The 144,179-nt window shown below is 32.3% G+C and overlaps 2 protein-coding genes and 1 long non-coding RNA gene across 3 annotated transcripts; 1 reads left to right on the top strand and 2 right to left on the bottom strand.

Annotated features, from left to right (window-relative positions):
* Positions 1 to 31,157: 31,157 nt before the first annotated feature.
* Positions 31,158 to 70,889, bottom strand: LOC129221966 (ribose-5-phosphate isomerase-like). Its single transcript, XM_054856368.1, is given in 9 exon segments — positions 31,158 to 31,331; positions 41,093 to 41,198; positions 43,989 to 44,048; positions 44,051 to 44,129; positions 44,201 to 44,334; positions 47,928 to 47,987; positions 53,621 to 53,676; positions 61,130 to 61,190; positions 70,602 to 70,889. Coding segments are annotated over 9 exon segments (804 nt in total). The 5' UTR covers positions 70,761 to 70,889; the 3' UTR covers positions 31,158 to 31,242.
* Positions 70,890 to 71,424: 535 nt separating this feature from the next.
* Positions 71,425 to 135,486, top strand: LOC129221950 (rho GTPase-activating protein 19-like). Its single transcript, XM_054856348.1, has 9 exons — positions 71,425 to 71,593; positions 75,672 to 75,758; positions 81,694 to 81,903; positions 86,515 to 86,738; positions 94,571 to 94,741; positions 99,553 to 99,705; positions 127,260 to 127,343; positions 128,526 to 128,594; positions 135,249 to 135,486. Exons 1-9 carry the CDS (start codon positions 71,425 to 71,427, stop codon positions 135,417 to 135,419), a joined length of 1,338 nt encoding a protein of 445 aa, XP_054712323.1. The 3' UTR covers positions 135,420 to 135,486.
* On the bottom strand, positions 114,547 to 121,582 carry LOC129221959 (uncharacterized). The gene is made up of 3 exons (XR_008580555.1): positions 121,556 to 121,582; positions 118,393 to 118,459; positions 114,547 to 114,684 (listed from the first exon to the last, which is right to left on the bottom strand). It is a non-coding gene; the product is annotated as an uncharacterized LOC129221959 (long non-coding RNA).
* Positions 135,487 to 144,179: the final 8,693 nt, after the last annotated feature.

Here is a 144,179-nt window from a genome sequence, read left to right as displayed (position 1 = left end):
GGTCATCAGATCATATCTGAAGATAGGATCCATGAAAAATCAAGAAAACTCATCAAACTCTATGTTCAAAGTTAAACCGATTTCCGTTGTTTTTTGGTGACTCGTGAATTTTTTTCGGAAAGCATACTTTAAAAACGTCAAACTGATTATGAAGACAATTTTCTTTGTAAATAATTGCGCATTTGAAAAAACCTTTCTTCACAGTCTTTGGAAGTTTCCGAGGCATTGTGCTGTATTTCTTTCTCTATTTTGCTCATCTTAGCTCTTTTTAGACTCCTGTGCTTGACGCTTTCTCACTCGAGATATACGTAAGTAGTGTACCACATACTCTACCCTACGTACTTATTTTATATTTACACCACTAAAAAGCAAAAAATAAATAATTTTCAAATAAAAACAGAATCGACTTCAAAAAAGAAAGAGGAACTAAAAAGTAAACAAAATTAGATCATACTTTCATACGATTTCCTACCCAAACGTATAAATCAAATTTATTTTCCAATTCCAGTACAAAAATAAACTAAAATAAACACCCAATTATAAAATAAACACTAAATTTAATTACTATACGTGAATTATTTTAATACCTAACTAATTATGTACGATCTCTTAATTTTTAATAACCATTTGAAGTCGGGGCCTCCTATTAATTACTACCTAATACAGATCTAAAATATATATATATATATATATATATATATATATATATATATATATATATATGTATATATATATATATATATATATATATATATATATATATATATATATATATATATATATATATATATATATATATATATATATATATATATATATATATATATATATATATATATATATATATATATATATATATATATATATATATATATATATATATATATATATATTATAATATTGCAAAAAAAAAAATACACACACACAAGTGGTATGGTAATTTTTTGTCACTGGTATTCGTTTGTTACCATGTCTCACTTTACACTTGCCAATATAATATTTCGAAATTGTACAGTGCCTTGAAAACTTACATAGATGATACGCATAATCATTTAACTCATATTTTCAGATATTTACATAATTATAAATTGTAAAGAATTTTGAAAAGAAAGCGAAAAAGAATAAGAGGAACTAATTTCTAAGATCAAATTTCGTCAAGTTTACCGTAAATTTCAAAACAAAGATATAATAAAAAAAATTAACCGCAAACCTCTTCTGCTCAAGAGAAAAAGATTGGAAAAGCATCGTCACTCGGAAAAAAAATTATAACTAGCTACAGATCTAATATATATATATATATATATATATATATATATATATATATATATATATATATATATATATATATATATATATATATATATATATATATAATAGCAAAAACAAACATACACACACAAAAGGATTTTTTTTTTTTTAAAGCACGCACGAGACCGCCTTATTTGAAGATGAAGACTTCTAGATAGTTAGACGAGGTGTGTCGCACATTGTTAACAGAATCACCGACCTGTGTGAATTTGGAAAGAGTATTTTCAACTGTTGCAAGGTTGAGCACTAAATGAGTTCCAGGCTTAGAGACAATTCAGAAGAAGCATTCTGTGTTTTATTCTTATTGTATTTTTGTTATGACATTTGTTCCTTCTTTTTATATTTATTAACAATACGTTTTCAAAAATAATACAATTTTTGTACAAAATTATGAACTGTGGCAATAAATAATATGCTTTCAAGCATTTTTTAAAAAATTTCAAATACCGGTATCAATACCGGTATTCCGGTATCAAGTTTTAAAAATACCGAATACCGGTATTGAATTTTTGCTCCGGTATTGCAATCCCTACTAACCCACAAAGTCTGTAAATCTGTTTGTTCAACAATGATATGGTAAATGCAAAGAAACAAACTTTCAGTCATTCATCAGGTAGAAGACTTAAAAGAACAACCACGATATTTGTACTCGTTTTAACCTTTATTTCTACTCTAACTTACTGTGATTCTTACCTCTCCTATACATTATCAGATAAAAGAGTCTTTTTAACAACATTTTTTTTAACGCAAGAAGGCTAATTATGATGAAAAAATATTGCTAAAAAACGTGAAAAGTTATTTAACTCGACAAAAATTTTAATTTTTTGATTTTTAGAGTAATCAATTTTTAAGAAAAAAACTGTTCCAACCTCGCCTTTATAAATTGGTGGAAAATATTTCAACCGGTCCAAATGTACCTTTAAAGTAATGAAATCAAAGAATCTTGATAAATGTATGTTCTATGCCAAAAGTTTTTTTCTGATAAATTTGTCGGGAGCAAATTTAAATCTATAGTGCTATGTTTTTTTGTTTTTTTTTTTTTTGAAATATTTAAAATTTAGCAAAAATTTTCAAATACAAAAGGAGAAAATGAGTCATGGAATTAGTAACAGGAAAATCTTTTTTTACTTAAACACAAAAATGCTTTTTTTTTTTTCTGAGTAGTTAATCATATACAAATTTCCGAGGGTTACTCACGGCTTTAGCAAATATCCGGGCCAAAACAAGGCAAGAAAAGTTTAAAAAATTGCATATTTAATTGACCTTTGCCTTCAAAGTCATGAGTGATCTACCAAAATATTTATTCTAAAATGTACCTATTATCAAGTAATATCCTTACTTACAAGAATTGGCTCGGTTCACTCATTGCTTTTGAAGCAAAGTAAAGATATATTTAGCTCCTTTTTCTCACGACCCTAAACTTTGATCTCCACTCGAGGGCCAACAAGTCAAATTAGAGAGGAAAGAAGCTTCACTTTTTCTTATCACAATACTAGTAAAATATCCTGAAAATTTCAGGAAAATTGAAGGTGTCAACCATCAGGCCTCCATTCACTTTGTCCGGTTTAAAAAAAAAAATGACTCTTAAAATTGAATAAAAATTCTCAAATACGAAATGAGACATGAAATTTAATTATCAGAATGAAGATCTTTATAGCTACTCACTCTCATAAGATCTTTTCTTTTGGATTATGAAAACGCTCGATCCAACCAACTCTTCGATATACTACTTGGTTACTTACCCATAGAGATTGCAATACCGGTATACCGGTATACCGAATACCAGTATTTCAAGCAATTTTTCGGTATTAGCTGAAAATAATAAATAAGTTTCAATTAAAGAATTTTTAATTTAACTTATTAAACATCTTCTTATACTTTAAATGTGGATTTCTTTTTCCGTGCTACAGAACCAAAATCAGTGCATTTCTTTTTCCGTTATACTATTGATGTAAAAATTTGGCTTCAAAACAACGAACTAGTAGAAGATCATTAAACAAAATGTAGCGGAAAAATCGCAAAATTATACTTTCATTACTAGATGGTGAGATGAATCGCATTTTAGTGCGTTTTTGTGCAACTTTTTTTTTTTTTGAGCAATCACGATTGCTTATTCCTTTCATTTGACTGTTTTGATGTGTTATCATTTTATTTTCCCGCCAGCACCCTCTGCGGCATCCCCGTCGACCGGCTCCTCACGATGCTGCTCCTCTAGCGAAAGCCATCTCCAGGTTGCGTCAATATCCTACACACGCGCATACGCACACACACACACACACACACAAACACAAACAAATACACAAACGCATACATACACACACTAACACATACACATACATACACACACAAACACATACACATACATACTCACACAAACACATACACATACATACACACACAAACACATACACATACAAACACATACACACAACTACCCACACATTCATGCCTGCACACATACACATAACCCGCAATCACGCGCACAGACACAAACACACATGATTGCACACACAATTACACATACCCCCTACACACAAACACACATAGCCCCGTCCTCCACACATACAAACACATACACACATACACACAACTTCCCACACATTCATGCCTGCACACATACACATACCCCGCCCCCACGCACACAGACACAAACACACATGATTGCACACACATACACATACTCCTTACACACAAACACACAGAGCCACCCCCCTCCACACACACAAACACACACACACACAAACTCGGGATTGCGAAAAACATAATTTGGATTCATAATGACAAAATTCTTTTTTTTTTTTTTTCTATTTTCCTGATCACTCATATTCTCTTTTGTGAAAGATAATTTCGAGTGTAATTTCGAATGTATTTGTTCTGTGAGTAATTTATTCCAACCATCAATTGCAGTAATACCTTATGAATGATATTTTCTTTAAATATTTGTTTCAACTGCAGGCAAAAAAAAAAAACTTTTTCTTGTTAGTAAAACAAATGGTAATTTTTCGTCACTGGTATTCGTTTGTTACCATGTCTCACTTTATACTTGCCAATATAATATTTCGAAATTGTACAGTGCCTTGAAAACTTATATAGATGATACGCATAATCATTTAACTCATATTTTCAGATATTTACATATTTATAAATTGTAAAGAATTTTGAAAAGAAAGCGAAAACGAATAAGAGGAACTGATTTCTAAGATCAAATTTCGTCAAGTTTACCGTAAATTTCAAAACGAAGATCTAATAAAAAAAAATTAAACGCAAACCTCTTCTGCTCAAGAGAAAAAGATTGGAAAAGCATCGTCACTCGGAAAACAAAATTATAACTAGCTACAGATCTAATATATATATATATATATATATATATATATATATATATATATATATATATATATATATATATATATATATATATATATATATATATATATATATATATAATACAAAAACAAACATACACACACACAAAAGGATTTTTTTTTTTTAAAGCACGCAAGAGACCGCCTTATTTGAAGATGAAGACTTCTAGATAGTTAGACGAGATATATCGCGCATTGTTAACAGAATCACCGACCTGCGTAAATTTGGAAAGAGTATTTTTAACTGTTGTAAGGTTGAGCACTAAATGAGTTCCAGGCTTAGAGGATATTCAGAAGAAGCATTATGTGTTTTCATCTTATTGTATTTTTGTTACGACATTTGTTCCTTCTTTTTATATTTGTTAACAATACGTTTTCAACAATAATACAATTTTTGTACAAAATTATGAACTGTGGCAATAAATAATATGCTTTCAAGCATTGTTTGAGAAATTTCAAATACCGGTATTAATACCGGTATTCCGGTATGAAGTTTTAAAAATACCGAATACCGGTATTGAATTTTTGCTCTGGTATTGCAATCCCTACTTACCCACAAAGTCTGTAAATCTGTTTGTTCAACAATGATATGGCAAATGCAAAGAAACAAACTTTCAGTCATTCATCAGGTAGAAGTCTTAAAAGAATAATCACGATATTGTACTCGTTTTAGCCTTTATTTCTACTCTAACCTACTGTGATTCTTTCCTCTCCTATACATTATCAGATAAAAGAGTCTTTTTAACAAGATTTTTTTTTAAACGCAAGAAGGCTAATTATGATGAAAAAATACTATTAAAAAACGTGAGAAGTTATTTAAGTCGACAAACATTTTAATTTTTGGTTTTTAGAGTAATCAATTTTTAAGAAAAAAAAATGTTCCAACCTCGCCTTTATATATTAGTGGAAGATATTTCAACTGTTCAAAATGTAGCTTTAAAGTAATGAAATCAAAGAATCTTTATAAATGTATGTTCTATGCCAAAAGTTTTTTTCTGATAAATTTGTCGGGAGCAAATCAACGTCTTAGTCCGGCTTTTATAAAGAATTTAAATTTATAGTGCTATGTTTTTTTGAAATATTTAAAATTTAGCAAAAATTTTCAAATACAAAAGGAGAAAATGAGTCATGGAATTAGTAACAGGAAAATCTTTTTTTACTTAAACACAAAAATGCTTTTTTTTTTTTTTTCTGAATCTGATTAACTTTGTTAAGAAAACAAATCGAAAGAACTACTATAACGTACTGCCCCATCTTATATGCATACTCTCGATCTTTTTTTCCCTACAATTTTTAATCGAATTTATATTTGCATTTGATTCTTTTTTTTTTTCATTGTTAGTTTAATCTGTTTAAAAAGATAAAACCTGTTCAGAAACTTCTAAGATTCTATCATTTACTTGATTTTCATTTTTCTAACATCTTTTGATTTTCATTTATTTATTTATTTACTTATTTATTTTTACTTCAACTTAAGCAAATAAATCCGCCGATAATGGTGTCACAAGCAGGCACGTGCGGTGGCCCAAGCGAGTGCCCAAGCAGCTGTAAGATCCAACTGTCTTCATATTATTACTTATGCTTTATAATATTTGTTTGTAGCATATCTGTGTTTTCTGAGTAAAGCGTGTTAGTTCTAGTAGCTGTCATGCTGAGTAGAACATTTTTATGCAGCAAAAACAAACATGTAATACAAAAAACTTTAACTACAAAAATACATTAGAAATGCATATTAGCAACATGTTAAGAAAACAAATAATGACTGAAGCTGGGGTCGAAAATAAGCAGCGTTATAAAATACTTTTACCACCAAGTTTAGTGTTTTTAAAAGCAAATACTGCATTTAATTTAACAGTTCTTTTATTAATGAATTCCATTCTTCGTTCATTAGCAGCAAACTATTCCATCACAGAATCAAAAAACGTGTTGGGTGAGTTGTTTTTAAACGAACGGATGTATTTTTAATAATTATACTCGTAATTGAAGCATGAGTAAACAGCGGGAGGGAAGGGAGCCTGTGTAGCGCTGACCCTGACATTGAAATTTTTATCGGCGTGCTGCTTTAAAAGCCTTTATTCTCATTCGGAAAGTGCGTCTGCTTCACCATTTATGGGGGGGGGGGTGAGAAACCCTTCCTAAGTATTTGCATATTAAGATCAGCTTTCTGCGATATAAAACAACTGTCGACCATCTTACCATCTTGGAATAATAAATACTCCGTCGACCGAAAGCCATCGCCTATTACCATCGTGAAGACAAAAGCATTCGTCATCAGAATGACAACAGTAAGCTGAAGCACGGTTAAAAAATACCAAAAAAAAATTTTTTAAGTTATGAAGAATTTAAAACAAATCTCAGTTTTTAAAAAAATTTCATCTTTTGTCAAAAGATCGTTTAAAATTTTTTAAAAAAAAACCTAAGAAGACAGACAACTTTTTTCAAGCCAGCTGATTTCAAAAATTGCCAAATTTCTCGAATTCAGTTCAAAAAAGCCAATCTGGCAACCCTGCTTCCCCATGCGGGGAACTGCTTGCTTGGTTTCGAGTCTGAAAAAGCGCCAACAAAGATCTCTTATCATTGGATGGACGACGGCGTCATGGTGTTTTTATGGCAACACCCCCTTCATTTCTTGCCGTGCATGGGCTACAGTGTGGATTTCACTTTCCTTGCCTGGGGATACGTTTTCCCGGGAAATTGCCATTTGAGCGACTAATATATAAAAGTTTTCTTTCACTTATTTTTAGTGAAAGTCAAGATTCGAAAAAACCTATAATTCATACGTCCTGTCCATTATGAGCACACAAATGAGAAATGAAAATTTATATTTGAAATGTCCAAGCTCTGCTTGGTTTGCTTGGGTGGACCGCACGTCATTGGTCACAAGAAAGATGAATTGGTAGTCTCTGGAGAGTGCACTAGGTCTGCAAATGGTGAGTAGCCATTACCCAGCCTCCTAAAAAACAAACTTCAATTAAAATTCAACAACTGCAGTTTTAATAAAGTTTAAGACTAGAAAACAATTAAGAAAAACATAAACATTCGTAACTGGCTACTGTCTCATGTGATACTTCTTTGTATGCACATGATAATATACTCATTAGGGTTGTTCAAAAAAACTTTTTTTTCTGCTAGAGTCCAGGACACCCCCTACTTTTTTTAAACTTACTAATAGTATTATGCTGTAAAATATTTAGCTTCTTACTCAAATTCTAAAAGGGTGCTCAATGACCCCTCAACTTAACGCTAGCCGTTGCATAGAAAATGTCACCAATTTGGAAACACTTAATTTTCCCCCCAGCTGCTTTTTTTTTTTTTTTTTTTTTTTGTAAATAATTCTTTCATTGCAATTTACATGAATATTACTTGTGTATATTATTATATGCAGCATTGTTTTTTCAGTTCAATATTTGACCCTCCTCTCCACACTTATGAAGTTTGGGGGAGGGGTTAAGCACCCTCTTTCAGTTGAAATAGAGAGCTAAAATTCTTCCAGTATATTACTATCCACAAGTGTAAAAATATTGAGGAGTGTTCTGTTATCTAGGAGAAACTTTTTTTTTACATGTGTTTTTGAACCACCCAAATGCTCACGAAAAAAAGTATTTAATACCGGTGTGTATAATTAGTGTTGGAGCACAGTATAGGTGTGATCGGTATTCATTCTTTATTATGAGCACTTCCAAAGAAAATTAAATCATTCTTTGTGATGCTTCTGATCAATTTAAAACCATTGTTCTACCATTGTTCAGAAAAGGAATTTAAATTTTATGCTCATTTTGTCGAATTGCTTTTTTATGAACGCAAGGTAATTACTTTGACACACACAAAAATTTATTTATTATTTCCCAGAAATGTCCTTATTATTTCATAGAAATTTCTTTATTTATTATTTTTCTAATGAACATAATGTAATTAGTTATATACGTACGCTGTTATACTTTTGCCTCTACAAGTCAGAAACGCTTTTAAACCGTATGCTCTATTGTGAACGTATTTAAATTGCTTTTGAACATGCACAAAATTTTACTATTAGTTTATGTACGTCATTTCTTTAATCATGAATTCATGTTTAATAATACAAAACAAATAGGGGTCATTCCATATCAAATCAATCAATAAAAAATAAATTTTGAAGGTCAATGTTTTGGATTGCTATGATTTTTTGTCTGTTTGTTATACTTACCTCCAGGATGAAAAAACTGAAGTTTCAAATTTTTTCAACAATTCTTTGCAAAGTTATACATTTTTTAAATTTTGAAGGAATCCGAAATTTTGCATTGATTAAAATCTTAAAAGGCTATTACTAGAGTACTATTTGACTTAAAAGTCTACAATTGGTTTTGTTTTGTTTAGTCTTTTATAAGGTTTTCAAAAATATATAACAAAGCCCAGTTGCTAAAAAAATATTTTTTAATTTTTTTATTAAAAAAGTTTTTTTTAATTTGTAAAAATTCAAAATCGAAATTTTTAATTTTCTTGAAAAAAATATATGTTACTTAGCCTTTTGTTAGCAACATTTATTCAAAATTTCAAGATGGCATTATTTTGGTATCATGCAGAAAAAAAAAATTCCCTCTTTCAACAGAGCTTTAATTGGTCATTCCATGTCAAATCAACCAATAAAAAATAAATTTTTAAGGTCAATGTTTTAGAATGTAATGATTTCTTATCTGTATATGATACACACCTCCATGATGACAAATCTGAAGTTTCAAATTATTTCAACAATTCTTTCCAAAGTTATAAAAAATTTTAACTCTGGAAGCATTTTAAATTTTACATTGTTTAGTGATCTTTAAAAGGCTATTATCAAAGAACTAATTGACTTAAAAGGTTAAAACTTGTGCTATTTTGTTCAGTATTTTAGGAGGTTTTAAAAAATATGTAACAAAACAGCTACAAGAAAAATCATTTATTTAAAAAAAAAATATTTTGTAAAAATTAAAAATCAAAATTTTAATTTTCTTGAAAAAAAAAACAGGGTACTTAGTCTTCTTTAAGCAACATAAATTCAAAATTTCATGATGGCATTTTTGTGGTATCATATATATATATATATATATATATATATATATATATATATATATATATATATATATATATATATATATATATATATATATATATATATATATATATATATATATATATATATATATATATATATATATATATATATATATATATATATATATATATATATATATATATATATATATATATATATATATATAAACATCTGTAATCTGTATAAATAAACATCTATATATATTTAAAAGAATCAAGCCAAGGGTGCCAATAACACCTCCTCAAATACTGTACAGCCCCCCCCCCCCCCACAGGGATGAAACCTCTTCACAGAGAAAAATGCCCCTTAAACATCCCCTTAAAAATCTTAATGGCACAGTCTTTGCAGTATGAATTGTTACATGAATGAAGATGTTGAAAGAGGAAATATTTTTTTTTCTTATGATACCACAATAATGCCATCATGAAATTTTGCATAAATGTTGCTAAAGTAAGACTTAATAACATAATTTTTTTTTCAAAAAAATTAAAAATTTCGATTTTGAGTTTTTTTAAATTAAATTTTTTTTTTCAAAAAAATGTTAAAAAAAGAAAAAGGTAGAACTAGGTCATGTCATATATTTTATAAAACCTTATTAAATACAGAACAAACCACTACCAGTTTTAACTCTTTGAGTCAAATAGTTTTTTAATTACGGCCGTTTAAAAAAAACGTGTCAGGAAAAATTTTCAACTTCGTCAAAACTTTAAAATATTATAATTCGAAAACAAATGAGTGAAAAAATCCAAAACTTTGTATATTTTCTCTGTTGTGGTAATACTCCATTGGAACAAAAAATGAGCAAAATCTAAAGACATGACGTTTTGACCATTGGTTGATTTGATATGGAATTACCCATAGTGCGCGTGAAAAGCTACAAAAGCAAACCACATGAAATCAATTTATACAAGGAACACATCAAAAATTCAACTGTAATACTTTTCCAGAATTGCTTCACGGACAAATATTATGTACATTGATTAAAAATGTAATCAATAAAGAAAATAATGGATATTTTTTTAAGTTTACCACTTAACCGTATCATGCTGCTTTTTTTTTTTTTTTTTTTTTTTTTTTTTTTTTGTCCAGAAAAACACAATCATTACAGACAAAATCCTGACAGTAACTACAGTATTTGACTGATATCTTTATTCGTAATGGAAAAACGTTTCTACAATCAAAAAGGCTAAACAACTAAAAATTAAAGTCAGAACAAACAACGTAAGTAGAAGCACAAATTTGTAAATTACAGCAGACACGTGTTTCGGCGTTACAGGGAACGCCTTTTTCAATGCAAAAAATAATGAGCTTATGGATGAAAAGACATCCGACAAAAGCCAAGAGCAGATAAGCATGCAGCTTAAAAGATAAAAACAGCGGATTAGCCAAACACCAATGACAAAGTTATAAACCGATTAGGAACCAATAGGAATGCAAGCAAAGGCCAGGAGCTTTCTCTTAGGTACGAATCCAGAAAGAAAGAATTCAATTGGACAAGGATTAAGCCGAAGCTTAAACAAAAAGAAAAGAAATTGTCAGTAACCGTGAACCGCAAGAAAGGAAAAGCAGAATGGAAAACCATGAATAACTAAAAATTAATTATAAACTTTATCTTAACTAAAAATTGATTTTATAATTCAAATGGAAATCATAAACAACAAATAGCTGCACTTAAAAAAAAAAAAACTAAAAATGTCCTTCATCCTGCAGTGAATTGACAACCGAGGAAACTGCTGGGGATGATGATAAATACATTTATGCATGTGTGATGTGTAGGCAGGGCCTAAGTCGAGTCGGAGGGGGCATAGGGGGTAACTGCATAAGAGCCGAAGCTCCAGAGGGCTGGAATAACTTAATAGTAAAAAGGTTTGATGAAATTTGATTGAAAAGTAGATTTTGGTTAAATTATTATATGGTAAATATATAATTGCTGACACTTTTAAACAATGCTATAGTTGAACAGCTGTGAACGATTTTTTCTTTGCTTAAGTTACAAATGTTACATTTCAGATAAGGGCCCTGCTGCATAAGAGAATATGGGTCCGGAATTTCTATCTTAGACCCTGAGTATGCATAGCTCAATACCATATCACTACAGAGTATGTTTAAGTCCCGTCATTCATAAACTAAAGACAGGAATAAAAGACACCAGCTACACATCATTTGCTTCGAGTTCGATTGGAAACCAATAACTCGAAGCTTTCATCTTTAGGGCGTCAAATGTCTGCAGCAGGCTCCGTCAATTTCTAGGATAAGTAAAAACCAAACCGTGATTCTCCCAAACAAAGCAAGACGGCTCCTGCTCTTTTTCATGGCGATCCAGAAACAAAATCTCTCTTGTGATCCTATTTCTGCAGAACTCGGCTTCTCTTCAGTCCAGGGTAACGAGAAGCCAATGATAGCTCTTAATTGTCACGGACGCCGGAGGAAGGGGGGAGCGAAAAGACTTATTTTCGATCCCTCCATCTCAGCCAATTACCTAACTTCAAACACTCTATCAGTCCCTCAGAGTATTTAGAGAAGTTTCTTTTCCTTCCCTCCCCAGCGTTCTTTGTCGAGATTGAGTTCTTGCGGTAAAGCTGGAGTGGACAAGTCCCCCTCTTCTCTCTGGTTACGCCTATTTCGAGTTCTTTACTCTGTCACTCTCAGATTGCTAGGATTTCGGGCGATTCTCTCTCTCTCTCCCTCTCTCTCTCTTTCTCTAATTCTTTTTTCCCCTTCCTCTTGGCTCTTTTCGGAAAGTTTTAGTTTTTGCCAAGAGCAAGGGACTAGAAATAAAACTTGAAGAAAGCTCATATTGATATTTTACTGCTCGTCAAGTAAAAAATGGGTGTATTACATTTAATGATTCATCGAAAATTGCATGTCTGTAATTTTAGCATAAAAATCGCTCTATTCTGACATATCCTACCATTTTTCATATTCTGCCCAGTTTTTTCAAACCAAGATTCTAAATTCGGTTTTATTTCCATGCGCAGAAAATAAGTGTAATTTTTACAAACACGATTTTTGATCAAACAAGTATTGCACACGCTATACGCATCCTTCGCAGCTGTCTGCCCTTCATCATCAAGTCTTCAGACTACGATGCGGTACTTCATGACTCGATAGTAGTAATCAGGTATCCTCAAATCAGGAATCGTGACTACGTCATCTTGGAACTTAGATGACGAGAAGAATTATTTCCCCCTAATTCCTTTAAGAGCAACCGCACACTGTCTAAAAATTCTTCTTTTAATATCGGAAACCCTGCTTTAGATGATGAGGCTATTCAGAGTACGAGTCTTTTCTCCTCATCCTTTGAAAGCAATAGGTCTGGACCTATCCTTCTTATGCTAGGATAAACCCCTTTCACTTTGTTCAAAAGTGTAACTCGTGGGGCTCTATTTTTTCCTTTCTGAAGAGGCAACACTCATACCATCACTATTTACATCCAATAAGGCAGTTTGCATCTGTTCTCCACTGTAAGAGAATTTCCTGGCGGGGGGGGGGGCTCCTGAACTGAAAAAAAAGAGATTTATTAATTATTCTGAGGTTCCAAAAACAAAAATGTGACATGAGTAACAGACACCCTGTCTGATACTAGTCACGTTGTTCGATTTTCAATATTGAACCTGTAGGCACAATCAAATCAATGAATAACCTCATCTGGAGCGAAAAAAAAGATAAAAATGAAAGAGGCTTCAAGGACCAATAACAGACATGGGTGTCTATTACTAGAAAAGTGAGTTTTCTGGGGATGAGTAACAGACATAGATAAAACTCACATTAGAAGTGACTGTACGTGGAAAACGATGAGAAAACTTAAAAGAGCATATCTCAAACATTAAAAATACCTCCAGCATGCACTCATGTCGACATTTTACAATGCAAAATGATGGTTGAAAACACTCACCTTCTTAACGTAAACAGCTAGCTGCATGAAACACCAGCTAAATCGGTGCCGTCGCAACACACTACTGCCTTGTAAATACATACAGGCTCATGAAATTCACTCTGATAACACTAGATGACTGCACCCTTTCATTGGCCACAACAACATCAGTTTAACCCGCCTAAAATTCTTATTAATTTGATCCAAACTTATGATTGTCTGTTACTGGTGCCGTCATCCTATTTATTACACCTTGATTTATCTAATGCCCACTGAGCAGTTGTTTTATTAACCATTTTTTCTCCCGTCCTTGATGGTTTGTTCCATCAGCCATACTCAAAGGATAAAAAGCGTCCTCTGATATTAAGTGTAAAAAACTAACTACCCATCTAGAACAAACAGGAAATCATGCTGCAACGTCCGCCATATGAAAAAGAACAAAACAATCTAAAAGATATCGTTTAAAAAAATGATAAAGGTGAAAACAGTTCTCTGAATAAGCGAAGCCCCTCTCCCAATGTAAAATAAACACATTCTTCAACTAAAATGACTAAACACTCTTTAAAAACGAAAAATATTTTTCTGCAATTTGAAATATTTCGCCTAACAAACAAAAAATACAATAAATTACATTAACAGTAGCTTTAAAATGTAACAAAGCATTCCACATGAGAGGAGAGGGGGCGTCAATTTTTTTTTTTTTTTTTTTTTTTTTTTTCAGCGGATTTCCATTAAATTTTTAGCACGGGCATCGCTGTGCGGGTACTGCTAGTAAATAAATAAAAGAAAGTAACAATATGAAAAGAAAATTAGTTCAGCGTTGAAAACTTGCAGCATTGCATGGTAAATATTTACAAGCAATGATAATGATTTAATTTAATTTCGTCTCGACATCAAAAGAGGATTTACCGTGACTCTGTCGCACATCTTCCACTTTTTCTTTAGTCACCGTTCCAGATTCCCCCTCCCCCTGCCGATCCCTGACTGGATGTGAATTATCTGATTAAGAGTAGAATTAATGGGAACTTAAAGGATGAGGAGAAAGACGTAAGATTCAGTCGAAAGAGGAGCAATCCTGAAAGGGCTGTATATTGACCCATATAAACTAAATTCAGAAATCAAAATGCAAAATAATAGATACATACATAGTAGGCATTACCATACAGAACCAAAAAGGTTGCGTTTCAATGCCTAGTTTTCTTTTAATTCAATTTTTCTCTAGTTTGGAGAAAACAGCTGATCACTGAAAGTTCCCTTTTGGATGTTGGAGCAAGTAAAAAATCTGACACCTAGAAAAGGCTATCAAAAGTCTCGTATTTACTGTTAGAAAAACATTTTTAAAAAAATGCTAAAAAGTAATTCAATTTTATTTACATTTTGATAATGAAAGAGAAAATTGTGCCCCTCCGTGGTTTTGATTTCAAATTTTCTTGATTACTGTTCATAGTAGGATGTCAGACATAATTTTAGTTTTTCAAAGACAACAAGTTTTATGAGTCACGTACTCTACGTTACGAATACTACAGTGGGAAAACCCTTCTCCCAAAATGATCCATGTTCTTCGTTGAGATTTCCATGGATTTTAAAGAAAGATAATATCGACTACATTTAGAAATTCAATAATTTTATTCATTCAAAAAGAAAAAAAACACTAATACTAACCCAAGTAGTTTTTTTTAAATTTATTTTGTTAGAGAAGCGTATTAAAAATACATAAAATCACTTAATACTTTTTTTTTCTTTTATGCAATATTTTCATCGAACTGCTAACAAAAACATTGAGAAATGTTTCAAACATTCAATAGATATTTATTTTTTTTTTTTTTACAAATACAAACTTCTGCTTTCCTTTAAAGTACGGGCAGTAAAAACGAATAAATATTATTTGCATTCCTTTTTGAAAATTTGAATAGATTTTAATCTTGATTATAATGAATTTCCAAATCCCTTGAAAAGCAGAACAATGACAGCAAAGCAAGGAAAAATTGCTTCATAAAAAACGATAGAAATACGCAAGGCTGCTTTTTCCTAGCTTTTAAAAATTCATTGTGCGAAATGCTTATTAAATACTGATTTCATAAAGCACAAAATCACTTATAATAACCTATGAAAAATGAAGCGTATTATAAATAAATGACACAAAAAGATTCTTTTTGTACGGTGATTCATTGTATTCAGAAAAGAAAAACGAAATTCATTCTGTGTTTCATATTTTTTTAATTCAAAACTTTAGATTTGTTGCATCAACAATACAGAACAGCATGCGAGAAAAGGCTATCATCTGCTAATAAATGCCTATTTAAAACCAGAAACAATTAAGCCTTTCACACAAATCAAAATTTTCTACTTCTAAAGTTTTAATCAACATACAATTGTAATTTTAATCTTCATCCGCTGAGCACAAAAGATTTTCTTCCCTTTTAAATCAACCGTAATGATTCGAGTGTATCAATCAGACAAATTTCTCTTTAATAACAACTTATGCTTTTATTTTCTCCTTTCCAGGTAAAAAAATAAGTATCATTTTTCTTTCATTGCAAGTGCTTCATTAAATGCGCAAATATCATTAATTTACCGTTAACACTTCAAAAATGCGATGGGAAAAAAAGTTTAATGGAAGTGTATTTTTTCTTTCATTTAAATAGTTTCTTAATTTTAGAGTTACTCGCATTCATTTTAACTTGATTAAGTCACGTAGGGTGGGGATGAATACGCTTATAACAGTTAAAAAATCATACATATTGTGCTTATTTTTTACGAAGTACATAAAAAACGAAATATCTAAGGAGGGAAAAAAACTCGGTAAAAAAATGTCTTTTCAATTTTCCAGCAATAAAAAACGGCTGCAAAAAAATCTTAATTTCAATGCAATGAATAAACGTCATTAACTTCCACGATTACGATTGCGATTATTTATTTTTTATTCGTTATTTTTTTTTTTTTTTCGTTTTCCCCCTTTCTTGATACCATGCTGCCACTTAACAGGAAACTTTAACGGCAATTAAAAAGCCTTGCAGACGATATCCTTTTGTCAGTGGCTGTTTCAATAGAAATTAATCAAAGAAGATTCGTGCTGTTGCGTTCGTCGCCAAGTTCTTTTTACCGCATCAGCACGAACGTGATTTATAGAATTAACCACTGGAAATTGCTGCATTTGCGTTTTTTCCTTTCCTCTATAAAATAGTAGTTACAATTTCTGGTTCGTTTTCTAGACGCTCAGAAAACAGAAAATTCAAAGCGCTCAGAGAGACGCATTATTTGTGTCGGTGCGTGTTCTTTACAAAAGAAAAAATAATAGTTGCCAAAAGCAATTCAAAAACTCATTTGTAACTTCAATTGATATCTGTTCCTCTAAGAAAGAACTCAAGAAGGGAAACGTTTCCTTTTGATTTTTTAAAGTTTATTATAACTTGATCTTGTTCTGATTTTGTCATACGTTGATCATAAATGCATGAATAAAAACAAATAACACATAAGCAAGATTTCAAAGGAATAAAAAATATTTAAAAAAAAAAAAAAAACAGGCTATGTGTTTTTATGTACTTGGTGCAGGCATTTGTACGCAGAAACTGAAAAAACTTAATCCACAAAGCAATTAGTATGTTATACTTTAATTTCCTTGAAAGAAAAATAAATTTATAACTCGTGCAACATAACATGCCAGATTTATTATATTTATCTAGAAAATCTTCCTTTAAAGTATCACGGTTGAAAACTGCTTCTTCATTCGAGAGAAGCAATTGCCTTAACGTATCAAGGGGTTGGCAGGAATGACTCTGGGCTCTCTCTAGGGGCGCAGCATCCAAGAGGAAGGCATTTCGACTAATTTTAAAAAAAAAATGAAATCTGCAGTTTTTTTTTTTTTTTAATTAAAAAAAAATTTATCTTATGAGTTGGTGCGAAGCAAAAGGTTGCAAGCGCCAAAATTAAAAATTTGGGGATAACCACTATAAATGGTTGGAGAATATGTTCTCTAAGATTTTACTAGTAACCTTGGTAGGTGCTGATCTACAACATGATTTAGAAAAAAAGTTCAATGGAAGCCTAACTAGGACATGATCTTAAAATTTTGAGTAATGCATGTTTAAAAACATCCACTTACATCCCTTTGCTTCTCACTGCCTCATACAAGTAGAAAAATGTTGTTTTAAATAAAAATAAAAAAAGAGCTAGGGAGGAAAATGTTGTTTTAAATAAGAAATAAAAATAAAAAAGGAGCTAGAGGGGAAAATGAAACAAACTTTAATTTTCAAAAAACAAAAAGGGAGGGGGGATTTTACCCGTAGTGTCAAAATTATATTCCGATTCATTGAGCTAGCTAAAGACTTATACACAAAATTTGTATACCTAGAGCGATGGAAAACGTTCTATGCCGGATGATTCCATTTTACTTTTATTTATTTATTTTTATTTATTTATTTATTTTTTCCCCGAGGAGAGGGTGACATTTTTCGTGTATAGTTTGAAATATGTAGTTTTTCTTTGGCTAAGTATTTATTCTTATTATAATAAACTAGGTGCGTAAAATTGTGTCTAAACGTAAAAATGTGAATGGCACAAAAAAAGATAGAGATGGATTGATTAATACTGCTGCCAAATTTATTTAAACAGCCGCCGAAGGCGGCAAACTTGAAGCAAAAAGTTAAATGACAAGTTAGTCAAACAGCCGCCGTAGAAGGCTGCTTGCATAGAAAGACGAATGGCGTAAGAAGGCGAACCAGTTCGTCGCCGCAGGCGGCTACTTACTAATAATAAAGCTGAAAGTCTCTCTGTCAGGATCTTTGTGACGCGCAATAGCACCTAGACCGTTCGACCAATTTTCATGAAATTTGGCACAAAGTTACTTTGTAGCAAGGGGGTGTGCACCTCGAAGCGATTTTTCGAAAATTCGATGCGGTTCTTTTTCTATTCCAATTTTAAGAACATTTTCCCGAGCAAAATTATCATAAGATGGAAGAGTAAATTAAGAAATTATCATAACGTGGAACCGTAACATGGGCACAAGCCAATTGGCGAGAAAATTCACCGTACATTACTTGTAAATGTACAGGCGAGCCAAAAGACCTTTTAATTTTCTATTGCGATCAAAGCCATGCGGGTACCACTAATTGTTAATAAAATATAAATTTCAATAACCTGGAAATTCCCAGTCTGTCAAACATAAGTTAAAAGTCGAAATTTCATAGGAATTTATTTCTAAATTATAATCAAAATGAATACGTACTTCTGTGCTAGATATATGTTAACAGTGGTTGTTTAAGCCTCTTTTTCTTAGACTGCGTTTTCTCGTTTTGCGTGCATGATATTTCAGAAAGCGTTTTATATATATCCGTAAAACTTTTTGTGCATGTTTGTCTGGTTTATTTTTATAATCTGAACCCTTTTTTTTTTTTTTTGAAATTTTATAAGTTAATATCAAAATTTTCTAACGTTTTTGGGAGGAAATATATATATATATATATATATTAATATTAACTTTTACTTTTAGTTAAAATTTAGGTTCAGATCATAAAAATAAATCAGGCAAACATGCATGAAAAGTTTTACGGAAATACATAAGAAACTTTCTAAGATATCATGCAAGCAAAACGAGAAACCGGCACCTGAGAAAAAGAGGCTTAAACAGCTGCTGTAAACATAAATCTCTATGGGGAAAATTTACGCATTTTCACGATAACTTGAAAAGTTTTTTGCTTATGGTAATAAAAAAAGTATCAAATTGTTCAGAATTAAATTATGCATAACATATGTTTTTTCCAGAAAATTGAAAATTTTGAAGGGTAAGGGTCCTTAGACCCCTTAATTTTCAAAAAACAAAAAGGGAGGTTGGGGATTTTGCCCGTAGTGTCAAAATTCTATTCCGATTCATTGAGCTAGCTAAAGACTTATACACAAAATTTGTATACCTAGAGCGATGGAAAACGTTCTATGCCGGATAATTCCATTTTACTTCTATTTATTTATTTTTTTTATTTTTTTTCCCCGAGGAGAGGGTGACATTTTTCGTGTATAGTTTGAAATGTGTAGTTTTTCTTTGGCTAAGTATTTATTCTTATTATAATAAACTAGTTGCGTTGCCCGACTTTGCCTGGTCTACCTTGAAAATAACCATTGTGTCAAGTGACGTATATTCAACAATCAGGCTTAAATAAAAGAAAAAAAAAAAGCATTATGCAAAATTTCCCTCCCAAACAATGACGACTTTAAGAAATTACAAGCAACAATAAAATTAAAAATTTTAAAAAATCCCGACTGAGTCGCAACTATAGAATTAAGAGGGAAAATTGAAAATCAGTTATATGCCTTAGATTATTAAAAATCAATGTCAAGTATTTTTTTACTATTAAATAGATACTGGCAACAGATAAAAATTTTAAATCACTGCGTTTTACTCATAGACTAATAATAAGAGTAGAGATTTTTTTCCGGTGATTTTACAGCCTTTTTTTTTTTTAATTCGAAGGAAATGAAGGAACTCTATGGGTGTTTTTCGCGAGCTTTCGAATTTCGTCAAAATCAAACTGATCGGATAGGTAGGTATTTGTAGAAAGAGCAATTTTATGCCATTTTCGGGCTTTAAAATAAAAATTTGAACGGTTCAGCTCTTTTTTAGCGTTTGAAAACCCACCTACGTTCCCTCTCGGGAGCCCAAGGACCTCCCTGCTAAATTTGGTCGAGATCTGACGTAAATTGTGGATTTGTATAGGGAACATACACACATATATATATTCTTTGTTTTATTTATATAGACTAGGGGGGGTAGAGAACTAACATTTTTTGGAAGGGGAAAATTTTCAATTTGTCGACTTAAATCTCAATTTTACCGAATGATATGATTCGAGCATGCACACATATACATATCTACGACGAAGGAACATTGGGCATCATTGAAAACAATTTAAACGAGCTGATTTGTGCGCCACATGACTTCCTTTTATGCCAATTTAATGATAATAGAGCCTTGGAGTAAGCAAGGCTAAAGACTAAATATTTGCCCCCCTAGTTTCTTGCGAACCGAAGCAAAAGGTTTTTCACAGATTTATTTCCTCATTATTGGCAATTTTAACAAGGGCGTATATAAGGGAGGGGCTGAGGGGGCCCGACCCCCCTCCAAAATCTGGAAAAAAAATTAAATAAAGGTAGTTATTTTTGGTTTTAGTTGCTCACAAACAATTTCCAAACTTTTAGTTACAAAAAAAAAAATAGAAGAAGGAATAAATAAATAAATATGATAGTGATAACTATTATAATACGTCAGATCAGAGATTTCCGAACTGGGTGCCGCTGGAAGAGGTGTCCATAGCAACAATAATATGTATATAAAACTGGATTAGGATGTCGTGAGAACATTCAAATTCTTCAAAGGCTGCCGCGAATCGTTAAAGTTTGGGAATTCTGCGTTAGATGGCAACAGGCAATGGTTTTCAGAAGGGGTCAGGAGATCTGTACCCCGTACTCAAGAAAAGAACGTGTCTTGGGAAAGCGATGTTATTTTTACAAAAAGAAAAGCAAATAATGCTAGGGAAAAATCTCAATTCTTTCAAAATAAATCTTTAAATTAAAATGTTTTTAACAGATACAGTTTATTGCTTAGGAATGTACGTTCCCCTCTCTTCCCCCCCCCCTCCCTCCATTTTTTTCCTTGTCTTTCTAAAAAGAAGGGCTTTCAAAGTATTTCTCCCTTTAACTCTGGACCCCAGCAACAAATTTAAAATTTTAGTTGTTGATTTGGACTAATAATGGAAATGGATGTTCTAAAAATGCATTTATTTAGGCGTTTTTCGTTCATTTCTGGAAGAGGATCCCCGAACCAATCCCTATTGACTAAGGTTGCTACCAAAAATAGTCTGAAATTGTGTCTTAAGATTTCAACTTTGAGGAGTTGCGGAGGGATCTTTAAAACCACTCCTTACCTCTAGACATCTCCAAAGATGACCTGAAATTGCGTTTTACCTTTCAGGGGAGGATTCTCGAACTATTCCTTTCCAAAGATTGCCTAATGTTGGGAAAAAATCTGAACTACTTTTAAAAAGAACCTTAAAATAAAATTTTCAAAAGTTACTGACTATTGATCAGGTAAATACGTTCAACACCTCCTCTTTCTTTACACCTTCCGCCCATTTTTTTTTCTTTTTCCTAAATCTTCAAAGTGCTTCACTTCGTAAGCCCTCTCCACCCACTAAAATCACTAAAGAGCTTCTTAAACCTCGTTTTAACGGCTTCAATGTCGAAAAATTTCCAGGGGACAATTACCAAACGTCTTGCCTGCTAAAAGAATCGAAAAATCGTTTAAGATTACTTTTATGGAGCTTCAATTTTGAAAAATGGCCGAACCCCAAACATTACCAAATATGGTCCACAGTCGCGCTTTTAAGACTTCAATTACGAAAAATGTCGGACGAGGGTCCGACTGCTCCCGTATGAAATCTGAAAATGAAAAATTTACAATTTCGAAAAATTTAAAGTGGAGAGCGTTTAAATCCCTCCACCTAGTATAATTGACTATCTCTTCGTTTTTCAGGACTTTAAATAGTTTTTGGAGAGAGCTCCAGAACTGCCCTGCCCGCAAAATTTTCGAAGTGAGTCTGAAACTGCGTTTTTAGAACTTCAATTTGGAAAAATGGACTGAGGAGTGATGGATTTCGCTCTATTTTTTAAAAAAATCAATCCGGGGCAACTTCAAAAAGTCCCATTCCTTTCGTTACACTAACTTCAACAAAGATAGCCTATAATGACGTTTTTAAGATTTAAATTTCTAAAAATTTCCGCTGAAGGGTCCCCGAATTCCTCCTCCCCGTAGCATCACCAGAGACCGTCTAAAACTGCGTTCTTAGGACTGCAACTACGAAAAAATTCTGGCTTAGGATCACCTATCTATTCTCCCATCAGAAGCGAGAATTTTTTAAAAATGCCCCCCCCCCCAAAAAAAAAACTATTTTTTGGTTGCGCCACTGTATGACAGTATAAAAAGGACAGACGGTATGAAGTCCTTTCCCCGCATCGAAAAAGTGAGAAGATTAGGGCACTGTTATCCCCCCCCCCCTAAAAAATGAAATTTCAAAATAAAGTGTGGGGGGGGAAGTAATCTTGGTTGTTTGGGCTCCCTCCAAAATAAAAACATATATACGCCACTGAATTTTAATGTGATTCAGTGGTTAACTTTTTAAATATCACCAACATTTGCCGAATTAAAACCAAATGTATTTTTTTTTAATCGCCAAATTTTTTCGCTAAGTTGGCGACAAAACTTGGCGGCAATAAGCTTGGCGATATATTGATAAGTGTTTGACAAATTATAACACCACTTGATCAGCATTGAAATTAACAATGATTTCCCCCCAAAAAGGTGTAAAAGACCCCCTTAGAAACATCCGAATGCAACCAAAACGGAAGGTACACAACTAGACCCCACTAGGAGTCTACGTACCAAGTTTCAACTTTCTAGGACATACTGCTTTTTGAGTTATACAAGATACAAACGCACATACACACATACGCGCATACATACGTACATACGGACGTCAGGAGACAACTCGTTGTAATTAACTCGGGGATCGTCAAAATGGATATTTCAGGTGTCTGTATACGTTCCTAGGCATATATCCACGTGTGGTCGGGTACAAAAAAAAAAAAAAAAAAAACTCAACATTCATCCGGGGATAAGCAAAATGAAAATTAAGGCCGACATTTGAATGAAAATTTTTTTCGCGAATACAATACTTCCTTTTTTGTAAAAGGAAGTAAAAATGAAAAAAAGAATATTAAAGTTGCAATACTGTCTTCTAATTTTTCGAATCAATAAGTCAATCCCCCCCCCCTAAAAAAATGGGAAGTCACAGTGACCTCCGGTGACTTCACATCGGGGCGATCCTGGGAGAGCGCATTTTTTTAAGTTCGCCAGGGGTCTCCCGGACATAATTGTTAATTACCATCAAAGGTAGATATGCATAGATCTACAGATAGATAAATATCGTATGTCTATCTCTTGCTGTCCATCGAGGTCGTTTTGGTCGATGGACAGCAAGACACAGACAGGTCCGCCATTTAAGGAACTTCAACGGGGGTCAATAGTCCCAACCCCCCCCCCTCCACGATTTTGAAAAAATAATGCTTTCACATGAAAATGGATATGCTTTTTGTTATTTTCCGACAAAATTTGCATTGATAGTTCACCCTTTGAGGTTCAATTTTCGCTCTTTGCTTTGATTTTGCGATAATTCAGACATTGGGATGGCCGTTAAGTTTTTGTATGTGTAATTTTTTTTTTTTTTTTTTTCTGTGGGGGGGGGGGAGGGGATTACTATTTCCTCGTCAAGCATGGGGAAGGATTAGAATTATATGAAAGATATAGAAGAAAGTTTCGTGATGACCACAACATACTAGTTTTGTTTTATTTAAGGATTGCATTTATTTCTTTTTCCATCCCCCTCCCCCCACAAGCTAGACGTTTTGCTGTATCTATATTACGCTACATTTCAAAAATGTGCGCATTTAATTCAATAAAAACGAGATTTTTTTTTTTTTTTTTTCATTTTCAAACGCTACTTTTTGTACACTACGGAAAATTTGGAGATAACTTTTTTTTTTTTTTGCTCTACTTAAAAAAAAAGCCGGTTTTTTGAGTGACCTTTGTTTTTACTAGGAAATGGGCTGGGAGGTTAAAATAATTAGAGATGGATAAGAAAATTTAGAGATAGATCGTAGAGCGTAAAGGTAGATAGCCGCCGAAGGCGTCAATCTAGGCGTAAGAATGTGAATGGCATAAAAAAAGATAGAGATGGTTGCTTAATACTGCTGCCAAATTTATTTAAACAGCCGCCGAGGGCGGCAAACTAGAAGTAAAAAGGTAAATGACAAGTTATCCAAACAGCCGCCGTAAAAGGCTGCTTGCACAGAAAGGCGAATGGCGTAAGAAGGCGAAGCAGCTGGTCGCCGCAGGCGGCTAGTTACTAATAATAAAGCTGAAAGTCTCTCTGTCCGGATCTCTGTCTGTCAGGATCTCTGTGACGCGCATAGTGCCCAGAGCCTGATTACCACAGGGGCATGCGGGGCACAGGCCCCTCTTCTCTGGTTTCAGGGGCCCAAATTCTCCTCAATTTATCATGATAATCAAAAATAATTAATGATTTCACGCAGAATTTAGAGTACAATGATATAATTTATATTTTTGCAAGTGCCAAGACAAGGAAAAAATCTCTTATTTGTTGATAAAAATCCCCTTTAAAAATTGCAGCTCTTTGCAAATCTCAAAATCACTCCAAGTTTAATCTGTATTTACTATTAAAAATTATATCAATGATAATTTTGATATTTACGGTTTACTACAACGGGCAAAGTTTAACCAAGTCTTATACAATCATCGTATACTGCTCTTCTACTTTTTAAATGGATGAGGTACCACCAAATTTAGTATGGTTGTGTTACTATGCAAGAATCGAAATATTTTATAGCTTCATAATATAGAATAAGTAGGAATAGGGGGGAGGGAGAGAGCACAAAATGAATTTCGTGCCCAGTGCTTCAAAAATCTTAGTCGGATCCTAGGGAGGGGGGGGGGACCTGAATTAGAAATGTACACCATGTGCAATCTCAGAATGATCGGGCTCTGATAGCGCCAGACCGTTCGGCCAATTTTCATGAAATGTGGCACAAAGTTAGTTTGTAGCATGGGGGAGTGCATCTCGAAGCGATTTTTCGAAAATTCGATGCGGTTCTTTTTCTATTCCAATTTTAAGAACATTTTCCAGAGCAAAATTATCATAATATGGAAGAGTAAATTACGAAATTATCATAACGTGGAACCGTAACATGGGCACAAGCCAATTGGCGAGAAAATTCACCATAGATTATTTGTAAATGTACAGGTGAACCAAAAGACCTTTTAATTTTCTATTGCGAGCAAAGCCATGCGGGTACCACTAGTTGTTAATAAAATATACATTTCAATAACCTGGAAATTCCCAGTTTGTCAAACATAAGTTAAAAGTCGAAATTTCATACGAATTTATTTCTAAATTATAATCAAAATGAATACGTACTTCTATGCTTGTCAAACTTTTCCAAAAAACTATGAGCAGTTTATATCAAAACGATTGCATTAATCAATTGTACCGTGGCGTCGAAACTATAGCCTGTAACCACGACGCTAGTAACCAATAACACAACTGATTTACTACTCTGATTTACTACTCATACTTTCTATTTCAAAAACGGAAATTAGTTTTAAATATATGATTTATATATCTTAAACTTTTTTGGGAACGAATAAATTTCATTAACTGCCTAGATTACGATTATTTATTTTTTATTCGTATTTTTCCCCTTCTGATCACAAAAAGAGATAAGTGTATAAGTCAATGGCAAATTTTACTTCACTTGCACATCTCTACGTTGCTGAGCGAAAACATTCTTGCATTCTTTATTCGAAGGGACTGCCTGAAGTACAGCAGTCTAGCCTGAGAGAATATATGCCCTTCTAAATGAACTCTGATGCAAATAGAATTATTGTTAAAGAGTCCCTTTTACATCACCATCAAATTGTGTGGAATAAGATACTACAAGTAAGTAGAAACACAACTTTACTAAAGACTCTAACGCTGATTACGAGTGCTATCGAACAGGGAAACATATATATATATATATATATGTTTCCCTGTGTGTGTGTGTGTGTGAAGTGTGAATCCAATCTTCGGAAGAGCATACTCAATTTTTCCGTAGACCCGCTCTTTGGTATACCCACTATGCAAGTTAAACAAAGTTTACTCTATTCTAGGATATACATTAGGATTACACTATTTATGATAAGTTTTCCTAATTAACGATGCGCAATACTTTTGGTGGCAAAGTTTCGATGTTAAACTTCCTTTTAGTGTTTCGACACCACATTGAATAATATATGACTATAACTAGTTTATTGGGACTTTATTATTTATTCCCCACATCAAGTGAACCAATCTTTCCCACTTGATCATCGCCAATGTAGGCAAAAATTGTACATTGACATTTACGAGGGCTATTTTCCCCCTAAGGTTCGATTGCCTATTGGTTGTGAAACGAAAACCATAGTGAAAATTACATTAAATAATACATTATTGCATTATATAAATATTTTCTTTGGATTAGTTAGATTATCATTCAGCTACTTCTTTAGAGTCATCGTTCTACATGAGACATTTTTTGCGACGTGGCACCTAATTTCCCAACCCTCGTCATGGTCTTGAAGTCAATTTTCTGAAAGGGTCTGAACTAAAACTTTGTCCTCCGAACCAGATTCTCATGCACGCTAAAGCAAGGAGATTGGAAGGAGCCAAGCCCGGACTCTGATGGTTGGACAGCATGCATCATGAACATTTGTACGTCGTTCTTCAAAGCTTCAACATCAGTTCCGCACACTGTTGTTACTCATGAAAAGGGTATAAAATATCATCCATGAAATTTGATGATGTTTTACACCCAGAATGTAAAAACTGAATGAACAAGAGCCATCCTAAATTTAGGCTCAGGAAAATGACTTGCTGCACATGAATCAAGCAGCTATGTTTGGATGTTCTTGTAGAGAAAAATTACAAAAACACCAACTAGATGCGCTAGTAACATAAGTAGAACTTTGCGCTTAGTAACATAAGTAGAACTTTGAAATTTAAAAATCAAAAACTTGAACGCTTCGAAGCAAACAAATTGACACAAAATGCAATCCCACAGTCAAAATCTGAGATTAAAGAAGCACCCAGCTGTTCTGTATCGAATCAATTCTGACTATGCTATAGGGTATTTCTTTCAAAACAACTAGTTGTTGATAAAACTTAAAAGTTTCAGGTAGTGGTTGTCAGGAAGTCGAATAAAGAAACATGATGTTGGTGTCCCCCACTTTTTTTTACTTCAACTGAAGCGTGCACCACTTTTTAATTTCAATGTACGCTAGGGTCCGGTTCATCTGAAATTCGCTTAATCCTACCTGAAGTTATTTTTGAAAATTCTAAGTGAAAAGAACACCTAAAAAGGTTTAAATGTACTAAAAACAATAAAGGCATTCGCAGTTGGAATAGTTTTGTACATTTTAAATAAACAAATGCAATAGTTAAGCATCACATTTACATTAATTAAAAAATTAAACACTAAAAGCTTATTTTCGCATCTTTTGGGGTGAAGATATTCCTCAGGTATGTCCTAGGAAGTGATTCACTCTCCACAAAGAATAAACTTTACATCCGACGTCTCATAAACAGAATTTCTTTTTGTTTCTCTTCTGTATACCCACTAACAGAACCAGAAGAGAGCGCATCAGCCCCTCCCAAAAAGAAGTCCTGTTATACTAGACAAAATTATATTTTGACAGGAGCTTTTTTGCATTCATGGGGCGACTGTTATCCTCTACCTCTTTTTTGTGTAAATTTTATCACATAGAAAATGGCATATCAGTATCTGTTTTGTTTTCTAAAAAATTCCTTTGGCCCTAAGTTCGATTTTGTTCAATTCAGTTAGAGAAGAGCCCCAACTACGGCAAGCGAGCCACATCTGGCCTACGAAGCTGATCCATGTGGCCCATTGATTTGTTGATCTTTACAAATCCAAGAGCACGATTAGTGACAATGTCACAAAGAATAAAATTAACCGACTTTTCCCTGATTTCTTTGTTCTGTTGTCACCCTGTATAGACAAAATATGTTTATTGTCCGTTTTTCACAAGAAGGCACTTTGACCCGCCTTCTCGAACGCAGAGTTCCATTTTACGTGGGGGGTGATCGGTAAGCAATTGACGGGCTTCTAAATGAGACAACAAGACAGCCTTAACTTGGGCGTGCACTTCAATGTGCAAAAAAGTCTTACTGTCCTTTACATCACTTGCTTCACTTGTCTGTTGTCATTTTAGTTATTCTTACATTTTAAAAACTTCTGGTTTTGAAACAAAATGCTGCGATCCGAATATAAATGCTGCCGAAAACAGCGAAATAGAATCATCGGATACCACCTGATGAAGGAGGACTCAAGTGCCTTCTCGTGAAAATTGGACAATATTTATCATTTTATCTATCATTTTTTGCCGCCTTCAAAAATTATGTTTAAAATTACTATTGATGGTGTTCAAAGAAGAAAATTATTTTTTACTTTTTAGAGAAATTTCTAGCTGCAGTTTTGAAGTCGGCTCTACTTTTCTTTCAAAAGTATTTTAATTTCATTACTATTATTTTTATAAAAATAGAAAACAAAGTGATCCAATTTCAATAGTAGTATAAGTTAAAATATATAACTTCCAATTTTCAAAATTGAATTATTTTTCACAATTTGAAGGGATCTTTCGCTGAAGTATGTAATTCGGTTATGCTTCCAAAACAAATGTTTTTTTCCTAAAAAGAAGTAGAACTCAAAGAAACTGAATTCAAATGTTGTATCTCTTCTGTCAAAATGTGAAAATTACCTTCAAAAAAGGTCAAAATTTTGTAGAAATTGTCTACTTATATTACATAGACATGATTCCTCGCAATACAAGTTTTGAGTACATTAAAATTTCTCTCCAATGCTTTAGTAAGTAGATGACTGCTGCATTTTCTCTCGCACTGAAAAGCAATCAGGCTTGAATAAAATAATAGGTTAAAAAACTAAAAAAAAAATATGCTTTTGTAGCAAATTGATCAAAGTAAAATATAATCTTTGGATGATAGTAATTGACCAAACACTTAATTTTAAAGTAATACAAAAAACCGTGGGGTGCTATTTACGTTTTTGCATGGATAACAAATGGAAAAAATTCAAGACAACTGATAAGAAGCCCCCCCCCCCCACGCTTTTTGTATTACATTAAAATTAAGTGTTTGGTCAATTACTATCAGCCAAAGATTATTTTTTACTTTTTAGGTCATTTTGCTACAAAAGCTTGTTTTTTTTTTTTTAGTTTTTTAAACTATAATTTTATTTTTCTTTTTTTTCCCCTTTTTCTTCTTTTCTATTTAGTTTAACTTGTTTTACGAAAAAATATTCATTTTAACATAATTGAAAATCTTTTATGTTCATGAAATTTGCCCCAAATGAAAGCAACTAAAGGTCTGGGACAGCATTCGAAAAGCGGTCTCTCGAACTCCAAAAAGAGTAACTATACCCCTTAAAGTGTAATAGCCGAGCTTTAAAAACCTTGCCTGCCAGATAAATTGCCTGTCTAGTAATTGTCTAATCCAGCTAATCCATCTCAGTCATCGATGTGTATAAGTGCGAAAATCATATTTTGAAAATTTGAGATACATTTTAATAAAAGTATTGTTCAACAATGGCCCGATCAGCACTGAATTGCCAATTGAAGTCTCACCTAAATTTTGGCATGAAATTACTTTAAAAAAATAATAACTCATGTTATAATTGCCTTAGTTTTAAAATAATTTTTGGGAGCATTTTTTAATGTATATTTTTTTAAGTTTTCTTCTTCATATTGTTGAAATTAAGGCCAAAATATTGATTAAAAGTGGAATAAACTAACAATTAAAAGTTAATTAATTTGATTACAGAATATTGTATTGTCATCGGGTCTGAGGTCGCGTGCCAAATTTCAAAAGAATCCGATCGCAGGAAGTGGGCAAAATTTAAGTTGCAAGATTCCGTCACAAGATACATACATACATACAGGTGAAGCCAATAAAAGCATGTTAAAAATCAAGAAGAGTGGAGGCTTTAAAATAGTTGTCAATTTATGAAATTTATGGTCGGATTTTAACGATCGGCAAAATTAAGGTAAATCTCGGGGATTTATGAATTTTGTTCAATGAATTGATTGCCCAGAGAGCGTGGCGGGGCTAAAATCTGTCAGCTCAAAAAAATGCTCTGTAGAAAAAATGCAAAATGAAAGACCATGAAGCAAAATGGTTGGTAGCCAAAAATTTTACTCTAATATTAAAACATTAGGCTGCATTTTTAAAAGTCAGCAAATTTATCAAGAACAATAAAAAATCTTGAGAAATTAACTGTAAACCGGGGATACTATTGAGAAAAGCGGGAATCTCCCGCAAAGTAGGGAGAGTTAGCAACTATAAAATATTATAAATATCACTATAAGAAATCTAACTTATTCTTCCCTCTTTCAATCCTACTTTATCACAAAAAGAGGGTTGAGAGAAGTGGAAAAAAATTCAGCGTTCAGATACAATCTAAAGCACCATCCTCAAAATATCATCAGAGGAAGGTGAGAAAATGTGGTAATTTCTTGCTATATTTTCACAGCAGCCACTTCATACTTAACAGTTGAAGTCAAAACAGGTGATGAGAAAAAAACCCTAATGTTTGCTACATAAGTGTCAATCAAGATTTTGGTGAAAAAACGGAAAACTGTTTGCTATTTTGGAGCAAAACCGTTTTTTTTGAGCAGAAATTTGGGGCCAAATGAATCAAAGTTGCGTTAATCGTTCAAAAAAAATTATTCCAGTTTTGGAGCAGCTTGGCTGAATGTTGGGGGAAAATAGAATTTTGGAGCAGAATTTTGGAGTTTGACCAATGAGCACAATACCATATTTGTTGTAAATTATGATTTGTAAAAGTAGCACTAATAAATAACAAGTTAGAAAAGTATAAAATTTATTGAAAAAAATTAGTAGTATTTTACAGTTATAATACGAAGGAGATTCAAATTGTTATTCAAAACAACATCAAGGTTAATGATTCTTTACTAGAACAGTTCCATCAGGATGTCCAAAATACACTTTTGAAGCCATATCAACAAAAAGGCCAGTATCAACTACACCTGAAAAAAAAAGCAGAAATCGGTAGTATTTTTAATCAAAAGATAAATGACTTTCATTAAACAATACATTTTGCAGACAACATGTGTAAACATGGAAAAGAAAAGGAAATTGCAAGTTAAGAACTGCTGTAATCCCTATTACACCTGTTTTTTTTTTTTTATTTATTTATTTATTTTTTTTTTGACACGAAGTTTCCATCTGTTTTTTTAGACACAAATTTCAAATTATTTGGCAGCAAATTCAGAACAATTATTCACAATACCAAATGAAGACCATCAATCGGAATCTTTCAAAGATCTTTGAAAGTTTCCAGAATAGATTTTACGATTTATAATGTTGTAAACAACAGCGAGCAAAATTGATCGGCTTCGCAGGCCACATTTGGCCTGAGGGCCAGGGACATAGCCAGGGGGGGAGTCCATGGGGTCCAGACCCCCTCCCCTTCCTGATAGGTCACTGTCCCCCTGCCCTAACATAAACAGAATTTTCCAAAAAAAAATTTATAAAAAAGAATCTTTTGTCCTAAATATTTTCATTAATCGACAACTTTCTCTCGTTCAGTTCAGTTCAGAACTATAGAAACTCTGGGAGATTGGGAGGGGGGCGACAGAAGTCTTCAACCCGTGGTTCGCGTCGCAGACCTGCTGAAAAGGAGACATTATCTTTGTCCCCTGCCCCGCAAGAAAATCGCCAGCAGCTCATAAATTCCTAAAAGAACACATTATCTTAGTGCCCCTTTCCGCAAGGAAACCACTGGCAGTTCATGAACAAACATTTATTGTCAACGAAAGATTGATAAGAGTCATAAATGATGAAACTGTTGGAGACAGGAAATTTGTAGGAACGTTTTTGCGGGAGGGTCATATAAAGAGGAGAGGTAGGACAATGATGGGGTCAGCCACCTTTTTAATATAGCGCCGTCTTTTTAGAAGGTGCCTAAGGCTCCTAGAGTCGTGGTTAGCACAGTGCGAACTGTCACGTCGCACATTCCTTTTCTCTATCGCTGCCATTGTGGGTCGGTCACACGAATGTTTTCCTCCAAAGATAAAAGGGAAAAATCATAAGCAAATCCATAGAAACATAAGTGTTTTTTTTTTTAATAAAAGGAGCAATTTTATGCATTGTTTTCTCATTTAAAATTTTGTACAGACAAAAATAGCATTGAATATCATTTCATTTTTTAAAAAAATGATTTCATTTCACTTATGATTTTTATTTGTAACAATGATGGATTACTTGTATCATTGTATTCCTGAAGCTCGCAACTTTTAGCATTGATCAAATGCCTTTCTACAACCATGAAACTAATGTCTGGAAATTCATTCTGAATATTTATTCATTTTCATCACAAGGTAACCGAGAGATTTTTTTTTCTTTTACTCCTTCTGAGCAAAAATGTAACGAAAAGAGGTAGAATTTTTGTGAATGTTTTATCTTTTGAGTTTTTAGATATGATCTATAAAAAAAGGAAAAAAAATATGTATGTATCAGGAGGTAAACAAATATGAATAAGTAAAGGCTAATACTAATGTAACAAAATTGATTTCAGAGATATCAAAGTTTAAAAAAACGACGAATTGAATTAAAAATGTGTTCGTTTTTTTAATTTTAAGTTTGGAATAATTAACGCATATGTAAAGATGTAAGTTTAAAGACATACATTTCAATGAAATTATTTTAAAACTAGAAAGTCGCCTGTCATGGAATGAGGGTGAAAATTCTCTTTTACATTTGAATGCAGCAATTGCCTGTTAGGTGATATTTGGTAGTTGAAATTGTAACCCTCACTCCAGTGGATTAACCCTTAACTCCAGTAGATAGCGGTCATTGCTGACCATTTTTGCGTTTCTTCATTCTGCTAAAATGACAGTCTTACCAGTAAAACAGTTGAGTTATCGGATCGAGTTCAGCCTTGTTACAATAAAGCATTTCCCTGCATGTTGTTCTACCAAATCATATTCGCAACTCCAACGAACTATAGGGGGCACTGCAGTCACTGTCTAATGGCGGACGAAAAAACTAAAACAAACGCACGTTGTAACGAAGAAAATGCTAAAAGTGTTGTGATTTTTGTTCGTATGTATGATTTTTTTGTTTTATCCTTTTTAAATCAATATTTTAAGTCCTGAGGATATTTTGGCTCACGTAGAAAGAGATTAGAATTCAAGAAGCATTACTAAACGTCAAACATTAATGCAAACTACGTAGTTCGTAGTTCTAAGCAGCCATTTTCACGATGTTGAATTCGATATTTATCAATTCTTGATAAAACTAATTAATAATTGTGGCCTGACAAGAATAACAATTAATGCTAGAATATTTTATGTGACATTGCAAATTATTACCAAAAGAAGATGATACTTCTTTGCTTTGCTTGGCTAGCGCTTATTGTTTTGCATTTGTAGCTGAGTTATTTCTCTTGAATTCCCGAATCGGTTAATTTAAAATTTTTCTGTTTCGATGTTTCTAATTTCTGAGTTACGATTTAATTATGTCATGTTATGCAAATCATCTACAAAATTCTTACGAATATATGGTAGTAGTTTTCTTTTCAGTTGATTGACCATTATTTTTTTTTTACTTATCGAATTCTGTAATCTTACAACCATTCTATTCCACTCATGATAAAAATTAAAAATGGTTTAACTAAAAACGCAAAATCTCGCCAAGGCTACTTCGCTCACACAATACCAAAACTATAACCCTAAACAAAATTGGCGAAACCTTTCAGCTGAGAATAAAAGGAATAAAGTAAATTCTTTTTCGGTTAAACATTTTTCATTTTGTTCTACGATAATATATTCAAGAAAATATTTTGCATACTGTCCATTCCAACTAAATGCTGCTGTAAAATAAGGTTAGTTAAATTAAAAAAAGATTAAAGAAACTCATATTCTTACAAATTCATACAAAACAATAAAATTTTTCACTTTGTATAATGTTATCCAAGTTTGTTAATCCAGAGCTTTCGCTTTCACCATTTCTCAATCAACTCATATTTTAGAAGGAAATAAGGAAAACTAACATTATTTTGAGAAGCTCGAGAATACTACTAAGGGACGAATTAATTTCTGTAGCTGAAAGCAAACTAAGACACATCGACTGCGTTAATAAATACTCAGAACAGACTGTCTGTGTTTACGTCAACAAACACATGTGGAACGCAACGTGGCAATGTTTTAGTTTCTTCGGCAGTTTTGTAAATCACCGCAAGGTAGCGTATTCGAGCGCTAGAGTTGCGAATTATCAAATTATCAAGCCGTGGCGCGAGTTTCATTGTTGAAACACGCGGGTTACTCTATCATCAGCTACAATTTATACAAAGATACTAACTGAATTGTGCAAGGTCAAAAGGAAAAAGTTATTAATTAGTTTTAACTAAAAATATATATTTTCTTTTATCTTCTAGTTCCATTTTTCGAATAAAATACTATATAATATTCGTGTATATGCTTCATTTAGCAAGTTCTTTGTTAGCTATTTACTGAATTCTTTGCATTGAAGAATTGTTTAATAAGTATCTGTACATTCATAATTCATAATTAAAAAAACAGTAAACTCTGAATGCAAAAATAATAGTTGTTATTCTTATCCTCATTTATATAATAGCCAATGATCGAGTAATGCTCTTGATGTCATCAACAATGAAACTCATGCCATGTCATAATAATTTGATAACATGTTTTGGTAATGTTTAAATGCAGGGAAAGGCTTTATTGTGACAAGGCTGAACTGGATCCTATAACTTAAATGTTTTACTGGTAAGACTATCATTTCAGGGCACTGAAGAAACGAAAAAGTGGTCAACAATGAACGCTATCTACTGAAGTTTACGGCTAATCCACTGGAGTTAGGGTTAAAATGTCCACTATCAAAATGTCACGAAACAGGCAATTGTTTCGTTCAAATGTGGAATCAATTTTCATCTGTAATATCTTGACAGGCGATTTCCTAGTAATTTTCCTCCTATAATTTCAAAATATCAATTTAAATGGTATCTAGATGTTTAATTTACAACTCTTCTTAAGAATTTTGAATGGAGATTTGTCTTTTCTTAAACCTTTAGATTATAACATCTGAAGACTTGAGCAAAATGTTTGCAAATTGAGGCTTCAAACAACCTATAAAACTTTTATATTTGTCACCAAAAGATGATTAGCTTTTTACAGTATATCTAATTTTGGTGCTGCGGTATTATCACAAATAGGACAAAGATTACCTCCTAAAAGATTGAAATCGGATGATTACCGCCAAATGTAGAAATTTAAAATGTTTATATTTGCATATTGTTAGTAAAATAACTAGGTTTAGAGTGTCAAATTTTGTTGCGATAGTTTATTACTGCTACTATCGGTCACTTCCCCTACAGTTGTTTAAATTGAAATTTTAAATTTAGAATGGAACATTTTGTACAGAAGTTGTTTTGAATCAGCATAATGAACAGACTACACATTTGATTTGGTTTATTTGTTTTCCTGCAGAGGGGTAAAGAGTATACATAAAAATATTATGTATATACAATGTGATCGTAAATGTATTCCGACTTATGGATTCATTTTCCTAAGTTCTGAAAGTAATGCTTCCTCGTATCAACCTTAAATGACCCTGCATGCGAAACTCCTTAAGCAGAAAATGTCCAAGAAAAATGTTTGAAATCTTTGATGGCCTGATAAATAGTATTTATAATCATTATCATTCAAACTATCTTCAAAATTTTGACATAGAAGTTTTATTGTTCAACTTAATTCATCGTAAATACCATAAGTGATCCTTAGATATCTATTTAAGCAATACATCACAAGAAAATACTTATTAACGAGTAACGACACTTTTCTATGTATTTTAGTTGTTTGAACAGCTTTAATAACATTTTCCTAAGCTTTTATATGAAAATACTATAAAAAAAAAGATGAAGATTAGAAGTATCATTCCATTTCTTATAGTTGAATGAATTCTAAAAATTTAAATGAATAAAGAAACATTTCGAGCTTCTCTTTAATGAGCCCTGGCGATATTTTCATCCATAGAGGCATTAAACTTTGTCCAAAATCCAATTTGAAATCGTCAGGGGTGGGGAATTATGGAGCATTCATTGAGTTAGACAGTTGATAATGCAGTTAAAATAAATATGAGCTTTTTTTTTTGAAAGCAAATATATTGCAAAGTTTTAATTATCAGATTAATATTATATCATTACTTTATTAAGCTAATTATCATATGAAATAATTGTAGTTTTAATTGGAATAGTACTAATTAATACAATTAACAGTTAATGCTTCCGATTTAGCATGCCTCCATTTTTAAAGTTTGTGTAACCTTGGACCCCGGCCCCCCCCCCTTTTGGAAAATCCTAGATACGTGCCTGTGTGGACTGTAGGTTGGGCACCACTCGTTTTATAAATTTGAGAAGAAAGTAGAAAGTAACAGTTGCACTCCATATAGCAATTTATAATGAAATTTTTAATTTCAAAAGATTGAAAAATACATAAATATTTAAATTGAAATTTTAAAAAAATTTAAATTTTCAGATAACTTTTGTAATACTGTCGGCCCCACTTAATCGAATATCGTCCGTTCCAAGAAATATTATTCAATAAAGCGGGATATTTGGCTAAGCGGGAAAATTTTACTTACCTTTCTAAATTGACAACATTTGTCTTAAAACTTAATAATAATAAATCAATAGATATATAAAAGAAATATTTTATGTTGTTGCCAAAAGTTTTTGAAATAAGCTAAATAAACTACAAAATAGTCAAATTATTAGTATATAATATATCACAAGAATGTTACAAAATTGTAAAATGTAACTTCTTTTAGTATGTTATTTTTGAAAAAATTCCATAATAGGCGATTGCTTGCTCAAGGTCTTTTGGGAACACTTTTCCAACTCTTTTTTTCCCCTCGTCTCGGTAAGTTATCTTACTGAGTAAGATTTATTAAGTTATCTTACATTTAATATTTATCAATTTATAACCCTGTAAAGTGTATACAGTTATTTGTGTTATTTAATTTAGGTATCAACTGCACTATTTTTTTTTTTTTTGGTAATGATAAAGACAAAAGAGAAATTGATGGAAGAGTGGAAACGTTTTGATTGAATATGAATGTTGTTTTTCTTGCCGATTGTCAGCGATAAATATTACTTTATATTTTAGGGTCAATAATTGTAATAATTGTGCTTACTTCATTCATTTCTAATTTATTGAAACATTTTCTCAGTAAAATGTTTGCAAAAGCTGATCAACATGATTCGATTATCCGGAGAAATTATTTGATTAAGCGAAATCTTTAACATTGTGTCTATGGGGAAATATACGGTTCCAAGAGGTTTTATTAGTTTTAGTGTGGTATTCGTTTATCCGTTACCCGATTAAGCGGGGCTGACAGTACCTCAATGAGTACAACTTTGAACTGGAGTGGAATATACAGTTTTAATGCTTAAGAACACTGTCAGAAGCCAATGATGGAAACAAGGGAGGGGCGATGGGATTGACAGCCCCTCCTAGAGCCGAAAAACAGAAACTTTCTTCATGTATATATTTTTGATATTAAAGTTTCAAAAGTGCAATCATTATAAAATAATTGATACTGTTAGAAGAAAGGGAGCTCTTCCCCAGAATTCTTTTGGAACTGAAGCCTTGAAAACGCAATCGTAGCACCTCTTTTATTACTCTGGAGATATTGACTGGAACTTTCTACAGGATATTTTCTAAAATTGAGGTTTCAAAATCTGAACTTCACACAATTTTAGATGATATTAGGGATAGGCAGGGGTGTTCCCATAGGGTCTCCATACACACTGTATACTTTCAAACATTTTTTTACACATACGTCGTATACTTTCAATCATTTTTTAGACATTTAGAACGTCAAGCTACAAAAATTTCCACATTATGACATATTGTGTATATGATCACATACACATATTGCGCCCAGAGGCGGCTAATGTGACTGAAAACTGAAGGGGGACGAAATAAAAACGACTGCTAAAAGCCATAGGACTTTTAGCAGCAGCAAAAAAAAAAAAAAAACGAGAGAGAAAAGTACAAAATTTTGCTAGGGCTTTTTTGAGAGCAGATTAGTGGTAATGAATGTAAATCTTCCAACTTAACTTATGTTTTTATTAAGATTTTGATAAATTTTGTACACAATAACTTTTCCCGAAGAAACACATGAATTAGACTTACATTATTTACCCCAAAGTATTTTGAGATGTCACAAACACTTGGTAATAATTTCATTGAAAAAGTATGGCTTGTTTAAGTAAAGAAGGCTTGAACAAAAAAAAATTTAGTAAAATTTTGTGGCAGATTGCGGAAAAATAATCAAAAAGGGAACATTTTAAATCCACTGATTGCAGGAAAAGTCTCAAAACAAAAGCCAGAATATTATTTGTTCATATTCCCGGAAAAAAATGGCAACAGATCTTTCTTCTCAATGATTTTCTTCACGCTAAAAATTTTAATAAAAACATTGTTACAGAAAGTTGAGTTGAAGCATTGAATAATAATTTGAAAGGAGGAAAGCCTTCGAAAAATAGCGATTTTATGTCGAAATTTAAGCATCATTAGTTAAGTATCATGAATTTTTAATTGATATCTCTGCTAATTATTAGCGAAAAATGATGTTAAATAGCCAAACATAAAGCCGAGAAAATTACGAATCTATCGATACCTTATTCGATGGTCAGTTCGTTGGCATTCGGGAGAAGTAGCTTGGACATAGATACATAGGTACTGGTACATATGCTCAGTTTTTAATTATATAAGATTCATTTTAAATTTTGAAGTAGTTGCATTATCAGGAAAAAAAGATGAAATATTTTCCAATGCTTGTTTACTTAATAAAAACTAAAGTTTTTGAATCTTTAATGTGTCCGAAAGTTTGGTATATAGTACATCGCGTTCCGTCACAAGTGATTCAAAATTATTAAAGTTTGAATTTGCAGATTCAGAAAATAATGGCGCTGATTGCTGCGGTCTTTAATGCCTCCATTTTAAAAGTTAAACTGTTAAAGCAAAAAATAAAATAAAGAGATTTAAGGTAGAATTCAAGTTTAATAATTGAAAAATTTAGAAGATGCAAAAGGACTTAATATCAAACATTGCATGTAATTTGCAGCAAAACAAGGACTTCAATGTTGGCAAGTTTCCAAAAATAAGATTTTTATTCAATTAGTAATTGTTTGTAAAAATTCAGCGCAGTTGAAATAAGTTAATTCTTTCAATGCACCAAATTTGACATTGGTTTTTTGAAGAAGAAAAAAAAGGTTTCCCAAATTAATCGGACCACCATATATATTTTCACCATACACAAGTATTTTGGAGAAACTCTACAAGAAAACATAAATGTCTTAATGGTTTTTTTTTTCTTGAATTAAAAATACTAATTCAAATAAACGGAAAAAATGCAAGGACTAAAGATACATTTTAACGTTTCCCAAGGTTGTGAAGTACTTGAAAGTGAAACTTTTTATTTTAAGAAGTTTTCAAGCATTTAAAAATTGTACAAACCATATGAACACTTTAATTGAGATGTTTGATACTGCTTTCAATCGACTGTGAAGCGGTAATTTGTAGCTTGCTATGCTAGTGTAATATTCAACCATATAAATAGATATACATATATATTTTTTAACTTTACATCAAGTCAATATCATAAGATTAATTTATCATTTTAAGATTTATTAACAAATTTCCTAAATGAAGAACAAACAATATTTTCAGTGAGTTACTGCCCTATAGCTTGGTCTAAGGCAGAAATACATGAAATACACCACCAGCACAGTCATCCAGCAGAGGACTGGATGACTGTGCTGGTGGTGTATTTCATGTATTTCTGCCTTAGCCCTGGCTATAGGGCGGCAACATACTGAAAATACCATTGCCTTGCCTTCAATCTTCAAGAGGAACCAAACCATTGCTTCGGTTCCTCGTCTGGTCTGTGCTAATTCTGTATTAGCTATCAGTTTGTTTGGCACTCTTGGCTTCCTTAAGAGGTTTTCCTTAAGAGGTTTTCATAGGAAAGTGACTAAGCTGGAAGCAGTTTAGTCACTTTCCTATGCCGGGCTGATGAGTGCTAATAAGCACGAAACTGCAGTCCTCAGCTGGAAATGACTGAGCTGGCTGTGTATTTCATGTATTTCTGCTTTAGCTCTGGCTATAAGATGGCAACTTGCTGAAAATACCATTGCCTTGCATTCAATATTCGAGTTGAACCAAACCATTGCTTCGGTCCCTTGTCTGGTCTGTGCTAATTCTGTATTAGCTACCAAATTGTTTGGCACTCTTGGCTTCCTTAAGAGATTTTCCACCTCCAGCTCAGTTACTTCCTATGCTGGGCTTATGAGTGCTAATCAGCACAAAACTGCAGTCCTTGGCTGGATGACTGTGCCGGCAATGTATTTCATGCAAAGAACAAACGGGTTCATTCTCATACTGATACAGCAAATTTAACAAATTATTATACTGAAAATAATTATCACTTTTTTTTTTTATTGTAACAAAAATACTTGATTAGTAAAGGTGATTTCATAATGAACATTAAAAAATATATGTAACATTAGTTTCAGAGGAAAAAATGTGTAGCGAAAGTTTTATAACATTCTAAGTCATTCCTATAATCTGGTTCATTCAATTAACAATTTTTGTATCATAGGAAACAATTTGACTATTATTCTGTTATTGAACTAAAAATACAGAAAAGTTCACATTCACAATGTTTTAGAGAGAAAGTAAGAAATTAAAATTTCAAATACCTGGGAAACACGTTATCTTTTCATCAATACATTTCCAATCGTAAGTGGAAGGGAAATTAAATTTCCAATCCAACAGAAAATTTCCATTGTCCGTAACGACTGGCCCCTGAAATTGAGTTGAACAATCAAATCAAACTTTTTCTACAATTCAAATTATGCCAGAGAAACTCAAATAATCAATGTTCCATTACCATAACTAAACTTGGACAAGGAAAAGGAAGCAGAATGGAAAAGAAAAATATATATGGTGTAGGTTGTTTTTCCTGTAGTGCTTCAATTATTTTTACTATAAATGATTTCATATCTAATATGAGTTTGGTGTTTCATAATTACTAGCTGAAACTGTGCACCACTTGACAGTGGTAGTTCAAAAATCCAATTTTTTTAACGGTAATTTTTCGGTCACAATGATTTTTTTTTTTTTTTTTTTGCGCCGATGGTGGTAAAAAATAAAATGCCTTACTTTTGTAGTTTCATGATGTATAAAGAAAACACCAAAAAAGAAAAACTTCTATGAAATATCAGTCATGGTTCTGTAATTTACCATGCTAAAATAAACATTTTCATTACTGATTTTGATGCAACAGTACGATTGTGGTTCAGAATCGTGCAGAGTTCAAATTATATATTCTCGGAAATTTGATCAAGATCAACCCGAGAAAAAGAGTTATTTAAAAACCGCAAAACGCACAGTGAGATTGAACTCATGATCTTTGTGCTTTTAGCACTACGCTCTAACTATCTGAGCCACACAGCCTCACTAGTTGGGCGTTGTTGATTAAAGAAATGCTTAGTAAAAAAACAGAATGAAACACAAAAAAAAATTTCAAAAAACCACCACATTGTGAGTTTTCTTTATAATTTTCACCGAAGTCAGTGAACAAAATCTTTAAAATGATGCTTTACTATGAAATTTGATCACAAAATAACACCTTGGAAAAATACTGTCAATGTTTTTTTTAATAGCAATTTCACATCCCCCCCCCCACCCCCCACCGGAAATGCCTATAAAATCCTGAAAATTCATAATTTGAATGTTCTGAATTTCAGGTCAGCATGGATTTTGGAGGTTGTACTTATACCAGTACTATAGCAATGAGGTTTAAAAATAAAAGGAAATAAACAATTTTCATCAAGCAAAACATTTATTAAAATTGTAGAAAAAATTTAAATTACTCCAGTTTGTTAACAAATCAGATAAAAATGAAAATTTCATACATCATACAAATATAAACTAATAATAGTTGTTATACATTATGATAAAATTTAATTGCATTGTGCATAATTAAAACGCCTATAACTTAAAAAAAAAAAGTATGTAAAATGGGTAGGATTCAAATTTCTACGGTATATGTTAAATGCATATGCTCAAACATTTTTTGTTTTTTTTCTTCCTTACTATTTAAAAATTCAAGCAAATTAGCATGCATTTTTGGAACATTAAATACATATAAATTCAATATTCTTTTTGGCAAAATCAATAATATCAACAATATATACATATCTGTATTCTAATAGAAGAATGTTTTTCTTGAAAGCAAACAAGAGTGAATAATTACTCAGCAATTGACTATTTAGACATTACAGTAGACTCTCTCTATTCTGAACACTCATGGGCAGGGTTGCCAGACGTCCCGGATTTCAAGGGACAGTCCCGTATTTTGAAAAATTGTCCCTTGTCCCGGGAAACTTTCATGCGGGACGGCTCAAATCCCGTATTCTGACTGATGACAATATCTTACAGAACGAGACATTATTTTAAGGGAAAACAATAAATAGTAAAGTAAAACAAAAAATTAAATAATGAGCAATAAGAAAAATCATGTGGCAACAAATGCAAAAATTGTTTTTGGTTTGTATTTGCTCACTGACTAATCTTCATATATATATATATAATAGCACATGATTGAGTAATGCTCTTGACGTCATCAACAATAAATCTCGGTCCACGGCATGATAATTTGATAATATTTTTTGGTAATGTCTGACATGCAGGGAAATGCTTTATTTTGACAGGGCTAAACTGGATGCGATAACGTAACTGTTTTACTGGTAAGATTGTCATTTCAGGAAAATGAAGAGTGGTCAACAATGAACGCTATCTACTAGAGTTTAGGGTTCATCCACTGGAGTTAGGGCTTCTATTTCAACTATCAAAATATCCCCAAACAGGCAATTGCTCCGTTCAAATGTTGAAGTAATTTTCACTCCGTCGATTTTCTTGTGTAGAAATATATCTGTATGCATGCATCGTCAATCGCAATGAATTGTGATTGAATTTTTCAAATTCATCATGAATAGACGTCCCAAAATCCCCCCCCCCCCCCACTACTTTTCGCTCCGAGAAGCCTGTCCCGTATTTACTTTTCTAAAATCTGGCAACCCTGCTCATGGGACCAAACAAAAGTCTTCAGTTATGGGTGCATAAAGGTGATAGAAAGTTGAATACATTTCTTTATTTCAACTGTTCATTACCCAACAAATCACTTGATGAAATGTTTTCTTTTCAGCATATTTAGAATCTAGTAACACATAAATTTCCCTTATTAATGTAATTTTACATAAAATATTAGTTTTTGACAATATTTGACAAAGAAAATTTTGATGTGAGGGTTTAAACCATGGTTGTCAAAAACTGTTACGAGTCAAAAACCTGCCAACTGTTTTTAAACAAATTGAAACGACAAACTTTTAACATGTTCAGGCAATATTGATGTAATGTAGTGAAAAATACCACAAAATAACTATTTTTAACATAATTACAGTTCAATCATGGATGTTATTGATTTGATTACAAAATATGATCCATAATAAGGTGCATTGATACACTTTGATCAATCATAGCCCCACAAAAAAACCTCATTCAATAAATAAATTCACACATAATTATACATACTGCTTTTGCTTTAGCCATTCGCAAAACAGCAGATCCACCCATTTCTTCCAATCGTTTTTTTTTATTGGAGCATAAGCCATAGGAATCACTTCAATAGGAATGCCTTGCTTCCAGTTCTCACCCAAAGATTTTGAGTCTTTCCTAAGTTAAAGCAATGAGACTTAAGTAAAAAATTTTCAAAGGGATAATTTGAATATAAATGACAAATTTACCTATGGTCTGCCAAAATTATTAAATTCTTAGTACAAGAAGCCACAATTTTTTCCTGAGTTAGGCAACCACCACCACCTTTAATTAAAGTTAAATTTGCATCCACTTCATCTGCACCATCGAAAGCAAAATCTAACTGAAAGTTTCCAAATGCATTCATTAAATTAAAAGCACAAATAAAGTCTATTTAAATGCAAAAAATCAATGCAACAAAAAAATTCTCCGTAGAAAAATTAACAAATAAGAGACATACATGAAAGCGTAAAAGCATCAAAATTTCAGATAAGTGGTCTTTGAATTTTGCAAATTGAAATTTTTAGTTTGACAAACGCCAATTTTAAATCCAGTTGTCATTTCTGCAACCTAACTTTTGTGTAAAAAAAGTTCAGCATCATGACTATAGTTTTACACCTATTCTTCATTTTACATTTAATTTAAATATATGGGTAAATCCACAGGTAACTGACTGACATTGTGTTTGTGGTCCCAAAGTCTTCCAAGTTCCTATTTCAAATTGATACCTTTGGGGGTGCTGGATAAAGGATTGTTCGGCTCCTATTCTGGATCAGAAAGCAGAGCAGTTTCAGAGCCCCATCCAACAGTGAAGAGTCGTAGGTACAGGGCCCTTGTAGTGTAGTGTAGTGCAAGGTGGGGCGGTGCAGCTAATACATACATATATCTCGACATTATACTTCTATTGTTATTATTGTTATTATGGAATGACTAACTTCTGTTCTATTTGATTGAGCCCTAATAAGAACAAGCCTCTGTATTTACATATACAGGGTCCCAATACATTTTAGCCATAGAAAAGGGTAAAAGAGGACCACTTTCAAGCAAAAAGGGGACAAAAGGGAACCAGTAAAGATTAAAAAGAGGACCTTGAGAGGACCATTCATAGTTAAACCGAGGAAAGCACCAAAAGGCAAATTAGCTGCTTGCTGCTAAATCCTTGAAGACAATTCATTAATAATGATACAACTCCTTTATCACCTTCTGTACAACTGAACTTTTTATCTACTGAGTTATCATATCTACACAAAAATTTGTCTTGGGGGGGAGGGCGACAAACAGGCATATAATTAACGATCTTACAGAGTAATTTTAATTGAAAAATAAATTTTCCACTAATTAGCAGTTGAAAACTGGCTGATTATAAATAATCAGCTAAGTGATCGATGAATCAGTGCATACCTTAGTTAAGACCTTTTAGATACAGTTATTGCAGTAAACAACTTAGCACATAGTCATTTACAAAAATTTTCATGTAACCAGTTTAAACAGTATTCATTTTGATTTAAGGTACTGCAAGACAAAAGTAAGTTACCGTCATTAAGCCAGGGCTGAGGCATAACTACAACATGCATTATACCCAGAGCTGCCAACTACTATGAAAAAATCATAGTTTCTACGAATCACAGCTTTAAACTATGACACTACAAAAGCGGGTCCAAAAACTAAAATTTTCTGTTAATTTAATTTATAATCCCAAGAACGCAAAAAAAAAAAAAAAAAAAAAAACATAAAATGCATGAAAACTAAGCCAGTATATTTAAAAAATCAAACTTCTACACGTGTGCTGACAGTCTCTGCACATAAAAGGTAATGCCACTTCCCCCATTCGCCGTGCGTATAACAGGAGAACAAGTACCACATCTGTACATACAAATTTGGAAATACGTACAGATGGATCTCATCCACTATCCAATAACACATCTCCATCTGTTGTTGAACTGAAGGGAAGACAAACGAAGAGAAAAACAATGTTTTTATCTTGCTTCACGTATTGTGCACCTCTGACAAGTTGAGCTGTGGCCTTGAGCAAGTCCATTTCTTTTAAGGGAGAGCAATCAGTATGAGTATTAGCGAGAAAATCAGTATTGGCGAGAACATCCTGTACCGCTTGCTACGTCTTACGTGAATTATATTGTTTGCCAAATGGGCAATAACACTGCAAACTAAATCCACAAGTTCTTAAGCTGTTTTTCCTCACCCCTATTTCAACAAATGAAATTGTTTAATCGGTTGGGTAGCCGAGCTCAACTTGGCAGAAGTGAACAGTGTAACATCACTCTGTTAAGTATAATTGTTTTTGCTCTCCATACTGTTGAGAATTCATCACAGTTATAAATTCTGTAGGAGCAAGATGCAAAGAGATTGAAATCTCAAACATGACAAGCATTTTTCGGCAAAGTCCGAGTAAGTTCAATGTTGCCATGGTTCAGAAAAATAAAGGAGTTTATTATCTACCAAAATTAAACATAAAATAAGCTAATCTAACGTGACATATGTCAAAAAAACTTCTGATTGCCAAAAGTATCAAAATATTTACAAGATGCAAAGAGTTTGAAATCTCAAACACGACGAGCAATTTTCGGAGAAGTCTGGGTCAGTTGGATGTTCATGGTTACGAAAAAAAAGTAGTTCATTATCTATTGAAATTAAACATAAAATAAGCTAATCTAAGGTAGTGTATGTTAAAATATCTTCTGATTGTCAAAAAAATCAAAATATTAACAAGATGCAAGAAGATTGAACTCACAAACACTGGAAGCAATTTTTTGCGATGTTGCACATCAACACAGTTCAGAAAATTGCACTGATTCAATGATTTTTCTATCGATTTCAAGCACTAAAAAAACTTTAAATTTTTTTCAAAGTTTTAAAGCTTTTTCAAGGTTTTCAATCACGTGAAAATGAATTTCAAGCACTTTTCAAGGACGTACGAAGCCTGAAGAAATATCGGTAGCACCATACTTCGATTTGGCATCATAACTGCTCCCCCAAACCTCTCCATTTGCTAGATTTCCATGCTGCAGCAGTTGAAGGAGGAGTAATAACTTCAACTTGAAGGGAAATACAGGAAAGTTCAGTTCTATAGAAAAAAGGCGCTACGTGTTTGGAACATCAGCACACAGTATCTTTTAACATAATGAAAACATTTAAAATCTGGTTTTAAAGTAAAAACAATATCAAAAACGTACTAATTGGACCAAGATGTTGAAAAACGGTCTGATGCGGACTTTACCCTAAAAAACAGACTTTGGTGGGAAAAGCGGACCATTAGGGTGACCATTGAAGCCAGTGGCGTAGCTTGACGCGACTTTCGGGGGGGGGGGTTACTTCTTTTATATATATATATATATATATATATATATATATATATGTGTGTGTGTGTGTGTAATCGCTTGGAATTTTTTCCTTTTCTTCTTTTTTTTTTCTTTCTCTTCTCTCTTCTTTTTCTCTTTTTTTTGAGACTAACTTTTCGGGGGGGGGGGGTTGTCCCCAAACCCCCCCCCCCCTTAGCTACGCCCCTGATTGAAGCTAAGCAAAATTGCCAGCTTTTCTGAAGTTCAGTAAAAATTGAATTTTTAGTAACTGTTATCTCATTTTTTCCATCTAAATAAGACATTTTGGCAAATAAAATGTATAAACTACAGGCAAATTTCACCTTACTTTTATATACTAATTTCTATGGTATTCACGCTCAACAAATTGCGATGTCCCTTCAAATCGTTTTTCTAAAGAGACGATTCATTTATCTTCACAGCTAATTAGAGATCCCCCCCTAAATACAAAAAACATTTAAATTTTTATATCAAGTGTATGCTCAGTCCCACATCAACTATTTTCCTGATCTTTGGTTTCTGATGCTTTTGAATAGCATTAAAAAAACCGCAACTCACAAAAAACAAAAATATTTTCTTAAAAATTTTACACATAGCTTACTTCTGGGCATTCTTCTAAATCACTTAAAATTAACTTATGTTCCCTGATAAGCTGTTTTGCCTGCAAAAACAAATGAAGAAAAATTATTTTCACACATTGACAAATTCTCATAAAAAACAGCAATGTATATACAAGTATATTTGGTACTTATATATTGCTCAATCTATTGTTATAGGTATGATATTTTTATTCATAAATTTTGCACTTTATTTCAGGAATTTTAAACGGAGCTTTGTAACTTTTACATATTTGAATAAAAACAATTATTACGTGTCTTAATATAAAGTATCAACTTTCTTTTTAAAATTTTTGTACTTAAAGTATATTACACAGGGAAACGGAAAAAATATATATATATATATTTTTCTTTGGCACTCTCACCTTTTTAACTGATTTTAACTGTGTTTGAGGCACTAAATCGAAATATGATTATGTTTTATGATAAATGATATCAGGGCTGCCGCTACCAGCAATGGGGCCTGGTACCAATTTTAATTCTGGGACCCCTATGCCCCCCCCCTTGCTTTCCCACCATTGCATATTTTTCTATCGTTGCTTCATTTCTTCTCACTACCACACTTCAAAATAAATAGTTAAAAATTGCATTCACATGTGATGTTGCATTGTCTAGTTGCTTCTGAATTTTTTAACTTCAATGTATATTTAAAAAGTTTAATTTGAAGTTTGTATAAAAATATATTTTCAAATACAGTAGTAAAAATTGGATAATTTGCCATGTATGATATTAACATGATCTACTATGAATTTTCAGCAAGGCGATGTCGGAAGGCCAAGGAAAAAGTTCGAATTTTTAACCGACTTCAAAAAGGAGGTGGTTATCAGTTCATACTGTATGTATGTTTTTTTTTTGTCCACTCACAGCATCTCACCTAGTGAACCGATTTTGATGATTCTTTTTTTAATAGATAGGGGACGGCCCAACTTAGGTCCCATTACTTTGACCATATTTGCTCCTTAGACAATAAGTTATGGGCAAAAAACAGTAAATTTCATGCAATTTCCCTATTAAATGATTCAATATGAAACCCATTGTTGTAAAAGTTTGTTGCCATATAACAGTAACATTAATAGTAATTGTAATGATAATTTTGAATAAAGGCTTCTCTGAAGCAAGCATCAAGTTTCTTCAGTGTCATTGCTCCATAGTGAGGATAAACTTAACCTGGAAGCGAGGGGATGCAGTAATCAGGATCTGCTTAGCCTTCACAATACTACCAGGTTAGGTTTACCTCAACTAGACAGGATTGCATCACAAGCAACTTGTATGCTGTGAAATGCAAATTAGTTAGGGAAAACGGAATATTTAAATGGTTATAATTAAATTAGCAAACAAATTATGAATTCCAGAGAGGAACAAAGATAAATTTTTAGTGGCAATCTTTTCAAGTTTAAGGTGTGCTTATAGTTTTCTTCCTTTTTTTTAGTATGGAGCATTTTAATGAAAAAAATATGGTGAAGTTTCATGATGATAATTTCTTACTTTTACTGAAATACCTACATTTACACTAAAAAGAATGAAATAAAAAAATTTTGAAAAAAAAAACAGAACCAACTTCAAAATTGCTCTAAAAAGTGAAAAATAATTTTTTTCTTGAAACACCATCGATAATACCTTTAAACATAACACATACATTATGCATTGATGACAGCATATTTGAGCAACGATATAAATGTTTCGTTTCTAACTTTGGATGATTTTCTGAAAAAAATATGAACGGAGCATGGTTACACTGGATTTCACTTTTTGTTTTTGTGCCAACTTCAAAAATTATGTTTAAAAGTATTATCGATGGTGTTTAAAGAAGAAAATTACTTTTCACTTTTTAGAGCAATTTTGAAGCCGGTTCTTTTTTTTTTTTTTTCAAACTTTTTGAAATAAAAAGTTTTGTATGTAAAAATTAAAGCAGTACTGGCATGCGTAAAAAAAGTCGAAATATTATTTGGCTATGTTGACTTTGATACTCAATAGCTCAGAGGAATTATTGAATTTCTAGGGTAAATATAAATTAATAATCAAGAATAACATATACATCATATATTCTCCCCAAAAATCAGTTTTTCAATATATATTTAAATTAATTTCTGTACGTTTCCATTACTTGAACATCCAATGAATACAGGTATACCTATCTGGATTACAAAATGGACATTTTTTTTTTTTTTTGTTGTTGAACATTCACTAGAATATTTTTATTCTACGTACTTTCTTTGTCGCAAACTTGTGCATGACTGAGTTAAAATCCAGTCGTGCTGCGAGTTGATGCTCAATGCCAAGAATAGTGGGAGAATTTAGTCTATTTTGTCCAATTCCTGATCTTACGTTTTAATTTGATTTTCTAATTTACTAAATGCCTTTTCGACTTGGGCGACAATCAAGAGGGGAGAGTGCAAAATTTACAAAGGGACACGTTAGGAAAAGAATAGGATTACACACATTAGGAAATATCGTTCGAAGTTTCCTGTTGTATATATATCTCACTCAAAAGTGCTAGGGGAGAAAGTTCAGTTACTTCACTAAACATTGAAGATTGACGAATGAATCTTTTTAAAGTGAATAATCTCATATCCAAGTAGATTATTGTTGCATACTTTGATTAAAGGCAATCAGACATATTTTGCACTTCTTCAACATCAAAAGACATATATTTGAGTATTGACTTGAATAGGGAACAAATTCCCTTCATTTCTTCAAAACGTGCGTTTATATCACTAATAATAAAGTCCAAAACTGTTTATAAATTATTTATGTTCGAAATAGGTTCATCGGGTATGAGTTCAGTACTTTGATGTATTGCTTCTTCTTTGACTTCTGCTCCTTCATCAAAAAATGTTTTTCTCTTTTCTTCGTTTTTTTTTTTTTTTTTTTTGGAAGTTTGATCTTTTAGTCAATTAATTTACACACCTGCCAAGACCTTGTTCCCCTGACAAACAACTTGACTCAGCACTATTGAAGGGCTAGACGTTGAATGGCCTAAAAGCCACTAACAAGCATTGAATTAAACTAAACTCTTAAGTCCATTTTCAGAAACTAATTTTGTTTCTTTAAAATTGCAGGCGAATCATCCTTAACCTTTTAACGTCTTTTTGGATATCATTTGGAAGATTAGGTTCACATCCAGTGAAATTCCATGCATTTTAATAATTACTTTACATTCATCGATACATAACCATAATGACATAAGCATGCTCTCAAAAGAATTAAAATATTTTTTTAATGCTTATGGTTCACTGAATGCCTTCTCGCTTAATTTTAAAGCAAGTTCTTCACACAAACGATTGAGCGCTTTCAATAGTCCTCGATGGTGCAAGGAAATTGGTCAAATTATTGGAGAAACAGTTTCATGACCTTACGGGCCCCTCAAAGCTCTGGGCCATGGTACTATAGGTCCACTATCTCCACCCAAATGGTGGCCCTGGATGATATGATTATGTTTACAGGGGTGTTGAGCTCAACAATTTGTTCAACATTTTTGTTAAGGGGCAGAACATCCCAAACCTTAAGCACACAGGAAACAAATAAAGGAGAAAACCTTCATTTTCTTTCCTTTCCTTAAATAGTAGACAACAACAATTTTAGGGTCCCAAAACATCAAGGAACGCAAGGACACATTCAAGTTGCCATGCTTGCCAAATATAATAGTAATAATTCTATGTTTTGTGTTTTGTTTAATTTTGGATATAACTTAGAGACATACATTTCATTAAAATGTTAAATTAGTTTGATCTACTAGCAAAACACTAACATCATAATTGAATTTAGCATACCAAATTTGAAACAGGACTTAGCAATGCTTTCCAATCTAAAATAAATACTTAAAACTTTTTAAGGATTAGTAAATTTTTTAAACATATTTTATGCTCATTTATTTCATATCATCTATACTAATATTATAAAGAGAGGGCGGATTTTTGAGTGCTTATATGTTTGAGGTAATCTCCGGAACCACTGCAACTATTTGAAAAATTCCTTCACTACATGAAAGGTGCTTTCTTACTGAGTAACATGGGTTATAATTCGAAAAAATCCGATAAATAGTTCTTTTTTTATTCAAATTTAGGCCCAAATTTTACATAAATTCCCAGAATATGAGAGTGAAAAATTACTTGCACATGTTAATATTATATATCGTAGAAAAGGGTAGAATTTTTCGCATTCTAAACAATTTGTTTCAATTGAGTGCTAACAAGCATGAAACTGCAGTCCTCAGCTGGAATTGACTGAGCTAGTGGTGTATTTCATGAACTTGTTTCAATGCTCTAACTTAATTACGGCGGGAGTAATTTGCGTTTTTAGCTCCAACTTTATTAGGCTTAGCTGAAATTTAGGCACTACTTTCTTCATTAAATCTATCAATAAAAAGTGAAGGAATTGTCCCACAGTTTTCTTTTTGACACCATTGGAAAAAGCGACATTTTTTACTCCAGATCTCTCTCGAACTATAGTCGAAAACTTAGCTTCTATCTTCAAAGGAAAAAGTTAACAAGCGTTTTAAATCAAATTTGAAAAATATCATTTTGATTCAGGTTGTCAACCAATTTTTTTTCGTGTTTCCATGGTTACTCTTTTTGAATCCATTGTTCCTTTCCTTATTTTGCATTTAATTTCTTAAACTTATTTTATTTTGTGTTTCCATGGTTACACTTTTAAAATCCATCTTTCGCATTTTAATTTCTTAAAAGTATTTTAATATCTGTCATCATTGTTTGGAAGGGTAATTTTGCATGGTGTTTTTTTTTCTTTTATTTAAGCCTGTTTGTTGAATATACGTCACTTGACACAATTTTTATTCTCAAGGTAAATCGGGCAAAGCAGGCAACGCAGCTCTGAATATATAAAGATTTGAAAGCTACTGTTAATGTGATTTTATACTTTTTTGTTTGTTTGGCGAAACATTTATTATTGCCAAAGAAAAAACATCCACTTCACTTGCAAAAGGGCCGAGTTCCAATAGCGTGGTCGCTTGGCGCGTTAGGCGCTGAGCAGTTCAGTCTAGGATTACTGTTTTAAAGCAACCGTAAATGTAAGTCAATGTTTTTGCGATTTGTTTTGAAAGAAAAGAAACTTTTGACTTGTTTTTATCCGAGTGAAATGTACGACATTTTCTTCTCTTTTTCTGACGATTTTTGAATGTTCCACTGGATTTTTTTTGGTTGCTGGGCAAGTTTGGCGATAAACAATAGAATTGCGGAACTATTTTTATATTTGAAAAATATTATTTGATGTCTTTTTTTTTGTTTATTTGGAGAATTATTTTAAATTGCAGAAAAACCACTTCATTCGTTAAATAGAGTTTTAAAGCAACAGTAAATCTAATTTAATGATTTGACAAAAAGTTTTAAATTCTAAAGAATGTTTTTTTTTTTTTTGGAAAGGTGTGTATGCATTTTATACAACGAAAAATGATCATTTCACATCAGAAGGGGAGGGGCGTCAATTTTCTTTATTCAACGGATTCCATTAAATTTTTAGCACGGGCATCACTGTGTGGGTACTGCTAGTAACAAATAAAATAAAAAGAAGAAAAATTATTTACATTCCTTGCATGCAATCAAATTTCAGCAAAACAGAATATTTTCTCCGTTGACAAGAATAGTCCTCATAAATAGCATACTAACTAAACGAATTAGTCACCTTGAACACATCCTTAATGCATCTATAAAAAATATCTTACTTGAAGAGAGGTTGGTACACATAAAACTTTCAGATTATTATTCTTCACATTCAGAGCTATAAAGAGAAAACTCCAGTGAAAAGTATGATTTAACATAAAATAAGATCTTCAAAAATAATCACATTATGTTAAAATAATAAATTAATGTTTCTATGATTGAAACCTTAAATGCTTGATAAATGAACAAAAGAAAATTCTAAAACTTTTGTCACCTTTTTTCTAATTACTTTTGTCATCAGTTGTAAAATTTCATCTATTTTAATGTGCTTGCTCTGTAATTATTTCTCAAGTGTAGCAAAATTGAATCAGCGTTGACTTATGCCCTTTCAACAAAAACTAATAACCAAAAACATAAATCAAGCTTTTTTTTTCTTTTTTTTTTTTTTTTTGAACAATCAAGAAGGTTGCTTATTGATCTGACCCTAACTACAACCTGAGATAAAGATTTCTATTGACTTTATGATTGGTGAAACAAGTCAAGAGGAGGCTTTTTAATTAGTAGAATGTCTAAATGGCACAATTAATCACACAACCTTGGTTTTTATGTTAAAATCCAAAAGAAATTTAGTCATATTTTTGACAAAAAATTTGAAATTATTTCAAGAAATTCAATGATTTTTTAAAAATTAACTGCATTTCAATCTTTAACATAATAGGACAAGGGCGGACTGTGTTCCACAAGAGGATGCCAACCTTGGCCTTTAGAGTTCGCAAAAAAAAAAAAAAAAAAAGTGCATAAAGGAAAAAAAAAAAGGTGCAAGGAAAAAAAAGTGCAAAAAAAAAAGAAGATGAAAGAAAAAAAACAATTGGTACACAGGCTTACGAGTTTAAGGAAAAGAAAAAAAAAGCAAAGTGAACTCGAACAGGTTTCTAAGCACAAAAAAAAGGAAGTTGCACCAAAAATATTTTTAAAAAAAAGATAAATTTAAAAATATTTTTTTTAAGGTGTTCAGGCTTGGGGGTGAATAGGCGGAAGAGTGCATCGGCCTGCGGGCCAATGGGTCAGTCAGCCCCAGAAAGAGTATACCATATATCTACTACCTCATCAGAGGCGTAACTTGGCCATGTGAAGTGTGGGGGGAGGCAAATTTTTTTTTCATGGGAAATTTATTTGATTCATATTCAGATATTCAATTAAAATAATGAAAAAATTTACTTTTTCAAAAAATAAATGATTAAATTTAAGAAATCATAATAAATTTTACGGAATGTATGTTATTCAGTTTAAACAGAACAGAGCTACAGAGAGCAAAGTCAAAGCGTCCACATAGGGGGGCAAGGGGGCTCGAGCCCCTCTTAGAAATTAGAACTTCCTTGCTTTTAATACTTTTTTCTTTGCAAAAATATAAAAACATTTCTTCTCCTGCCATTAATGAATAAGTTATTAAAAATGTCAAATTTTAATGACTCTAATCTGTCCTGAAATCTGCTTCCATGGTTAAAATATCTGAGTCCCCCCTCCTTACAATTTTGCATATGGGCGATCATGAGCAAAGTGCACATACATCCGGAGAAGTTTCAATCTTTCCCAAAAAATATTACGCTGACCCTCTTTTGTTGTTGTGTTTATAGTTTACACACTCAATGGCCCCAAACAGTTGTGCTCACATTTTGTAAACCTGAAGTACAGGTTTCTACACTATATGACCAAAAGTATTGGGACACTTTCAAAAATTCACATTTTAAAGGATTTCTCAAGAAATAAAAGACCAATTGCTTTATAACTTCTGTCACATAACAGGTATGCTCCATCTGTCAGTTTCCAATAAAAATTATATCATCCTTGCATTTTGGGGGTCAGTAACAAATTGAGGAAAACAAAAATGTTTTTTGGTCATCATTCATCGTAAATAGCTCAGAATTAGCTGTAAATTTCAGAAATTGTTTAGCTTACTATGTATACAATCTTTTTTAATACTTTTGAGAATGCATCACAAATATTCAAGAAAATATAAGCATTTCTTTCAAAACTACAAATTTTATTTGAAGGTTTTTGGCTCATAACACGCAAAGTTTTTCATCAAAGCTTACGAAGCTTTCAGAAAACTTGACAGCATATAAAAGAAGCATAATACTAAAATTTGAAATTAAAATTTTGAAAATGGAATAAAATATGAACATTTAAAGCAATTAATGTTTCTCTGCGCATGCACAAAGGATAGCAATTTATAACTTTCATAATCTAAATTGCAACTAGATTAACTTAAAATAAAATTTTAGTTATTCTTATTCATCTTAAAAATTCAAAAAGTTATCAGCATTCTAATAAGCTGAATTCGACCAACTGGCTATGAATCATCATGGCCCATTCGCAAATAAACTGTTTTTATCATGAACCACACTGAACGATTTCAAGCAAATGCTACAAACTTGCGAATGACGACTCTTGGTACATCCCCTACCCAAGAATTAATGAAATTTGGCTCATTAGATCGCTGATAACTTTCTGAATATTTAAGATATTGAACTGGAATTTTTTTATGAGTTGAAGAAGTTAGTTGGGTTTTAGATTATGGAAGTTTTAAATTGCTATCTTTTGCGCATGCGCAGTGATAAATTAATTGCTTAAAATATCCATATTTCATCAAATTTTCAGCATTTTAATTTCAAATTTTAGTATTATGTTTCTTTTCTATGCTGTCAAGTTTTTTTAAATGTTTCGTAAACTTCGATGAAAAACTTTGAGTGTTATTAACCAAAATCCTTCAAATAAAATTTGTAGTTTTGGAAGAAACGCTTATATTTTCGTGAATATCAGTAATACCTTCTCAAAAGTATGAAAAATGATTGTACATAGTAAGCTAACTAATTTCTAAAATTTACAGAGCTTATTCTCAGCTATTTATGACAAATAATGACCAAAAAACATTTTTGCTTTCCCCAATTTGTTACTGATCCCCGAAACGCAAGGATGATACAATTTTTAGTGTAAAATGACAGCTGAAGCATACTTTTTACGAAACAAAAGTTTCAAAGTAATTGGTCTTTTATTTCTTGAGAAATGATTTAAAATGTGAATTTTTTAAAGTGTCCCAATACTTTTGGTCATATAGTGTATTTCTAAGTTTGCGTTGATTTTAATTTGCGAATAAGTCCAATGTACTAATTAGAAATTTGAAGGAATTCTAAGTACTTTGGAAATGATATTTTTCTTCCGAAGTTGTTTTCATGTATACCAAGAATGAAGAATCTGTATAGTGTATACACCGGTTTTATAGTAACCTATGCCCTGAACCCAAGTGATATTTTTTTTCAGTGACGCAACCAGAAAAAGTGTTTTAGGGGGGTGGAGGTACATTGAAAAAAAAAAAAAGAAAAATGAGACTTGATAGGAAAGGGGGTCTGGGGGTTCTCCTCCAGAAAAATTTTGAAACTTGTAGCTTTAAAAACGCAATTTTAAGACTTTTTTCGCTGATGTTGATGGACAAAAGGTAGAGTGGTCTCAGTGGAATTTCTAGAAATTGAAGCTTTAAAAAGGCAATTATAGGAAATATTTATCGGCATTAAGGTAATGGCTGGAGCTCAAGGATTGTCCTATATCGTTTTTTATAGGTCGAAATCAATTCCCTCTCCTCCCTGCTTTCGGCATTGAAGTTTGAAAAACGCAATTTTAGATAAATGTCGAAGATTTTACGGAAAGGAGGTTCTGAAGCTCTTCCCTTATAAAATTTTCAAAACTATGGAGCTAAAAACTAAAGCACTAAAGCAATGTTTCATATTAAGCAGCTATTTTACTTAAAATCTTTGTAAGTGTATTTAAAAAACCTAATTGCTTATGATATTGGAGAAAGACAATATAGACCCTTACCCGAATATTTTTTGAAATTCAAGTTTGAAAACATGATTGTAAGGCTATATTTTGTAATATTAGGGCCAGTAATTTTTATCAAAGCACCAAAAACACAATTTCAAGCGATTTTCGATGTTGTTCAGTAATTGGGGGCTTTCCCCTGGGAAATTCGCAAAAAGGAAGACCTGAAAATGAAATTTCAGGTGCTCCATAATGCTTCTGATGGGGGGGGGGGACTTCAGATGAGCAGCATTTCGGACATGTTCTTATTTTCAGATAAACTAGAAAGAAAAAAAAAGAGAAGACAAAACGACAGAGGGGGGGATGGGAGGAATTAACTGATTAATAAACTGTTACTATTGAATATTTTTAATTCAAGATATTAAGATTTTCCCCTAACATTACTATAAATTTCTAAAAATCACTTTGTTTTCCAAAGACATGTTCTTTTCTTCTCAACAATATTAAGGAATCGTTTTGAGAAAACATTTAACTCGGCTTTCTGGGGGGGGGGTTGCTGTAAGCCCCCTTTCTGATTGCGGAACAGTTCTATTTTAACCCGTCTATTACATGGTTGATTGTTCATTCATGTGAGCGCCAGTTAAAGGATTAAAAGTAAATTTCGCTTTAAGAAAAACTTCGGAAATGCTTTCAACATTTCCACTCTTTCTCGAAAACACTCATTTTTTTTAGGTATGTAATCCTAGTTTACTACCTACTAACTGGGTAGTAAACAAGGATTACATGCCTATATATATATTGGAGGGGGGGTTCAGTATCACTTTGGGATCAGGTACGTGAGCCTCTTCTAGGCTTCAAATTGTGCCGCTGTGGTGCAGCTTAAAAACAGATAAACTATACGTTGAAATTACTAAATGGTGGTTGAAGACAAGGATACAACTTTTGCATATAATTCATTACAATTGCATTGGTAATATGAAAATTACATTTTATTATTGTATGAAAATAAGGTATAGATCATTTGACAAACAATTTTAAAAAATCCATTCCTTAAAAACTAGAAGGGCAAAATAACTCTGCCCAGGGCTAAAAAACATAGGGGGGCACTTGCCCCCTATGCCCCCCCTAGTTTACGCCTATGCATCTCTTTATTGCAAACATAAACTTTCATCAGTAGTATATCTTTTCACCATAAAACCACATGATAGAAATACATGATAATTAAAACAGTTTGCAAAATTTTGATCCATCAACATATTCAAGTTTTAATAATAAAATGCCTTAATTCATTCTGTAGTTATTATATTTTTTCATGAAATCACACATCTAACAAAAGTACAATTTTATTCAAAACCAGTTTTTTTCTGTCTCTTTCTTTTTTTCAAAAACATAGCTCAAGCAAGCAAAAAAAAAAAAAAAAAACCTGGTATCACAGTATCATAAAGTATCATAATAGAATGCTGCTAGAAATATACATAGTCTTACATTAATTTATGAACTAGAAACCTGAAAAGGAAGAATAAACCCTGAAAATGTATAAACTAAAATTTAAGCAATACTATAACTTTTAGAAACGTGGAGAAATCCAAGCTGCAGTTTTTGATTGCAAAAACTTTGATTTGTGAAAAACCACTCAAGTTTTTATTTTTCATCCATATTTCTCTTAAGACCAAATGTTTAAATACAAAATAAGGATAAAAACTCGATATTTTTCTATTACAATTTTTTCCTCTAAAAATACCTGCAAGCAAAACAAAGGCAACAGTTTTTCTTTCCTAAAAGATATTTCTCCCGAAACAGTTAATAACAAGAATCCCGAAACTTTAGCCAAAAGTGGCAGAGTTTGATATTGCTCAAAATGAAAATTTTTGAAATTTGTGATTGGGAATGGAGTCTCCCAACAGGTTTTCTGAGTGGGGCTTTTTTTTTTTTTTCTTTTTTCATTATGCCAGGACCTGGTTGAGTTCCCTGGATTTCATTGGGTAATAGGGTGTTGAGTTTTCCAGACTACTGTATTACACCAAATCAGTGGTGCTATTTTTTTTTTACTCGAGGCCACACTTCACTATAAGATGATCCTTGAGGGTAAGCAAGAACATATAAAAAATTTTAAAACATTAAAAAAAAAACTAAACAACATGAGAAAAATGGAAAAGGAAAGAAAACAACTAACCAAGAATTATTATTATTTCTTGGTGCTTATTTTATTGATGAGAAGTTTGCATGTTATACAGAAACCAATTTATAAATACACTGGATGCTATTTAATTTAATTAGTGGTTAATTGAATCAACCGCTCATGGGCGCTCATATGCAAAATGTTAAGGTCAGATATTTTTCCTGTGGTTTAGCAGGATATTTTCCATATGAACACCGATTTCAGTACAGATTAGAGTGATTAAAATTATACATTTTCAATGACTTATTCATTAATGGCTGCAGAAGAAATATTTTTTCCGAAAGAAAAGTTCTAATTTCTGGGGGGGGGGGGCTTGAGCCTCCACTGCCTCCCTCCTATATGGGTGACCATGCAACTGCTTCAATGAATCAAATTGTCAAAAATAAAACAAAATCCAGCATTATTGAATAAGCCGCTTTTTAGAATCAAAACAGTTTAGAACAAACGGGCCATTGTATTTAGTTCCAAATTTGTGAAATTAAAAAAACTTGTGGATTCTATTTTTAACATTGAAGAAAACAATCAGCCACCTGGGTCAGCTTCGTGGGCAACATTTGGCCCACAGACTGTTGGTTGTGCACCACTGTTCCAAATCTTAACTAGATCAAAAAAATACATAAAATAATCAGTCAATTATTTGCTTCTGTCAGGCCCGTGTCCAGGATTTCATAAAGGGAGGGGTTGAAACTTTTTACCTATGTAACTTACGTTGTTCAAAGGAAAACTAACTACACGTGTTGAATAGTTCATTCTAGTTCCATAACTAGGCTTTTTTTTATATGTTTTGCATTTTTTTTTTTAATGAAATCTTATTTGTACAGTTGTACATTTTGTAAAAGCATACATATTTCTTTTATGCCACCTAATTCTAGTTTCTTTCTTTTTTTTTCTTTTGTTTTTCCATCAAATAACATTGAACAGGAATTTAATGAAAATAAAAATTGTATTAAAAAATTGCTATTTCGCATAGAAACATTTTTCTAATGTGTGAAACGACTAATTCATCCAACACTAAAGGCGTACCATAAAAAAAACCAGTAAGCAAAGTAACCATTTTAAATGCCCCAAAGTTTTTTTTTTTTTTTGGCGGGGGGAGGGGGGGGGGTTCGTCATTGTCTAATATTCGTTTACATAATTTTCCCTTGCATGCCTATAGCACTGGCGGACTCTCCTGCCATTCCATTTTTTCAAGCACTTAGAAGCGAAGGGGCTTGGGAATCCTACAATTGAGGAAAATGGTAATTGTTAAACATGGGGAAATATTAAAGAGGGTGAATACTGTATCAGAGTTTAACTCTAAAATTAATTAAAACTTAAAATACGTTTTGGAAAATCGTTTAATGATTCATAGATTTTTTTTTTTTTCAATGGGAGGGGTTTAACCCCTAAAACCCTCCCCTTGGACACGGCTCTGGCTTCTGTACCTTTCTACTACAATAAACCCATTTTTGCAGTGCTTGGTTTGGTTGAGTCTCCCCCCCCCCCTTTTTTTGGTTTCTGTACCTCTTTATTCATATTCTACTGTATTGAGAACTAATACAAAAAAAAATAATAATAATTAAGTACATATCACACTTACCTAAATGTTCAACAGCATAAACAATAGTAGATCCACTTCCAATACCAACTTTACAATCATTCTAAAACAAAATAGCAACTTGGTATCAGATACTGCACATTTGTAAAAGGTGGGGATATTTCGATTAATTGGGAATCTGGGGATCTTTCTTCATAGACGTCAATTTTTGGCTCCAGCACCTGCGCAAGAGGTATTTTTCTTTGCAAATCAAAACAAAGAGATCGGAAACATCTATTCACATAGGGTTACTATAAATCAGCAGGGTTAACAAAATAAAATTTATTTATGCCAAAAAAGAGACGACCACGCCAGATTCCCAATTATTGAAATATCCCCTAAACGGTAAATTAATAATATTTAAAAGACTGCCAACCCAAGGTTTAAGCTGAGTTCAAAAGCTCTTCAGCAGAAAAACAAAAAAAAGTGCAAATAAAATGCTGATGATTAATGAATATGTTTACATAATCTTTCTAACTGCCACAATGTGTTTCACCTCAGTTGAACGTGAAATTCTATATTCAGCCAAGGCATCTGTAAAAAAAGAATGACATAGAACTTTTTTTTTACTCAATTTTGAAATGAAAAATTAGAACTGTACAAAGGATTGAGAGAGAACATGTTTAATTTTTAAAATTCCAATAATGCATTTATTCTGGGGACATAATATACATTAAGACAAAGTAATGTTGAATTTAATAATTAGTTCAAACCATAAGTGCAAGTTTGATGATGTGTTCAAGACGGAAAATATTTTCAGCCCCCCCCCCCCGCCCCCATGTGGGCTTAAGGAAAAATTTATGTGTATAAATGTTGTAGATTTTAACAATGCCAGTTTTGAAATCTGTGTTTGATTCAAATTTTAAGCCTTTAAATTGCAATATTTAAGCGTTTTGACATCATAATTCCAAAAAATCTAAAATCTGGCAATAAGGGGGGGGGGTCTGGGGGCTCTCCCCCGGAAATTTTTTCAATTGAAGTCCAAAAAACGCTATGGTAGGCCATTTTGGTCAAGTTCAGGGAAAGGAGGGGTTCAAGGAAACTTACATCAATTATTTCAAACTGAAAGTCCCAAAATCATCAGATTGGGCAATCTTCAAAAATATTAGAGAAAGACGGGGGGAGGGGCACGCTCTGGGGGCTCTCCCCGAAATTGAAGCTTTAAAAATGAAATTGCACTCCATCTTTCATAACGTTCATACACTTTTTGAATGCACTACTGAAGGGATGGAGTTCAGGAACCCTCCTTCAGGTATATTTCGGAATTGAAGTTCCAAAAACGCAATTTTACACGATGTTGGATAATGTTAGGGGGGTAAAATCGTTCGCAGTGCTCCACCATTAGTTTTTTGCCGATCGTAAACATTTTTATTGTAGCAATAAAATCACTTAGGACATAATTTGCTATGATTTTCACTATTGCAACATAAATCAGTTCTGATCATAAAGTCTACCCAAGGTAGCGCCAACAAACCAGAGAAGAAGGAAAGGTGGGGGAAGGGTATGGCCGACTAATGATGATGAACCACCGTTCCCCCACACAGTCTTCATTTGAAAAAGAATTTTTTTATAAGATAGCAGGTGGAGAAATTAGCAATAAAAAATCGCTTCAGTGAAGTATAGATATATTTTTTAAACAAGGTACCCTTTCTAATATTGATTAATTAAAAAAAGAAATAGGGGAACTGAATCCTAACCACAGGCAGGGTTTCCGAATCACATCCTTCTTAAGGCACTCAAATATAGCCTAAAGTGGCGCTTTAAATATTTGATGCTACTCCGCATCAAAAAAATTTCGGAAGAGAACTCCCGAACCCTTTCCTCTGAGTTCTCCACAAATGTCCTAAATTTCAATTTTTAAGGCTTCAGTTTCTAAATTGTTTTGTAGGAATAGTACTCCTCTTACCTATAAACATGATTTATGACTGCCTAAAAATTTTAATATTTTAATTTTGGAAACTTTTTGAAAGAATCTTCATACACCCTTCTTCCTTAAGTCATCCAAAGATAGCCCAAAACAAAGCTCTTAAAATTTCAGAAACAAAAATATTTCAGGCTGGGGTGCGGAATACTTCTCTTCCCCCCCCCTCTCATTGTGTTTACTAAATGCAGTGTAAGTTTTTGTTTAAGATTTATTTTTCTATTGAGAGAGCAACTCCCCTCCACACACCACCAAAGACAACCCGAAGTTTTAAGACTTCAATTTCGAAAATGTTTCGAGAAAGACCCCTGAATTCCCCAACTCTTATCTCACTCAAAAATAGTCAAAATAGCTTTCCAATACTTCAGCATGGAGAAATTTTCGGGGAGCGAGACCCCCCCCCCTGAACTTCATCCCCTAAGTTCACTAAATTTGACTTAAATTTGCGGTGTCCCCTTTTCATCACCGAATAAATTCTAAAACTTATTGAGAGAAAGCCCTCGAATTTCCTTTTCCTAAGTCTTCCAAAGATTACCTAAAGCTGAGTTCTGAATACTTCAGCTTTGAATATTTTTTGGGAAAGGTGAACGCCAAACCACAAGATGGTCTAAAGTTGCGCTTTTAAGAGTCCAGTTTCGAAATTTCGCCTAAAGAGAGCCCTCTCCCTCCCCCTCTTGACATTGCCAAAGACAGCCTAAAAGTTTTAAGACGTCAATTACAAACACTTTTTGGAAGAGGTTCCCAAATGACCTTTCACTTAAGTCCCCCCATTTAAGTATAGCCTCAAATAGTTTTTAATACATCAGCTACAAAACATTTTCATGTTAGAACACGAAAACCATTTCTCATAAATTTACCAAAGATTTGCCTAAATTACTGTTTTTAAGACTCCAGTTTTCGATTTTTTTTTTTTGAAACCACCTCCTCCCCACTTTTATATCATTAAAAACAGCCTAAAACTTTTTGACTTTTAAATATTTAAGAGCTTGCAGAGATGAAATATCAAACCACTCCTAGCTTCAAAAATGGCTTTCAATTCAATTTTTCGATATTTTATACTGGAACCCTTGAGTAACACACACCCCTCTTAAATTGTCTAAAATAAAAACGTTTTAAGACCTCAGTATGGGGGATTAATTTGCGGACTTACCCTCTTTGCAAGAGCAGCGTTTTTTCGCAAACTTGTGCTGCTGTTATTTTTCTCCTTTCCTCCCCCCCCGCCCCATATTTCTATTCTAGTGAGTGTTAGATTCAATGATATAGGAATTTAGTGATTCCTCAAGTCTTTGTCAAAAATGCAGGAACGGTTGCCCATCAGTGTTTCCAACCAGCTTGAAATCCCCCCCCCCTGATTATTTCCAAAATTGCCATTTTCATCAAAATCTTTAAAATCCCTGATAGTTTCTGTTTTACCTGGTATGTGGACCCCCTTTGCTGTGGCGAAAACATTTCATCTTGTCAGCAATCACTTTCAATCGGTGATTCAGATTCAAATCTTAAGACATTTTAAGAGCGTACATAATTTTCATAATGCGTGTAAAGTTTGCAAAAAAAAAACCACAAATGAAAAAAAAACAAAAAGAGGATCGAAAATAGCATGAGAAAAGGCTAAATTTTTAATTAGAGCCGATTATTTCGAAAAATCAGGGAGAATAGCGAGCAACTCCTCAGTCTGCAGTTCCGCGAGTTGGAAATAACAGAGCTATACCTAAAATAAGTCAAACTGCGCAAGTCAAAAAGCCACTCCAAAAACACATTGCAAACAAAACAAGGCCATGACGGAAGACTGAGAGAATGTCGATGTAAAATCGTGGTTATGAACTGGTCCAGTAATTAAAGCATATTTTTCAAACACTCAATTTTTCCTTTTTAAGTAAAAACTGAAAGAAAGTCATCGAATTTCTTTCCATCCTCACATCTCTCTCGGAAATTTTGGTCTTGCACCCCTTGTGCCCCTCTCAATCCTTTGTACAGTTCTAATTTTTCATTTCAAAATTGAGTAAAAAAAAAAAAAAGTTCTATGTCATTCTTTTTTACTTTTTAGCTAAAATTTATAACCAAGATTAAGTTCACTATTGCCATGCTCGCTTCCTCTTTCGTATCAGATCATGCATCATATTTGTTTAATGTTTTCTTATTTGAGTAAAAAAATGAAAATGACTTGCTTCGTTTTTATGATTTAAATAGTATTTTAGCATTTTGGTGGAAATTGCAATGAAGAGCAATCAGATCCCTGTGCCAACTCCTACTTTGTAAAATGCAGAAATTGTCAAAAAAAATTGTGAAAGAAATACTTTAAAATGAGGAAGATTTTAAGCAGCATCAAATTAGTAAGTACGTTCAAAGTAATTGAAAGTTAGGCATCTTATACTCATCACTATTGCCAACGTTATAAGTATTGGTCTGGTAGATACCCCACCAATTTAGAGGTTTTTGAGAATTGACCCAATCAATGATTCTTCAAACTTAGATAACAAACCATCGTGTTAAAAAGAAGAAAAATATTTTTTTTTTAACTTCATCTAGCTATAAACATACAATTTCAATATTTAGATTTAGTATTGGGCAATTCCAAGAAAAAGTGGACATGAGGGTTGAAATTTAAAAATTGTTTTATTGCTACAAGTAATACATCAAATTAAAGTTAAAAACATTAGGTTTATGAAATTATTTAAAAAAAAAAATTGATTAAGGTTACCTTTTTATTATGTTTTTTTTTTTTGAGCCTAAAGTTAACTGAATAAACAAACTTGTGCTTGAGAAAAACATAGTATTTTCATTCGCCGAGGATTACTATTTAAAGCAGAAGAGCATTTTTATTGTATGTGTATATACTACTATTTTTTTATTCTATTTTAATAGGGCAGTTCTTTAGCGTTTGGTTATACTATTTTGCCATCGTTGGCCTTTCTTTGTCGGGGAACAGTTTCCAAAGTGGACATTTCTAATCGTTGTCCAAATGTTCAACTCCACCGTTGACTAACCATCTCCCAACCAGTTGTTCTACTAGGGCAGTGTGTGCATTATAACGATCTTATCTTAATATATAAAAATCTTCTGTGCCGACGTTTGTCACCATAAGGCTTTTAAACGGCTGGACCGATTTTGATCAAATTTTTGTGTGCAATTAAGTTGTGGCAAGCATGGTTTTGAAGTGCAATAGATCGAATCGGAAACAATTTTGTTAATTAATTTAAACATTAAATGGTTAGATCTCCCAAATGATTAATATTTATTTTAACCTATTGTTGAGCGAGAACTTAGATAAATATTTAACCTGTTGCCCAAGGACCAGCTCTGTTTTTTGTAATGAAATTTCCTACTGTGTATGTCAATTGAGAATAGATAAATCGTAGAGAGAGAGAAAAGCCTTTTCATTTCTTGAAAGCAACGATTTTATGTCCAGTGATATATTTTAAAGTAAAGTACTGGAAGGTTCACGCAAAATGTGTGTCTATCATCGTAGTTGAACCATCTGACCGGATTGGTGCTTTAGGTTTTCCTAACCAAATGATCAGAAAGTACCGTACCTAGCAACATTTGTTTCTCGGCTGAAAACCATCTGAATTTTGGCACCAACGTTAAGAATACTTTAAGGATTATCTAACTAATTAGTACATTATTAAAGGAAAAGAAAATGAAATTTAAAGACGAAACAAATTTTATTTCCGTCCAGATAAATTACAACAGGATAGTTCTGTACACAAAAGATCAGTGCAGTGTAAGATCTTAATATTTGGTGGAAAGAACAAATTAGGCAATATATGAAGTATTAAAAGTTTTCGTTCAAAAGATCGGACTTCTAACCGGTCGGAGTTGGTTTTGCTCACTGATCGACTGGATTACAGTAACGTGGTGGCTTGGCGACTTTGGCTGTAAACAATAGAGTTGCATGATCATTTGTTTACATTTTAAAGCTACTGTTAATATAATTTACTGTGTTTTTTGTTTATTTGGCGAAATATTTCAAATAACAAAGAATTGCTTTTCGTTTTTAAAGAGTTTTCAGTCATTTTAGTTGAAGAATGTATTCATTTTACATCGGGAGGGGGGATGAGTGATTTTTGCTTATTCAAAGAAGTTTTTACCTTAGGGCAATTCCATGGTGTTGGACATAAAAAATGAAGAAAAATTTCTCAGTTTTAATTCCATTTACCAAATATAAACTGTTCCAAAATGATTAAATTTATTTACAAGATACTGACTACATCCTACTGAATAACAAATCATGTTAGTTTTTCAAAATAGATCCCTAAAGTATAAATTTAAAAAATGTAAAGCGTTGGTGTCGGACGTAAACACACAAATAGTAAAATTGCTGGTTCACTTAAAAATTATTAAAAGTCTGAATTTGCTTATATTTTAATTTTAAAAACAGCTTAATTCTAAAGTATACTTATGATTGAAGCATATTTCAGTTTTCCAATGATATTATAAAGAATAAAATTATTTTAAAAATATTTTTAGCTTGGTGTCGGACGTAAATTGTTCATATTGGAAGTAAACTATTGCTCTTAAATGTAAATACATAACAATGATTACAGTTATAAATATGTAAATTATATTTTACATATATTGAAACAAAATTAACCAAGTAAATTCAAAAGTAGGGTTGACTGGGGGAAGTGGGACACTGGGGTAAGTGGGTCACCCCCTAAAATTGAAATATGCACATCGTTTTTATACTTTTTTGCATTGATGTCATGGTTCATCACAGTGATTAGTTTTGCATATATTTGGGTTACGCAGAATTTTTTTTCTAGGTCAGAAAACTTTTAGCGAGTTTAAAGCAGCATTTTTAAAGTGTTTCCCGGTTAGCATATATTTTTTTATGATCATTAAACATTCATGTACAGTTTAACTTAGAGTGTATACTGCAATCAGATTTTTTGAATAAAATATTTTTCAAAACGGTTTTAGAGGAGGGGATCCACTTACCACATAAAATTTCGCTATAAGAGGTCCTTATACTATGGGGTAAGTGGTCCCCCCCCCCCATAATAGTGAGGATTTGAAAATCAAAAGCAACTCTGCTGAAATACTTGTATTGGTGAAATACAAGACAACTATGATGACTTAGTAGGAATTGATAGTTCAGCTACAAAAGCTGGTAATTAGTTATTTGTGAAACTTACCCGATAGAAAATCATCAAGATTTATATGGGTTGAATGTTGATAATGGTTTTTCATTAGCCAACTTTACATAGAGGCAGTCATTTAGTGTTCCCAATTTCTTTTTCCGCTCATAGTTATGGCAAATTTTCCGAAATTGATCTTAATCAACTGTATTACGTTCATTCAACACACCTTTTCTCAAAAGGGATCCTACTTACTCCTAGTGACCCTAAATGTATACAGTAAATTCACTAAGTTGTTTTTTTACGCATGTTTCACTTTAACTTTGAAATTAAAGGCAAAAAAAGGAGAAACACAGTTGAAAACATATGCTGTTTCAAGGAATGTAACAGTATCGGACGTAAAAGGTGTCGGACATGAAAAAAATTTTACGTCCGACACCTAGATTTTAGTAAAAAATATTCACTTGTTACAAAATGAAAATAGGTTAGCATCAATGAGATTGAAAATCTTACTTTGTACCCAAAAATACATGTATGTAGCTTTAAAATTATTGGCTCAGCATAATTAACTGCGTATTTTGGTATCGGACGTAAAACACTTAATGTACCCCAGAGGAATTTTTTTACAAATCAAAATGAATTATAATTTTACACATTTTTGCAACATCACCAGATACACATCACATCTTTAAATGGTTATTCATCTCAATTCATAATATTAGTATGTATTCTTTGAAAAAAACAGAATTTCTTTGAGAGTCAATAAATATGGTTTGAAAATACTCAAGATGTTGACCTTAGTTTGACCTCCTGTAACTTATTTATAACTGAAGTGATCAAATTTCAGACAGGTATTTCCAAATATACAACTCTTTACCTTTAAAATGACACCTTATTTGTTTAGAAGTTTAATTTTGAAAATTTGATCATCTGGTTGATCTTATTATGGAATTGCCCCTTAATCATTTTTTTTAAACGATATCCTTTCAATTGTTTCATTCTTTTTCATATGGGGGATGTTGCAGCAGGATTTCCCGTTCATTCCAGACATAATGTGACCAGACGTCCCGCTTTTGGCGGGATAGTTCCGCTTTTTGTCTTACTGTCCCCCTGCGGAAATGTCCTGCCAAAGTGTCCCGCTTTGTCGAAAAAGTCCCGCTTTTTTTGTTTAAATTCCGTCACACAAGAAATTCATACAATCTAGATTTTTTAAACGCTTTTTCGATTTTTTGCTGTCAGTAAAAGTAAGAACGCCATGTGAAATGTTATTTTGATAACATTTTACATGGTCAAAATTATTATAAATAATAATTTTAATAATTAAAAATTATTATAAATAATAATTTTGATTAATAAATTTGTTGTATGATGCAATATTCTTTACATCAATACTATTAAATTATTTTCAACTTGAGTTCTTTATTGGTACATGTGAGTTATGATTCAGTTGTTTAAATTTATTAAAATGAAAGATGTAGTTTAGTAATAGAAAGATGTAGGGGCTGAAGTTTAGCACTGAAAACAGGACAAGGGGTCATTGTTTTAAGCTATTTAAATCTCAGGCTAACATGGATATTAGGAAAAATTATTATTATAGCAGGGTAGTGGAACATTGGAACAGTTTACCGGAAGAGGTGGTAATGAGCAAGGGAGTAGATAGTTTTAAGAGGGCCATTGATCTTCACTGGGGATTGTAAATTGACTAGGACCAGTCTAGCTGGGCCCAGAGCCTGTTGCTGGTCGTCACTTTTGTATTTGTATTTGTAAAATATTAAGCCAGCGGAAAAAAAACTACTCCTCCTCCACCCCCCCCCCACCACCACCCCGTCATGATGTGTCCTGATTTTTTAGCTTGAAAAATCTGGTCAAATTATCCAGACAGGTAGTTAGTTTTTTACAGTTAATATCTGAGGACGCTTTTTATCCTTTGAGTATGGCTGAAGGAACAAACCATCAAGTACGGGAGAAAAAAGTTAACAAAACAACTGCTCAGTGGGCATTAGATAAAACAACTTGTAATAAATATACGCATTCTGACACCAAGCAGCTTAAAACATTTCCTTTTTACTTATTTTTTTCAACAAAACAGTAAAAACATTTGATAGTTTATTGAAAAATTTTAACTTTTCAATTTACAAAGTTTGAACAGAACAACGTCTGTCGGGTCCTCTAGTACTGTAGTAAAGTTAGAGACAAAGATGAATTTAAAACTTTTTGATAGGCCAAAACCTATGCCAGTTAGTACTGATAAAGAATGGAAACTAGAAGGACTTAGTGACAACAGATTTAACTTGCACCTTGCGGGAGAGGGGTCCTGTATAATAGGAATATAAAGTGTCTTCTAAAATTTAAGTTCATTTTGGACATGGCAAGCACATTTCACTTTAAAAGTGACCGTAAACACTTAAAATACTTTTAAAAAAATCACAAATAACACAGTATCAATACTGTTCAAACATCTGTTAATAATTTTTACCTTTATATGATCATCGATTGCTTTACAAGCAGCTGATTTCTTTGCTAATTCTGATGGATCCATAAGAAAACAAAATTTTCTGACCAAACGTGGAAAAGTATCAAGAGATTTTTGTGAAACTAAATGTTTACCGAAAGTACTAAAACGTACAAGTATCATTCAAAAAAAAAGAGTAAACCGGACCGGAGACTATCAGCTGATCGTTGATAACAGTGAAGTAAACGGGTACCGTTAATTCAAGTATTAACTTATCGCAGAAAATAACTCTATAAACCTAACTGTTTTGCAACACAAAAGTAATTTTTAAAATAACAAAAGTCTGAATAAAAATACATTTGAGCATAGTGGACGTTCTTAAAGTATAGATTATTCTATAAACTACAACTGGCAATTTTTTTCTGGTAAAGAAGTTTTCCGTTATCCTCATTGTGATTGGTAGTTGTAATGTAGATGTTATATTGGATTGCCCAATAAAAATAAAGAGAGCATAGCGGATAATTTAATTTTTATGTCATTCAATTAATAGAAAATAAATTTAGCTTCGCAACAACTAAAATGCAGAAACAAAAGCAATATTTTTTCATCATGTAGATACTTGATAAATGTTTGTATCAAATTCATTGTCTCCGTTTTGTTGTATTGTTTAAGAACTAAGCTTATTTTTCATTCAAATTGCTGATCTAAAGCAAAATACAACTGTTGTCAATCTTCATATTATGTGGTTTTTCTTTCATTCAATAACATTTTATTCGTGTTTTTTCTATAGGCATTTCCATAATGAAGTAAGTGTTATTCACTACAGAAACTGACATATCATAGCAAAATGGATGCTGTACAGAGGCTTCAATTGCTTGATCCCGAAAAATTGATTGAATTATGCCGGATGCATCTATCTTTCACATTGGACTTGCATGATGATGAATTTTCTGCTCTACTTGATTTCAAAAGCAACAAGAAAAAAAATCGTAGTTATTTTGGGCGTCTGCTAAAAGGTATAGTGTCAAAAACATTTAATGTATTATTTAACATTTTGATCTTTTTTTTTCTTTTCTGTAAGCTCATATTTAATTGTAAACAGATTACTGTTTTTGTTGCCCTGAAATGCTTTTTTAAATCAACCATTTTTGTGTACAAATGTTACTTTATTGAAATTTATGAAATACCCCCGAACTCATCATACTTTATACATTCGGGAACTTGTAAACATCGATTTAAATGAAATTTTCCAGACCCTTCTTTCTACCATAGCTGAATCAGTGTTATTAATCATTTTATTGACAATATTTGCATGGAGTGTTGCCAGGATTCTCGCTAAGGAGGGGCAAATTTTCTCAACCACCCATTCCGTGCTCGATCTTGGATTTTTTCCGAGGTGAGACTAAGCCTTAAAATTGTTGCATTTAACCCTCTTCAAATTCTTATGTAAAACTTTAATTATTTTTTTTAAAGGTGAATTTACAAGAGTTTATTACAGGGAAATTCTTTATGTGCAATTTCTTGCTTTGAAGAAAAGATAGAAAACAATTTTCTAACTTGAAATCTTACAAATTCAGTTTCAGTTGATCCTTGTTAGAGTTAAGAGATGGTCAGAGGAGAGGTTTCGGGATCCAGCTCCAAACAAATATTTAAAATCCTTGTTAAAATTTGCAGGTTTTGGCTATGTTCCCTTCCTGATATTTTGTTCAAATTGAAATCAATTTTGTTTTTCTTAGATAACATCAAAGAGTTGCCGCTTCTCCAGAGAAATTTTGTGAAACTGAAATTTTAAAAACTCAAATTTTTTTAGGCTATCTTTGCAGACTGGTGCAGTTAAGGGAATGGGTAAGATTTCGGTGCTCTTGCTAGATATTTTCCAAAATTAAAATCTTAAACACATTTTTTGTGTTTTTAGGATGTTTTGATGACATTTGAATCGTTAGAATGCAATCTATTCCCGGTTTTTGACTAATTTTAAGCTGTATGTTCAGGTATTCCTAAAGGAGAGGAAACTCTCCCTCGGAAATTGAGCGCCTAAAAATACCGCCTCCGGAGGTAGGAGTTGTCCTGAAATTTAAAGCTTTGTCTTAAAATTTTCATTATTTTATTCCATACTTGCACAGAAAAAGAAAATTCAACCTGAAAATGAAACTTTTCAGTCAGTTCCAGGATGATATGTAGTGATTGCAATATGTGTGAACCGAATATCCTTACTTCGAGCTATTTTTCAATTTCATAATACCGTTATTTGCCAAGGTAAAATATAGGTATTTTCAGTATTAGCTATAAATAGCACTTAATTAAGGAGGTTTCAATTTGTCTAATGTTAAATGCATTTTGGTGCAACCATCAATTGCACAATGCTTTGTGATAAATTTTTTTTGAATGGTTTCTTCAACTGTATTGAATTTTGAGAAAAATCTTTTCTTGTTAGTATAAAAAAGGATAGTTTGTTGTCCCTGGTATTGGTGTACAGTTTTGTCTCCCTATTTAGTTGCAAGCAATAGCAATGAATCAGACTATCACTATTTATCAATCACAAAGCAAATGAACCAAAATTTTAGGGGGGGGAAAAACTTTGTGCAATAATTTTTTTTTTTTTTTTTTTGATATTTCAAAATATTAGTCATGTCTTTTGACAAAACTTTCATAAAACTGAAAAAGTAATCCCCCCCTCTCTCTCTCCCCCTTTTATAAAACCAAATCAGTTGATTTTAGATGAAAGGGAGCATATATGAATATTGAAATTTTTTATACAAGTATCCAAAACAAAGTTTTCTTATTATTGAATTAGTCTGAAGTATATTAGAGATAGATAATATTGAGTAGCATACAGTTTTTTAAATCATTTTACAGGGGTCTGGCCAGAGCAAATTTGGGTCCGTTAACGGACCCTTCACAAAAATCCGATCAATCAAAACGGACCTTTCACAAAAATCCAATCAACCAAAACGGACCTTTCACAAACTCCCGATCAACCAAAACGGACCCTTCACAAAATTCTGATAAACAAAAACGGATCTTTCACAAATTGTTTATTGAAAGTGCAAATCTCAAATTAAAATAATACAGCATACTTCTTGTATAAAAACGATAATGGTTAGAACCTTTTTTAAAGTTAAATTAGAGGAATCAACTTATACAAAATCAGCTAATTTCGCAAAAAGAAAAAAAAATCGGCACTCTTGTGATGCTCCTGCAAGCCATAAATAATTACTACTGCCAAATAAATATAGGTAATGCCTGTTGGTTTCTTTTGAAAGAAATTAACAGCTGAAAGTCAGTTTGGTTTATAATTTTGCTTGTTTGTTTTATGCAGCGGTGATGTTGTAAACTTCTTTGAAAAAGCGTCAACATTCTCTGAATAGGTGTAGTAAGCACTTTTCTCCCCACTCATGATTTAATAATCAATAATATACAACGAAATGAACTTTGAACTGCAAAGGGTAGTAGGGGGGGGGATGTGATCGCTTCAGATAGGGTTACCAAATTCAAACTAATCACCACTTAGCGTCAGCGTCTAGCGGTGCAATGTTTAACTGTTTATCGCCACTTAGCGTCTGGCGGTGCGATGTTAAACTGTTATTTTGGGAGAAAGTTATATGGGTTTGATTTTTCGATGCTAAAAAGGATAATTAACTTAAACTCTTTTATTTACCGTTTTTTTTTTCTATAGATGCCTACATTTTGAAAAACGAAATCTTTTTACATTCGATATGAGAATCATATTTCATTCTTTTTTCTAGCTAACTTCGCTTTATTTGGATGCAAATAAATGAAAAGGGTTCTTTATTTTTGTACTAAAGCTTATTTCAGGTTTTTTAAAGCGGAATTCCATTTTCTTTTATGAGTCAATAATTAAAATGCTGAATCGGTGGTTTATTTTTTATTTTAAATATTTATTATTATTATTATTTTTGCTTCAACTGTGTCCAGATATTAATGATATGTTTATCATAGGGCTCTAAAATGCAATTCTAAAATAATTTTATCCAAAATACTTATTTTACAAGCCGTTTTTATACTTTTGATGCCTTCACTTTGAGGATTGCAATCTCTTTGCATCCGTTATGGGAATCTGATTTTTTCGCAATTTTCGATGTTTAGTACGCTTAGTTAAGAAGTAAACAAATTAAATATTTTTTTTATTTTTGTAAAAATCACGGAATTTATAAGTTTTAAACGAAACTCTGTGCTCTTAAACAGTGTCTTGCGTTAAAAATTTAAATGCTGAACCCCTGACTGAATTTTTTTTTCTTACAGTTGTTTTAAATACTATAGAAATAACATTTCTTGTATAAGTTAACATGATGTAGAATGGTAGATAAATATTGATACTTGAGGGGTGCCCATCTCCCAGTGAGCGATGCCTCTCCCCCCCCCCCCCCCCAAATACTAGAAAAGTACTAAAGAATGATATTCTCAACAGAAAAGAGGGAAAACACTCAACTTTAACTGTCAATGATGCAGTTTCCACCATCTCAAGAGTCGAAACTTTCGTTTTTGCAAAAAAAAAAAAAAATTTTTTTTTTTTTGCAAAATTATTTGATTTTTCACAAAAGTATTTGATTTTTCACAAAATTATTTGATTTTTCACAAAATTATTTGATTTTTCACAAAAAACGAACCCAGTGAAAAATCCTGGACAGACCCCTGTTTTAGTAATTGAATTAAAGCATTTATAGCCCTTAATAATTTTTACACAAAATAGATTGAGTTGTGGCAGTATGTTTAACCAAAGAAGGGATTTAACACTTGAGTGTCTGAAACCCATAACTAAAGTAGTTCAAAAACTAATTTTATAAATAATGTGCAAATCTACATTTTTTAAGGGCTAGTCGAATAGCGGCTGTATTCAAGTATGGAATAATTTCACTTCTGGCATAAAAAAGGTTTGGCTTATATTCGGTGCTTACTTTCAGGATCTTAAGTTACATTTTATTCTCATGCAGGACAATTATTTTAATTATGCAATAAAATTTATGATGTGTATTTTTTTTTTTTTTTCAAAATTATTAAACTTTAATTTTTGAAAAAAAAGTGAAATTTCAGTGAAATAAAGTCAAAGAGAGTTACTTTTTATTTTACTTTCAGAAAAGACTGTTGCTCAAAATATGCCTTTAAACCAAGAAACAATATCGCATATTTATCAAATCATTGAATTCTTAGGAAGAGATATCAGTAAGTTAATTTATTATTTTTAAATATGTTTTTTTTTTTTTTTTTTTTTTTTTTTTTTTTTTTTTGTATTGTATTGTATGAAAGGGGAAACTTATGTATAATCACTGTTAACCCGTTCTTAACTTTTACAAAAACAATATAGTCCAACCAAAGTTGGATATGTTGAAGAACAAGCACATGTGCTGGAAATTGCTGAAACATTCACATTGAAGAACTGTTATTCTTTTCCCAAAATCTTGTGACAGAGAAGAGAAAATTGTATGCCACTGCCTTGGAGATTATACCTTAAAAGATTACATTATATTGCGTTTGCTGCTAAAGATGCAAAATTTCCGAAAATTTTGAGGTGGCAGAAAAAAGTTCTTTTTTTTTTTTTTTCAGTTTTTTTCCTATAAAAATGAAAAAACTGATTTTTTACAAATTATAATAGTTTACTGGTAGTTTTTTCTTAGCAAGCATAAAAAATGTTAAATATTTTGAATTATATATACAATCCATATTATTATTTCTTTTTAACAGGAATATATGCAAAATTTTTAATCCTGTTTAAAGATTAGTGCTTTGCTTTCTTTGTTCAAAAACTATCCAAATTATTCTAATCATCATTCAACCATTGATTTGAATAAAATGTGATTTTTGAAAATAGTTTAATACTTTTTTTTTAATTGTGAGATTTTAAACAGAAAGTTGATTTTTTTTCTTTTATTTTAACATGCCTTTATGTGTCTTTTATATATATCTGTGTGTGTGTGTGTACATTAGGGTGCATTAAAAAAACTTTTTTTTTCTGGAATTTTAAGTTGATAAAAAGTTGCCCCAACAGGCTCACATGTACAAAAAAAAATGTTCAAATTAAAAAATATTTAGGTCTCCCACATGAGGCCTAAAGTTTATAATTTATTACAAAAACAGCATTTTTTTTTCTGCATATTTTCTCAAAATTAAGGACATTTTAAAAAAAGTTTTCAAGTTGACTGATGTAAGCAATAAAGTTGAATTTTTGAACTTTTCACCTCTCTAGCCCTTTATTCTAAAAGAATGTTAATAGTAAAATTCTCCCTTACCCTCTAAATCAAAATAATGACTATGGAAATTACAAACAATTGAAAAAAAATGTAGAGGCTATTTCCAAAAGGTGAGGGTAGTATGAGAAATCGTGGTCATATTTGGTTTAAAGAAGTAATTTTTATGTAAAAATCAGCAGGAACAGTGTCGGAAGTATTTTTCATGCTTCACAATATAATTATTTTGTTCATAGTGGAATTCCTCATTTATGAGTATTGTGTGTATGCGACGGACCTAAATATGGCATAAAAGCAAAACTTTTTTACCAATAATATTCAACTTCATTGTTTAAATTAGTCAACTTGAAAGAACATAATGATGTCCTTAATTTTAAGAAAATATATAGAAACGACCCATTTTTTGTTGAAAATTATGAACTTTAGATCTTATGTTAGGGAAACCTAAATATTTTTTAAGGTTAGTAAAATTTTTGTAATAAATGTGGATCTGTAGGGGCAACTTTTTATCAACTTAAAATGATGAATTTCCTATAAAAGGATTTTTCTTACACCCTAGTGCAGTGGCTTCCTACTGTATATACAGAACAGTTTTTGTGCGAAAAGCAGCAAGTAATACTTTGTTAAGTACTTAACATAAAACTGGGACGTGCAACTTTTAAAACTTTTTTAACAAAAAAAGTATTAAAATGTAAATATTGTAAATTTCTGGATACTTTATTTTGTGCAAGTAATATTAAAATTTTCAATTTTTACACAATGGAAGTAAACCACTTTAATGGGGAAAAACTTTCTTTGCCAAAGTTTCTGGGGGTTTTCGAACTTGCTACAAATTTTTTGAATATATCATACATATCTGAGAAAGCAAAATATTCCTGATATTTTTTTTTTTATTTATTTTGACAATGCAGCAAAAAAAAAAAAAAGAACACTTTTTGTCTGCATCCTAGTTTTAAATGGGCAATTCTAACTAATTTTGGGTCGGAAAAAATAAAGAACATGTAAATGAATCTTTTTTATTACCTTTCATTTTCAAGATACACAAATGTCCACTGAAGAAAGATGCACAGCAACTACCCATTAATTTCAAGGTAAATTTAAAAAAATACTGTGCATTAAATGTAAATAATGTAATGAAGTAAGTCCTGCTTCATTAAACAAATTTTATTTTTCAGAAAGCAGCGGTTGCTTTTAGCCTATTGCAGTAAACCCTTTATTTTCAATTGCTTTTTGTACATCAAAGAAGGATATCTTGTAATAGTCCACTAGTATTTGGCGAACATTAATTCAGCTCAATGACCCTGAAAATTGCGATCCATTGCAGAGATATTTTGGTTAAACTTTTCCCCATGCTCATTTGTTCACAGCACCATAGTTTTTAGGCAAAGTATCCGGGGGGAAATGGAGTTTCAGATATGTGTATTGCACAAATTGTCACCAAACTTCTGTCAGAATTATTTAACCGACTGTGTTTTTAGTTCTCATCTTCTCCTCTGCTCAGAAATGCTTGTGACCATAGTAATATGAAAATACAAAGTATCTGCACATAGTTCAAAACTATCTGCAGGAATGAAAATCAACATGCAATGGGTTTGAAGATAATCAGTGTTAAATATGGATTATCATTAATAACTAGAAAATCGCCCATCAAGGTATGACAGGTGCAAATTGCTTCTACATTTGAACAAAACCATTGCTTGTTTGGTGATATTTTGATAGTTGAAATTTTAACCCTAAACTCCAGTAGATAGCCTTCATTGTTGACCATTTTTTGATTTCTTCATTCTCCTGAAATCTTACAAGTAAAACATTTAAGTTATCGGATCCAGTTCCACCTTGTCAAAATAAAGCATTTCCCTGCATGTCAAATATTACCAAAAATTGTTATCAAATTATCATGCTGTGGTGCAAGTTTCATTGTGAATGACGTCAGCATTACTCGATCATTGGCTATTATACACACAAACCTGTTTTTGTGCTGTGGATAGGGACCGTATGAGAAAAATTGCTTAGAAAAAAATTGTTCGAAACTTCACGAATAGCTTTAAAAAGTTGTTTTCGCAACACAGTAAAAAAAAAAAAAAAAACAAATTATGCGGTGGATAGGGACCACATAAAAAGTCTCACATAGAAAATAACCCAAAACTTTAAATGTTATTTAAAGTTTTGGGTGAGATGAGTATGAAGATATGAAATTTTTTCAATAATCTTTAAATGAACTCAAAATAAACCAAGTGATGATAATTTTTGCTGAGTAGTCAGACAAAATTTCCCGAATAAGGAAATTTTTGAGAGGTCACAGTGGGGCACCCATCGGGGCGCCTATATCGTCACTTAAAGATACTATCTCGCACTTGTTTTACAAATAATGTCATCAATTGAATCCCAATCTGATTCTAATTTTAATATACCGCACAAAAATAATTGGCGAAAAAAAATCGCTCAAAAAAAAAAGACCGCATAAAAACAGGTTTGAGTGTATATGAGGATAAAATCAGAATCTTATCAGTAAAACAGTTAAGGTGTCGGATCCAGTTGAGCCCTGTCAAAACTAAGCATTTCCCTGCATGTGAAATATAACCGAAAAATTTTATTGATTTATCATGCCGTGGAGAGAGTTTCATTGTGAATGACGTCAGCGTTACTGGATCATTAGCTATTATATATATATATATATATGAGGATTTTCAGCCAATGCACATATCTACAGCAAATGTATCTGCACATCATCAAATGTATACGGCAGGCTTTCGCCTATATTATCTAGCTATGCTTGTGATACACCCTTAAAGGATCCTAAGGTGTTTTTCTTTTCCCCTCCAAAATTTTTATCAAAAATGGTAATCTTCATAGGGCCGTTAAAAATTCTCTTTTTAGCCTTAGTTTCAATAAATTTAAGAAATTTTCCTCTAAGGTATTAGAATATATTCTTTGTTCACAGCTTTTACGAAATTTTTCATAAGTCCATTTGTGTTTTATATAGTGAGATTCCCTACCCCAACCAGGGGTTGAAGTTAAAAAGATGGTCAGTCCCATGGAGAGGTGCTTCTATCTACTGGAAGGGAAAAAAAAAAAGAGCATTAGTGAGATTTTATTCCCCCCAGTTGGCTCTGTATCTTGAAACCTAGAGCTAACCTCAATTTTTTACTCCAACTTTTGCGTTTAGTAAGATCCCAACGAAACATAAATGTGAAAAAGAAGCCAAGTTCGGTTGAAATGAGGTGCTTTAAAGATGGTGTCATCAACAAAAAAAGCTCAGATCTAAACAGTTACAAAGTTCCATACCAGTTCCCACAGAAGTTGTATTTTCCCATGTTCTTCAATTCATTTGGAAAACATTTTTTTACTTGCTTTGATAATGGATTTTAAACTTGCGGCAAGTTGTAGTCATCACTATTTTTTTTTTTTCAAACTTGCCAAGTTTTAAATCCAATATCAAAGAAAGAAAAATGTTTTCTAAATGAATTGAAGAACATGGGAAAATCCAACTTCTATGAGGAACTGCTATGGAACTTGGTAACTGTTTAGATCTGAACTTTTTTTGTCGGTGACACCGTCTTTCCCGCACCTCATTTCAACCAAACTTGGCTTCTTTTTCACATTTATGTTTTGTTGGGATATCATTACTTTCTTAAAAGCTAAATCAAAGGTTATGTTCTAATTTAGACAGTTATAAATGCAAAAGTGTATATTACAAATATATGATTTCCTTTTTTTTCCCTGCTGTTACGGTGCACTGGTTTGCAGTTTCTTTTTATTAGAAGTTATAAAGATATTTTGATAACTGGGGACTTGGCGCGATCGCCAATTTTGGGCAATTAATCATCTGTTTTCCCATTTATCATCAAGGCCAACGTACATTAGCTCTTAGTCTTTGGCTTCCTCAAATTTGTCAATTAGGAAAATTGCTAAGACTCATTTAAAAATCTGTCTGGAGTTTCTTTATTGTTCGGGGGGATTATCATAACGTAGATCTTAAAATATGCAGAATTTGAAAATATTTCTCAATTGTTGAAATTATTGCTGCCATTTTTGCTCCTCCTGTAAAATTTTGCATTTAATTGAGATCTAAAGTTTTTATAAAATTTTAAAGCCGGTTATTTTTGATTTTAAAGGCTTAGCCCTAGATTTGCAATTTTAACTATTTGATGGATCATTTTTCATTTTAGCAGAACTTAAAGTATTGTTTCAAGCCCCATTTTGGTTAGAAATTAAATTGTTAATTTAAAACTTCAACAACCTTGTTTTGGCTACGCTTGACGAGCCCTTTTGTTTTGATTTATTTGGCGAAATATTTTGCAATCGGGCGGAGAAGTTATTATGCCGTGATGCTCATAAAAAAAAACGTAGTTTTTTGCTTTTTAATGTAGTTTTTTGACTTTTTAGATTTTTCCCTTTACATATGCAAGAAAATCTATCTTTAAGCCAAATTTCAAGTATGTGAGACACTTGGAAGTTCGTAAACATTTTGATGAGTGAGTGAGTGAATGAGTCAGTATAAAAAATGACACTTTTCAGATAGTAATAATTCCATAACTATAACAGGTACATTCATGAAATTTAGGATTATTGGTCTGCTAGGCAGCTCTATAACACAGACAAAATTTCAAACACGTAGATTTAATAGTTTTTAAGAAATAAGGGAGTCAAAAGTAGCTTGAAATGGTTCATGTAAGATACACACTGGCAGATGTGTCACCTGATTTCTGAACTTGACTGATACACTGCCGAGTGTCTAAATAAAATACTTTGGAAATAACTTTTTGAGCTGAGTGCATTTTCGGTGTTGGGTAGTGCTATTATCTTGTATGTTAGTTAAAATATGGAATTTCATATGGTTTGATTTTTCTACTCAATAATTTATTTTATTATAACTTTTTTTTAATTCATTATCAATTTGTCTTTCATCTTAGATGTTTGTAAAGAAGGTTTATTTCGAAAAACTGGTAACATCGTTCGACAACAGGAGCTCAAATCTTTGCTTCGCAGTGGGGAAAATATTGAATTTGGTTCAACTTTGTTTACTGTTCATGACTGCGCATGTGTATTGAAAAGTTTTCTTGCTGAACTTCCTGAACCATTGTTATCCGAAGCTCATTATTCAGCTCATTGCCAAATTACTGGTAACTTTCATATTTAATTCCACATAATATTGTTCATGTTTTACTTTCAAAACATGCCCTCAATTAATTTTACTTTGTTTTAAAATTTTGTTTTTGTGAACTACAGAGTACTACCTGGAAAATCATGATTTTCTGTGCGCAATGCTCAAAAATCACAGATTTCGAACTCTAGAACTTATCGCACTTCAGCAACACAACTCAAAATTTTGGAAAAATTTGATAACTGTTGATTAATAATCTGTAAATTTAATATTCTTTCTTGCCTAGAACTCGCACTGCATAACTGGTGAATGATGGCACAATATTATCAAATGATGCTATCAATATGGATACTTTATTAAAATTTCATAATTTAAAAGAAAAATTTTCCAAGTTTAAGTATACATTAATAATTTGGAAAACACATCTTAATTTTTTTCACATATTGTTTATGCATTTTAGAATCCGATTGCATCTGCTTCTATAAAACAAGTTCGTTTTTATTTAGTACTTCTATTAATTGCACGTTCTACCTCTAAAATGAAAGTTTTGTCAAATGATGCATGTTCAACAATTAGGCTTGAATAACAGAAAAAAAATATTGTAGAGTTTCACATCAAAATTATGATTCTTAAATTTTGTTATCGGCAGATCAAAAAGTACTGAATAAATTAAATGCATCCTCCATTAATACATCCAAAATCCTTGATTATCTTCTACTGGCAGTGCAATAAAAGAGATAAATGGCCATAGAATAATCAAAAGGAGAATATTTTACCTTAAAGCAAATACAAATACAAAAGTGACGACCAGCAACAGACTCGGGGCCCAGCTAGACTGGTCCTAGTCAATTTACAGTCCCCAGTGAAGATCAATGGCCCTCTTAAAACTATCTACTCCCTTGCTCCCACCTCTTCCGGTAAACTGTTCCAAGGTTCCACTACCCTGCTAAAATAATAATTTTTCCTAACCTCCATGTTAGCCTGAGATTTAAATAGCTTAAAACAATGACCCCTTGTCCTGTTTTCAGTGCTAAACTTCAGCCCCGTAACCTCTTTCATTTTAATAAATTTAAACAACTGAATCATGTCCCCTTGATCTCTTCTTGCTCAAGACTGTACATTTTCAGCCTTCTAAGCCTGGAATCGTAGTCTGAGTGAGAAAGTCCATTTATTAGCCTTGTAGCTCACCTTTGAACCCTTTCCAATACATTAATGTCTTTCTTAAGATAAGGAGACCAAAACTGAACAGCATACTCCAAATGAGGTCTTACCAAACTTCTATATAAGGGCAGAAGAACTTCTTTAGATTTGTTTGAAATAGATCTATTGATAATCCCAAGTATCTTATTGGCCTTGTTACTAGCAGTGCTGCACTGTTGGCTAAACTTTAAATCCTGACTTATTAAGACCCCCAGATCAGTAACTTTGTCTGCCTGACTAATGACTGAACCTTGCAAATAATAACTTGTACACTTATTTCCATGCCCTAAATGTAGCACTTGACATTTCCCAACATTAACAGCCATACCCCATTTATCAGCCCACTCCGTAATATGATCTAGATCCTCTTGCAGCTGATTTGCTTGTTCTTCATTTTCTACAGTCCCCATAAGTTTGACATCATCAGCAAAACAATTCATGTTCCCAGAAATATTTTTGTGAATATCGTTCATAAAGACAATGAACAAAACAGGCCCTAACACTGATCCTTGAGGAACCCCGCTTAAAACCTCACTCCAATTAGAATAATTTCCCCTTACAACTACCCTTTGTTTCCTTCGGGTCAGCCAGTTTTTTACCCAAATGAAAGTTTTCCCTCCTATTCCTATATCAGCTAATTTGCTAAGTAGAGCAACATGTGGTACCTTATCAAAAGCTTTTTGAAAATCAATGTAAACAACATCTACAGGCTTCTTATTGTCCAAAGCCATGGTAACTTTGTCATAGAAATGTAATAAATTAGTTGCACAAGATTTTTACCTTTCCTGAAACCGTACTGAAAACTAGTCGATAGATTATTAGTCTCTAGAAAATTTACTATCTTAATTTTTATCAATGTTTCAAAAATGTTGCAAACCACCGAAGCTAGACTCACAGGTCTATAATTTCCTACACTCCCTTTAGACCCTTTCTTGAACAGCGGTGTAATGTTAGCCAGCTTCCAGTCCTCTGGCACTTTCCCCAAGTTATAAGAAGCATTGAAAATATTTACGATTACATCTGCTAATTCCTCCGCACATTCAACTGAAATTTTTGGATAAATACTATCAGGTCCCGGAGCCTTAGTCTCTTTAAAACAAAGCATTTTGTTTATTCAGTCGAGAGGAAAAAATGGCAACAGATCTTTGTTTTAACTGTGTTTATTCACACTAATTTAAATTGAGCTCATTGGCAAACGATAAATTTCCAATTTGATTTTGTTGTTCCATTAGGCTTAAAAAAATTTATTACTTTTTTTTCAAAGATTTTACAGCCTTGGTTTTTTTTTTTTTTTTTTTTATTTTTTTAATTTGTAGGAAGTAAATCAACATTAGGGATATTTTTTGCGGGCTTTCAAATGGGACTTGAGTCAAGAAAATCGGGCAATTATTTTAGGTGGAAACAGCCATTTAATGCCTTTTTCGGCTCCTAGAACAGTGCGGTACTTTTTTGATGTTTGAAAACTCACCTACATTCCTTCTCTAGTACCCAAGTACCTCCCTGCCGAATTTGGCAAGATCTGACGTAAACTGTGGATTTATATAGGGAACATACATACACACATACATATATATATTTTGTTTTAATTATATAGATGAAATTCTACGACCTGGACATTAACAATTTTTTGTTTACTATTTTTAACCCTTCAGATGTTTCATTGTGTATTTGAAAACCTACACACTCATCATTTTGCCACGCCTACTCCAAAAGTTAAATCCATCTGCCTTGTTGATTCCCCCTCAATACTACTCATAAAAATAATTATTAATTTCTGTTGATATTTATCCTAAATGTATGGAGATATTAAAAAATAAAATTGGTCTAAAAAGTTAACTATGTTTAGGATAGAGATCAAATATAAAAATCAAGGAATTTTCAAGTCGTTAAAGGTCGTAAAATATTTTAATTTGAAAACTTTTCCAGTATTTCTAAGCTTTCCTGAAAATTCGCTGCTCATATCAAGTAACTTAGTCATTAAATAAATCCTTTAATATAATTTACCTTTTAATATAATGATAAAACACTAAATGGCAACATTTTTAAAATAACTGTGTTTGAGATTTCAATATTTTTGCACCCTGCTAATATTTTAATTTTGCAGGACCAAAGTTATTTTGATATATGCAAGTTTTAGATGACTACTTTTGTTTTAAATTCCAATAACTTATATAGTTAGTATGAATTTAATTTTAGTAAGTGATAAATTGTTGGTAGTTGCATATTTTATGAAATACTGCTAGCTTTTAAAATACATTCAATTTTCTTTTCATTTATTTTTAAACTAAAATATGTATTTAAAAAAATCTTGAAACAAAAAGTATTTCATGTTAAAACTGGCTTTCAAGGTTTGCTATTCACCAGTAGTATATCATTTTACGTGGCTGAAAGAATATTGTGCCAAAAAATAATAATAATAATAATGAATGTGTTTGCATGTAAATTCTTAACTGGGGAATTTTCATATGATCTGTAAACTGAAAAACTTGAGGAGGGGGGAGGTTAGTCTTCTTTTTAACACTTGGACATGAAAATTAGAATTTATTTGCCAAACGAAGCACTTGGATATTAAATTGGGCAGTATTTTAATTTCTGAACATTTACATCATATGAAATGGTGAATATATCTTTAAAAAAACTAATTAAATTAATCTGGTATAAAATAAAATGCACATAACAGTTTAAAAGTTTTAAACAAATATTTGGTATTCTGCAAACTTTGGGTTTTCCTTGCATACCTAGTAATTTATAAAGTTAATTTGCAGTAAATGTTAAACATTCTTTTCAATTTCATTAATCTACTTTCCTCATAAGCCTACAAAATTTTCATTTTCATAGTTTTATGTCATTATAAACTAATGCAGTCAAACCTCGTTATCGGTACACCTGGATGTCACGTCAGTTTACCGAACTTATGGCATAAATCCTAATGTTGAGTGACTTCGGCTTTTACAATTATTGTGAAACTCCGGTTACCACAGCACTTTGAGCTGCTTAGACCAGTCTCAAGGGGGTTGTGATAACGAAGTTGGACTGTAGTATGTTTCATAACTCAAGCTTGATTTTTACTGTAGATGTACAATTTTTATCTCTGTTAAATAATTTGTATATTGCAACTTAGAATATGTAGGATGTATAAATTTGAAGAAAAAAAAATTGTATCTGTTGCACTTAAATGCATTTGAATCATGCAGCAAACTAAGCTTTCTTGTGCTAAACGTTATTGTTTTGTTTTTACTAAATTAGCAAAAACATTCCAATCAATAAAAACGTTTAACATGTACTATCTTCTAGTAGTTAACCATATTTTGTAAACTTCTTTTTTGTTATTTGTTACAAATAAAAGAAAATCTACAACATATTACAAAAACATTAAAAAATGTGCCTATATATTTTATAAATATATATAATATGCTGATTTTTTCCTCAGATATGTATAAAGAAAATGTGCCTTCTAGTCAACAAAAAGTTATGTATCAGAAACAAGTCAAGTCGACTCAGTTACTCCTCTTATTATTGCCTCCTGATAATTACTGTCTTCTGAAATATCTACTCCTGTTGCTGAGTCAGATACAAAATTCTCAAGATAAAAATAAAATGACGTCTTGTAATTTGGCTACATTATTTGCTCCACATATAATTTGCCCTAGAAAGGTATTTATGCATTCATATATTCTATTACCTGTAAATTACATTAAAGATAAATTCAAATAAAGAAGTAATGTTTCAGTTTCTTTTCAGAAACTGGACTTTTAAAAATGAACTTTAGAGATTTAGAATCAAATGTGTTTTGAATGCAATAGGGGGGTTCAGATGAAGATGTACCAAACATCCCAACAACGTAACCATTAACATATTTGTATGTTGCTATGGGAGAACTTAGCAAGGCATCTAGGGATGCGATTAGAGTTTCCAGTGTTAATCGAATTATGCTCAGATGCTCGCTTGCGCTGGAGACATCAGAGGCTCTTTACAAAGAGCAGCGTCCAGTTGACTTTTTGTTTGTTTGTTTGTTTTTTAAACATACAAGGTCTACTACTTCTTGAATTTCTGGAGCACAGGAGAAACATTAACTCCAAACTGTCATGTGAGACACTCTAAAACCTACATAGGTTTATCAAGAATATCCTTCTTTAATGCAAAGTCCACTTGAGTTAAGCTGGTTTAAGTATGAATAAAATCAACCTGCAGACGGTTTGAAACTATGACCACCAAAATTTTGCTCTCTAAATAAATAATGAAAATAACTGTCAACATGGCAATATCAACTTTGGTTAAGTAGGGGGGGGGGGCATTTCATGGTATTTGTGACATAAGGGTGTCTGTAACAAAACTTGTTAAAAAGCAAAATTTTTATATACAGTCGAGTCCCGACTTACGTGAGGGATGCTTTCCAAGACCCCTCGCGTAAGTCAAAATTTCGCGTTTTAGAAAAAGGTATGTGCAAAAACTTCTATAAATATACCTAATTATTTAAGACACTTGTAAACACCACCTCTAACTGTTAAAAACCATTTCTTAACTCAGGGCTTCCAAATGGTCCGCTTTTCCCACCAAAGTCCGTTTTTTAGGGTTAAGTCCGTTTTCGTCCGCTTTTTAGTACTTTGGTTCGTTTAGTCCGCTTTTCTGTTGTTTTTACTTAAAAATCAGGTTTTAACAGTTTTCATTATGTTAAAATATAGTGAGTGCTGACTTTTGTTACGCTCAAAATTACAGTATATTTTTGGAATCTGTGTGCATTGGACTATTAAGGGTCCCAAGGGGGAGGGGGACTTTCCTTGCCCCTTGTGTTATCTCTACTCTTCATAGATAACACTTTTGTTACTAGGTTTATTGCACTTGTTTGTGTCCCGTCTCTCAACAGAGATGCAGCTACTGGAGAATTGCTAGTTTTTCCTTCATTCTCAAAAATTTGGGTATTCTTTTGACTTGACAGTTTAAGAAGAGAAAGGTCCCACCACTGTATGATCTACAGTGAAGATATAATTCCCAAAAATATGTAAGCTTATGAATTCAAAGATATCTGCTAAAAGAAACTTAGTTTTGAAATTTAGCTTAGGTCTTTGGATTCATAGGATCACATAATTGGCATTGAAAAATAGTTCCTTCTTGTAACCTCAAAGCATATAACTGCAGTTATTTGCAATTTTGTGCTTTATAACGCAGTTTTATACAATCTAACCTTTACGAAATGCATTTATTTCTTATGATTAACAATAATTAATATTTTTGGAATCTGAACCCCCGAAACCCCTCTTTTTTATATCATAGACAGTTATTAGCTTGCAGATAATTTTGAGTTGTGGTGCGCAGATACTTTATATTTTTATCCGACTCTTGTGATAAGGAATTGTATCGTTAAAAATCATTGTTATGGTTAATTAATGAATTATCTTCACGGATTTAGCAGCAGGCAGCTAATTTGCTTTTTGGTGCTTCCCTGGGTTTAACTATGAATGGTCCTCCCAAGGTCCTCTTTTTAATCCTAACTGGTCATCTTTAGTCCCCTTTTTGATTGAAAGTAATCTTCTTTTACCCTTTTCTATGGCTAAAATGTGTTGGGAGCCCTATTAACTATACATTACTGTTTCTTACATAAAACACTGAGTTTTTTTTTTTGTTTAAAAAAAAAAAAAACTTTTATTCAACATAAAATACTGCTACAATGCACAAAATCAATGATCAATGGAAAAAAATACATAAGATAAACCAGTACGGTTTGTATAGTATGTAGTAAGAAAATCATATGCACTACATTGTACTGTACAGTAGATCCAGTAATGATATTTGTAACTTTAAAAATTGAAGATGATGATTTATGCTGTGTGATCTCAAACAGTTATTCTTATATATTGTTATATACAGTACAGTTGCTTCATTAGCTCTTTTATAACGTTTCCATCTGTGGCAACACCCCTCTTCCTGGTTTCTTAAATTCACAATACAAAAGCAGCTTCCATTTTCATAATTTTTGCATTTTGTTTGCTACCAAATGGTACGACTTTGAGGGTCACAGATTTGGACGAAATTCTGGATTTAGGTTAGTTCGCTCTAGATATGAACCCAGGGAAAGCGGTTTGACTGCATAGGCCCTAGTCCAACTGCAATTTGGGTCCAAAGTTGCTAGTTGAGTTTAGACAAACAATGGTTTTTCATCTGAAATTAAACTTTTTTTTTTTACTCTTTTTCTTGCAACTGCAATGCAGTATGAGCCAAACGAATGCATTCACAACATAGAATTAATCCCCCTCCCCGACCCCTACGCTGTACTGACAAGAGACGACGAATGTGTTGGGAGGGCAAATACTATGCCAAAGTTTCAAATTTAAATGAAAGCGTCATTGCAATTCTGGAGTCCCGGAACACAGTCTGGTTCATACAGCAAGAACTTTAAGGTTAGGAATTTGGATAAACTTCTAGATTTAGGTCAATTCGTACTAGATATGAGCCCAGGTAAAATATTTTGAATGCATAGGCAATAATAGTTCAGTTGCAAGGAGGGACTAAATTTGCTTGTTTGGCTCCGGAATTAGTGCTAGGCAATAGTGTTTTCTTCGGAATTTGAAGCTTTGGCACAATATTTTCTTGCCTAGCATCTTTCGCGTCTCTTACTGGTGTTATGTAAGGGCTGGCGAATTTATTCTTTATTGTGAATGCATTCAGTTGGGTGATACTGCAATGCCATAGCAAGAACAGAAGGGGGAGTTCAATTTCAAAGGAGAAGTCATAGCTTTTCTGAAGCTAAACTGGCAACTTTGGACCTCCATTGTGGCCGAAATAGGGCCTATGCAGTCAAACCGCTTCACCTGGGTTCATATTTCACGAACTGACCTAAATTCGGAATTTCGTCCAGATCCTTGACCCTCAAGGTTGTGCTGTTTGGTAGTTAGATACTACTCGGTGAACTTTTACGGATTTTCTTTTCTTGATTTTTAATAGTACATATGGAAGATTCACTCATACCTAATTGTCGTGCTACCTTCGACGCATTTTATAGTAGTTTAAGCACATAATCTTTATCTTTTCTTTAATTGTCAGAAACTTTCTCTTTTTCTTTCAATCTTCACAAACTTTAGATGAAACAGCACTCTTAGATGTCATTATATTTCATCAGCTTTCACATTTAGAATGACAGAAATAAAAGGAAAACGAGGAGTAGAGAGTTATTTGTACAAGCAATGTTTAGACCAGTACGGCACTAGTAACTTCCGCTATCAGTGATGCTACAGGGATGAGGTTCATTCACAAAAAAAAAATAAATTAGCAAAGCCGAAACTTACGCATAACGATTTACTTTGAAAATTTTCGTGTTGCGGGCAAGGAATTTTCCTTAGGTCTAAAATTCTTTACTAGTGAAAAAATTGCGTTATAGCCATTTCGCGTAGGTCGGATCGCATTGTAGCGGGAGTAGACTGTATATTGAAAAAGCACATGTCATATTTTTTTTTCTTTATTTACTTCATATTATCCATCCTTCATATAATCACAATTAAAACATCAAAAACAACAACTTTTATCGTTACCGACTCTACATTGAATTTTTCTTCAGCAGTGACTTGAACTAAATTTCAACCTAAAACTGGTGCTTGGGACAAGTAAAGTAAAAGATTATCTGAAATAGATATAATAATTTTAATCAAAAAGTGCATTCGTTAAAAAATTATAGAAAATGGTGATCATAAAGTCCCTAACAATAATTAGAAGAAAAGTTTTTTAAATTTTTGTATTTATGCATTTTATATCACTAAATTTAATATTTTCTACTTTCATCTAAGGTGTTATGATATTCTAAAATAAGTTTCATGAAAATTTAAATTCAGTATTTTTTATTAATTTTCTAAATTTGGTTATGGACTGTACATTTAGCAACTGTTTCAACATAGCTCTTTCTTTACCAAAATGCTTGAACAGCCTGCACAGAAAAAAAAGAATAAAAGTATCCCTTTAAAGGGAATTACAACTTATACTTTAAAAAAAACTGACTTTTAGAAGAATTTTGACTGCACAAGTGTATAGGGGGAGTCAGGGCACATTGGTCTGTGGCTCTCTTCTTTTCTTTATCTCATCATAAAATTCAATTAGTAGTTTTATTTTCTAACATGAGTTACATTAAATATTTCTTATCATCCCAGACAATTTTCAATTCATTGACTTTTTTCCCATTAATATTTTAAGATAACTTTGAAGTGAATCAACCTGCCACAGTTCCAGGGTTTTAATGTCAAAATATTATCCAACATTTGTACCAAACAAATGTTTTGTGATTAGAATCAAAAACCAAAGTTTAAAGATCAATGTAATTAAAATTGACCAACATCTTACACTTTTTCAAGAATCAGCACAATTTGTGTTTTTAGCAACTTCACTATTGCCAATACTAGAGTATTACTTTTTTAATTGTTCTAAAAGTTTTTGTGGGTTTTCTAAAAGCGAACCAACATAACCCAGGTTCTTGGTCTAAAAAAAGTTGTCCTGATCTTTTTCTTTACAACAAAAAATAACCTGCTAATACTTAAGAACTAAAAGATCTTATTTTAGGAGAGGAATTCAATTCATTGCTTCATTTTTCATGAAAACCATTTAAAAAAAATAAAGTTGCTTTGCCAAAATAAGTTTCTGAAATTTGTTCAAAATAACTTAACTGTATGGTTTCATTATAGGTATTGTAGAACTATAGGTGCTACTTTTTGTTGGTCGTAAATTTAAAAAAAAAATGTATTAAAATTATCAAGGCCGGTCTAACGAGTCCAAATTTTCCCTATTATCTTATGGGATGTTGACTGATCTAGTGGTCCTGAATTTCAGTCTATTTTCAGTGTGACATGTGAAAACTTTCCAGTATGAAATACCAGTACATATTGTACAAAAAAAAAAAAAAAAAAAAACATTATCGCATTGAAATAAAGGAACAAAGTAAGGCATGTCAGATGTCTTTTAGTACATTAATATTAGGGCCATTAAACAAAAATAAAAGATCTTTCGTGCCATACATGACCGATCATACATTTAATTAATTAAATGCAATTATTTGAACCGAAAATGAACAAAATTCTGTAGCTTAAAAAGATATGTGATTCCTGTAGCAAAAAATGTTGCCTTTTTAAATTGAATTAACAAAAAATTCAACTTACCTTTAAAATGCAATTTAAAAAATTTTGGCTTTAAAACATCTTTTTCCTAACATGTCCCGCCCCAATTAATTTATCCAGAAATTTCGATTTATCGAAGATGGGGTCCAGTATTGATCACTTCAGATAACCAAGGTTCTACTATAAAAGTCAAATTGTTAGTAAAATTTGTATTAAAACCTATCATTTCTAATAACAAATTCAAGACTGAAGAAATCAACATATCACTTGGTCTGTTCCAACAGGAGGCTACCTTCAATCTGGTAACCCCCACCCCCTAGAGCTTGGGTGAACCTCCCCAAAATATCCCACAGACCCTCCCCCCCCCCCACTCCCCCGTAATATCAAAAACCTCTTCGAAAAAATGAGAAAAATACCCCTCAAAAAAAACCCTAAAAAACTTCAATGGCACAGTCTGCGGCATGCCCCCCCCCCAGGTGGGCATACCTCACATATATGATGAAGAAATAGCCATAACAGTTGATTCTATCATTGTAACTATTAAACAATGAAGTAGTATTGTTGTTAAAGTAAGACAAACTTTTGTCGGATGTCTTTTCATCCATAAGCTCATTATTTTTTGCATTGAAAAAGGCATTCCCTGTAACGCCGAAACACGTGTCTGCTGTAATTTACAAATTTGTGCTTCTTCTAACGTTGTTTTGTCTTACTTTACTGTTCAGCACAAAGGTATTTATTTATCTGAGTATTGTTGTTGTTTACACTCTATAAACAATAATTCAAACAGTACTCAAACGTGACAAATCTGTAGAGTCCGTAACATGTTTATAAACATGCAGTTCCTTAGTAAATAATTCTGTAAAAAAATATTTGTTACCTTTTTAAAAATTATTTTGGTGCTTAAATGTATTATAGAGAAACTGAGACATAGTAGAGAACCTTCATTAGGTAAGAATAGTTATTACTTTCATAGAAAATTTGAAGATAGTTTAAGCAAAAAATTTTATCTCTTTTTGAGTGTAGAGTCCGTAACATGCTATATATCTTCCTATATCTTTAGAAATTCAACACAAATCTAAGCTTTTTTCAATGCTATGACATAAATACACATAGGACTAATAATTTACAAACAATTTAACTTTACTATTTGCACTAATCATGAGTAGGAGGCTAAAACATCCTTTTGAAGTGTAGAGTTCGTTACAGCCAAATACTGTGAAATGCCCCGAGAAGAAGATGCAAATTATCATTGCTCAATAAAAAATAAAAAAAAGGTTTGTTGTAATCTTTACAAGTTCTTCTTTATTTCTTTTGCCTCATGTGATCCATGAGGATTTCATAGCTCTATTTTTATGCAATATTTTAACTAATTTGTTTTTAAAAAAGCTGAAAAAAATCATACTTAAAATGGAAATTGCGAAGAAGTCAAAATGTATGAAAAGCTTCCATGTCCAGTACAAAGTTGAAGGTATAAACTAATTTCGTCTTAGAAGCAGAAATTAATGAGAGAAACATGAAAAATTATTACATCATCCAAAAGGTTCAACAAAAATCAAAAATTTTCAATTACCCCCTCCCCCTCCATGTACACCAGATATCCTCCATATCAACACCGGATAACTACCCTAACAGTGCCGGACATCCTGCAAAAATCTGCCTGATATCCTGCCATGAGGAGAGTGGTCAGATAGGATATCTCTGGATACCGGATAGTAAAAAAATCAGCTTGATAGGCTGGTTACCAGATTGCTACCGGATGTCCGGTACATCCCTACCTGTAACTATTGGATACCACGGCATCCGGTCCTAATCTGATACATGGTACCACGGTACCTTCCAGCACTGGTCTTTAAAGCAGCACTCGATCTCAGCCAAATCTAACTCTCGTTTTTCTCAGAGCGTGAACCACACTGGTTCACTCTTGACCGCAGTAAATCTCACTCTCTACTCTTCCTCGCCCGACATGGTGAAGCTCTCGCTGCCACATTGGCGCTGGCAGCTTTACCGCAGGATCTGTTGTCATGCAGTTGGGTAGGGGTTCAACAGCTAGCCTCTACGTAACTGCACAACGCTTCACGGAAATAACAATCATTGAAATTGGGGTGCAATGTAAACCACATTGCCGACTTTTTCAGTATGTGACAAAAGAGCCTAATAAATTTAAAGGCGTCAATTCTATAAAATAAGGAGAGGGAAAGCTGTAAATCATACAATTATATTTTTCATACTATAATCAGCATTATTACAGTGATCATGTTTGCAGTGCTTTAAAAAAGAAAAAAATATTGTTGATTATACTGTTGATCACGAGTAAAATATCTTGGTGCATTTGGATTGCAAGTGTCAGGTGATTTACAAATACTGAATCTGTAATAGGTTTGTTCTTTAATATTGCAGATGACTGCTGAAGCTTTGAAAGAAAATTTTCCTAGATTGGTGAAGTGTATCACATTTCTTATTGACAATGCCACAGTTCTATTTGAACCCCCTAAAGAGTTAGTTCAAGATGTTCTTTTGTGCCTCAGAGATTTGCCCTTTGAAGGACAACTACAGTGCTTACATAAAGAGGTGGAGGTCTGTTTTTCTTTCTATGCTAACTTTAGAAGCCTTGAATCAATACTTACAGAATTTGTTCAGTTTTAGAACAAATATGGTTGTCTTAAAAGTGTTTAATTGCCAATTTTTAAGAAGGGATTTTAACTTCTACTAAATTCCTTAAAATCTAATAATTAAATAAGACTTGAAGTTTTGTATGTAGTACATTTTGATACAACATTTACTATTTAGTTCATTTGAGCATTTGTTAATGCTCCAATGAGCTAAATTGAAAGTAAAGTTTAAGAAGTCATCACACATCTTTTTTACAGGCTTTTACTAGCTTGAACTTCTACTTTCATACTGGTACAATTTTTGTTGCCAAGCTGACTATGTGTTCATAACCCTGCTAGAAACTTACCAATCTTCTGACACTAAAATATTTCTCCATTCTGCTACAAGATACATATTTTTAACTCTGAAGGAGAAACACTAGAAAACAGATGGTCTGTGAGGGTTTTGGCTATTATTCCGTAATATTGTTTTTGTCAAACATTTGCATTCTTAAAATTTTCAATGAAGATAGTTAGTAAAAGCATACCTGCCAACCCTTCCGGATTTCCCGGAAGTTTTACGGATTTTTATGTCCTTTTCCGTTTTTCCGGTTATGAGCAAAATCTTCCGGATTTTTCACGTTTTGTAGGAAAAATAATTATCTTGTCAATTTTGGCGCTAAAGATACTTTTGTGGAACGCGTAGGCCAAGTAGCCAAGGAAAGGTTGCCGTAAGAGAATGGCACGAGAAGAAGCGAGGCAAGATTATGACGTCACTGAGTGATACAGCGCATGACTTCATCGGGATCCAATCAAAGCAAGCGTCGCGCCTGGCAACTAGGGGCACAATTTCGGCGCCGATTATCTTCTCGTCCTCTCAGTTCGAGCTGTTTTTGCTTTGTTCTTTTTTTAAAATGAGTACCAAATGTTATTTCCAAACTTTTAAAGAAAGCAATAAAAGTAATATTTACTAAACGAAAGTAAGTTCAATTGATATGAAATTCATAACTAATATATTGTTAAATATAAAGAGGGTAGGTATCCTGTTTGATTTTATTTTGCGTTAAAATCTTGTGGATAAAAATAGAAAAATCTTCTGGATTTTTTTTCTCGGAGGTTGGCAGGTATGGTAAAAGAAAAAGTTGCCGCTTTTAGTAATAAAGTGAATGTATGATTTTACTACTATAAGTATTTAAGTTTTTTTTCTTTTTTATATATATATATATACTCTACTTTCAGAGTATAAAATTTGAAAATTTTAAGTGTACTTCGGTGTAAAAAAGTAAATGCTCACATAATATAGTGCAATTGTTAGGCTCATTTTAGAAGAAAAAAAAATCCTAATCAAAATTGCTCATTTTTTTCTGCACTTAGAGTGAACATTTATACAGTAAACTCTAGATTATGAAGGGGTTTTTTTTTCACATTTTTTTTTTTAAACTTATGAGTGTGTTATTATTCTCTTTTTGATTTTACATATATTTTTCATATTCAACGTTAGTAAATGCAATGTACAATTTTTTTAGTTATAATTTAAATGTATGTGAGAGTGTTCTTAATATTTTTCAGCTATTGTACACTAAGTTCTGTTTTTTACCTATCATTCGGATTAACCACGGTTACCGTGCCCCTCTATTCCATAGATAATCGGGAGTTTACTGTACTTGGTGTTTTAAACATTATATGTGATTTGAATTAGGTGGTGCGACATGGATGTTGATGTTTTTGTTAAACATCAATATTTTGGGGTAATTGTTTTCCTAACATCGATCATTTTTCAATACACTATGTCAATATTTTCTAAAAACCAAAAATATCCTTATGAAATGAATTTATATTTGGTCATGATGAAAGCTTCATTATTTATTAGTTGTTGAGATGACCTACCACATCGGAAAGAGTCTTCTATAGTTGGTTATCTGTAGAAATAGACTTAATACTGCAGAAAAGTTAGCAATCCTTTTTTCGAGCACACTGTTAATAGTACAGTGAAACTAGACCAAAAAAAGGCCTAACCTCAACATCCAAAGTAAAAGTTTCCCGCCAACTCCAAATTGTTGTGTACTGTCCACATATTGTTTGTTAAAAACTTACACTGTTTTCAGCATCAGGTTTGGGGGGAGAGCAAGTTGATAAATTAGTAGTTTTTATCAGTTTCTCGGAAATATCTAGAAAAATACGGTGTTTAGCGCGAAAAGTGCAATGAACAAAATAATCTACACTAAATCACGAACAAAATGGTCCTAAGCATTATTTTGTTAAGTTACAAAGGGTGTAAAAATAGAAATTTTTTTTTATGTATTTTGGAATAAAAATTCATTATCACTAATGAAACTAATTATTTGTATGAATTATGTTTTGTAAAAGCAAATTACGATTTTAGGGGCCGGTGGTATGTTTGTGATAAACCCTTGAAGGAACAACAACCTCACTACCTACTCAAGGGCTCTACTTTTTAAGTTAAAAAAGGCTTTCATGGGCCGTGGCTTTATAAATCTGCGGCACAGAGAAACTTAAAACTTTCTCTGGAGAATGCCGCAATAAAAATGAATATATTTTCAACATAGATGATTTTAAAATACGAAAATGCATAACAGTTATGATTTGTAATTATATCATTTTTAATGTTAACATTTTTATAAGTGCAGTTTTAGAAGTTTTTTTTTTAGAAAATAGGCATACTTGCCTTTTTTATTGAAACCATATTTTATCAAACTTTCTGAAGTTCGTAAATTGAGTTCAATACTAATATTTAATAAAAATGTAGAACATTAAATGCGACATACTGAGGAAAGTTATTCAGCAGTATTCAGTCCTCTACAAACACAGCAACGTCCTCTTCTAGATCTTCGTCTAGACGTGTCCCTGTTAATACATCCTAGACCTGAGCAATTACTGCAAATGCTTGAGCAGTTTAGACCACTATTTCTGCACTCGCAGTTACGGACGCATTTGTCCTTGCAAACGTAGACTATGAGGGAAAGTAATTCCTGGGGAGCTGCAGAATGCATTGCTGTAATTGATCTCGGGTCAATATTCTTCCACCCCTACTGGAGCAGATTCTTTTTCTCATTCACCGGTAGCAAAAGCTATCTAGATCTTCAGTATTCTTGGCTCCAAACATCGCGAGAAGGAAATGCTTTCCTGTGTCAGCCCTTAGAGCAGGAATTAAAATGGAGGGAGCAAAGTCCAATCATTGGCTTAGCAAAAGCTGACCCAAAGATCCCAAATCATGTGAGTCAACAACGACAAATGGTTGGCACATTTTGTGTGAAACAAGCGAAAGAACCCTGATTTCTTCCAATGCCAGGGCCGGCTCTAGCAGTTTTGCCGCCGCGGACAAATCTGCAAAGTGCTACCCCTCCCCACAATAAACAAAATTTAAAAGAAATTTTAAAAACGTTTAAACATTACATGTTTTCATTTTTAGATTACAAATATAGTTTATTTCCCTTCCTTTTGGTAATTCTATCTTTTTAATATGAAATGTTCTTCGAAAAATAAAACCTCATCCCTCCCCTGCTCCCCCTAAAATGGTTATGATTGAAAGCAGTTGTTTCGCCATTGTCTTTACCTATTCATCGATTTATCAGTCCTAAATACTGCCACAGCTTCCTACACTGTCCGACAGTGGCACAAACAAATTATTTTAAGGGGTACTACTCTTAAAATTTCCTGTACTAGGGAGAATTTTGAAATTGTAATCCTAAGAACTCAATTATAGATGATTTCCGGCAGTTTCGACAGTGGAAAGTTACAGGGGGCCTTCTGAGGAAATTTTAAGAAACTAAAGTCTCAAAAACATGGTTATATGCTATATGTGTTGAAGTTGGAGTAAGGAATGGCACTTTGGTGCTGTCTTCGATCTTTTTTTTTTTGGGAAAATAGAGTGAAATCGATCACCTCTCATCCCAATTTTTCGACACTGAAGTTCCAAAATGCAGTTACCAACAACTTTGATGATTATAGGAAGGGGGGGCTCTTTCTTTCCCCCTCCCCCCCCAAAAAAAAAAGAATCAAAATAGAATTCCTAAAAAGCGAACTTTTTAAGCATGAGGACTAGGGTAAAGGTTTAAAGGTCTCACTTTAATATTTTTGAAATTATAGTTTTTTTCATTTTCAGATTTCATACCGGAGCATCTTCTTACTCTATTAAAAGAGGTCAACGAGATAAGCATCTCAACCAATTGTCGTTCTTAAAACCCCATTTTTTGACGATTTGAATGGTATTAAAAGGAGGGGTTCAAGGCACGAGGCCTTTATCCGGAAGTTTCCGAAACAGAAGTCTTAAAAACGTGACTGTACACCATATTTGGTAACATTAGGGGCTCTGCAATTTTTCAAAATTGTAGCTCCAAAAAAGCAGTTTTAAATGATTTTCCGTGTTGTTGGAAGGCAATGTGTTTAATAGTTACTTAGAAACTTCCACCACAGCATGATAATTTGATAATACGATTTGGTAGAGTTTAACATGCAGGGAAAGGCATCATTGTGACAAGACTGAATTCGCTCCGGTAACTTAACTATTTTACTGGTAAGACTCATTTTAGGAGCATGAAGAAACATAAAAATGGTCAGCAATGACTGCTATCTACTGGAGTTGTTAATCCGTTAGAGTTAAGGTTAAAACTTAAACTACCAAATATCAGCAAACAGGCAATTGCTGCGTTCAAATGTAGAAGCAAATTTTCATCCGTCATACCATGACGGGTGACTTTCTAGTAATACTGATGCACTGATTATTTTCACTGATTTTGTAATTGTATCTCTAAATATTTTGTTTCTTTTTAGAACGAGCCAGTAAAAACAACAATAACATTTTGTGATAGAGCAAAAACTACTGTAACTGAGTCATCTGATTATACTAGTCAAGCTCTCTCTGACTTGCAAGCATACATTGAAAATTTGCCAAATACTACCAAGAAAAGGAAACTCATTAAAAAAGTTGAGTCATAAGTTTTATTTTTAGTATCCTAAACTTTTTTTACAATATTAATTGTAGATTCATAAATACATTACTTTCCATAGAAAGATAAATAAGCAGAGATCAAGCAGCATATTTCAAAGCCTAATTTTTTCAAAATTGTTTACATATCTATTGATTTCAAATGGGTTTTTCCCCCAGTGTTGGAGCTGTAAAAAAATACCTGATGCAGAAAGAAAAAGGAATTGAAGGCTTTAAAAGTAATGTGCCAAAACAGAAAATGCAGTCATCTTCCCTTAATTTAATGTATTTTAAATAATAAGTGATATTTTAGATTAGTTTTTATGTGGACAATACTAAAGATGACTTAATTTGAAAGAATAGAAGTAAGAAAAGTTTTAATAGTGAAACGTGTAATGAAGATTAAACTTAATCAACTGCATTGTATTCAGAGATATTCTCAATGTCTTTTATGCTAAAATTCAATTAAATTTAAAACTATTATAATTAGTTGATACATTCAAAATTGTGATCTTAGTGATGTTGAGTGCAGGTCTAATTTAGGAATGTGGTGGGGGGGGGGCAGTCTGGGACACTGAACTATTTTATACACAAGTTGAGTGCTGAAATTGGTCAATTTTTGCACAGTAAGGTTACCAGAGAATTTTGGTGGCTTAATCAGGCCTCGGAAATAGTCTCTTTTCCAGCTATTTGTCTCTTTTTTATTTGAGTGTCTTTTAAGTCTCTATTTTCATGATTTAGTCTCTAAAATCTCTTTATTTTTTTTTTTTTTCCGTGAGTGCTATGAAAATCTTTCTTTTGACGCTTGTTGAAACGATTTCCAGGGGGAAGTATCAAATTTGAAAGGGATAAACATTTGCTTTTCAATTACTTCTGAATTAAAATAGAATATTTGTTGAAAACCTGTTAAAAAAATCGAAGATTAAAACGATAAAAAAAGTGCAAACATGGAACCACGTGCTTCGCGAAAATTCGTTGCTGTGTATAAGATATCAATCTTTTTGCATCCTTCAAATATTTCAATTATTTTTCAGTATGGAAGCTCTTATATGCAAATGTAGGGCAGCTTCTTTCATTTTCATAATTCATTTTATGATTGTTATTTTTTCTTTTTGTGACCTTTATTTCAGGGAATATCGTATCGGAAAGGCATAAGCATTTGATTTAACATTTATTGAAAAGCTGTTTAAAATAACTTAATGAAAGAATAAAAGTATACGAACATGGAGCCACGTGCTTCGCGGAAAATTGATTGCTGTGCATAAGATTTCAATCTTTTTGCATCTTTCAAATATTTAAATTATTTTTCAGTTTGGAAGCTATTATATGCTAATGAATGATAGCTTTTGTTTTTGTTATAATTTATTTTATTTTTGTGAACTTAATTTCAGGGAAACATTTGATCAGAAAGGAAGAAGCATTTGGTTTTTAATTTGTTGTGAGCTAAAATAGAACATTTATTGAAAAGGTGTTAAAAATAACTAAAGTAATGGAAGAATAAAAACATGCAAACATGGAACCACGTGCTCCGCGGAGAATTGGTCGCTGTGTATGAGATTTCAATCTCTTTGCATCCTTCAAATATTTCAATTATTTTTCAGTTTGGAAGCTATTATATGGAAATGTAGGACAGCTTTTTTTTATTTAAATAATTTATTTTATGTTCATTATTATTTTTTTCTTTTTGTGAACTTAATTTCGGGGAAATATCGAATCCAGGGTTCGTACGCTCCTTCAAAACTCCTCCAATACTCCTTCATTTAGAAAAAAAAAGTTGAAGGGCCCTTCAAACTCCTTCATTTTGGTTTTAACTCCTTCAAAACTCCTTCTTTTTTATTTCAAGACTACATAATCTTCCTCTATGACAGTCGATCGATCGATACCAAAATACTTCGATCGGCAACTGTTAACTTCGTCACAAGGGCGAAGGGGGGGAAAAAATAAACACATTGCATGTGGGAAAGCAGAGGATAATTTTTCGCTTTTGAATGTGTTAAAGCAGACAATTTTTTTTTTGCATCTGAGAAAAGAAAATATTTTTTCTCTATAATTTAGTTTTCGTATATTTCACGTTTTATAAAAATCGTCTGCCGCTGGGAAAGGGCTCTGCAAATTTTGATAGTGTTTCTGTTTAAAGTTTAAGTGTTAAATTTAAAATGCCTGGTGGTAAATGCATTTTGAACAAATTGTGGTTGGATAAGTTGGAGTATAAAGACTGGCTTCTTTCAACTGAATCACGTTATACTGCAAAATGCGCTCCGTGCAAAAAAGAGATCAATGTGTCAACTTTGGGCGAAGGAGCCATCAAGTGTCATATGACAGGTAAGCTTCCTTTTTATTTATGGAAAAGTTTTAAATATATGTATTTATATATGATGCGCGATATATATGTATATAAAAAAAAACCTTTGAGGGAGGGGGGAATAACAGAAAAAGTTCTTGCTGCTGTAAAATGCAACAAAATTATTTAGCGAAATATTGAACCTCAAAAATCTGAAATCGGCGATGTGGGTTTTCGAATTTTTTGGATTTTAGAGATCTTTTTAAAAGCGACTTTTTTTTTATTGTTTCAATGTTGTATTGTATATATTCTTAAAAGTTTTCCTTTCTGAAAATAAAAAATGTTAAAATCGGCGAATTTGATGATAAAACAGAAATAGTAAGTGAAATTTTCTATGTATCTACTCCCGTACAAAACAAGCAATTCAGTACGAAAAACAAGGTTTAGAGTTAGGCTAAAGTTTACGAAATTAGTACTGTCACTTTCTGCTATCATTATGTAAATTTTTTGACCTTATATAGGTGTCGATCCAGACCCGAATTGGGTCTGTTTTGCGGCCCCTTCACAAAATTCCACATCGTAAAAGCGGTCCCAAAATTCCACATCGCAAAAGCAGCTCGTTCACAAAATTTTACATCATTAACTTTCAGGTCGATCGGCGAAGATATTTTTTTTTCTTTTATAATTTTTTTACCAGAAAGCTTCTTAGATGCTTCAAAATTTCAGCTACGCGTTAAACATAGACGCCATATTTGGTCATAGACAAGATGAAATCGGACAAGATGCTTAAGTGCGTAAGTTTATAAGAACGAAGCAGAATTGGAAGTTTGTTTAGCTGCAAACTAATGAAAACAACGCAAAATGTGCTGTAAATCTTTTTTTTTTTTTTTTTTTTGATTATTTTAAATAGTTTTCTAGAGAAATGGAAAAACTTTTAGTTAAAATTGCATTTTAAACTCGTTGATTTGGACGCTAACATGCTATTCGCAACTCCAACGAACTATAGGGGGCACTGAAGTCACTGTCTAATGGCAGACTTAAAAACTAAAACAAACGCACATGGTAACGAAGAAAATGCTAAAAGTGTTGTGATTTTTGTTCGTACGTATGATTTTTTCGCTTTATTCTTTTTAAATTAATTTTCAAAGTTTTGTGGATATTCTGGCCCACGTAGAAAGAAATGAGAATTCAAGAAGCATTACTAAACGTCAAAGATTAATACAAACTACGTAGTTCGTAGTTCTAAGCAGCTATTTCCACGATGTTGAATTCGATATTTATCAATTCTTGATAAAACTAAATAATAATTACATGAAATACACCGCCAGCTCAGTCAATTCCAGCGGAGTACTGCAGTTTCGTGCTTATTAGCACTCATCAGCCCGGCATAGGACTAACTGAGCTGGAGGGGGGAAAACCTCTTAAGAAAGCCAAGAGTGCCAAACAAACTGGTAGCTAATATAGAATTAGCACTAACCAGACGATGTGTATTTCATGTATTTCTGCCTTAGCCCTGGCTATAGGGCGGTAACTTACTGAATAAATAATAATTGTGGCCTGACAAGAATAACAATTAATGCTAGAAAATTCAATATGACATTACAAATTGTTATCAAAAGAAGATACTTTTTTGCCTTGCTTGGCTAGTGCTTATTGTTTTCCATTTGTAGCTGAGTTATTTCTCTTGAATTCCTGAATCGGTTAATTTAAAAATTTTCTGTTTCGATTTTTCTAATTTCTGAGTTACGATTTAATTGTGTCATGTTATGCAAATCATCAACAAAAATCTCATGGATATATGGTGGTAGTTTTCTTTTCAGTTGATTGACCATTATTTCTTTTCACTTATCGAATTCTGTAATCTTACTACCATTTTATTCCACTCATGATAAAAATTAAAAATGGTTTAACTAAAAACGCGAAATCTCGCCAAGGCTACTTTGCTCGCACTATACTAAAACTATAACCCTAAACAAATTTGGCAAAACCTTTCAGCTGAGAATAAAAGGAATAAAGTAAATTCTTTCTCGGTTATTCATTTTGTTCTATGATAATATATTCAAGAAAATATTTTGCATACTGTCATTCCAACTAAATGCTGCTGTAAAATATGGTAAGTTTAATTAATTTAAGATTAAAAACAGGGATCGATCCAGCGCCAAATTGGGGCCGAATTCCGCGCCGCAGAAGCGGCCCCATTCACAAAATTCCCCATCACAAAAGCGGCCCCATTCACAAAATTCCCCATCACAAAAGCGGCCCCATTCACAAAATTCCGCGTCATAAAAGCAGCCCTTTCACAAAAATTTATAAAAAGGCAGCCTTTTCACAATATTTTTTAACCGCAAATGTGTACGCATCTACGCGGGAGCCTCTTCCACCTTCCCCCATCTTATCTTTTTGCTTACTGCGTGAGGTGTTTTTGCTTGAGAGCGTCAGAGGGGGTACGGGAGAGGGACACTTGTGATTGGTAGCTTGTTTTCAGGAAAATCTTAAATTTTACTTTGATTACGCAATATATGTTTAGTATTAATTTGTGTTGAGTTTCAAAATCCAATTCTAAAATAACTTTACTTAAAATAAAATTATTTTACATGCTGTTTTTATATTTTTATTTGTTTTGAAGATCTTGATTTCCTTACATCGGCCATGGTAAACGAATTTTTCGCACTTTTGATGTTTACTGTACCTTGTTAAGAGGCAAACAAATAGAATTTCTTATATATTTATTAACATCATTAAATTGCAAAGTTTTAAACGAAATACCTACTCTGTAAGAGCGTCAAAAGTCAAAAAATTAAATGCTGAATGCTGGTGCAGTATTATTTTGGGTTTTAATTACTTTTAAGTTTTTCAAACACATACATGGAATCTTTAATGAGTATTTCACTTCTGTGTTAAGAAATATGTGATATCTTTGAGTCTGTTCATATTGTATTTATTAGGAGTTAGCATTACGTTCAGCAGCATGTGCAATTTTCATTGCTCTTAAAGTATTTGAGAGGGGCAAACAGGAAATCTGTTGTGAGACTTTCACCTTAAGAAAGTGTGCTTTGCATATGTATATTTGTAAAAAAAGCCATAAATGTAATGTATGTTTCAAATTGCGAATAAAATGTTTAAAAAATTAAGGGTCTTACTTCCCCCCTCCCCCAGCGCATTTTCTCTTGACAGCTTTCAGGTATTCATCAAAAACTTGCAATCACCCCTGAAACCTGTCTAGGGCTTTTCTATAACGATACGACAGCTAAAAATGCTTTAATATAATCTTTTCCAAGAAAAAAATCACGAGAAGGTCTTTTTTACAAAAATAAAGAAAATTCACAAAAATATTTTGCTTTTTCACAAAAATTACGAAATTTCACAAAAATATTTTGCCTTTTCACAAAATGGGGACCAAAAAAATAAAACCTGGATCAACCCCTGAAAAAAACTCATATTCTTACAAATTCATACAAAACAATAAAAATGTTTACCTTGTATAACGTTATCCGAGTTTGTTAATCCAGAATTTTCGCTTTCACCAATTATTAAGGAAATAATGAAAACTAACATTATTTTGAGGAGCTCGAGAATACTACTTAGGGACGAATTAATTTCTGTAGCTGAAAGCAAACTAAGACACATCGATTGCGTTAATAAATACTCAGAACAAACTGCCTGTGTTTACATCAACAGACACACATGAAACGCAACGTGGCAATGTTTTGCAGTTTTGTAAATCACCGCAAGGTAGCGTATTCGAGCGCTGGAGTTCCGAATAAACTACAGAATTTCAACTAAATTGTGGTTTCATGAGGATTTTTTATGTTTTAGTTGTTTTTATGCTACTATTAAAATTTAGATCCGTGTAGTCGCCATGTTTGGTCATTCCCAAGAGTGAATTAGACAAGACAAGTGCCTAAGTTTGCAAAAACGGAATTGGAAGTTCATTGCTATGCAAAATATTGAAAATACTGCAAAATGTGGCGGATTTTTTTTTCCTTTTTGGATAACTTTTATTTTTTTGAAAAATCCAAATTTTTAACCATCAAATTTTATCTTCAGAATATTATTTTATCGTCATTGCTTTGGATGCTAATGTTTCAAAAACTGACTATTTCATCTAAATTATAGTTTTTTGTCGATTTTTACTTATTTACATTTACTTCTACGCATCAAATTCAAAAATTTATTGTCCTAATTTTTTTTGCGTAGACGTCATCTTTGGTCATTCGCAAGATCGAAGTACATAGGATTATCAATTGCTTAAGTTTCTGAAAACAGAATAAGATGCTTATCTCAACGCAAACTATTGAAAATAACATAAATCATGTATACATTTAAATTTTTACCGGACAAAACTTTTTCCAGAAAAGGGAAATTCACAATTTCTTTTTCACAAAAATAAAGAAAACTCACAAACATATTTTGCTTTTTCACAAAATGGGGACGCAAAAAAAAAAAAAAAAAAAAAAAAAAACTTGGATCGATTCCTTATTAATAAAGAATTAATTGAGCATTCAGACCGAATGCGTGAGTAATGCGGAAAACGCGCCAAATGCGGGAATTTTCTGTTGGTCGCACGAAAATGAGCACTCGGTTTTGAAAAAAGTATTAAAAAAAATACATAAATCTACTAGAAATTCAGAAGCAAAATTTTACTGATATTAGTTCTGAATAAAGGAAATAACTAACAAAAAGGACCCTTAACAAAAATCGTGTTTGCAAGAACGAAGGCATTTCATACAATACTAAAAATTGGTTTGTAGAAAGTAATCCAATAAAAAATATTTTTCATCAAATTACATTTTTCATGATCTATGTCTTAAAATGTCTTTATTTATAAACATTAAAACTTATGCTGTATGTAAAGCTCATTAATTGGAAGAAAGTGTTATGTAGTAAAATAGTTAGCTTAATGAGCAATTTAATTCAATATGAAATTAATTAAGAAAAAATAAAAGCTCCAAATAACTTCTGATTAAAGTATTTTTGGGAATAAGCGCCGCACCTTCCATAAGCGCGCACCCAGCATTAAACAACTTAAAAGCACAATGGCTGGATTAAATGTAAATAAAAAATATTTTATTTCTCGTTAGTATTTTTCATTAACAATAAGGAAATATTTTAAAAATTCTCCATTTTGCACTTTTTGCCTTCGGCATCCCTCGATTGGCCATCACTTTCAATGGGTAATTTATCCGATTTCCATCGGCAAACGCATCTCTCTTCAATGCCGAACTCTCTGGCAGCAAAATGATTTCCAATTGCTTCTGCATTTATTACCTCAAAAGCTACAGTATAACTTTTCAATTGCTTAGGAGCCATTTCAAAAGCAATTCTAAAAAATTTTGTAAAAAAAGATAAGTCAAGAACGCACGAACGACAGCAGAAGATGCAACACAACGATGTGAGTGAATAATAAAATTAGAGCTAGGAGACAAGTTTCCCATTAGGATGCTTGACCAAGCAATCCATTTTTGTGAGGGAGGTGGTAAATTTCCTTTACACACTGGATATCCATCCCTCTCTTTTACTAGTATTTTTGCTGCCTCCTCTCCCTGACCCCTTCGCTCCGACGCGATAAGGCTTGCTCGCCCACGTGGATCAGCGTATCATTCTCAGTAAAACACATGCAATCGCTGACTCACCTTCCCTCCCCTCTTTGCTTTACTTTTTGCCCAAGGTCGAAGGATTTCCTATCCCTTCGCTCCGACGTGATAAGGCTTGCTCGCGCACATGGATCAGCATTTCTCTCCTCAGTGAAACACGTGCAATCGCTGACTCACCTTCCCTCCCCCTTCTTTGCTTTACTTGACGCCCAAGGGTGAAGGATTTCGCAAAATGAAAGCAAACGATGTGGTGCCATCAGATAGCATCATTTTCAACTTTTTTTTTTGAAAGTTGGAGAAAAGAAACATTGTATCCGCCGCACCCGTTTATGCGCCGCACCGACAATTTTTTTACTTTTTTTCTTGTATGCGCCGCGGCGCTTATTCCCGAAAATACGGTAGTAGTTTTTTTTTTTTTTTAATGTTTCAGTAAATTTAAAGTTGATCCTAGCCTTTTCTCCAATCGTCCTATTGCATTTAGATGGTAATATGTTGCTTCAAGTGAATAAATATACTTTATGTATTTCTCTATCAACAAGTCTAAAACATAAACTAAAGTGGAAATTTGCATTTTTCCTTACTTTCTTCTGTTTGTTTCTGAATTTATTGTTTGCTCTATAGGATTAAAACATCGTGAGTTGATTGATGCTAGAAAAACAGTAAGTTGTCAAATAAATACTTTTTGCAAGAATATTTCTCCACCATCATCATCATCAGCTATTCAAGCAACATCACCTATAGAATCTTTCCAACCTTTACAGTCACCAAGAAATACTATAGAGAACTTCATAACAAAAAAAGACGTTCTGGATGCAGAAATATTGTGGACCCTGAAATGTGTTAAAAGCCATTACTCATATAAGTCTTGTGAAGATACAAGCAAACTATTCAGGAAAATGTTCCCTGATAGCCAAATTGCAATGCAGTTTTCTTGTGGCAGAAAGAAATGTGCATATATTTGCAATTTTGGACTAGCCCCCTACTTTCAGAAAACATTGTTTAAAAATTTTGAAGATATCAATCACTACACTTTACTTTTTGACGAAACTCTTAACCATTGTCAGCAGGAAAAACAGATGGATCTTTTTGTCCGATTCTGGCATACTGAAACTGCAGAAGTTCAAACTCGATATGTAACATCAATGTTTATGGGTCATTCAACAGCAGATGATCTTATGGAGGCCTTTTGTAAGGCAACTGAAAAGCTAAATTTGTCCAAACTACTGCAAATATCGATGGATGGGCCTGCGGTTAATTGGAAGTTTTACGAAACATTGCAACAGGATCTCTGGAAAGATTATGATGTTCAGTGTGTTTCAGTTGGCAGCTGTGGCTTGCATATTTTAAATAATTCATTCAAAAAGTTGCTTGAAAAAACTGGGTGGAATATTTCCTCAATTTTAGGTGCTTTATATTGGCTCTTTAAAGATTCACCTGCACGTAAAGAAGATTTTCTAAAAATAAGTAGTAAACAAAAACTGCCATTAAAATTTTCTGGTCATCGCTGGTTGGAAAATGTTCCAGTTGCTGAGAGAGCAATCGAAATCTGGGAAGATGTTATGAAATACGTTACACATGTGGCACAAAGAAAATTGCCCAAAGTTAGTTGCAATTCTTTCTTGGTAATTTCTGAAGCTACCAAAGATAAAACTATGCTTGCCAAGTTAAATTTTTTTCTATCAGTAGCAAAAATGTTACAGCCATTCATGGAAATGTATCAAAGTGACAAACCTTTGATCCCTTTTTTTTCAGATGACATATTTGCATTGACTAAACAATGCCTTGGAACTTTTTTGTGTGCTTAAAGTTGATGTAATTTCAAGCCTATCAACTGTTTTAAGTCTTGCAAAGTTTGACTTCTTATCTGTAGAGAATTTTGAAACAAAGGATAAAGTTAGCCTAGGGTTTATTGCGGACAAAATAGTCAAAGAAAAACTCCCCAAAAAAGAAATTACATCAGCTGATGTATTTGACTTGAAGTATACTGGTCAAAGATTCATATTAAATATGTTCCACCATTTATTTTTAAAATGTCCTGCAAAATACATTTTTGTAAGAAATGCATGCTGCATTGACCCTAGATTAATGGCAACTGATCCAATAAAATCAAAGAGCAGGATGAAACTTGTGTTGCTACAATTGACTAAGAAAAAGCAGATTTCAGAAAATGATGGGGATACAATCTTGGGTGAGTATTCCTCTTTTATAGAAGAAACAGTTAAGAAATCAGTATCAGAATTCAAGCTTTTTAACCCAAAATTGCAGGCACTTGATAAATTTTTATATCAATACTTTCAGGACAAGCAGTACCCTAAATTGTGGAATGTAATAAAGATGCTCTTAATTTTATCACATGGCCAGGCCACAGTTGAAAGGGGCTTTTCGGTTAATAAGGTGATAGAAACAGAAAACTTGAAAGAAACTTCCTATATATCCCAAAGACTTGTGTATGATGGCATTAGATTTGCTGGATCTATTTATGACATTGTCATAACAGATGATCTTAGGATCTCTGTTTCATCTGCAAGGTCAAAATATATGCAGTATTTAGAAGAAAAACGTAAACTTAATCAAACAGAATCCAATGAAAGGAAAAGAAAGTTACTTGTAGAAGAAATCGAGTATTTAGAGAAGAAAAAGATTTGCCTGGAAAAAGACATTATTGAACATGAAAAGGAAATTGATGTTCTTTCAGAGAAAGCAGAAGCTAATAGAGATATACAATTGTTCGTGAAGTCAAACAGTTTGAGGAAAACTGTTAAAGAAAAAAAATGTAACATGTCAGAAATTTTGGCTAAAATTGAGCAGACCAAAATGGACTTTTAAAAAAAAATCAGAGCTTTAGCATATTTCACTGTTAAATCAAACTTTTTTTTTTTTTAAATAAATGTAATGTAGTAATTTTGTTTATTTTGCCATTTAATGTTTATAAAGATGTAATTTACAGATTAATTATCAAAGTGTTCATAAAACTTTAAGGTTAAGAGGAAACGCTTTGTATTGTTTGAAAAGTAATTATTATCTGAAAGAAATAGAGCATTTGTAGAAGAAAAATATTTGCTTGGAAAAAGATCTCATATTGAGCATGAAAAGTTAAGGCATTGTTAAAGGGAGACTGTTTAACGGGAAGAAAAGTTAACATCTCATATATTCTTGTTAAAATGTAGTTGGTCTATTAAGTAAGATTTACAAAATAAATCAATGTTTTTGTGTACTTTACTATTAAATTATAAATTTTTATTTTGAAATTTTAGTGTAGTAATTTTCATAAAGATGTGATTTACAAATTGATTATAGAAGTCATAAAAGTCGAAGGTGAAAATATTATTAAATGACTAAGACATTTCGTAAGTGAAGTAAAACATGCGCAAATGATGCTTGGCTAATATCTATTACAAATCAACTATTTGAGAAACAAATGTTTGCATAAATATAGAGACATCCTTTTCTGCCATTAGTGTTTGTTGTTGGAAAGTCGTTTGATATATAGCAAGAAGGTTTTCCAAAAAGTCATGAACCATTGTGGAAATGAGTTTTTTTTTTTTTTTTTTTTTGGTTATAGCAAGTTTATAATGTCTCATTCACAACAGTAACTGACTGGATCTTCAAGTAGCATTTAGAAGTTACAGGTAAACTATTATATTTGACTTCCATTTTTAACCTTTTTATAGCAAAAAAAAATCCATTCTTGAACTCAAGTATTTAAGGAGTTTTAAGATTTATGACAAATTACGTGACTTTATTCAGACATTTCTCGAAAATTACTCACCTTTTTTTTGCATAAAAAGGCTATAAATCAAAATATATTTTATCACTTGAATAGTCTGTGGTCTCTTACACTACTTACCAGGGTTGGCAAAAACCCGGGTTTTTTTTAAAAAGCCCATGGACCCAGGGTTTTTTTGTTTTTTTTAAATAAAACCCAAAAAAAACCCAACTAAAGCTGGGTTTTTTAAAAGAAATGTGGGGTTTTTTTGTCTTTTTTTAGGGAAAATGTAAGGTACTTGTAGCATATTGTAGCGTAAGTATATGAACAAAGCACAAGAATTGTCTTGGGGTAAAAAAAGCTTGAAAACTAGTTAAAATTCAGCGTTTTCTGAAGAAGAGTATGAAAGACGACGAAACCCAAGAATGGTGAAGTTTCAGATTTTTTAGTTTCCATGATTACCAACAGTTAAGGCAAAAATACTTCTTGAGTGATAAAATCTATTGTTCGTTTTTAATTACTACTATTTTTTTTTTTTTTTTGCATTTTACTTTATTGTATTTCATTTTTTTATGCAAAACTACTGTAGAACCTCAAGTAGTTTAAATCTCTATTTACTGAATTCCAGCTTAATCAAGACATTTCTTTGAATTTTATGTTGCCTGTTTTTCTATTTTTGTGTACAGATTAAGAAATATTAAACTTTTTTGTAAGATAATGAAAATACTGTACATCCTATTCTGTTTTCTGTCCGACCATTTGTAAAACCTGTTAATTTCTAAAAAAAATATAACTTGTTAATTCGAAATTTGTGACGTGTCGGGTTGCAGAAAATAATTCACATGAAAGCCTTTACGCTGGAGTAGTTTCCTCTGTACAATCTACAAATATTGAGAAAACCAGACGTGACAGGACTTAGTCTAGATAATTTGAGTTATTTATTGACCAGTTAAAGATAAAAGTTAAATATATATTTTTTAAATCTTTGATGTATTTTTAATACCGTTAAGAGTTAAGAAATACTATTAAAGTTCAAAATTCATTTTTTATGTCCATTGTCTGTGGTGAAGAACAAATAAAATAGAAGTTTAAATTGTAAAAGTATTTAAATTAATTACATTTTTAAAAAACTTCTCAAAAAATTTTAAAAAAACCCAAAAGTGGGCTAAATAATGGGTTTTTTTAAATGGGTTTTTTCAAAAAAACCCATTGGGTCCAACCCAATTGGGTCCAATCCGGCCAACCCTGCTACTTACTCAAGAAGCACTTTACAAGGCATGCCGAATTTCATGCTTCAATGCTGAATAGAATTTTCAAAATCATCTTTTCCGAAGCCAAAAATTGGGTTCTTCGAAAAACGTAAGTAAAGATAAGACTTAACGTGTGTTATAATGCAGACACTTAGTATTCAAATGCTTTTAATGTTAGTTCTCATTCGCGTAGATTAAAAACCCAAAACGTTTTATAACTTTAAAAAATAGGGCTGTTAAATAGAATCATTTTGAGAAAAAGCTCAACAGCAAAAGTCAGTTTGTCTAGCTGTTATTTAAATATACATAAGTAGATGTACTATATTAAGTGATTGTGTTGAAAAAAAAAGCAATTGTTTAGTAAATAGCATTCTTGCCATGGAAAATGGGGTCATCTACAAGTGATGACATGCATTGAGGAGGAGACTGATTCATGAAATTGTGACATGGGGAGGGGAGAGGGTGAAAAAAAGTGACGTCACATAGTCATTATAAGTATCCCACTCAGCATAATGTCGTCGCCCAGGTGTCAATGGGACGTCATCTGCTGACGATAGAGGCGTCCCGGCAACGTCACTCCCCGGCGTCCTAAATCTGCCCTCATGTCCGGGTTCAATAACGGCCTGTAGACGTCCCCAGAAGGGCACCGTCTGACGTCCGGGAGACGGACGGCGACTAACAAGGGACGACGCAGAGACGTCCCAGGAACGCCTTAGGACGGAATAACCCACATTAAAGCGACGGTCTCACGGTGTCCTAGGGTCGTCCAAAGACGGGCCCTTCGGCGTCGGGTGAGTAGTGCTTTATATTGTGTAGAGTGAGCTTTATTTGACTATTTTATTTTTTAATTTAATTCATTATTTTTTCAAATTCAGTTTACTTCATTTTGTAGCTCATTTAGTTATGAAAATTTTTATTATTACAATTATTTTTTTTTTCTCTTACAAATTCATCAGGTTTGCAGCCCCAATGTTAATTGACAAAATGAAGCAAACTATTTTAAAAAAATATAAATTAAATTAAAAAATAAAAAAGCCAATCAAAGCAATTTTAGTTCAGTATATTTATCACTATAAAATACATATATTGAACGCCTTTCAGTTTTTTTACAGATTAATTTTACTCTCAGATAATTAAAAAAGTTGTCATTCATTGTTTTGGTGCATTGTATTCTATTGATTATTTTTTCCAAGCTCTTTGGAGAATGGAGAGTCCAACAATCTTTTCCTAAAGCAGCTTGAAAAACACAAAAAATAGTTTAGGCATAATGCATTCCTCGAATAAAAATGTTTATTATCATTTTATGTACCTTCTTACTCGTCTATTTATGCTTATGACTTTCCATTTTTTAAATAAAATTATTAATATAAGAATTTATTATTATAGCTACTATAAGAATTTAAAATGCAAAATTTTAGTTCGCTGTGATAAAACTTTAAAGAGGTAGCCCTTTTATTAAACATATAATTGGAGATTATCAAGTTTTAAGCAACAGCTTTGAATTTTTTTATAGCAAGTGGCTTGAAAAGATCCTCTTAGTAATGCAATTTAAAACTACTTGAACTAGCTGTTAATAAAATATCTTGCCTACAATGGAGCAGCCCCTGCACTGCTTATACATTTTCACATGTATTTTATTTATTCCTTTTAATAACTGTCCAAAACCTGAATATACATAGTAAAACTTCTAGCCCAGTACATAATATTAAGATTGCAGGCAAATTTTGTTTCCAATTGAAATTCTCAATTTATTCCCTGCATGTAAGCAATCAATATTAAACTGAAATACAGTGCCCCCAAGTTGATAAAACTAGTATACAATTGGTTCTTATCAATACACAATGAAATTCTAACTGAAAATAATTAAATACATTAAGCCAGGACTTAGTTTTGCAAAAGAAAAAAAGAAGTACAAGTAGCACAACATTCTTATATAATTTACCTGAATTTCATTTAATGGATTCCATGAAGTTTGATACAAAGAGCAGTACTAAAATAATACAATGAAACACCTTTATTGACAAATTTTATACAATAGATTTCTTTAATTATTGGCTGTTCCCTTATCAGCTAGTCTGCTGAATGCTTCAGCCAGGATTTCATTTTCCCTCGGTCATCTGCTACCTTCATGTTTTTTCCAATACCATCTGAAAAAGAATTAATGAAGAGAAAAAATAAGAATATTTTCAAAAACCACAAAAAAGGACAGCACAATATATTAATGGGTTGGGGGGGGGGGAGGAAGAGAAAGAAAAACATTACTTGCTCAATATAGGAAAAAGTCATGTGATTTTATAAGCTATTGTACTAAGAAAATTCTTATTCCTGGTTTGTCAAAATATTGTCCTATTCCTTTAGTCCCCACTGTAAAATGAGTAATCAAAAGATTCATCCCCCATCTCACAGGGGCGGATCCAGAAATTGTTGTAAAGGGAGTCATGTTTTAATGGCGAACGTTGTATCACCTACGTAAAAAAGTATCAGTTAAGTCCATCCCCCAAGGATGATGACGCACCCCCTCACATGCTACAAGGCACCCCCCCTAACCCAATGAGATAAAAATCCTTTCAATTATACCCTACCAACCCCCTATTTTTTTCAATGTCGCAACCTGCACCATAGATCATATTTTTTCAAATTTTCATCATAAAAGTCATTTTTTTTTGGCAGATAGGCTGGTCACGCTACCACAAGTTTTGAATATATGGCATTAAATTTATAAATTATTGGAAAAACATAGACACACATGTGGTTTGAGGTTGAACTCATTAGTCATGATTGTTATTTTGAAAATGAACAATTAGAAAACTCAAAATAGCAATAACCCCAGTAAACGAACCAAGTCACTCCTTTGAATTATGAGGCCCTGAGAAGTAATACCTTACAGAACGGGGACACACACACATGTTAATATTCATTCCATGTACTATTTTTCATATCGAAAAAAATGAAGTAATAATAATCAGAACAAATTACTGTCACAGGGACCCTCTCCTGAATCCACCCTTGCCCCCCCCCCACGCCATTAACATTGCAAAAACCTAACAGGCACCATCATCAATGTTAAACTCAAAATCAAATCAAGAATGTCTTCCAGTTTAAAGCAAAGGCAATACTTACTACTACAGGGGGGGGGGAGGGAGAACAACACTGAGAAATTTCTAGCTTAATAGCCACTTCTTTAGAAATAAATCCGCACCAAAAATTTTCAAAACTACTTCTTCAAAAGATGTTTTTATACACTTTTCTTGTTGAAAACATTTCTATTACTATTTTATTTTTAATTTTTTTATTTATTTTGTAATTTCATTTGAAAAATGAAATTATTATTATTGAATAAGAATGTAAATAAGGTGTTTTATCTGCAGTATTTATTTTTATTGCATTTATTGTAAACATTTCTACAGAACAATGCACCATTTTCCTTTGAATTTTGAATACCAAACAAAAATACCAAAATTCTTTAAATTTGAAAGTACCAAACTCACTTACACATTTTATAAATGTCATAAAATAGAAATTTTAGAAGTATTACTTCACATGTGCTTCAGTGGCATAGCGAAGGGGGAGAGGGGCTGAAAACAACCCTCAAAAGCATTGGTTTTAATGAAAACGCAAATTATAATACAGTAGTTTTTCATATGAAAAGGCTGTTTTGATGAAAAAAAAAACCCTTTCAGAAGGTATTTTTGATCAAAAATACCCTCCAGAAGGTATTTCTGGCTGCGCTAATCATGTGCTTAGATGAGCAAAGACAGAGTAAATACATCCTTTTGAGTGATTAGAAAACTTAGATCAGATTTTTTTTTTCTTTCATTGAAAGAAATACATTGTATTTTTATTTTTCATGTTAATGCTCTTTAAGTATCTATTGTAACAAAAGCAACAGAACACAAAATATGAAATCAAACTTCATTGATCATATTGAATTTGCACAAGAAATATGTTTGGTAAAACCCTCCTCGAAACAAAAGTCTGGGTACAGCCCTGGCACATAGTGTACAACACGCAAATGACTTCTTATTTAAAAGATTATTTTTATGGCCACAAAAAATATATATATACATAAAAGTAAGCAATCCAGGTTGGATGAAATGTCAATGTCTAAATAAAAAATAATTCATAAATGAGCAATAATAAATAAATAACATTTACACAAATAAATGCAAAATTAAGTTACGAATATTGTAGTGGGAAAAAAGAAAAAACAATCACTAGTTCAAAAAATTAGTAATTGGAGGGGGGAGGCGAGTGGGCGGTTAGGGGTTTTGATGACTTTTTGCAGAGAAGTAACAATCTCAACACATGGCGATTGAAAAAATTGGTTAAAAAAAAAAAAGAAGGCGAGAAAAGTAGTACAGAAAGCAAGTACAACTCAACAACACTCTGTTCAATCAAACATATATTTTCTTGAAAATAATAATTGGTGTAAACTGTAGAAAAAATTTTTAATGCAGGGAAGGGGGTCCTGACGGAATGGGAATGGTATTATTGAAACTGAAACAAACTATATCTTTGAATGCTTTTTTTTTTTTGGGGGGGGGGGGGGTCGTAGCTTAGGAGGCGATGCACCATTTCCCTCAAGGAATGGTCACCCCTTGAATATTCACTCAGTTTTATATAATAACTGTTTTCTGAGTGTAAGCTATTCAGAGTGAATGATATGGAAAAGCCTATATAAAGGGACTGGGACTCGGAATAAACGTTCAATATTTGAGTGTGTCGGTTAAAGGAGGTTTTAACACAGATTTTGTTTTGTCATGCATTCTTGTCAGTTTGTTCACCAAACCCCAGCCCTCTCATACTTTCCAACTAAGTCGACAGACTCTTGTCAACCCTTCATTTAAAAACCCCCCTCCCCCAACAGTAAGATCTCTTGTAATTCCTCAGAATTTATTCATTGAAACCAAGCTTAACACAGACATGAGCATGCACTTGATTGACAATATAGTTGCTTTTGTGAGAGCATTAATTCAAAGTCATGGAAAAATATAAGTAGCAGATTTGCTACACTCTCAATTATGTGCTATTAAATAAAAAAAAATACAGTATAACCCCGATTAAATAATTGTCAAAGGACTGGAGAAAGTTTTCGTTGAATAAGGATATCTTCAAATCAAGGAGCTTATACATTCAATGCAGTTAAATTCGGACCAGTGAAATGTATCGCTCAATTCAGGAAATCGTTAAATCGGGTATCGTTAACATGAAAGTTACACTGTATTTAAAATGATTTTTAAATATTCATTTTGGAACATTTCATACAGATACCTATGACTAAAAAACAGCTCTAAACCGAACTATAGGAAACTCAAAAAATAATAAAACAATCAAAGGACTTAATTAAAAATTCAGTTGCATGAAAAGGGAGAGATATGGGGGGAGGGGGGAGCAAAATTAGAACTGTAACCCATTTAGTTAAAGTTTCAGTATGCATACATTAAAACATTTGTCACGATTTGATCTGATGCAGAAAAATTAAAGGTTTTTGTAGATATTTTTAAATAATTTTTGCGAGTATTTTTTTAATGTATTTTTTTAAATTTTTCCTTTTTCACATTGTTGGATGTATGCCAAAATATTGATTAAAATTGGAGGAAACAAACAATTAAAAGAGTTAATTAATTAATTTGATTATAGAATATTGCATTGTCATCGGGTCTGAGGCCGCATGCCAAATTTCAAAAGAATCCGATCACAAGAAGTGGGCGAAATTTGAGCTGCAAGATTCCGTTACAAGATACATACATACATACATACATACAGGTGAAGCTAATAAAAGCGTGTTAAAAACAAATATTATTTGCATTTGAAAGAAAGAAAAAGCATGAAAATTCAATACAAAAAGATATTACCTTTTAGACTTGAAAGTTAAAGTAGAAGCATTTCCATTCTGCTCTTCGATGCCTTTAAGTTTTCTTCCTTAAAAAAAGGAAGAAAATTATATGTAATGACAAAAAGTACAATAGTATGTTAATATGTATTTGGTACTTCATTATAGTACCCCTTGAATCTTCTATATATGCTGCATTGATATCACAATGTAGACAATTTTACATAGTTTATGAAAACCGAAAACAGGCCATCACTCATGCAGTGCTACCTACTGCTTTCACATGGGTTAGAAAAATAATTCACTGGTTCAAGGGACCAGTAGGCAGGGCTGTTTGATTTTAGCCGGGCCAAAAAAGGCCAGTCGGCTGTATTTGGTTTAAACCACTGTAAAAAGCCGGCTTTTTAAAGAAAAAATTTTTATGGTATTTTATTGTAATTTAATCAAAATGAAAATTATTTTTGTACCTTTAATGCAGTTACGACTGTATTATATCAAGTTCCATGAAACACTAATAAAAAATTTGATAGTTGTTAAATAAAGTCGTTCACAAAAACAAAACCTCGCTCTAATATTAAGAATATTAGTCTAGTTCAATGGAATTTAAATGTTTATAAATAAATTTTAGTAAAATGCAAAAAATCATATGACACTGCTGCTGTCATACCAATCATTTGCAGGGTGGTGACAGGAACTGTGAAAAAAAGTTCCCTGACTTTTCCCTGATTAAGTTCACCCAATTTCCCTGATTTATGTTACCAATGATAATGGTTTTCTTTCTTTGCTCTACTTGAAATCCATTGTATGTTTGTATAAAATGCAGTATTTTAAACGTTTTAAGTTGTGTAAAGTTGTTGAACTAAAGATATATTTTAAAGAGATGCTACTTTTTTAATAAAATGGTTAAAAAAAACACATCAAGTCAATTTTTTGGGAGGAATAAAACCAACAAAAAAAAAAAGAAGAATTTTTCTATAATGGAAAGATTATAGAAAATTAAAAAAAAAAAAAAAACACTTTACTCCCAGAAACCACTTAGCATAAGAATTTTAAGAAGAATAGAAGTAATGTAGTTATTCTTATATAACTAACTGACATATTTATGCAAAAAAGATGAAACCATTTGACATCCATTCATAGAGACAAAAGCTTTTGTCAGATGTCTTTTCATCCATAAGCTTTTTTTTTGCATTGAAAAAGGCGTTCCCTGTAACGCCGAAACATGTGTCTGCTGCAATTTGCAAATTTGTGCTTCTTCTAACGTTGTTTGTCTTACATTACTGTTCAGCACAAAGGTATTTATTTATCTTATATAAAAGAAGATTACAACTTGGTTATAAAATAAAAGAATCACTTAAGTCTGAAGAAAAGAAAACCTTTATAATCTGCGGTGACAACAAATAGTATAACCGCAAAAAACAAAGTTTTTTTCATTGAAAGTTCAATTCTAGCAATTAAATTAAATACACGAAGAAGCAATAACTTTTAAGCTTTTATAGTATTAATTCAAAAACCAAAGATTTCTTCTTGAAATTGTGATTACAGTGCGCTAATTACTTCGAGACAATGGAATAAAGGCGAAATAGCTAAGGCATTAATGAAGGCTTCCTCTTTGCCTGTATGGTTATTTATTTTACGTAGCATTGAAAGCGTAAAATGAAATTTCAAGCTATGTAAAATAAACAACCTAACAGACACAGAAGCAATCTTAGGAAGTTCATCCTGTGGTTAATAAGTAAGATTCAATATTTTGACGTTGAGGAAAAAAGATGCACAAATATGCGGCAATGTATAATCGCACCTCATTAATTTTACTTTTTTTTCGAACAGATAATTGGCGGGAAATGCATACGGAATTAGAGTACTTAATTTTGTAAAGAAAAAAATTTCTTCATAAAATCAATTTTCCCTGATTTTTTGTTATTTTTTCAAACTTTCCTGATATTTCCCTGATTAATAAAGTTCCCTGACTTTTCCCTGATCTCCCTGATCTGTCGCCACCCTGATTTGGTTCAGACTTTAAATAACAATGCATTACAATTTTGTAATAAAAAGGAGAAGAAAAAGTAATTTCATACACTATATCATGCATGTGAGTGCAAGGGCCACCTAGACCCAAAGGCCTTGTTAGCATGGGACAGGCATCCCCATAAAAATCGTAACATGATTCTGATTCCGAACCATGCCCAGTCAACCAGTTTTCGATTAAGGTGACATGGAATCTTGTCAGCGCTGGTCAAGTCCCCCAAGAACGATGGCATGCCTCCCTCTTCTCCTAAAAAAAGCAGCTCCTAAAAATTTCAATGGCTCTTGGTGACCTCGCAGACAAACTTTACGTAAATACTACTGAAGAAATTCTCGAGAAAAAGAGCATGATCATTGCATTAGTAAATTAAAAACTATATATGATTTTTTTGCGAATGACAAAAATAAAAAGGAAGTAAATCATTCTGAAAAATTTAAAACAGTTGAATGCAATAAAGTAACAAAACGATGCATATAACAGCAAAATCACTTCAGGTTTATTTACTCTTAAAAATTTGGCGTAATACTTCAAGGGAGTAAAATTACAGAATCATGACAAACATCTTTAAGGAAAAAACCAAGCATGAGATAAAGAAAAATAATTTTCAGCTTTGAAAAACAATAAAATCATCATTATTTTTAAATATCATCTGCTTGCATTATAATACAGAGTATACGAATTTGCTTGCAATAAAACACATTATATTAATGTTAATCACAACTGTCTAAATTCATACCATAAAAAAAATATCGTTTTTAAATTTAGTATCAACAGAATCTGCAACAGTCGAAGTATCGGCATGATTGTGTATTTACATTACGTAACGAGCACCTTTTTTTTTTTCTTCACATGCTGCACGGACACGCAGAAAACAAAAAAAAAAAAAAAAAAAAAACAACATAATGCTTTTCAGTACTTCAAGAACGTATTCCTGTAAACATTTACACTAAACTGCCACAAACACAACGGACAAACAATGGAACACATCATATAGTTAACACTACATTTCAAGTAAAAACGCACACGAATATACATTAAAAGTTTGCTTTTTTCTTTTGGTGACGTTAAGGATTACTCTTAAACAAACATCTTTAAGAAAAGATGCACACAACGTTCTTATTGCATTTCTATACGTAATAAAAAAAATATTTTTACTTACCTTTCATGCTTGCAAAAACATGGCCGAACGGCGAGCGGGAGTTCTCAGAGAGACGGCGCTGGTTTAGAATACCGCGCATGAATATCTCGAAATAGAATCAAAAATAAAATCACCGTTGGAAGCTTAACTTTTTTCTTTATTTTATCCATGTTTCTTCGTTACAATGTGTTTCGAAACAAAAAGACGCGATTTTAAACCTTTCAATAATTTATTTATTTATTTCTTGCTAAGGAGTATATTTTTACGCGGAATATCTTGATGAAGTGTAAGTGTAAAAAGGTTCGGCGTCGCATAGACGGCATGAAGTCCGTCGCCAGGACGACACAGGGACCAGGGTAGAGGGCTGGAACCCGGGTTGAGTAAAAGGGTCCTCAAATGGTGAATGTTATGTCGTCCCAGGAACTGACTAAACTGACGCTATAAGACCAAACTGGAAAAACATGGTTTTAATTAGTAATTAAACTTTTTTGAAGCAAAATATACGTTTTTCATCTATTTTCAACAATTTTATCATCTTTTGACTCATTTTATGCGCTAAATTTTACTAAAAATAAAATTAGAGGCGTCCTGTGGACATCATATTGAAGCGCCCTCCAGACGTCAAACATACGACCATTATGGGACGTCTCGCTGACCAGTTCTGCTGAGTGGGATATTTTTATGGAAAATATGACATGTGACAAGGGAAGTAAGATATAGTATGACCCTTTGTGCCAATGGGGGTCAAATATGTTGAAAAAAAAAGTGTGATGTCGTTTATGGACAGCCCAAAAATACTCCTTCAAAATCTCGTTTTACTCCTTCAAAACTCCTCCAAAACTCCTTCATTTTATGTCTGAAATTGAGTACGAACCCTCTAATCGAAAAGGCGTAAGCATTAGATTTTTAATTTGTTGTGAGCTAAAATAGATCATTTATTGAAAAGCTGTTTAAAATAAATAAAGTAATGGAAAAATAAAAGTTTGCGAACACGGAGCCACGTGCTTCGCCGCAAATTGATCGCTGTGTATTAGATTTCAATCTTTTTGCATCCTTCAAATATTTCATGTATTTTTTACTTTCGAAGCTCTCATATAGAAGTATAGGTTAGCTTCTTGTACTGCAATGATGTATTTTAATTTTATTTTTATTATCTTTTTTTTTCTTTTAGCAAACTTAATTTCCATGTAATATTTCATTCTTTTTGCATCTTTCAAATATTTTTTAGGTTTGGAGCAATCATATGCCAGTGTAGGATAGCTTGTTTTTTATTGCAATATAATGTATTTCAATTTTATTTATTTTTTTATTACTTTATTTTTTTTATGAACTTAGTTTTAGGGTAGAAAGAAATAAGCATATGATTTTTAATTTGTTTAAAGTTTAAATAAAACATTTTTTGAAAAGCATTGAAAAAACAGAACTGAAAATTATAAAATAATAATACTATGCCAACTTAACGTAGTTATTTCTTATTTTACTTTTCATGCACAAAGGTATTTATTTAACCAGGGGTGCCGACCAAGGGGGGGGGGTCATGGCACAGACTGCGACACTGAAATTTTTAAGGAGGGTTGTTTTGAGAGTTTTTTTTTTTTTTTTTTTCATTTTTACGGGGGGGGGGAGGCTCTTGTTTTTTTTTTTAGGGGGGAGGGGGTTTTTGCAAAATTTAGCGGCGGTGCGCCCTTTTTCTAAGGAGGGGGCACCCCTGATTTAACTTGAGCTTCGCAGAGAACTGATTATTGTATTTTAGACTTCAATCCTTTTGCATCCGAAAATAATACCATTATTAAGTTTTAAAACTATCACATCCTTGTATGAAATGGCTTTTCATTGCAATAAACTTATTTTAAGGAAAGTACCATATTTGAAACAAATTAACATTTGATTTATTATTTGAAATTAATTAAAAAATAATGAAGTAATAAAAAGAAGTATGCAAACTTAGCAACATGTGTTGCAGAAAATTGCTTGCTGTATTTCAGATTTCAATCCTTTTGCGTAATTTATTATTATTTTTGTTAGATATTTTGAGGAACTTTTCTTTTCAGTTTTGTTTCAAAATTGAAGTAAAAGTTAGCTGCAAAAGTTTTTTCTTCTCAAAATTGATATTATAATCCTTTTCTATCCTGCGAGTATTTCAATTAATTTTAAATGTGGAAGTTATTTTTATCATATCAGCTTAGAATGCCTTTTTATTTTAATTTATTCTTAATGAATTATTGATAGATCTTTTTTGCAGACTGAACTTGAATGAAATTAGCACTTTTGTTTGATCATCACTTGGAAAAAGAGAATAAATTAAAATTAAATAGTTATTTCAAAATTTCTAATGAGATATTTGGATGCCTCACTTGACAAATAGACTAACTGCATTAAACAAAAGTAGATAATAGTTATGAAGAAGATGGTGTCAATCCTTAAGAGTAATGGCCCTCGTGTTACATTTTCTGCCATCACATGCTCAGAAAGATACTGAACCCAAATTTAATATAAATTCACATACTAAGCATTGATAAAAGACTATTAAAGCAGAAATGAGGATTTTTTTAAAAAGTGGAGTTAATCAATTTGGCAATTGAGGCATCCATTAAAAAATATATATAAATAAATGAAAAGCTTTCAACTTTGTATGCTTTGCAGAAAATTGTTAGCTGTGTTAGAAGTTGCATCCTGCAGAGTGTAGAAATCTTTTTTTTTTTTAAAGTATTTTATCAAAGCCTGCACTACAGATCTCTAATTGCTAGTCAACAATTAGCCAAATTTTAAAAGTTTTAGCCTTATTCCAAAACTTTTAATAACTAAATTTAATAAATTTTTAACGGTGAATATTTGTTTTTTTTTTTTTCACTTCAGTCAGAAAAGTGGAATAATTTTATAAAATATGCATTGTAAGTGCTTATTATTTTCATTATGCAGTTTACACTTAAGTTTAATAAACACTTAATAACAATGCATTAGACATTGAGTTCCTAATTTAATTTTTTTTTATTACAGAATTTCTAATAATAGTTTTGAGGATTGAGGAAAAATCTTATTTCTGTTTTTTGTGGAAATTTCTAAGAATTTTATGTTAGACAATATTTTTGCCCAATTGAAGTTTTTTTGCTGTTATAGTTTTATAGCATTTGGCGTGGTGACAAATGCTTTGCGCAGGCTCTGTTCTATCATACCAAACCACTATAGAAATCATGTTGCTATATTCCAGGCTTAGAATGAATTATCTTTAATAACTTTTCTTGTTTTGCTTATTAATGCTCACAGTATTTTAGATTTGAAAGGCCGAGTTATTTGGTTGTTATTTGTTTTTAAATTAAGGTAGTATTTTGAAACACAACTTATTTGTATGATATTTACTATCGCTGTTTTTCAAATGGAGAAAAATAGAATATTTAAGAACTTTAAAAAATAAAGCAAAAAAAAAAAAATTAATGGTTTGCTCTTACATTATCTCTGATACATTAAGTAAATTAATTTTAGTTTTTTAACTATTAATGAAGAATTTTTTTAAATATTAGATTTAAAATAAAATTTAAATTTTATATGTTATCAATACATTATCTTTTACTTTTTTTTTTTTTTGCATTTTTTGAGAGAGGGAGTGGAGAACCCAAATTTATTCAAATTGTCATCATTCAAGTTATTTCTAAGGTTGTCATTGGGTTATACTTTTTTAAATTCATGTTAATCCAGTGTTAATCCTGTCCAGTGTTAATCTTAATAAATGAACCTATGGGTTTTTATTGAGTGTTTATAAGTTGTATTTCATGTGGCAGGATTTCAGCCAAATATATTCTCTTGGGCATGTTTTTTGGAAAAACATTAACTAGACTACATATATTGAGCAATTATACATTATAGCATTTATTGTATAGAATAATGTTAAAACTTGAATTTAACAGCAAGTGTTCCTTTTTGTTTCTGAACCCATTATGCAGTTAAGATTACATTGGTACCATTTACCCATTATGTTATAGTTTTGCTGTTTATGTGCCATGTTTATTTCCTTTTTCCTTATAAGTTCAAATAGCAGTCCTCAATTCAAATTTGCATCCTGAAATAAATGCTAAGCACACAAGCACAAACTCACCTTGTCATCTTACTGATCTTATCAGAGAAACGTCGGTGAATGAATTGAAATATAAAATTATTAAAATGCGCCTTGAATCTGAAGTGAACTAGTTATAAAGCAAAATGTATTCTTTTGTACAGATTCGAATATCACGCTTTTGGCATATAACACACAGTCAGTGCCTCGGCTACGATTGTTGAGCAAACTTTTTTTTTTCAAATATAATATGATTTTTATACAATACTTATAAAAGTTTTTTTTTTCATACTATTAAAATATTTAATGGATTAGTCAAATTTATTCTACCCAAAAAGATGGAAGGCACATGCCCCTGAGCCACTGCAAAATAGGCCTGAGCTTGTCTACTTTTAGTCTCTTTTTTATGGTTTAAAGTATCTTTTCTCTACTTTTTTTGGGTGCTTATTTTGTTCCTAGGCCTGCTTAATGCTTAAAAATGCAGTGAAGCTCAGCTGTTTGCATTCTGATTTAACAGAAAATTTCACATAAAATTTTTGCCTAGTTGTCCTCCCCTGTGCCTTAATAAAATTTATATTTTGTTCTAATATAATGTGCACTTCAACCGTCTCTTCTAACACAACTAAAATCATAATGCATTTTTGTAAGCTGTATTTTTTATTTTTGTAATTTTCTCTTATGCATCTTTATATTTCAGTTGCTTGAATTCAAAATAAAATTTTTTGCTGTTAACAGTAGTTTATGTACTTTGACTCAATTTATAGGTTATAGTGTTTCATCAGTACTTTCATTCATTCAAATGACTTGGATCCCTTATTCATCTGGATCAATGAGATTCTACTGTGCTTTTCTCCAAAACAAACGAAAAAAAGAGGAAGAGAAAACCTTTAAAATTCCATTTAATTATGTTGCAGCAGCATTTAAATTTTTATCCTTATAGATAAAAATTCTCTGGGCATGAGTCAGTGAAATATACATTTGCTTTCTTCTTGACTTAGTAGCATAAATATGCCATACAATTTATTCTTAGTTATAATCACCTATTAATCATGAAATACTATATTTTGATTGAATATGATGTAGTTTACTTTAACTACACTTTTACCCAAAAAAAATTCCGTCATAATTCCATTATAGTTGCATTAACATTGCAATTTTGTATCTTTAAACATAATAGCCCCCTCTTTTCATGTGTCTTGACTACTGAATCATTGTTTTTAGTTTAAAATATGTATGGGTGTTTTAACTATTATCTTGAATAACCCCAGTGCTGGATATTTTATAAATTATTATCAATGAGAGTATTTGAAATCAAGGAATGTGCATTCTTTTACTTCATAATTTACCTGCTGTGCTTGAAAAACTATAGATTTTTATGCATTGGTCTGTATACGAAAATTCTGTGTGTACTTTAGTATATGTATGTATGGTTACTTTGTTATTTATTTGAATAGTTAAAACTTAAGTTATAAAAATTCGTCACAGTCAAATTGCATTGATAGTTTGTTTTTTAAGAAAATTGTTCACTCTGAAAAACAGCTTTATTCTATGCATTGTTATCTTTGTTAAATACTGTTATAGCATGCTAATAATTATTTTGTGTACATTGTTTTATTTTTACTGCAATTTTTATTGTTTTTATTTTTTCTTTACTACATTGAGCATAACATCTTTCAGTTTCAAAAGGAGAATCCTAGTGACATTCCCAGTGAGCCAAGTAGAAAGCATTTCAGAAGCCGGTCTGTTGGAGAGACTCTTAAAGTAAAATTATTCATGTTTTTTTAAATAGTAATTGTTTTGTTATCTATGCTAGGTATTCACTTATATTTGCTAACCAAGGTAAATTCACTTCATCTACCAGTTTGTTGGCAATCTCAGCATCAATGAGATGATATCTGTCTCCAGCTCAGTTATTCACTAGGCTAGACTGAGGAGTTATAATAAGAACAAAACTGCAGTCTCATTATGTGATAACCGGGCTGTCTGGTACATTGCATGTAATTTTGCCCCTATCCCTGGCGTATGGGCGGTAACTTACTGCTAAACAACATATTTAAGTTTTACAGCATTTTAAATTATTTTAAATCAGAAAAACATTTCTGAAGAGCAGTTTTGCTACTTTGTTGAAATAGTTGTAAATAATAATATGCTCCCTACAAAAAGTGTACATTGACTTTAATAGGAAGGTCCAAAAATCTAGAACTTTTTCAAAACTGAAAAATCAGAAATTACTACCCTGTGTTACATGCATCAAAAGAAAGCATGGATAAATTCAGGAATCTTTAAAAACTGGTTCTGAAATGAATTTATGCCGACTACCAAATTCTTGTGCTTATTAGTATAAGAATATATAATAGTAAATCTGTCTGAACCACAGTTCATAGAATAAACTCTTTGGTTGCTTCTTTTTTTCTTTATACATGCAGTCTAAGCAACAGGTAGTCGTAAGGGACAAATTGTCACTTCTGCTGAATAAATGTAGAGATCTGGAAAAACAGTATTACTGAACGCATAACAGAAATTACCTGTAAAATATAAGCAAATCAACTGCCTTTTCAATTTTCTACCACAGGCAAGCCATGTGGGAGTAACAAAATAAAGCAACAATTAAGTCTCTCAGTCTAAATAAAGAAGATGTTTTCAGTATTATTTAATAATACATTGAAGGCGTTATAAAAGCTATTTTTATTAATTCTGTACAAAAAATACACACTTGCGTAAGTTAGTATCATCCTTACAACTGACTACTAGAAATTGAACATAAAGTTAAGTCACAAATCAAAGAAACAAGTAGTAAAATTTTAACTGCTTATACCAGATTTGTGCTTAGCATAGCAGTATGCTTTACTACACCCTTTTGCTGTCTTGATTTATAAAAACTAGTATGTAATAAGACTTTTTAAAGCTTGAATTTTAAAATAAAATGATTTATTTATTATCCAGAGACATCTTATGAAAAGCTCATATAAAAGGAGAGATGAAATTGGATTTCGTCATTCAGCTTTTGATGTGGTAAGCATAACTTAGTACTTTGAAAAATGTGTTAGTCTTCTTAAGAGCATGAATTTGAAGAAGCTTTTTACATAAGCTATCTAATTGCTGACCTTATTTCTCAATGAATAAAGCACTATTCTTAGATTCAAATCTATTGCTTATAATTGGCTTGTTCTTACTGGCTTAACCTAATGAATCTTAACCTAAACCATAACCCATTTTTTGGAGTATGTAATTTAATGCCTTTCAAACTTTCTTTTTAAATTGTAAGTTGTCTGGCTGTTTGCTATTTCTGTAGCATCTTCATTAAGACAGGCATAATAATGTTGAGTTGTGAACACTAACATTATTAATGAACCATTGAGGTGATTAAAGAACCTTTTCTAAGCAAGTTAGTGTCTTGCGGCTGTAAGTACTAAATTTTGAAACTTTTGCAAAAAAACTAATTTTTTATTTTAGTATCTTGATAAATGTTTTCACACTTAAATTTTTTTCATATTTAAAGGATATAGATATCAAAAATTATAAACATTTTGAAGAAGAAAGGAAAAAAAAAAGTGAACAGAAAATTAAAAATAGAATTCTAAAAGAAAAATGTTTTCATATTTAAACGCTAGAGTTATCAAACATTATTATTATTTTATTTTATTCTTTTTAATTTTAAGCATGAGCAATGGGCTTATACTCCTCCTATATTTTCTTACTAACTTCTATATTTTTTTCAATGGATGTTAAATGCTACCCAAAAGTGCAAAAACCTTTGATCCATTGTTTTCTTCTTTGCCCCTTCACTGTGCACTGTTACATCTTTAATGTTAGCATATGAACTAAACTTCTGTTTACTTATTTATTTATTTTATGAAATACTAGCAGTACCCGCACAGCAATGCCCTGCTAAAAATTTAAAGGAAGTCTGCTAAATAAAAAAAATTGACGCCTCCTCCTCCTCTGATGTAAAATGATCATTTTTCTTTGTATAAAATGTGTACACACCTTTTCAAAAAAAAAAATATTAAAGTTTCTTTGGATTTTAAAACTTTTCATCAAATCATTAAATTAGATTTACAGTAGCTTTAAAACTCTATTTAGCGAGTGAAGCGGTTTTTCTTGCAATTTAAAATGTTTCGCCAAATAAACAAAAACAGACATCAAATAATATCTTTCAAATGTAGAAATAGTTCTACAACTCTATTGTTTATCACCAAACTCGTCCAGCAACCACGCTATCATAATCGATCCGTCTAACGGAAAAAAAGAAGAAAATGTCGTACATTTCACTCGGATAAAAACAAATAAAAAGTTTCTTTTCTTTCAAAACAAATCGCCAAAACAATGAATTACATTAACAGTTGCCTTAAAACAATAATCCTAGACTGAACTGCTCAGCGCCTAACGTCCCAAGCAACCACAATTCCGGAACCCAGCCCTTTTGCACGTGAATAGGATGTTTTTTCTTTGGCAATAATAAATGTTTTGCCAAACAAACAAAAAAGTATAAAATCTCATTAACAGTAGCTTTCAAATCTTTATATATTAAGAGCTGCATTGCTCGACTTTTCCCGGTCTACCTTAAGAATAAAAATTGTGTCAAGTGACATATATTCAACAATCTGGCTTAAATAAAAGAAAAAAAAACACCATGCAAAATTACCCTTCCAAACAATGACGACAGATATTAAAATACAGCAGACTCCCGATTATCCGCGAGCGGTTTATCCGCGGGGTGGATTATCCGCGAATCAATCAACAATCACGAACATGTATTTTCGCAGTAAAAAGCAAATACGAGTGGCTTTTTTTTTTTTTTTTTGAAAAATTGCAAATTTACACTCAGTCGTTTTTGCTTGATTGATTGGTTTAATTTAATTTAATTATTATTATTATTATTATTTTTGTGCGTTCTTCATCGTACATACACTTGTTTGTTAAGTTCGGTTGTGCAAAAATACAAAACATTTGTACTGTACTCGATATATATTTTCACTGTTTGCAGAAAGTGTTATGCATCAATACAGTTAAGAATTTGAGATAGGACAATTTTTACCTGATTTGTCCCCCATTTTAGTCTTTTTGCGGTTATCCGCGGCACTTGTGCCACCCAATTCCGGGAATAATCGGGAGTTTACTGTACTTTTAAGAAATTAAAATGCGAAAGATGGATTTTAAAAGCATAACCATGGAAACACAAAATCAAATAAGTTTAAGAAATTAAATGTAAAATAAGGAAAGAAACAATGGATTCAAAAAGCATAACCACGGAAACACGTAAATAAAATGGTTGACACCTGAATCAAAATGACACTTTTCAAATATTAATTAAAAACTCTTGTAACTTTTTCTGGGAAAAATGATTTTTTTGTGCATTAAAAAAATATATGTATAACAGCTATAATTTCTTTAAAAACATAAAAAATATTCAATACTTAAAGATATATGCAATCCATATTACTTTTTTCTTTTTAACAGAAAAAATAATCTTGTTAGATGCATTTAATCTACATGTTAGTGACGGTTTTCTCATGAAAAGTCTAACAAAACCGGCGAGACTGAGAGACATGGAGTCAACGGGACTTCTGTGCTCTTGGCTTTCTCACTGTTAGTGTTAGCATTGAAGCAATGAGGCACCAATACTGGGGACTATAGAATTGCTTTTTGATACTGTTTTACGATAAAATCCTTTAAATAATCAGAGAATGGATATTATGAGTGACTTATGAGTGGTATACTTCTAATGATATCTCATTGGGCTACAAATTAAATAAAGTTCTCTTAAATTGTATGTAAACACAATTTTGCTTTTTTGAATCAAAATGCTTTGAACAAACATGTTTCATATATGTGGCGATCACTGTAGTAGAATTCTATTGATTTTCCAAATGTGCTCCAACGAGTAATTTTGTTGTTTGAGTGTTTCACTTATACCTGTGGGTATGAAAATTCATTTGCTCTCACATCTGTTATTTTTCGTTGCTATGACTTTATGCATTGAAAAATCGTATTAATAACGACCCCCCCCCCTCCTTTTTTATTGTGTGTATGTGCTCCAAACACACTAGATCCTATATTTTTTCGAACTTGCTATAAATTTTTTTACATAACTCCTACATTTTTCCTTTTAAACTCTTATGTTTTTCTTTCACTTGCTATGAGCCCTGTGATCAGACAATTAAAATCCGAAATCCAATCTATTTAAACAAGAAGTTCTATCTAGAACTACACAAGCCTACTTTCCCGAATACCCATACTACTTTCTAGTACCTGATCAATATTCTCAGAAATAGCTAAAATCGCACATTTTTTCAAACATATTTTTAAAATACTTTAAGCTGATTTCTAGGAATAAAGTATTCCTCACTCATCTAAAAAAAATAGATGCATAAAAAAAAGCAGCAATTTTTAAACAAAGCAGCTAATACACTTTTTTCCATTAAAAAAAATCATTAACAGCTTTCAAAACGAAAAAATAATAATTAAAATTCATAAACTCATTAAAATAAATACATCATATCAAAAAAAAAATTGTTTCTTTTTCCCCTGTTGCCAAAAACAATTTTTTAAATGAATTAATGCACTTACCAAAATAAATAAAAACAATAAAATGTCAACTTAAAAAAATAATTTTCATTGTCAAAAAAAAAAATCGTCTGCGCAAATCTTTATGTAGAAATGACTTCGAGTTTATTCGCCGAAAACTGAATACCTAAATTAAAACTTTAGCATAAAAATAAAAACAAGTCAGATCAACAATAATTATTTCACAGTCAAAACCATAGCTGCGGAGTCGGAGTCAATCTCATTTTGGGGTAAAGGAGTTGGAGTCGAATATCTAAGAATCAGAGTCAGTCATTTGTCCTCCGTGTATAAATTTTTGCCAAAGCTACGAAGTCAGAGTCGAAGTCAGGGAGTCGGAGTCCAATTAATTGTCGGGCACAGGAGTCGGAGTCAAATGCCCCTAAATTCTCGGAGTCAAAGTCTGGAGTTTGGCGTCAAGAGCTATTTCCAACAAAATTTGTTTGAAGTAAATCGGCCTTCAAGTACGGAATCTGCATTAGCTTTCAGTTTCCCCGTAGGCGCTAATGTTAAGTTTTTTTGAACTGTTCAAAATTGAACAAAAAATAGTTCAAATCAAAAAGTGAAATGTGGGAATGAGGTATTCTTGCCGAGATCTTTCTAACAAAAAAAAAAGTTTGTTCAGATCGAACTATTCATTCAAAAGTTATTAGGAGGGGGGGGGGGGGACAGGCAGACCGACAGACATTTTTTCCCATCTCAATGCTAATTTTTAATTTTTCAGTATTTATTTAATTATTTTATTTACTTTTGACTTTTTTTTTTTTTTTTTTTTTTTTTGTTTTTTCCGATATTTTTAAGATTCATTAAGCCTTCTTTCATGCTTTTTTCTTCTTTTTCTGACTTTTACTGGGAAAGTAGGCTAAAAAAGAATAATTTAGGATTGATCACATTCCCTAATAGGTTTATTAATAAATTAAAAGTTTATTAATGAATTTTGAATGGATCCGATAAAAAAAATAAGCAAATACAGATAATATGCAACATCTATTGACATTTAATGTGTTGCATATTGGAGTTGATGCATGACAAAGCATATTTATGAGTGAATCTTTTATGATCACAGTGTAAAAATAAAGATTTTTGTAATAAACTTTAGGAACCAGTATGTGCTATCAACAAGGACATATGTCAACAATTTTGATTTAAAATACAAAACTTGAAATATGCTTGTAGGCAGAGGTGGTGAGTGGGGCTTATAAGTGCGGGGCAAATTTTTTTTAGGAAGTTGAAGACTATTTTAGGCTATCTTTAGTGACTAGACAGAGAGGTCTTCTGATGTTCTCTCCCGTAAATGTTTTGGAATTGTAGTTTTAAAAACTCTGTGTTAGTAGAGTTTTGTCAACGTTTAGGGAACAGAAATGGGTTTCCAGGGTTCTCCTCGTAATGTTTTTTTGAAAATAAGTCTAATTACTAATAATAATAATAATAACGAAGAAATTTGGACTGTCTTTGGTAATGTAAGGGTAAGGAAAAACTGATGTCTTAAAGACGCAAATTAAAGCCATCTTTAGCAAACTTAGCAAGGGGTTTGCTCCCAGAAGTTTTGCAAAGTTTAAAATGTTTTCTAAATGTCTTTTAAAATGTTATTTCAGACTTCTCTTTTATTGACTTAAGGAGGAACGAAAGGGTTTGGAGGTTCTTTTTTTTTCCCCCCTTTGAACTGATAAAATCCTAAGGACTCAATTTTGAACTTCTTTAATGGACTTCAGAAAAAGATCTCCAGATTTTTTTTTTTTTTTAACTTAGAAATTGAGGCAGTGAGAAGCAAAGGGATGTAAGTGGACATTTTCACGTTTTGAGTAAAACGTGTTTAAAGATAACATCCTAGGAAGGCTTTCATTGAAATTTTTTTCTAAATCATGCTGTATAGCAGCAACTACCAGGGCTACTAGTACCATCTCTTTCCTCAAGACAGAGGAGAGGTTCACCTACCATGTGTACTTTTTATCTCCAATTTTTTAATTTTGCTACTTGCATCCCTTTGCTTCTCTCTGCTTCAATTGGAGTCTTAAAAACGCAGTCTTATGCTATTTGGGGGGAATTTTCTCTTGCATTTTCCCCTCAAACTAGAGTCTTTATAATCCAAATTTAGATCATCTTCAAATTGAAAGGAAGGAGGGAGTGCGCTTAGAGATTTTCTCCCAGAAAATTTTCAAAATTGAAGTTTTAAAACTGAAATTTTAAACAGTATTTTGTGACGTTCAGGTAATTTCACACAGAATGTTTTAAAATTAAAATATGAACGTTGAAGCAATCTTTGATGATGAAAAAAGTGCAAGGGCAGTCGCCCCCCCCCCTCCCCCCCCCCCCCCCCCAACACTGCCACTGCTTCGAGGAACATTAAGCATAGCTCTTTATGTATGTGTATACATATATATATATATATAGATGTGTTACATATTGTAGTGATTTAATTAAGTTTTAAAATAAATTAAAATAAAGAATCAAAAAATATGTTGTAAGACATCTTGAATTTCAGAAATTTTACTCTGGAAAATCTGGAAATCTTAGGGAGTTTGAGTGGGAGAGTGGCTACCCTGAATTAAGATCCTGATATTCCTGGAGAGGAGTAAGGTTTTTTTTTTTTTAATTTGATGCAGCATGAGTTTAAGGGTTAAGGGAAAAGCTAAGTTTAGCATCTATGTTTCCTCCTACATAGCGATAAATACCACAAGTTGCTTTTAGCTAAAAGTTCTTGCTTTAAGACACCAACTTAACTTGTTGTGAAGCAGCTATTTCCATAGTTATCACACACATTCACTTGTTCCTATTTGCCACACCACAATTCGTCTTTCACCTACCATCACCAGAACACAGTTAATAAAAAGGAGGATCTAAATTAAAATTTGAAAAAAAAAATGTAAGTAGAAGAAAATAAAGATGACCAGAGAAAAACACAAAAAAATAAAAAATTACCAGCTTCTTCCTCATAGCACTATAAATTGTGCAATGAATGTAAGTTTTAAAAAAAATGATATTCAAATCTTAAAAATTTATTTATTTTTTTTCTGAGGTTGATTCTGTTTAAAATGTCTTCATCCAATTAGATTTTAAATTGTACTTCCCGCAAAATAAATTTGATTATTATTTTTATTTTAGGGTCATTCAGTCTCAAAATCAACAGACTCAATACCAGGATCAACAAAAGCCTCTTCTGTAGAAGCTTTATGCTTAGAAGGAAAAGAATCAAGTAAATTTGCAGAGCTGAGAAAGAATTTCCTTCGAGCATCAAGAAAGAAAAAAGTTCATAAATTTGTAGCTGTTGAGTGAAAATGAAAGAGAGTTGCTCATAGTTGTTTTTACTTAGCAATAGTTGAATTGAAAGTTTTTACTTAGCTATGTGAACTTAATAACTATACTCAAATGTTATTTTATTATTGAAATTGTACATTAATTTGTATTATAGATATTGAAATTGTATAAATGTTATTTTTTATAATATAGTTTTTTTAAAATCGCGAAAATATATTTTATGTCGTAATACACTGGTGGACAAAATTAAGAGCTGGAAAGCCTTTTCAGAAATATCTCAAGAAATACTGGATACAAATTAATGAAATTTGGCATAGATATAACTCATAGTATGACAATGTGTGCAAAGCAAAAATTAAAGCGCCATTCATTGGCAGGAGCTATTGCCAACAGTCCAATGCGGACTGAACATCATGATGAAAGATGCCAATGAAAGTGAAGCTTGTATGGGGTATGGGCGCCTCTAGTATGGCGCGCGGTCACCTGTGACAGATAGACAGCATGCACAACGAGTATGTATGCTGTGAATAAGAGAGTTAGGAGTGATTGTAAAAGACCCTCCCACTTCTCCACCAGAGCAGTTTTTAACTCTGGAATGGTTCTGGGTGGGGGATAGCGTATCGGAATAGCATTTCAAGCATGTTCAATGTGGTTAAGGTCAGTAGATTTGGCTGGCCAATCCATTTGATGAATATCCAGGGTTCGTACAGGTCATGGAAAATTGAAATTTTCATTAAAAGTCATGGAAATTTATTTCAAGTCATGGAAAAATGTCCTGGACAAAGAGAAAGGAACAGTAGCTAAAGGAGCATTACAAATCTTGAGTGATTTAACGATATAGCACATAAAAGCTATTAAAAATGGAAAATTGACTGATCCAAAAATCAAATCTGAATTTTGAAATCTCTTTGCATCCATTTCTGTTGCAGCCACTTGCCATTTTTTGCGATGTGATTTTACTGCCTGGACATCACTTATTTTGAATTTTCTGTTATTTTCAACATTTCTTTGTTTCATATTCTGTAGTAGCAAAATTTCACGTTCTTAGTTTTGCCACGCCCACTCAAAAAAAAGCAATTCAATTGCATGTGAGTTCGATTCCATCACTCATAAGGACTTTATTATTAAATTTATCAGACTTTATCTTAATATGGTGAATGTTTTAGAAAATAAAGATCTTAAGTCAGGCGATAGAATACAGAAAAAGAGAAATTCTAATGCTCTAAAACAGTAGTGCCCAACATACGGCATGCAAAACTAATCCATGCAACCCACTGCTACGTTCAATGACGGGAATGAAACCTGTTCTGGAATTTCTGAACCTACTAATTTATATGCATTTGAAAATACAGTAAAACCTCAATATCTCAAATCTCTCGGGACGGGGAAAAATTTCGAGATATCGAGTTTTCGAGTTATAAAGGTTTTTAAAAAATTACACTAGTAACTCTCACATTTACACACATGTATGCTGTATGCATTTATATATGTACTATGGGACCACTTCGAATTTCGCTCGATAAAGTAGTCTTCAGTATTTCACTAGATTTGAAATTTTCTAATTGTCGAAAGTGCACAGGTAAAAAATTACACTAGTAACTCTCACATTTACACACACGTATGCTGTATGCATTTATATATGTACTATGGAACCACTTCGAATTATGCTCGATAAAGTAGTCTTCAATATTTCACTAGATTTGAAATTTTCTAATTGTCGAAAGTGCACAGGATGAAATTTTGAAATGAACAACAATTTCAACTTGGTTTTTTTCACTTAAAAATTTAAAAATTCTAATTTCATCTTTAACCAGTAACCTCACATTCAAAAAGTTCTCAGCAGCCATTTTGTAGGATTTAAAAAAGCTGAATGATGAAAATGAGGAACGCATTTTCCGTTTTCACTTGAAAACTGATGGACGAAAAATCGAACCCCTTTCCTGAAGTGGACAACATGTTCGAGAGAAATGCACAACGATTCTAAACTCTGGGGAAAACACTGCACACCCTTCATGCCAACACTCCCCTATTATCTTGCGCCAATCCCCTATTCACAAAATTTCCAAGAAAAGGGATGAAAAACGTTAAGCAATTGTCTCTGGAACTGGTTTTACTACAAAAATTGCCAAAGCAAAACGACAATTGAAACTTGCTTCTGTGCAAAAATTTCGACATATCAATGGTTTCGAAAAATAAATTTCTAGATAACTATGGAAAATACATAAGGGTTTTTATAGAAAATGCTAGGGAAAATTTTTGTTTCGAGACATCAAGGGTTTCGAGATAAGAAGGTTTGAGATATCAAGGTTTGACTGTATGCAAATTTGTAAACAAAACAAATATACTTTTGAATCAGAAGATTGATTCATTACTGAATGGTTTTTTCAAAAAAGATCTGGTTTAGAAACATAAATAACTAAACTATGTGGCTTTACTTTAAAGAACCAAAATACTGTCAAGTTATGTGAATGATTAAAGACACTGTTGACACTAAAAGGTAACTTTTGAAGCAAATTTATTGAAACAGTGGTGACTCATTCAACCTTTGTCCCATTCAATATCATTCTTCCTGTTTAAAAAAAAATCAGACATTTAAGCATCATCACATTCGCTTCACTGCATTTTTACTTTACTTAAATTTATATGGTGAAGACAAATAAGAATAGTTTTTTAAGTGTGCACTTATATTTTTTCCATTACGAGTAAGTGCTTCAATGAGGCTGTGGCATTCATATAGACGTTTTGCTAACACTCATTTCCAAATATTACCAAGTTTGAGATTAAATAGTGCTATTCTTTTCATATAACGAGGTCATGAAATTTTTCATTGAAGTCATGAAAAAGTCTTGGAAAGGTCATGGAACTTTTTCATCCAAATAGAGTATGAACCCTGATATCTTCATTTTCCAGATACTCCTTAACCAGGACAGCTCTATGTGGTCGGCATTATCATCCATAAAAATGAATTCAGGGCCAACAGAACCCCTGAAAAGACAAACATACAGTTGAAGGATCTGCCGTATCTCTGGGCGCTCACGGAACCCGTGTCAAACACATGGAGTGGAGTGCGGGTATCTTGCATAATCCCTGCCCAAACCATCACTCCTCCACCAACATAATGGTTCCATTCCATGATGTTACTGGTATGGTATCAGGTCCCAGGTTCCCTCCATATGAATATTCGCTAAGAATCCGGTTGTAGGACATACCGTTTTTGAATTATGTGAGATACATACACACATACAGACGTCACGAGAAAATTCGTTCTAATTAACTCGGGGTCGTCGAAATGGATATTTCGGGTGTCTGTACGTTCCTAGGCATATATCCACGTGTAGTCGGGTCGAAAAAACTCAACATTCATTCAGGAGCGAGAAAAATGGAAATTAAGGCCGATTTTTGAGTGAAAATTTTTTTGCGAATACAGTACTTCCTTTTTTGTAAAAGGAAGTAAAAAAGGAGCATCTTTTCAAAATATATTTTTAATTAACAGCTTAAACCGTTCTAAAAACTATTTTATTTAATATGCAATGCTTTTCAGGTAGGGCAAAGAAAGGAAAACATTATCACTGATAATGTAAATCAGGGAAATTTGGTGAACTAAATCAGGGAAAAGTCAGGGAACTTTTTTTTCCAGTTCTTGTCGCCACCCTGAACGAACTCTGCAGGTTTTATGTGATATTTTCCGAGAAATGTGTGAAAATGCCATCCATCTCTTAATTTTGTCCCACCAGTGTAGTTTATCATTCTCTTAGACAACACAGCACAAAGAGTGTAGGCATTACAGTAGCATAATAAGGGGTAAATAGCAGCTTCATGGTAGTTCTGATGTTTCTAATCTTGCTAAAAAAAAATTTCCAGTACTTCTAAAGTATCTAGCCTAAAGTGCTCCCACAAAGATGCAAAAGTCCACATTTGTTTGCTCCCCCTTTACTGATTTCTTGAACAATCCACAAAATTTTCAAGGTGTAACTGCATACAGCTTTTGTTATGAATCAAGCATTTTTGTAATGCTTGATTCATAACAAAAGCTATCCATTGCTTTGTCATGGATTTGCCGTGTGTGTGTGTATTTTGTAAATCCATTATGTGTTTATTGTTTGCATTTTGTAACACACACCCACACACACACACACACACACACACACACATATATATATATATATATATATATATATATATATATATATATATATATATAGGGGGAATGTGAAAAATAATATATTTTACACAGTGGTTGGAAGTAGCGCGCTACAAGTAGCAACGCTACCGTAGTAGCTACGTTTTTTAGTAGTTTGTAGTGTTGCGCACTACTTTTGAAAAAAAGTAGAGTAGCGAGTAGTTCGATACAAAAAAAAAAGTAGTTTGTAGTGATTTCGAAAAACTACTTCTAAATAAAGTTTCAGAAGAAAAAAAAAGAAAACAAGGTTTCAAACAAATCTGACAGGCGGAAGTCTTAAGCGAGTAATAGTTACACCAATCAAGATTTGCGCAAGACTTTGAAAAATACGAGCTGACCTCAGACATATGATACCGTACGTATCATATGTCTGAGTAAAATAGTATGGTACGTATAGTACGTAGCAATAATAAAGTGCAGCACAAGCACAACAATAGTACTGTACAATAGATGCAGTAATTATATTCAACGCATTTTTAGTTGTTCAAGCATTTTAAAAATCTTTAAATTTCTTTAGTTGTCAGAAACTTTCTATTTTTCCTTTCATTTTCCAACCTTAGCTAAACAGCCCTCTTGTGCAAAATTATGTTTTATCAATGCCATATTTAGAATGAAAAATATATGGAGTGGTGATTTGTACGTTAACAAAGCGACGTTTCGACTAGTACGGTGTGAGAACTACCTCTTTCAGTGATGTTAAAGAAAAAGTGCATTCACGGCACAAAAAAATTTTATTACCCAATACAGGGCCGGATTTAGCTTTTGAACCACTCCGTGCAAAAGGGAAAAATTGTGCCCCTTTTGAACTGCATGTATAAAGAGCCCCCCTCCCCCCCCCCCAACAAATGAAAAAAACACATGATCTTTTTTACATTTTTTGGCAAACACATAAAATGTGTCAAAGTAACTTGGCAATTGATGTAAATTGTAAATAACAATTTTCAAATCGGTTGACAGATTTGATTCTGGTGATTTCAAATTCTCCATTCATAAGACAGCGATCTGAGAGAGAGAGAGAGTAGATCTAACGTCTGTGGCTTAAATGGGAGTAAAAAAGCCAAACCCTGCGGCACGACAGTCCATGAGGGCCGAGGCCTACTGTGCCCAACTCAGTTTTCCTGACCCGGTTAGGTGGTCAGCCTAACGCGGAATCCCCAGTGTTTGGTTTCCAAGTGCACTTGGTACTCATTTTATCGACCCACTGAAGGGATGAACGGCTGAGTTCAACCATGCTCCACCCAGGAATAGAAATCCGGGCCTGTGGCGTGGGGGCGCGAAGCGCTAAGAGCTCACAAATCAGGGAACTTGTGTTATCTATGTGGAATCTAGAATTAGTAGAATTATGCTTATGTGTTACATGCATATTACTAATCCTTTTTCTATGTGCAAATAAATAAATAAAACAGTTTGAATTTGGAGATTTTGAAATCAGTTTATGTTTTTCTGCAATCACGAATTGCGATAGGACTCTACTCCTTGGGTTCTACTAATGGCTCTTATCGCAACAAAAATTAGAATTCAAGACTTTAAAATTCAAATGAATGCCAGGGGCTGGTTGTTATGTGCTGAATGTTGTGTACTGAATACTTTTTTCGCGAAAAAAAGATTGTGTACAATCGATGGTCGTTTCTAAATAATTCGATTCCGAGGCACGTGGACGCCTGCATTATAAAAGAAAAATAAAATCAAGGGACGGGACGTCGTTCAACGGTCAAGTGAAAACAATAAGCAATTCGTGATTGCTCAAAAAAAAGCAATGTGAACATTGCGTCATGGGTAAATTTTGCGCCTAAATAGGGGGTCTAGGGGTTACACCCTGGAAAGTTTTCTGAATAGTAGCTCTGAAAACGCTATTTTAGACAATCTTTGATGATTTGATGATGGAAGAGAAGGAATGTTAAGGGACCCTAGTTTGGAATTTTTCAAACTTGAGGCTCAAAACAAAATTTTAAACGATTCAAAATTTTAATTCTGTACACAAAATTTGAAAAAGAGAAGGGAAGAAGAGGTTGTCAAAGTGTCTAGAGAGGAAAATTTTCCAAAAAAAAAATGCAGTTGTTAGCAATCTTTGTCTTTTTTTATTTATTTCTAATGAGACTGTGTTAGAGGCTTTGACTTTTGTAGACCTAGTGCGATCTCCCGATGTAGTATCCGTATCAGATGGAGGTACCTGGGCTCTTACAATGCGAAACTGAGCTGGGAATTTAATTTTCCCGAGAGTACTTCTAGACAAACAAATAATCGAAGGATCTTTCACATGCCGCAAAATCATACGACCCGGGAGCTGTCTATTTTATTCATCTTGAAAATCCATCGATTAAAGCCAGGTTTGAACCTTTGTCTTCAGGCGTAAGATGCCAACGCCTAACCATTACACCACTCGGTCGGCAGGCAACACTTGTTAAAGTAAGGGAACGGAATGGGATCTGGGATCATCCCTCATACATTTTTCGTCCAAAATACGTAATTGTAAGAGAAGGAATGGGATTGGAGAAATCTTCATTAGTAAATTGTCAGAAGTTTTAATTTCCAAAATCGCAGTTTTAGACGATCTTCGGGATGTTAGGATGAGGAGAATTTAGTGCCTCTCCCCTCGGAATTTTTCGAAATTGAAATCGTTTAAACAAAAGTTGACCTTTAAAGGTGGAAAGGGAAGGTTGTAAAAACTTCCGCGAAAACTTTTCAAAATTGAAATTATAATTACGCAAATTGTAAGCAATCTTTGATGACGTTAGGGTAAGGGGTAAGATTTGCGGAGACTTCCTCGGAAATTTTTCAAAATTAAAGTTTCGAAAACAACTTTAGACAATCTTTGATGATGTTGTAGGGATCAGGTTTTAGGGTTCTAGGGTTTCACCTAACCTTGGGAATTCTTTCAGAATACAGTCCTAAAACCGGAAATATTAAAACTTTTAATTTTCACCCTTACCTTACATTTTAACATGTTTGAATTCAAACGCTTACATCCCCAGAAGTATATTTTATTGATTTGGACGGAGGTATTTTTATTTATTTATTATTTTATTTTATTTTTGACTTTTGTGTGATAACTATGGTCATTTTTCTACTATGTTTCATTTTAAATATCGTGTCTCATTAATCTCCTGCAGAGTTCTTGTTTTAACCTTCGTTTTTTCCCTTCAAAAATTTAACAACTTCTAGTGCGACTTTTCATATCAATCGTTTAAATCTCACTTCTCTCTATCTCTCTCTACTTTGATTTATCTGTTTGAACCATATTTTAACGGCATATACATTTTTCAGCATTCAGCTTTGAGATTTTCATGGTAAGAAAAAAATGAAAGTAAGAAAAACAGAAACAGAAAAACATCAACACCCCAGACGCTATCTTGTTTATTTATAAATTTATACATTTTTTAGTCTAAAGCGTGCCATGAGTTTCCAAATTGCACTGAATACTGTAAGAGCATTTTTTTCGCGAGGTTTTAATTTTCGCAACCTCGTCATAATAAAAATTTTTAAACCTTGTAAAAAATCTTTTTACGTCGGATTTTTCAATTTTCGCTTCTGTTTGCAAAAAAAACCGCGAAATTTTGTTTTCCGATGAGAAGTCACTATAATCTTCCAAAAATTTCATAATTCGGGACATTTTGCCTGATGATTCTGAAAATTTGGAGACATAATCTTTACTAATAATAAAGCTGAAAGTCTCTCTGTCTGGATATCCGGAGGATGTCTGGATCTCTGTGACGCTCAAAGCGCCTAGACCATTCGGCCGATTTTCATGAAATTTGGCACAAAGTTAGTTTGTAGCATGGAGGTGTGCACCTCAAAGCGATTTTTCGAAAATTCGATGTGGTCTTTTTCTATTCCAATTTTAAGAACAAAAATATCATAAGATAGACGAGTAAATTTCGAAATTATCATAACGTGGAACCGTAACATGGACACAAGCCAATTGGCGAGATACTAAATTATAACGTGGAACCGTAACATGGGTGCAAGCCAAGTGGCGAGAAAATTCACCATACATTATTTGTAAATATACAGGCGAACCAAAAGACCTTTTAATTTTTCTATTACAGGCAAAGCCGTGCGGGTACCACTAGTTGAAATAATAAAATGCCTAAATGTAATTATTTACTAAAGATGTAAGCACATGTGTGAATATCCATAATTTATCATTCTGCAAAGTTTAGAGCTCCGTTCGGCAGAAAAGTTCTCTCCTCTTAAAAATTTAAGTTCGAGGCGCCCCTGCTGGTGTTGATCCTACTTATGACAAAATGATTTTAAAATCTCTGTAATTAGTATAAAAGAACTAACACCTTTTACTTCAAACTTGTGCAGACTACGGTTATAGAATAGATAAAGGGATATCGCGATGCGCCCTCTTCATTTGTAGATGGTGCCAGTATTTTTTCCAGAGAAATTAGTTTTTTTTTTTTCAGCAGCTCAGTTGCAAATATTTTTCATATTTTGATTTGGCAATTTTGCGCCCCTCAAAAATCTTTACTCCGTGCCGGGGCACGGACTGACGGAGTATTAGGCCGGCCCTGCCCAATACAAAAGGCAATACTTAAGCCCATTGATTCAGTTCCGAAAATTTTCGTGTTGCGGGTGAGGAATTCACGCTAGCT

The sequence above is a fragment of the Uloborus diversus genome, chromosome 1, assembly GCF_026930045.1.
Source record: "Uloborus diversus isolate 005 chromosome 1, Udiv.v.3.1, whole genome shotgun sequence".
Taxonomy (NCBI): Eukaryota; Metazoa; Arthropoda; class Arachnida; order Araneae; family Uloboridae; genus Uloborus; species Uloborus diversus.
The sequence above is the reverse complement of the archived record's forward strand: the minus strand, read 5'-3'. Positions and strand labels throughout refer to the sequence as shown.

Bases quoted from the DNA above. Each gene is read 5' to 3' on its own strand.
- LOC129221950 (XM_054856348.1), top strand. From the start codon at position 71,425: ATGGATGCTGTACAGAGGCTTCAATTGCTTGATCCCGAAAAATTGATT. The intron at 86,739-94,570 runs GTATTTATGCAT...TTAATATTGCAG, and splicing joins ATATAATTTGCCCTAGAAAG to ATGACTGCTGAAGCTTTGAA. The intron at 94,742-99,552 runs GTGGAGGTCTGT...GTTTCTTTTTAG, and splicing joins TACAGTGCTTACATAAAGAG to AACGAGCCAGTAAAAACAAC.